Below are 130,850 nucleotides of genomic sequence, written 5' to 3'. Positions count from 1 at the left end.
CCATATTATGTATTCAACATTTTTGGTGTTTTTTATTGTACATTAGATACAATGCATACTTTTCAAATTAATTGTCATTTTTCACAAAATAATAGAAACTAAAACATAAATTAAGGCAATAACAATTATAAAAGTTAAAACAAATAACCTTAACAGTAAAATAATTTATAAACCAACATTTCATTTACTATCAAGTCATTATTTATAAATGATAAAAAATCGTTTTTGTAAAGTGTTAACTTCAAGGGTGAAGAGCCTTTTCCTAAGGAGCCAGTACCTTGCAATGCACATTGGTAGCCAGTAGGAGGCGTTATTTTACAGTCAAATCAAAGCTCACCCTTCTCTTATTCACTGTGTACAGTTGTACCTTCCCCATTTTAGCTGCAGTCATGAACATCCTGGGTTCTGGTTAGTTGGCTGGCAGTCCTGAGTGTTATTGGTTCCTGTCCAGAAGGCCAGAACATCCTTAATCTAGTAGCTGTCTTAATCATGGCCCCCTCTGCACACTTACGCTACTCTATTAGTGTCTTCAATGTTCATAATGCACATAAGTATGCAATGTATCTCCTGCTTAACTGAAATTGCATTCTATAAAGTGAGCATGCGTGTTTAGTGCACCACACATTGTTGTGCAGACAGACCCACCGTGATGCCAATGGGAGGGAGACAAAGACAGATGGATGGTGTGTGTGCATGTGTGAGCGTGTCCGCATGTGTGTGTGTGTGTGTGTGTGTGTGTGTGTGTGTGTGTGTTTGTTTCAATGTGTGCTTTTGTCAATGTGTGTGTGTGTGTGTGTGTGTGTGTGTGTGTGTGTGTGTGTGTGTGTGTGTGTGTGTGTGTGTGTGTGTGTGTGTGTGTGTGTGTGTGTGTGTGTGATTTGTACCCCAACACAGATGTTGCATGTATACTGCTGTTGCTCTTGCAGCTTACCCACTTCATGAAGGAAGCAGTCATGCTGCCTAGCACCTGTTTTACTGGGGGGGTAGGGGATTCCAGGTGAACAATGTCATGGGAAAACACAGAAAGAGGTGCATTTGTGACATACAGAAAGTGAAAATGTAGAACAGAAAATACAATAGAATGAGACAGAATAGAAGAGAATAGGATGCTCCATAATCTGCTACGACAGAAAATTATCATTCGCTCTGCTCTTTGTCTCCCCTCTCCATACAGTTCCATAGGCGTAACATGTTATGGATGTAATCTCTAAGAGGATTCTCTCTGCTTGGTATCAGGGTACATGTTAATTTCAGCTCTTTATGTTCCTTATTGAAACAGACCCAAGATCTCAGAGGCCTGCCTGCCAGCCAGCCGTCCAACCAGCCAGCCAACCGTCATCAATTCACCCCTAATCTCTCCCCCAAGTCCTTTTATAGCTAATCCATTGTGTGGGTCATTGTCATCTGATCATGTGTGGCCCTGAGTACGCTATAGCTGGTGCCTGGCAGCGTGGCAATGACTTTTGACGTCCATCTACAGGGAGATATGAACTTTTATTTGTTTCAAGAAATGTCTTAAATCACACTGACCCTTTAATATGGGGGGCTCAGATAAAAATGGCTGAAGTTTAGGTGGGATATAGGTTTAGGACATCCAACACAATAACATGAAAAAAAACATTGTTTTTGTCATGCCATGTCCTTAAATAGTAGTCTAATTAAAAAAATATCATTGAAGAAAATAGTTTAATTCATGAATTGCGTTTTTTTATTTATTGAGTCCATGGAGGATAAATTGTAATTTAAATGTATAAATATTTGGCATAAGCATTTCCTTTCAACAGGGTATTGTGTGTTTAGGTTTTACAAACTCAGCATGAAGATTAAGCATGGCCACAAAGGTTTAACATGTATTTCAAACTGCATACATATAAAAAATATTTAAAAATATCATAATCCTCACAATTTGAAATCTAATCTGATATGTACCCCTCATCAAAACATATTATATATAAGTATTACAACTATTTGTGAACAACAGTACAACAGAAACATGGCTTACTATATGCAGCTACTTGAACCACAAAGCAGCTTAGCAAATATGATGTGACACCCAGTGACGGTGAACTCATTCCTGGGCAACTTGTGAAACAACAGCCATGACAAACCCACCTACAGCCCATCTTCTGCTGTTTACCTCCCTCTGAGCTGACTGTATACTCCTCATCCCAGAACGAAAGGCTCGTCATGTCTTCATCATCTTTCAAAACTACAACTGCGGCCTCCGCAGTCAGAGGACCCCCTTGTTTTCCCGCCTGTCTACCCACCCACGCCTCACTCTTCACTAACCCCCGCCACGCCAGGCCCCTGGTCGATCTGTCTATCTGCCCCTGCACTGACTCCTCATTACCACATGAATGAAGACAGGGAAGGGCCCGCAAAGGCTTGGACGCCAACAGAAGGCAGCGGATTTGCAATTCAAACCTCTGACCGACCCCCACCTCATCCTGGCGTCCCTGTAAACTGGGACTAGAACTGTCACCAGTATGATTGAGCATGTATGTGAGGAGGGAGAGAGGGATAGAGAAAGACAGATGTGCATTCACACACTCATGTCATGTCTGTGCACACTTTCATTTTGGCAAACACTATGCAAATGCATGCAGACATGCACATGGCGTGTGTGTGTGTGAGAGCGAGAGCACTGTTCATTGGTTACTAATGACCTGATATAATGATTTTCTAAAATAAAGTTAAGTCCAGGGAAATATCAGTTCATAAATGGGGTCACCTTCACACATTATCGGTTACAGAGGCGCTTACTGTTCCCACAGTGCAAGATAATATGAACAAGTAGCATTTAGTTATGCACCACAGAGTTGGAACAAAGGTCCAGAGGATATTAGACTTGCACTCATTTTGACCCCTTTAAATCGAAATTGAAAGGTGTATTTTTTTACTTTCCTCTTTAACACTGAACTTTTTTTTTTCATATTCTTTAATTATGTCTAAGATTTTGTAATTTGTATTTTAACATTTCTTTATTGTCTTTCTTTTTAAATTATCTTGTTAAAATAAAAGCCAATAATTTTTCTTTGAAGACATCATCATACATAATTACAGTGTTATTTATTTTGTTAGTGTTTATAGGTTTGAAAGTCTCAATGAATTCTTCAAATGCACATTAAAATACATAAACATTGGGGCTAAATCTTAGTGTTTCACATGTATGCATGTACTATGTACCACCACCATGTAATCCACTAGTTCACAATTAATTCAATGTCATAATTATGATGTTCCAAATGCATAATGACAGTTTCAATATTAAGTTTACACAATAATATTTCGTTTAACTGATTTCATAAAAAGCTTCCTCTTGTATGTAAATGATATCAAATGCGTCACTTCCGGCTCCCCCTTCCACAACTTCCTGCATGTGCCGACAATATGGCAGCGCCCGTAGCGATTCACCTGGAGTTTGGGTAAGCACATTTAACAGCCTTTATCATGGTTTAGAGCGCCTGTTTTGATATTCTGTCAGCAGCTTTGAGGAAAAAACATATCGGATGATTGCCGCTTTAAGTTTTCTTCTCTTTCATTATCCTTTGGTCATTAAAAAAGCAAATCACATCCGGGTAAGAGCTAGCTCCCTGCTAGTTTTGAGTTTGTTTATGAATCATTATCCACCGTTATGTGGTCTATTTCTCTCTAATGATACGACAGTGAGAGGCTGTTTGATTGCTTAACAGGTAACGTTATTATAAGATAATCAGAGAGAAGATACCCACCTTAAGCTGCACAGCAACATAGCTGTCTAACTAGTTTCTTCCTTGCTATGCTGACTTGTGCAGCCTGTGAAACTGTAAAGCTATTTTTCAGTCCTCTTTGAGAAGCTCAGAGGTCGGCCTGCAGCAGCTCCTAGCCCGTCTCCTGGTTCCTGCAGCTCAGAACAAAACAAACACAACATTTAACACGTAGGGAATGAATTTTGCAATAGTAATTAATATCTTCTTAGATTCCAATTTATCTTTGTAATTGTTTCCTATCATTAAGAATTGTTCCAATTATTAAAGCATTTTAATCTGAAGTGAGTTTTTTTTTACACAACCATAATGACATTTTAGTTGACAGTACAGTATAGATTTAGCTAATTCAGAGAGTTAAATACCTGACAATTTTATATATATATATATATATATATATATATATATATATATTACTTTTATGCTGCGTAATGGTGGGATGTTTGTTGTTCTCTACCAAACAAGGGTATTTGTATGTTTTCTTAGGTCTATAGAATATGATGTAGGGGCCAGAACATCTCTGTAGCATGAAAATATTACATGTTTGATGGATACACATTTAAATGTTAACTAATACTGCGTGTCCTGCGATTTGGGGAACATTTTTGTGATTTTGATAATATTTTATCAATTAATTTAAATTTCCAACACATATTTTGTTGACCAATCTGACTGATTGTTTGTCTAGGGGTGGAGCAGAGCTGCTTGTCGATGGTGTGAAGGATCATCATGTGACCCTTCCAAGCCAACCTGAACCTTGTGAGTACCACCTGTCTGTGCATGTCAGAATTAGATCCTCAATGTGATGAAGTAATGTCTTCAAGATTTCCTTTCTTTTAATAAATTGTGGATTTAAATTGCAATGTACAGTAGAGCCGAAATATCAGATAGCTGCCGTTCCAGAAACCAAAATATAAAAAATGCTGCTTTAGAGTGTTTATTTAGAATTGCCACCTGTGTCTTGTATTGTGTATTGTGCTGTATCACATATTGTACAGTATAAGCCAAACTTGCCACGCTTGGACATCCAAGACATCTCAGTTGCCAAGTTACAATTTTTTAAGGATTTTTTTTTGCATTAACCAAAAAACAAATAAGGTTCACACAATCCATCCTCTAAGTTTAATTGTCTTGGATGTTTCTTTTGCTAACATGACTGTGTGCAAATGCAAAGTGTTCAACCTACACTGTCCACCAGCACATCCTACATTTTGAAATACATTTTTTAGCTGCTTTACCATAAGTTGGTGAAATGTGTTAATTTAAACTTAAGATGAGATCCACTGAGATGGTTTACATATCATGTTTACAGTCTTGTCAAGTTGAGTATCATAATTTACAAAATTGAAAGGAAATAAATCGCTTCCTGGTAGGTAAAATGGTTTTAATAGAAAGCAAAGAATCCCTCACACTGTTGATCACTTGTATTCACTTAAATTACATTTCTTTCCTTTACCTTATCAACAGTGTACAGGATTCTAGTGTTTTGTCAGTATTAGTCATAGTGTTGATACTACAACTCAGTGAAGATGTGTAACTTAGAGAATGGGTTTTCACAATTGGCAAACATTTATTATTTAAGCCAGGAAATACTTGAAGGTAGGCCTACATTAATTCCTTTAAGAGAGACTTGTCATTGTAGCAAAATAAACCTATGGCAGTGAAATATGATCAATCAAGTATTTGTGTATAAAGAGTGGAGACACGTGTTTCAATATGTTTGCTTATGATATACATGTTTGCATTATATATGCGTCATTTATTTGATTTATTTAATGTAGAGCTCATAGGTGCAACAATATATTATGGACATGTGTTGTTACATGAAGCAGGCTTTTTTCCTCAACTTAAAACACAAGTACATTTAAATGTAAAACTCGACATTTGTCTTTTAAAAAGAGACTTGCATTATAAGAGCTGATACAACAACAATGTAATAACAAAATGACAGAACCTAAGATTTTTTTTTATATGCTGTATTTTGAGTTCCATGTTTGGAGGCTGTGTTGACACTATGCTAGTATCATATAGCAGGACAATCTCTGTTGAATGGTCATTATTAAATGTTGATGAAAGCTGTATTATAAACCTTTTGCCAGCATTCAACTATTTATAAAAACCTTTGATAGCTTTCTCTTTGGACTCCCATCATAACATCCTCAATTTCCCTTTTCTTCTCTCTCCTTCCTTCCATCCTTACCCCTAAACTAATCCTTTCACTTGTGAATTTTGCCCTCTGCTTAGTAAAATCTATGTGAATTGGGGAAGTGAAAGAGGTAAATGGTTAAGATTTTTTCTGTGGGTTGTAGAAGGGCAGTAGGGTGATGCAGCTTTTTCTCATCTGAGGGCATGTTGACTGACTCAGCAGGCATGTGCTGGTTTCTCAAATCATAAAAAGTTTCCCACCTCAGGATCCAAATTGATTAGATTTTATTTTGCTGTGGGATCCAGGCTCCCTCCAATATGGGTCACTAACTCAGCATGGAGGAGTCGAGGGAGAACCTGCCTGCAGCCCAATTTTATTTCCCAAACCCTGCTCAGGATCCGGGTCAATGAGGAAAATAGGGAGAGGGGAAAGTGAGGTGAAGAGAAGCTGCCTAGATGTGTGTGTGTGTGTGTGTGTGTGTGTGTGTGTGTGTGTGTGTGTGTGTGTGTGTGTGTGTGTGTGTGTGTGTGTGTGTGTGTGTGTGTGTGTGTGTGTGTGTGTGTGTGTGTGTGTGTGTGTGTGTGTGTGTGTGTGTGTGTGTGTGTGTGTGTGTGTGTGTGTGTGTGTGTGTGTGTGTGTGTGTGTGTGTGTGTGTGTGTGTGTGTGTGTGTGTGTGTGTGTGTGTGTGTGTGTGTGTGTGTGTGTGACGGAGAGAGAGAGAACAAATGGCAGAAATATGTGTCTTTGGTATGTGACTAAACAAAGGGTGTTCATGCATGGCGCTGGTGTTACCACGACAACGAAAAGACAAAAGTTGACCAAAATGGGGAATGTCAGCCAGATATGACCCTGCTGCACTGTCCGACCGGTGTGTGTGTGTGTATGTCCATAAGGTTTGCCATGTTATCCGGAGGTTCATAAGTTCTTCGTCGCAGGAGGCCGAGCAGTTCCACATAACATTTCCTGGGTGTATTTGCTCGTAGTGATCTTAAGTCTGCTGTGTTTGCTGATCCTGAAAATGTCGCTCCAAACTAATTTCGCCTTGTACATCAGTGTGTGTGTTTCTATGAGTGTGTGTTAGTATAGAAGGGGTGCAGTGAAGGCAGATATAATTGGTTCTGAATCCTTCGTATTTCTCTTTGACCCCAGCCGGTGATTGATGACCCTCGACTAAAAAACCCCACCCCCACTCTCTCTTTCTCTATCTAACTCTCTCTCCCTCATCCCGTCACACACACACATACACACACAACAAAGCCCCCGTGGTCTAAGGATCACACAGTTGTTGCCCCACACATCAGCAGAAAGATGGATAGCCCACCCCCCCTCACATGAATGTCATAACCGCACAAAGACAAAAAAGCAAAAGAAGAAGAAAGGGGGGGAAACTGCGTGCACAAAAGATCAACCGGCACGGTTTTTTGAATCTGCGTCAAAATGGCGCCTTTTCCTTCCCCTCCCTCCATGTCTCCTTTCCACCCACGCATTGAGCTATCCCAAGATGCTTCAGGAGCCTGTGACGCATTTTCCCCTTTCCTGTCTGCTTGTTCCCTCATTTTATTTTCCCCCATACCTGGACCGCAAAGCGCCATTTATAAAAGATTTTTAAAAAGCCTTCACCTCTCAGCTTCCCTCTGTCATTTTTAAAAACCTTTCATTTATACTAGCCTGTCCTTTTGCTTCTGGGGGATTCAAATTTGCAGCCATATGTGTAACCTTTTATGAGAAAACCGTTAAAAGGGCAGCGCCTGATGACTGTTTCTCTTATAAAAAGGCTTAACTCATAAAGTCTGAATTATTATCGACCTGTCTATTGAGCTTAGACTAGCTATTTATTTTCTATGTGCAACTTTTAACATGTTTGCTTGTGACTGTGTCTCCAGGGAGGGAAATAAAGAAGAAGGGGAAAGATGGAAAGAGATGAAGAGGGGAGGAGAGCAGGTTTTACGAGACAGTGTGAGAGAGGGAGAGAGCAAATGGAAAGTAAATGGGCGAGAGGATGATAGAGCGAATAAGGGGTAATGGTGGAGAAAAATTACCAATAGTTAAAGAGACAGAGCAAAGAAAGGAGTCGCCACAAAGGAGGAGTTATGACTTCTAGAGTGATTAGTTCTGTTTTTAGCCTTGCAGAGGTCCAGGTCAATATTCACTGCTTAGTGTGTGTGTGTGTGTGTGTGTGTGTGTGTGTGTGTGTGTGTGTGTGTGTGTGTGTGTGTGTGTGTGTGTGTGTGTGTGTGTGTGTGTGTGTGTGTGTGTGTGTGTGTGTGTGTGTGTGTGTGTGTGTGTGTGTGTGTGTGTGTGTGTGTGTGTGTGTGTGTGTGTTTTTTATATGGAGGCCTAGAACCGTAGAAAATCAGCACTATCATTATACTACTGAGCAGGCCCACAGCACTGCAATTATCCTTAGCACCACACACACACACACACATCAAATATCATCCACACAGGCCAGGCAGGTGCCTCGAGAAATCTCTTCCTCCAAGCTAAATGCTGCTCGTAGGTCTTTAAATATTTCTTTCAAAACTTGGAATCCTTTTTTTCCAATATTTATTCATCTGAGTATCTTATGGGAATTTGAAACTGTTTTTTTAAATTAAACTTTGAACTGTATAAAATAAATATAAAGTCTGAATGGACCTAGATTTTATATAATCACTCTTTCAGAATAATTTTATAATCTGAAATCCTGGGATTTTTAACACTGTAAAATGTATGTTATGCACTGAATGTAAACCTGCCTTCTCTAATAGAATAATTCATTGTAAAGCAAGGAAAAATAAGAATTGTGAAACCTTTTTCTCCCCTGAATTAAAATTGTACACCTTTTTTTCTGAATGTATGTAATGTTAAAACTGGAGTCTTAGCCCAGATATTATATTGTCCCTGCCCTTGATCCAGCTGAACCCCTGAATCCCATGTGGTTGGACGGATACCTGCTACGGCCTCACCGCTCTCCTTACACCTGGCTCACAGACGTCCTCTTACCCTCGTATCTGCTCCTCCTCTCTCCTAATGCATTTGCTATCCCTGCCTCTCTTCTTCTTTCCCCTTGTACATCTTCATCCGCCATATCCTCAGTTTTTTTGTTCCTGTGTGAACTGGTCAAGGAGGCCGATACTGTTGGTCCTGATGGTGTGTGTGTGTGTGTGTGTGTGAAAAATAGCTAACAGCCATTGTAGTTCTGCTCTCAAGTGTTGTCGCTAGTTGTCGTGCACATGTACATTAAGAAGCCAGCTGTGATCATGCACACACGGCACACTCGAACACACAACCAGGAAAGGATCACAGGAAAGCTGTTTTTTGCATTCATCTTCTTTTTGTTCTGTTTGTGTATCCATGTTATCACACCGTTTTTGTATCATTTCAGGAAACATACCACACACACACTCAAAAGCTCTTACACCACCTTGAGTATTCACGGTAACACCCTTAGCTATAATGTATTCATCGTTGGTTGTTTAGTGGGGATTTATCCTAAAACCTCTCATTGTCGTCGCCTTTGTGGCTTCCTGTCAGTCGGGCTGAGTGAGGCTCAATCTATTGTTGAGACAAGGTCAATCTGATTGTTCAGGAGGTCAGACTCATAGAAAAAACAAGCATTACTGATATTCAAGCTCAAGCAAGAAGCGGTGCTTTTAACAAAGAAAATTATTATTCTATATCTTTGGATTTTCTGATCATTTTATTAGTCCTGCATTGAGATATTTAAGAAAATGTGACACTAAAGATAAATATAATTGCATTTATATTTTTTGTTAAGTAGATGCTTTTGGAAAATGTCTGTCTTAATACATTTTTGAGCTGTGGAGGGTTTTTGTTTTACTCATCAATTCAGTCATTTTTTTCGATTTATACACAAAAAAATCATTCATTTTATTTCTTTGTAGCCAAGGTGAACGACGTTGCTCTTGGCCATTGACATCAGTCGACCCTCCCCCCCATTTCCAGTGTCCTCTCCTTTCCCCCCAACATACACATACACTCATAAATATACATGCACTCAGACACACACACACACACACACACATATACACTTCCTCGTCCCGCCTGGTGCTTGTGTCGCGTCACATCGACCAGGAGGCTGGAACCTTGACCCATAACCCCTGACCTGTGACCTCTGTTGTCTGACTCTGTATGGGCTTTGTGTGTGTGTGTGTGTGTGTGTGTGTGTTTTGTAGGGGACGTGAAGCAGCTGCTGGTCTGGATCCGACAGAACCTGCTGAAGGAACGGCCCGAACTCTTTGTCCAGGGAGACTCCGTGTGAGTGTGAGCGTGCACTTGACATACACTTGGATCTGTGTACAAAAAGCTGCCAAATATGACTGTAATATGTGATCAAAAAAGCTTCATAAGAACAGTTAAATATGAACGTGCAGCTTTGTGCACGAAGCAGCTTGCTAAAGCATTTTCCCTGCAGTTCAAATCCGCTGAAATGCTGTAAAAAAACAGACTAGCCTTCAGGTTATGGGTTACAGTAAGATTATTACCTGTGTGTGTGTGTGGGGGGGGGGCTGGGCTTGCAGCAGCCTTATAGGACTGGCTGACTTTTACAGCTGCCTTTGTGCAGGACTATTTATAGCTCCACCTAACCAATGAATAGAGGGAAAAGCTGGCCTACCTATAAACTGTGTGTGTGTGTGTGTGTGTGTCTGTGTGTGTGTGTGTGTGTGTGTGTGTGTGTGTGTGTGTGTGTGTGTGTGTGTGTGTGTGTGTGTGTGTGTGTGTGTGTGTGTGTGTGTGTGTGTGTGTGTGTGTGTGTGTGTGTGTGTGTGTGTGTGTGTGTGTGTGTGTGTGTGTGTGTGTGTGTGTGTCTGTTGGCCTCACTCAAGTTTTTGAGCTAAACATCATTAATGATGTTTCCTCATTATCTAAAAAAAAAAAGATCTATGGGTGCTGTGTGTGATTGGTTGAAAATCTTTACCTGTTATGTATTATTTTGTTCCTTTTTTAGAAGCTCTTTTTGTGCGTGTGTATGGACGTATGTTTGCACTCTCACATGGCCATTTTTTCATTGACATCATAGAGCATCTACAAGGTGCAGAGGAGCTTATTTGAACTGCTTGAGGCATTATTCTCCCATCCACATTACCTAAACCGCTTCCTCTGTGGCTTTCAGAAATAAAATGCACCAGCATATGTTAAAAACACTGCACCCATAGGTGCTTGATGTTACCCTCCTCAATTACCATTGTTATCCTCTTTTGAAGGGTGCTGATTTTTTAAGCTTTATATGCGTGTTATTTTTAGGCGCACATTAATTTTCAGTGACAGTTTGTTTTCCCATATGATCACTGTCCTTCGTGACTTACTGAATGTGCCTTTGACCTCAAATATTTAGTATATTTTAAAATGTTCCATAACCAGAAAACAAATTTGGAGTTTGTGATTGCTAGTATAAATGCTAAATGCATATTTGCAGATTAAGAAGTGTGAATTTTTACATATGGAAAGAGAAAAACCTTGTGCTTGTCTATTATTGCATATGGGTTATAACATGGACATAGCACACAGGCAGTCACATATAATGTTAAATCTACTATCATATATGTACTATATACTGTACATAGTGTGTGTGTGTTCTCAAACATAAGACTGGTTTTCTATTCATTTCAAATACTGTGAATTAAAATTCATACACCAGACCTCATTTCCAATCAATCATCACGCTTGCAAAAAATATCCTCTGTTTCTTTATCCACCGTTTAAAAAATAAAAAGTAATTTGTTAAAATTAGTATACATTTTTTTATTTGACCAGCTTACGTTTAGAGAATCTCACGCTTGAGAATAAGAGAAAAATAAATTTCTCTATTCCTCTCTGTGAAACATCATTTTGATATTTATTGTGGCACTCTAATTTCTACTTATTTAATAATATTTCAACTTGACTGTTTACATTTTTTTATTGTCTTTTTTTAAAGCAGTTTTTTATTTTGTTTGTTTACATTCATCTGCAAAGGCATTCCTGCTCTATCTGTCTGTGTCTTTTAGACTCATGTGTACGTGTGTTTGCATTTGCATTATCTTTGGGAAATAAGTCTAACTGAAAACGGTTTTTTTTTCCCACAGGAGACCAGGGATTCTGGTGCTTATCAATGATGCAGACTGGGAGCTAATGGTGAGCACTGGGAGATATGTTCACTGTCAGATGGCGTAGAGAGAGAGAGACAGAGAATGTGTTTCTGCATAGAGTGTGTGTGTTTCCAAAAGTTAAAAAACAAGCATTATTCTTAGCTGTTGTTTACCTTTTTATACCCGTTTTCAGGATGTACTGAGAAATTATTTGAGACCCCACTGATGTTTTTGTGTCTTCATGCATAGATCCCTCTAACTATATACATTACATTTTATTCAGCAGTGTGTGTGAATGTGACGTTTAGCCCGTATACTCACTGATACTGAGGTTTGCTCATTTTCTCAGTCAGTTGATGTTTCATGTAACGTGCAAAGGCAGCTGCAAGACAAGTTTGTCCTTGGGGTCTCATATGTGAGCACATATTTATATGCACGCATAGTATGAGTGCTTCAATTTGAATCCATTGATTCAATTACAGGACGCAACACAACAAAGTTTGCCATTGATTGTACCCCGATGGGAACACAAGAGTAATACATATTTGTAGTAGTAAAGAAAGAGGTCTCTCCTTTGACTCGTATATATGTTTGAACATTGAAAATGTGTGTGTTTTCTAAACCTCAGGGGGAGCTGGATTACCAACTACAAGACCAAGACAACGTAGTGTTTATTTCTACTCTTCATGGAGGCTAGCAAATGAGATAGGAATACAAACATCCCATACGTATCAGTAACAGCCTTTTCTCCACATCCTCTGCACTCTTACCCCCCGCCCCACATCTCAACAACACACAAGCCCATTGGACGCTGGGGATGTGTCGGCCTGCACGGTGAGGTCTGACCGTGATTGATGTTCGTCGCAGGAATGAGTGGAAATTCCAAGATGGTCGCTGAGAAAAATGTCGAAAACTGTGAGATGGGCCTTCTGTTGACGTTTAAAACATTTTTTTAATTGGACAGGTGTAAAGAGAAGTCATTTGAAGCTCTGGTTACCTGGCCCACTTACCGGTGTGAGTGTGAATACCTACTGTATAGCTGAAGTGTAAACCTTCATCTACCTACATCCTCTCTTACAGTGTGACCATGACTGATAAAGGCTTCCTCTTCCATGACCTTCAGTCCACGAGAAAATAAAATAAAAGGTAGCACTTCTTTTAACCCCATTTAATAAGCATTTCTTAACCGTGTATAAAGTATGTGAGGTTGTGAGCAGATATAAGGATATCTTATGGGTGAATTAATGTATTTATCAACTATTATGACTAATCCTACAAAGAAATATTTTATCTGTTTTTTTTACTATGAAGGATTACAGTTGGTGACAAATAAAGATCAAACATGTCCTTTGATCTGCTTACAGGCATGTAGTGGTTATATAATGCGTACAATGCTATTAAATGGGTGAAAAGAAAGTGCAGTTTGGGTTTTTTTTGGTTCAATTTGATTTGATAAAAAAATATTTTTTCTAACTGCTTTTTTGTAATTTTCCTCACGTAATAGAACAAAAAGATTTAAAGTGTTTTGCTTTTATTTTATTTTTTTAATCCTTTTTCACACTGTAATTTCTGTACATATCAGAACATCTACTTCAAAATGTTGGAATTTGCATATCATTAATTTCGCCTTTATTCCTGACAGGGGTGAACATACAGCTCTGGAAAACCACTCCACATATTTCTTTCTTTTTCTACATTTATGGCCATCATTCCATTCAGTTTCTGTTGAATTCCGACACAGATAAGTGTTGTCAATAGTTTATACAATAAAATATATATGTGTACAATTTATTGAAACACATGCCTATGAATAATAAAACTAGAGAAACTGATAATTTTGGAGAGGTCTATTATTTTTTTCCAGAGTTGTACAGGTGCGTATTCACTCTCTCTCTATATCTCATATGAATAATGTATATATAATAAAGTTGTGAACACAGCTGTGACGAAACAACGAATTCTATAAAAGTAAAGTAACGAATTAAATGTATATTCAATTAGGAAAATTGCATTTTTATGTACTTTTCACTTTCATTTATTAAGAGTATTTGAATTAGCCTTCAATAAGTTTGACGTTCTCCTCCGCTATGTTAACTGTAAAGGTTTACTCTCTAAACCTTGGTGCTTCTGCACTTTACAAACTGCAGTATCTCTTTCGACTTTATCACTATTAAGTGCAATTTTGGCTGAAAGCCCCCTGCAGCGCACACAGGGGCATATAGCCAAACACGTTTCTCAATTAGGATTTTACATCACGCTTCGATAATTCCTGGTGATAGCTTATATCTGATCGATTCAAGCCCAGCTCTGTGATCACACTGCAGTTTTAGGCTGATTAGACGAGACTTGAGGGACATTTCACCGTCCTATAGCCCCACTCTGCTACAATATGCATAGAAAGGGGGGGGGGGGGGTGCGCACTGTATGTGTTGGGGTGTGAACTACAGTACCACTGCGGGAGGTCGAGTTCTTGCCTCCGGGCTGCCCTCCCCTGAACGCCCGGGGCGACCTTAAACCTTTTCTCGGTTGTGGAGTCCGATTTGCAACGGGAAACCGGACGATAATGGCTGCTAGAAAGGAAATGCTAATGAGGCAGCGAGGGGGTTACAGAGAGGATAAAGTGGGGCTTCTGTGTCAGCTGGTGCAGGCCTGGGACACTGAGGCTACTGAGTGTGTTTCACACAGTGCGGGATCAAAGACATGTTTCTGCATGGGCTCCATTTCTCCTATAGGCCTCCATTTGACATTTTTGGAGCAAAAGAAGATCGCTTCAGATAATGATCTTTTAAAGCATGTATTCATTGTCTCTATTAGATCCTATAGATTATTTTACGCGAGGCACTTTTTTTGTCCTTAATTCGTGTTTGTACCAACATTTGATTCCATATTTGTTTCCATTGCTATTTTCACAAAGCATGCAGGGTTTGGACTATTGTACGGGCCTGAACAGTTTACAGCTAGTTCCAGATCCTGCGCCCTGTACAAGGGGAGACGTGGTGACGTGAGGGTCGACCTGGCCTCCCCATCAGATCACACACATGTATAACGATTCATACAGCAGAAGGGAATGAAAAAAAACGTCATAAACAGCCATGCAATAAACTCTAAGTAATAAAAAATAAACTACTAGATTATGTATTAAACATTAAAGATTATGTACATAAAAACATTGATTTTGATTTTAAACCTGTCCCAGTGACAGGAATATCCTTTTGTTGATTGTTTGTCTGTAACGAAAAAAGGGGGAAATGCATCACTGCAGAAAACATATACGAGCCCTTAATATTTTCGAAGTTTGCCAAAATAAAATATTTTCGATTATGTTTACCAAAATAACACATTTTGATTATGTCTGCCACATCAACATTTGTTTTCCTATTGCACACGTAATTTCCTGCAGTGCTGAGACTCAATGCTTGTAATTATGCAACAAAAACATTGTAGTTAGAAATACAATCAACTAAGCTTATTATGTTAAAAAAAAACTCTTTGAATTTGATAAGGATTTAATGGTAGTATGTATTTTTTAAGTTACTATTTTTCATAAAAGACCTAGCTTTATTGAACTTAACCTGGTGATTATTAATTCAAAAAACCTTGTTCTTTATAAAAAAAGATTCTTGTTTTGAAACGTCAGAAAAAACACGTGCACATATCACTGCATTTGTGCTTCACGTTTTAAAATAGTTAATATGCGTTTGTAAATAGAGGCTATTGATGTTTTCTTAAATAATTAAAGACAAACGGTTGCATAGTCCATTTCACACAGAGGCATTTTCTGCAAGAGAAAACAGCACTGATCCCCTGGAATTAAGAAAGGTTAGCCTTTAATGTGCAACAACAACACACACGTTGGCTGTGTCTATGTGTTGCTGTTTTCAATTCAGCGTTGAAGCTACACATTTATATCACTTTTAATCATATTCATTTAGAAAATGTATTTTTTTATTTATATATTTGTACACTAACCGTTGAAACACTTTTTAATTATTTAGGTCCTGTATGATGAATTTTGGTTTAAATGTTCAATAATTTGTCTTTTTAAAAAGAAATATAATTGGATACCATTTTGACCGGTAAACCCGTTAAATTAAGAAAAAAATAAAACGATAAAAACCCCTAATGGACCAAGAAGTGTCCCACGTGATTTTTCAGTGACGCTGTTTGGCTCCAGAGATTTGGCAGCATCAGTCATCAGGCCTCTGTGTCTTCTCTGTTTTTACAGCCCTTAACACATTAATATGTAGTAACCTGCCTTTGATTTTGCCTTTACAGCACTCGTGCGTTTGGAAAATTGTGTTTTGAGTAATATATCTGTGGTTAAGTGCCTTTATACAGGATGCACTTTAGAATTTACCTTAATTGGTTTGAAATATGCTCTTCAGTAATACATTATATGGAATGATATAAGAAGCTATTTCTACAACCAAATGTAGCTTGTAACGAATTATTTTTTGGGAAAAACAATGTAATCTGCCTTGTTCATGTGTATTTATTCTCCTCGTTCGTGCACGCATCTGAAGGTCCAGTTTTTTAGCTTTGCTCATCTCACGTGCATCCGGTGCTGCATGCAGGCCTCACTCTGCGAGCACTCAACTCACTGCTTTCCACTATTTGCCAAACACAGTCGATACATCAATGCTTCTAGTCGATATTTGCCATTTAAAACAAACAGTCTTGATTAGATCTTCGACAAAGTGTAAATACCAATCGGGCCAAACACAACGCGCACCTCGAAAAACACATTACACGAGGCAGAATAAGGTTTCCTCCACTTTATTGGCCCAGTCCCGTGTCTTTCTCCTCCATAACATGCCAAATGTGCTCTGTATCTTACCTGGAATGAGACAGTTACAAAACAAACCGAGACTAAATGCCTTTCACTCGCCTCCTTTGTGGTTTGGAGGCCTACATTCTTGATGTGGCGTTTGGCCAAAAGGCAGCAGTGATGAATGTGAGTCTGCAGCAACAGATGTCCATACACAATTCTTGGGGTTGAATTTGAGTTTACTCAAGAATTGCGTTTGGACAATCAGTCGCTAAAGACTCTGTTTGTCCTCTGCCAAGATTAAAAAGAGGAAATTAAGCATGTGGTTATTTAAATCGCTAGTGTGCAGGAGCAGTTATTGTATAGGCCTGATGGCTGCACCTGCTACGACTGCCTAAATGCCCTTTGACAGTATTGGCTGCGTCTGACACTGAAAATTGTCCTCTTTCCCCTTTTTTTTTACAAGACAGAGAGTTGCAGTACTGTGCATTATTTTTGACATCCTCTCTGCTCAGCATTGCCTCGCATTCGGCTCCCCTGTTGCAGTGGGAAACTAAACGTCAAGATATTTTTTTTAGATTAGACATATGAAAATATAGTGTATAGTGCAACTTCCCTTCAAAAGTAGACAACAAATCCTTGAGTTTATACTGCTGCACTGATTAGAAAAACACATCATTTGTTTAATAAAGCTAAAAAAAGTATTACTGCAGCCACAATCACTGTGTGACTTTCACTAATGCTGTTTAAAAGCATCCTTAATCGTACTTTCTCTTAAAGCTGCCTTTATATTTTATGTATTAACACTGGTTGCTAGTTTCAAAGTTAACCCCAAGTCTCTTCAGATCTCTGGGCCCTTTTTAAGATGGCTGAAGGGCCATAGCATCTTTAAGTGAAATGTCATCTCCATTGCCTTTAAGTGGATTTAAATGTTTTAAGTCCGAGGTTAGAACGCCGGGAAAACGCCATTTCTGCACCTGTGTACTGTCTTCGATTTAAAGGAAACACTGTTCGGTTCTGGTGCCTTAGGACGCACAATGGCTTTCCACGGGGGAAAAAATCCCCTCCTATTTGAAGAAAGGAACTTCGAAGATCTTTCCTGTGGTGGTGAAAACGTAATTTAGAAAAAAGGAAACCCCTTATTTCCCGGTGGTTTGTCCTTGGTTCAGTTCCCACGACGTGCGTTCTCTCGGATCTGCCTCGTCCAAATGCCCCCCAGCGAGCAGCAGTGCATGGGGAGGCTGAGGAGCCGGAAAGCAGCGGGTTTCGTACGTACACTCCCGGACAGTCGCTGCTGCCTTCCTCCCATCCTTCCTGTACGGGTCTCTCGGACTGACTGACTGGCTGGATGGATGTGTCTCTGCCCTCCTGGCTTTTTCTTTACGCTGCTCCAACAATAAACGCTGCGGCCGCGACGCAAGGCGGAGAGAGGAGTGGAGAAGGTCCTCGCTTGGTACTGAATTTGAATAACACCACGGGGTGATAAATGTCCATTGTACTGCTTAAGTAATGAATCTCCGCTGTCCTCTATGTCACACACACACACACACACACACACACACACACGCACACACACACACCAGAGCCACACACGCCAGCAGCTGCGATGAGGGACCAGCAGCCCCTCTTAAAGACACAACAGCCCTATTTTCTACCCAAAAAGAGATTACAATCCCGACACTGTTTACTCTCTGACCGCACTGCATGACGTTTGGTGTTTGTCTTGTGCCCTCTCTCTTGTGTGAGCAAACTAGTGCAACGCCGTAACCAGGCACTTGGACATAAAGCGGTGCCTTCAGCGCCATGTGCAGTCATTCTGCTGCAGAAAGGGCAGCCTACTGTAGGCCTGTGTGGCAAAGTGTTGTCCGGAGTGACGGAAAATTAGAAGAAGAAGAAGAAGACAAATTAGTGGATTATATGACGCTCATGTGGCAGGCCATTGAAGGGGCAACAGAGGCCATGCTGTTTTATATTTGAAAAAATGGCACATCTTTATTTATATAGTTCATTCTAAGATGTAAACAACAACGGAAGACTGTGCACAAACTGCAATGGTCATTTTGCACATTCTATAATTTAAACTCACATTATATTTATTGAACTTTTTTGTTTTTTTTGATAAAAGCAATTTAGCCCCCAACAGCACGTAATTACATCATGAACACCGTGCCTAACGTCATCAATTTAATCATTTTGACACGCTTAAAAAACAAATGGAGTTGTTTTGAGGGTTTCTTGCTTCTATACCCATAAAACTGCGATTTAAACACGCAGAATAAATCCAAACTACAGACTTGGCACGCTTTAGTGTTTTTGCAGTTTTGGCTATATACAGTAATATTTGAGTTTTATTCAAGAGGTTAAGAAATGTTAAGCTTGTCTGTCTGGAAACTGAATCTGAATCAAGTCCATCCTCATGTCGCGCATATCAGCAGTTTCAAATGCTGCGTTTGCTCTGCAGCTTTTGGATGCTTACAAACACCTCCTCTCTCTCTCTCTCTCCTTCGCTTTCTCTCTCTCTCTCTTTCTCTCTCTCTATCTCTATCTTTTTCTCTCTCTCCCTCTCTAATAAATCATCCTGTCTGATCCCGCCCCAGGCGCATAGGGGATCCTCCTCTTTAAAGCTCAATCCGTTTTTTCCCCTTTTCATCCTTCTGAAGAAGCTGAGCTAACCTCTGCTGATCCACAGGGCCAGAGCCCCTCTCAGACCAAGCCCGCCTCTCATTCATTCAGCCAGTCACTCATTCATTGCTCTCTCTTTTTTTTTTTTTTTTTTGTGAAAAGCAAACCCCTCTGTCTCACCTCCCCTCTCTCCCTCTTTGCCTTTTCATACCCTGACTCTTCCAGAGGCGGGAAACCCATAGAAGTCAAGAGGGTCCACTTTCACTCTCACCTTGACATCCCTAGCTTATACTCAATATCTGAAGAGGGTTCACTCTTTTCACTCTTAGTTTCGTACTGGCACCAATATGCAAAGATTTTTCTTTGTTATCTTGAAAAATTGAGCATAGCATTAACATGAACGGCAGTTGTTGTTATATTTGATCTAAAACTGTTGTCATTGTGTTGGGGAAAAACCAACAGCTCAACAAGTGATACATTCTTTTGACTGATGAAAAATATCTTTTAAACCGAAAAAAATAACAGCAAAATGTTAAAATTGTTATATTTTTCTTTTCAAGTGTCCAACCAATTTAAGAAAAAGCTCCTGAAGAATTGTGTCCCTTTAAAATGTGGTTCTTTTTGTGAAACACACTGGCAAAATCTGCAATTAAAAACCTAATAAAGACAATTAAAAGCTTATTAGAAACGCAAACAACATTTGAAACACTGTCGACCATCTTCAGTTGTTGAATTAAGGCCTTTTAGCTCAGTAGCTTTCATGTTGGCTGTTAGTTTTGGTGGTGTATAGTAGGGGTGTGTGTGTACACACTGAAACAGTAGGGGACTGCTGCACTCCACACAGGGGCCACTGTGCTTCCCTCCATTCACAAATCAATGTTTAACCCGCTGGCTAAAAGGCCTGGCAGGGGAGAGGGAGGCCCAGTCGGCCGGGTGGGCTATGAAACCATCCCGTCGAGAGATGGAGAGGAGAGAGAGAACAAAGGGAACAGGGGATTTCTTAAAATAAACCTCCTCTGGTGAAGGGATGTCCTCCGCGCTGCTATAGGGCACGGCTATAGAGGATGGAGACCAGAGCCGAGCGAGGCAACGATGTGGCATGGAATGCCATTTTAATTTATTGTAGGATGCATGTTTGGGCAAAGCAGGACTTCAGCGATGAAACGGTCAAAGATATACATTTGGAGAGGAGCTTCTGAACAGGCTGGACAAACACAAGTCCATCTATCTGCTGGACCGTGTCCTCTACAAAAGATCATAATAAGTGCAGCACAGTGCTATACATTCATCCTGCAGCCATGATAAAAGTGGGATTTGTTAATCTTTATTTACAATAATTAGTGGAGAAAATGTAAGAGACATATGATGCACACATTGGGGCATTAAAGGAATAGGCAGCAAATGCAGGAGAGGCAAATTAAATGTTAAGGCCAGGGCACACAAGAGACAGAGTGTCCTATAGTTTCATGCAGATAACCTTTTTCATTTTCACACATTCCTTTACTTTCTGAAGCTGTTATGTTGCTTATGGGCAGACTATTCCTTGAGTATGACTGAATAAGTATATTTAATACCACTTGTTACTTGACTATCCATTGTAACTGAAAGTACATTGCTTAGCTGTATTGTCGGGGGTCAAGAATTTGACACACTTCAAACATCGAAAAGTGAATATGAAGATTTACACGGTGTGTGAGAAAAGTTGACTCATCAGAGATTAGACAGGTGTACTGTGTGACACTGATCAAAGGCAGGATTGTAAAATAGATCCTTGCGAATCAACACATTACATAACAGCTGAGATTAAAAGATTAAAATAAAATTCTCATATACATGCACACACACACACACACACACACACACACACACACACACACACACACACACACACACACACACACACACACACACACACACACACACACACACACACACACACACACACACACACACACACTCCTTCCCCCCAAGCATTCCGCAGCCTAAACATCCCCCAGAATTCTTTGACAGTGGCTGCACTGTTGCTTGGCAACGAGGCGACAGACAGCGTCATCCAGGGAGTAGCAGCGAAGATGGGAAGCAGAGACACTAATCTTACCCTTTACTTTGTAGAGATCACAGGGCTCCTCTAACACATCCTGTAATTTGTGACTTAGAAAATACAGAAGTACAAGATTTAAGGTTTATGTGAGTTTTTAAAAGTTAAAGACGTCCTAAATCATGCCTCGCTGGGCAAACCGTAATTTACTCTTACCTGTAGCAGATTAGAGGTAGAAGATGAGTTAAACTGAACGTCCAAACTCACTTCACTATTTAAAGATTTTTCTTCACTTTATACCACACTGTAAGGCTCATTGTAATCAATTTACTGGGCAAGTATTTTTCTTGACAACACTCATATATATTATATATATATATATGTATATATACATATATTTTTTATAAAAATGACATCAAATACTTTGTTGATGTTCTGTTTCATATTCATGAGAGCAGATAATGCAATCACACCTGTATCACTGACTGCATAATCTCATTATTTCAGACATGGCTGGTACATTCGGTGCGAGCATCAGTTTTCTTTATGCTGACTAAGTGGTGTTGAGTGAAGACTGGACTTGATGTGCACAGGTCATATTTTTTACTGAAGCAATTCTGTTTAAGTGCTTGAGTCAAACAGCAGTATTGGCCACCTGGGGTAAAAAACGCCCAGCCCACTGGCCAGTCAGTCAATTTATCTATACTGCTGCCTCTTCACACCAGAAACATTGCGACTGTAAGGACGAGTATTTGCATTTAAACATACGTTTATTGTAAAATACTCTAGTTTACTTTCAAAAACATACACTTTCTTTTAATTCACTATACTTTATAACAGTAATTTGTTGTATTTCTAATGCAATTTTTGTTCCTTGTCTAAATGTATTTTATTTCATGATAGTTTTTATTATATTTATTTATTTTCTACCAATATTTGCTCTTATTCCTCCATTTTCTATTTTTTTTACTGAAGCAATTCTGTTTAAGTGCTTGAGTCAAACAGCAGTATTGGCCACCTGGGGTAAAAAACGCCCAGCCCACTGGCCAGTCAGTCAATTTATCTATACTGCTGCCTCTTCACACCAGAAACATTGCGACTGTAAGGACGAGTATTTGCATTTAAACATACGTTTATTGTAAAATACTCTAGTTTACTTTCAAAAACATACACTTTCTTTTAATTCACTATACTTTATAACAGTAATTTGTTGTATTTCTAATGCAATTTTTGTTCCTTGTCTAAATGTATTTTATTTCATGATAGTTTTTATTATATTTATTTATTTTCTACCAATATTTGCTCTTATTCCTCCATTTTCTTCTCAATGTGATAATCTATGCATCAAAACACCAAAATAATTCCTTTATGTGGAAACCTATTCGGCAATAAACTCAATCTGATTCTGAATTGTCCCATTTTGGAAAATGTTGCTTCCAAGCAAAATCATTTAATAAGAATTAACCATTACTTGAGTTGAGTGCTAAAAAGATTTGCAAGCAGTTTCAAGATTGAGCAAAACATTAATTGATCATTTGTATGACAAATTACTCATGTAAATGTAACACCATGTTGGATAAATAGATCATTCAAAATCTTCAATAGTCCTATTTGAGTCACTTTTGATTTTCACACTGAGCAAAGAAATCAGATACGGTGCTCAATTGAACATGAGTTCAAATATAACACACGACTCCTTACATTGTGAAAGCATCACACTCCTGAGATACATGAGGAGAGATGGGAGGAGGGGAGCAGACATAGGAGGCTGCTGAGTAAGAGGGTATGTGCCATGGCTCAGACCCTGAGTGACAGGTATTGACCCGCCCAGCCAAAAGACGTCTCTGTGGGAACGCTATTGATTATTGCCACGGCAATAAAGGTCCCGGAAGCTTGTGAGAATGTCACGACTCTCTGCTGCCTATACCAGCCGCTGGTCCCAACACACAAAGACAGAAACACTTTCACACTGACACATCCTCACCTACAGCCACTCACTCTCTCACGCTAAGTAAAGCGTTCTGCCTGATGTGAGAGAGATTGTTGACACAGTTGAGCCAGGCGGGTTGAGATGTGTGTGGGTCATTTTTGGTAACTTAACTGCAAGTGGTGTATAGATAGTTTTGGCTTATTCAGCCTTAACATTGAAATATGTGTCATTTAGATTTCTGTCGCCAATCGATTACAATGGAGGTCAATGGAAACTCATTTTTGGTGCTTCTAATATAACATCTAGGAAACTTTTGTTCTTCGCAGCACTTGTTGTTTTTCAGTTTTCATTTCACTATTTATCTCACAGCAAAAGAGATAGGTTTTCAGTTATCTGTTGCTACAGACAAAATTCCATTTACCTCAAATGAATTGGGAGGCAGACATCTTAGAAAAATCTCAGTAAATCTCACAGTTTTGAAATTTGCAAAACACCTGCACAGCCTTCTACTTCATACTACCAAGATCCATGATTCGTGATGGCTTAATTGTCATGTGCATAACAGCAACAGCATGGTTTTAGACAATTTAAGTGACAGGCTCTTCCAGCAATGCAACACACAATGTACTTCAGACAAAGAAAGTAAAGAAAAATAATGCAGTGCAGTATTGATAACCTGTTACTGTAAATGCTCGGTACCTCCATATGTAAGTCAGAATATGTGTTTATGTCATTTGAGTGAAGCAACCGTTTATGACAACTTCACATAAACTGCAGTGATCAACTTTTTTCTATTCTCTAGCTTTCCTTCTCCCCCTGTCTTTGATTCACACACCCCCACACACAATCGCCATCGCCACCCTTGACCTCGCTGTGAAAAGTTAGTGCACCCGAGGTTGAACTCTCCCAGATCTGCCTTTGCCTCAAGCGCTGGGAAAGTGCCCCTGACATACGTATATGTGTGCGTGCAAGTGTGTGTTTGTGTGTCAGTTATGCAACACTCGGGGTGTCATGAATAGGAGAGATTTGACCCTCAACCCCGCTGACCTGTCCACACAAACGACCCCTTTAACCCAACTTCGCTATTGTCAGCCATGACTGCCTTCGTTTATTCAGTAGGCCCGCCAAAGGAGTCAAAATTCATTATATACCAATTTGCTTATTATTTTCCACCAGCGTTTATGTCTTTATGCTTCTCCTAATTTCTTAACCATTCTTCCCCTCATCCTTTTTCTCCAGCTTCCAGGACTTTTTCCAAAGCATCTGTCCTGTCGACTTCAACTTCTGATTAATGAATTTCCCTGCAAGAGCTGAGCAGATTGGGCATTGGTCATAAATTATTTGCATCGCTAAATTCACAAAGGTTTACCTTAATTACTCCATTCTCATCTAAAAAATGTACAGTTTCAAAAGATTATTTTTCAGGTATTAGTAGTAGTAAGATTTAACTGTGTGCTATATTTGTGTAAGTAAGGAGACGGTTGGACATTATAGACCTGTAGTGATCATGATTAGGATCCAGGCACAGAATTATTGCATTTTTTAAATGTATTTTTACATGATTCTATGTACCTGTCTGAAAGATGTGTAAACTGTTTTTTTTGGACATGATACATTTTGCATTGTTTATACAGTATTAATAGGTTTGTTAGTTTCGTGATACTGTATATAATTGATCTAATTTAGAGGATTTGTTTCTGTTATGTTTACTCACACATCATTTGTTAGATTCTTTTTTTTACAATATTCTCTATAAACTGAGAAGATGTTTCAAACTTGCTGGATGTACTTTGTGATATACGTAGTTTGTGTATGTATGCTTTTTATTTTATTTTTATTTTTTACACCAGCTCCAACAACAGCTGTCACAGTAGTTTATGAAAAATGTTCCCCAGGGACCTCCAGGGGTCACTGAGGAGGTTCAAGGTGATCCACTGCAGCCAAACCTGGACTTAACACTTGTGTGCAGGAGATGCCAGTTCAGACCAGTTCTAATCACCTTGGTAAGATGCTTTCGAATAAGAAAATGTGTTGACCCTTGGACTGACATATACCACTGGGTATTTGTTTAAGTGTGTAATGGCAGCTAACTGCAAGTCCCATCAGTTCCGTTGTTGTTTATTTTAATTGTTTTAGATTTCTGTGTGGATTATGGACGAAGTACTTGCAAAATATACCTGAAACATTACATTTAAAATTAAATGTTTAATAAATCATATATATTGTAAGAAAGTAAAATACTATTAATTCAGTAATAACAGTCTGAGTAATGGGGTATCTTTTGGATCAAATCCCCCCTCTGCTGGTGAATTTCTGAAACTGCTGCCACAAAAAAAAAAAAGAAACCTACCATCCATTATTGTTCTTCAGATTACTTATACATCTCTCACACAATTAATATACCATAACAGTAAAGTACAGTATTTCTGACATGAGAAACTATTTAAATTGTAACTATAAAAGTATTTGCAAAGTTACAAGTTATTATTGGGAATACAAAACTGATGTATTAGTGAAGAAAAGTGTCTGACTGTAGGATGAATGCTAAACTTGCTACGTCCTACGTCAACTCCCTGCAGGGAGCCCAAAATGCTAAACTTTATACTTCGGAACTTTATTTAGATATCGCCGTTGTCTGCAGAGATTTACGAAGAACTACAATCGGGCCAAATCACGCCTTCTACTTCATCAATGTACAAAGTTGTCAGACTTTTCCTCAGCCTTAGCAAGCGGAAGTTGTAATGTTGCTCCGTTTGGGATTTGTTCATGGAAAAAGCGACCCAGCTTGTTCAAAACCAAGGGGGGGTTGAACATTTGGGATTTTTTTTTACTTGGACTGCTGACGCGTCCACCGGCTGTGCTGTATGGACTTCTGGAGCACCGTGGCACAGCTTCCACCATGTTACTCCACTTTTTAGTTTTAGGGGCCTTTGTTTTGCACGCTGAATGTTACTTTTCGGAGGAAATGTACCCGGAGGAATCGCAGATGCAGCCTCCTACGGTGGTTATCGCTATCCTAGCCCGAAACACTGCTCACTCCCTGCCATACTACCTCGGGGCTCTGGAGAGGCTCAACTACCCCAAAGATCGCATCTCCGTGTGGTGGGTTTTCCTGCATGCACTGCTGGGCTGTTTGTGGAGGGGGTCCTCCTTTTATCCGACTTTAGCACCCGTTCAAAAGGTCAATGGCATTTAAATTAGTTTGAGGAAGCAGCAGAGTGCTACCCCTCCCCTCCTCCCTCTGTGCTTTTCACAGTCCTGCTGCCTATCACTCCGCCGCATGCATTTAATTCCTACTGTGTGACTGTATGACATTGTATCTTATCTGCTTGTTTGTTTGATTTCTAAATGGAAATACCATACAGTAAATGTTGTCAACGTTGACATTTTAGGCATGTCAATGTATTTTTCAACATTGGTGTTATAAAAGTGTATGGGCAGCATTTTGAAGGACACTTTCCACATGGAGAAAAAAAAAAGTGATTCACAGTACATTAGTCATTCTGATATCAGTATCATGATAAAGTGCTTTTCCCCAAAAATATTGAGAAGTTGAAATTGGAGGAAATAACAAGAATGGGGTAACCGTTTTCATATAATCCTAAATACAAAATGACCTTACATACCCAAAAGTATTATGGGAAACGACTCTTTTGAAGAATGTTCTCTCAATTTTGCAATAACTCTAGGCTGCTCAACCAAATCCAGATGTGCTTAAAATGTAATAAGAAAATAGATCACAGAGATCTGACTAGCAATTATTTGTTTGTATTAAAGTTGTTGTAATTGTTTTTTCATTCATGAAACCACCAGCATTTGAAGCATCAGTTCTTCAGTCAGCATTCGTCTCACAACCTGCCTTCTCTGTGCTCCACAGGGCAGCCACGGATCACAATGTAGATAACACCACAGCCGTAATGAAAGAGTGGCTGACTTTCATGCAGCAATTCTACCATTATGTTGAGTGGAGACCAATGGACCAGCCCACGTAAGTCCAAATGCATGAATGTATTGAACTTTATTTACATTAGGGATCTGGGTAGCAAACATCCTGTCCTGACCCTGTAGGTCATGTGTAGATAGAAGTAAACCTTTCCCAGCATACATCAGAAGTGCATTCAAACATATCTATCCTATCTTTATTTATTTGGGAAAACAATCACTTGAAGTGTTTCTCGTTTTTTGAACACACCTTTTATAGCCTCTAGGTTCACATGAAGTTTAAGTCATAGTGGAGCGACTGTGTTCCCTTAAAAGAACACTGTTTACGTTGCATTATAAGGAATGATGCAGCACGCCCCTACTTGTCCATACTACCTGACTGTGTAGACGTCTGTTTGAGATGATGAAAGCCTTGGTGGAATTTATTTGTGCATGTCAATTATAAACTCTAATCTGCTTAAAGCTACTAAACTCTATACACTGTCAATCGAGCTTTACATAAAGTTGACATAAACAGAGTTAGCTATATATAGTAGAAACCATTCAGCCTTAACACAATATTCAATTATGAAATTGGGGATGCAATAAACAACATTTGTATTATTGATTAATCTGGTTATCTTTTCTTGATTATTCTTTTGGACTATACATTTTAAGAAAAATAGTCAACAGTATCCATCCGAGAATATCAAAGTATGAGGTTATTTCTTTACAACTCTGGATTTGTCAATCCAAAACCACAATACATTTGGTTTAATATCATCAGAAGGGCAGGAAATCTCAAGATTTATGAAGCTGAAAGTGACATTTGCTGTGATCTTTCCATAAAAAATATCACTATGATTATCAAAAATGTTGGCAATTATTTATCTGTTTATCGTCGTTTTATTGCAACTTTGATGAGGATTTGGTCAATTAGTTACACAGTAAACTAAAATGTGTCTTTTATTTCCCTCTGTCTTAGGTCCTATGCAGGAGAGATGGGTCCTAAGCATTGGCCCAACTCTAGATATGAGTATGTGATGAAGCTGAAGCAGTCAGCACTCAACTTCGCAAGGAAACGCTGGGCCGATTATATCCTGGTACATAATAAGATATCTCTTGTGACTGCTCTATAAGAATCACATCAGCTCCTTCCCTTAATTTAAGCGATGAGATCTTTTCCCTCTTTGTTATTTCAGCCAAGAAAAAAATCTGGCAGCGGTTTGTTCAAGAGACAATAACTAATATAATATTTTTCTTCTCTCTTTTATCCTTTGTGTCCTTTCTGTGTCTGTTTCAGTACGCTGATACTGACAATATCCTCACCAACCCGGAGACCCTCAATCTTTTGATAGCTGAGAACAAGTCAGCCATCGCTCCAATGCTCGACTCTCAGGGAGCGTACTCCAACTACTGGTGTGGTATAACTCCACAGGTGAGTGTGAAATTATCAGTGATCGATTATCCACTAGCAAGGAACACATGCAAAAATGTGTGTGGGGAGAAAGTCAGTAGGACACATGGGCATGAATTAGTTAGAGAAAGTTATATTCTGAATAACCATACTTATACTTATGTATATTCCTTACACATAGGACCCATCGGACATCCTCCACATAATAATCCATGTTTCTCTGTTCCTCTCAGGGATATTATCGGCGGACAGCAGAGTATTTCCCCACCCGTCACCGTCACAGACTGGGCTGCTTCCCTGTGCCCATGATCCACTCCACCATTCTGCTGGACTTAAGGAAGGAAGGCATGCAGAAACTGGCCTTCTTCCCCCCTCACGAGGACTACTCGTGGCCCTATGACGACATCATAGTGTTCGCCTTCTCCTGCCGGGCTTCAGGTTTGTCAGTTGTTGTGCTTTTGTTATCGCATCAAGTAGAAGGATATATTTTAAAGGGGGCAATAGCTAGGATGTTACAGAAATAATGTCTTATACTTTCTTTTATTTTCGATGCTTCTCAGAGGTACAGATGTACCTGACTAACAAGGAGCGATACGGGTATCTGAACGTACCAGCCAAACCTCACCACACCTTGGAAGATGATCGCCTCAACTTTGTCCACGTCCATCTTGAATCCATGAGTAAGAGCAGAGACTGTTTTCACCATTTTTTTTTTGTGAATGAGAGACATATATGCTATCAAAAAAGGATAAACTAATAGACAAACCGAAAAAATACAGAAAAAAAAAGTGAAAATCATAAAAACAGCAGTCTTGTATTTATCCATATTTATCCTGACAGCAAGTCTGTTCAAGTTCATCTTGTTTTCTTTGTCAAACAGTTTTTGGTCCTCCAATGCAGCACTCAAAATACGTCCAGATGATCCAAAAAAAGAGAGACCTCATGGGCTTTGATGAGGTAAGAGACATCTCATTGTTTTTAATGTTCTCATCAACATGTACATAAAATGGTAGTAGTCGAATAATACATATCAAAATGGTTTCTGGCAAAGAAATGGCTATGTCTAAGGGACAACTTAATTCTATATATTTCCATATTGTTTAAATTATGTAAATATAGATTAAATTGCCTTTTAACAAACATAGTATATTCAACATCTGTGAAATAATATACTCTCAACTTTCATTAAACCAAAGACTTGTTTACAAAAGTCAAAGTTAGGAGTTAATGATATTTGTCCTCCTCTCCTCAGATTTATCTGATTAATCTGAGACGGCGTGCTGACCGTAGGGACCGGATGTTGTTCTCTCTAAATGAGCTGGAGATTGACGTCAAGGTGGTGGACGCTGTGGATGGAAAGTGAGCACACTCTCAGAAAACTCCACTCGAGGAGTGTGCTTGAATTTTTTGTGTGTGAGAAAGAGAAAAAAAATCCCATCACCAAATAGAAGATTCTGGCAGAAAAAATGGATTCGAGAACAAAGAAAATTCCCTTCAGAAATGAACTGATAAATCAGCTTGTGGTTTGGTTCCATTCATAGTACATCATTTAATTATGATGATTGGAAAATATTTTGATTATTGCCATTCATCTGGAAAATACATTTTTAGTATACACTGAATATACACTGTGAATAATTATGTGAATAAAACACTGCAATAATATATTAATAACATATGTATGTTTGTATGTGCAGTGCACTGAACAGCAGCGACATTAAGATCCTCGGGGTTGACCTCCTGCCAGGCTACTATGACCCGTTCTCTGGACGCACCCTGACCAAAGGAGAGGTGGGCTGCTTCCTCAGCCACTACTTCATCTGGAAGGAGGTGAGAAGATATGCAAAGTATGCAGTCATGAAGGTTTTTATTGCCCACGGTGGTTGGCAGAGAACTATACCGGTAGTATAACCGTGATATTTGGTAGACTGTAATTCACAACACTCTAAATTGATCCAAAATGAAACACAAGCCCATAATGTATACTCTGTACTCAAGACACTCAGAGTTCATATTTTGACTCTTTTTGAGTCCAACCCCTCTTTGTCACTCCCTTGTTTCTCCCTTCTTCAGTTTTTTAGTTTTTCTGTATTCCTTAACCTTCTCTTGGTCATCCTGAAACTGATGGTTTCCCCTCTTGTCGTCAGATGGTGGACATGCAGATGGACAAGGCCCTGGTGCTTGAAGACGATGTGCGTTTCCAGGCTAACTTCAAGCGACGGGCCCTCAGACTGATGGAGGAGGTGGAGCAGGTGGATCTTGACTGGGACATCATGTAAGATGGACGTGATTTATTGATGCAGTTGTTGTTCAGGCTAAGGTTAAGTCAAAAATGTCTCCTTAAAGGTATGTTGTGTATGCCTGTGGGGAGGAATGGGGTTAGGAGTCATACGAAAAATGTACTTCTAAGAATTTACTCCACATATGTGTAACAGTGTTTCGGTTATTTATGTTTCCACAGGACATAGAAACACATGGTTTTATTTGTAGTCATATTTAAATGATCAGACACACAGGGGAAATTGTTTATTGGCAGGAAGATGTGAAATATACAAGCATCTTCTTTGTGTTGTCTATATTGTGGTTGCCATGACTTTCTGAATATGGTTAAAAACACATGCAGAACAAATGCTGGTTACCATGATAACCAACACATATGCCAACAAAGAACAGCAGCAGATATCAGGACTCAGATGTTTGGCACATTGCGTCCTTTCGTCTTTACCATTGTTTTTGTTCCTTTTTTGTTCTCATTGTGGCTTAATGCTGCTACAGATACTTTGGCAGAAAGCAAGTGAATCCTGGAAAGGAGGAGGCGATGGAGAACATACACAACTTGGTAATGGTCGACTACTCGTATTGGACTCTGTCCTACGCCATCTCCCTGCAGGGAGCCCAAAAACTGCTCAATGCTGAGCCTCTATCCAAGATGCTTCCTGTCGATGAATTCCTCCCCATCATGTATGACAAACATCCCAAGTATGTATGAGGGCGAAAATACTTTGTACTCTTCTTTTTGTTTGTTCTTATCTTTGATCTTCACATTCAGCGTCTTTTAAGATAAAACCTGTCTTTTGTTCTCTACAACCTCCCTCTGCTTCCAGACACATAAATCTAAAACCAGCTTCATAAAGGCAAAATACATTCGTCCCTATGGTGGCCTAAACTTGAATACACGCTATACAGTATATTTAGTATAGTTTTTTGTGGTGTTAAGTAGATTAAAGAGTAAGTGAAGTATGTTTTCTTTAGGGGAAATAAGCCTGTTTTGGCCATAATCTCTACTCTTGTCTTTTTAATATGTCGTTCTTTTCGAGTTAAATGAGAACACTACATTTTTGTCTTTATGAGCTGCATGTTTCACTGCAGTATGTCTTTCATTGAATGATTATCTGTATTTGAGGCAGTATGGTTGCCAGATATGCTTTACCAGCCAGAGTTAATTGAGATTTGTTTGCGGGAGACTTGTGCTGATCTGAAACAAGAATTCAAGGTTTTTATCAACGCTATTGGCATGGCTTTGGGAGGAAATGCTGGCTCGTCTGACAGTCGTTCCAATACTTGCCATGGAATTTTTACAAGCCATTCGCAAAGTCATTTTTCCTAGAGGATGGATCAAATACATGAGATTTTTCATCAGTCAAATTCTTTCTATCTTCCCTCCATATTTCTAATATAATAATGACATTCCCATCAGCATTGACTTTACTTTGTGTTTAGCGCTAATAAGCCAATGTTACCATGGTCACACACTCAAATAAGATGGCCAACTTTGTGAACTTTATGCTTGCAAAAAATAGCATATAAGCATTGTCTTTGTAAGATGTTAGCATGCCAACAGTTTTCTTAGAACGGCAATGTGCAAGTATAGCCTCACAGAGCAGCTTGTATGGCAGTAAAATAGTTGATGTTCTTTTATTCTGGTTGGCTTACCTCAAGACTGTTAACTGTATTTTTCAACTGCATCTTTATGCAACCCTGACCCAATTTCGAACCCTTATCTTTTTGTCATTAGCCCTAACCAAATGACTTCTCTCATCCTCCCACAGTCATTATCTAACAGAGTAACTGAGACACATATGGGGCACTGACTGTGGGAGAAGAAATGCACCTTGGGGCTGAAGGGCCTGCAAACCAGAAGGCTTGGCAGTGTTTGTGTGCTCCATCATGTGTGCAAAACTGGCTTATAGCCAACCCACTTTCCCTATTCTCTCTCTCACCTCTGTGATTCTAATTCGATATGCTTGACTAGTCCGCTAAGAATGCACAACGACCGCACACTATACATCCGTCCTGCTGCCGCCCTCTATGCTAAGACTAACTGAAATCTGCATCTGTCTCCATCTCTTGTCAAATCAGTGTATTTCCAAAAAATCAGGTTATACTACTAAAACTGATTACTGAATTGTGAGCAAATTTAAAATCAGTGATGCAGATTGCCTGCTGTTATTAGGAGTTAAATATACTTCACAAGGAAGTATAATCTCTTTCACTGTCCTCTCTCTGCAGTGAGAAGTACAAGTCCCATTTCCCAAACAGAAATCTACAAGCCTACAGCACACAACCCCTCCTGGTCCAGCCGTGTCACTACGCCGGTGATCCCGATTGGGTGAGCGACACAGAGACGTCAACTCTGTGGGACGATGACGCTGTCCGCACAGATTGGAGGGGCTCCCACAAGACCCTTAAAGGAGCCTCACCGCCTCCTCTATCTGCGGCCTACAAGGATGAACTTTAGTTCGGAGCAGACGTAGTGGCCGAGAACCTGCGGGTCAAAAGGCCACGAGGTCAGAGAGACAGAGGCTGAGTGGAGAAAGTGTTCCAAGACTTTATTTCAGTCCACTCTGTTTCAAGACACTGACATGCTCATGTTTTTTTAACTGGACTTTTTAAAGCATGCAGCTAGTCTGTGGCAATAGGGGTTTTTTGGGACGGAAACAGTATAAGGGACAATGTTAAGTGAGGCTGTTTTGTAAACACGTGTCAAATTGTTTGAGTTTTAGTTCTCTTACAATGTCAATACAACATCTACACTTTTATTCAGACATTTTTACAACTTGTATTTGTTAATCTGTTGGGCACTGACTGAGGCTTCTGAAGCTGCACTGCTCCAAACTCCTGGCCTGTCCGAACAAAATAGTATATTGTTATTGCTTTTATTTACTTTTTTTGTTGGTAGATCAGTCTTTCTATGCATTCCTCCATTTGTGCATGTCTTTCATTGGAACTGCTAAGAGTTATATTTAACACAAGGCTTGGCTGACCCCAATTAATATTTCCATTGACTTTTTTAGCAGTTTTGAAGCTGATTTACCTCATGGTTTTCTAGGGACAGCTTGAGTCTGAATGTTTGCATTTGACAATCAAAGCATTTTTTATAAATGTGTATTTATATAAAGCCATAGTGAGATGAACTGAAACAATCTTGAGTAATAACACTAAATCTCCCCTTGTTGTGTTTTAGTATTTTTCTCATTTCACATTGAGTTACAGAAATTGGAATTCAATTTTGAAGTTTACACAATATTTTAGAAGCACTCCAAATCGTACCACCACCAGGTAATTTTTTCCCACATTAAATAATATATCGTACTATTTTCTAGGTATACAAACAACAAAACCATACACCAATTTAGTTTTTATTATCCAACCCTTAAATTGGCATACATTTCAGTTGAATCAACAGTAACCAGTGCCAAAACTCCTCTAGGAGTTTGCTGGCAATTCAAATTACAGCTACAGGACATCTTCTATGTTTTTTTATTCATGGTGACATCTTTGGACACCCTCCTCTGAAATAAGTTGTAATTTTGGGAAGTAATTGCATAGAATCAATGCAGCATGTTGATACGTTACCTCCATTTATTGGCAGTGTATCTTTGAGTGCTCCTACTTTTTGGAGGAAACCCGTATGCTTTCCTGTGCTACATGTTGTTAAAAAAAAAGACCAAAGCAGAATTCTGTAAAAGCCATATCACGACGCAGCCTTTAATAACCTATTTGTAACATCCTTGGGAAACTTAAATCTAGGAGTGTTTTGAAATATGTCTGCACAGCTATGCAAGTAACTGATGTGGTAATTTAAATGGATAGATTTAAATTAAGATCACCAAGTTACACTAAACTTATATTATGGATGTCGATCTTCATTAGCAATTAAGATGGTCTAATTTCATGTATTCATTTTCTATCTGTTATTGTGTTGCTTTCCTTAATTTGTCTTAATTTATTTTTTGATGCAGTTAGCGGATGACTAACACAACCTGATGTCAAGTATACGATCAAAATGCAATGGCTTTTCAGACCAAGACTTACTGTTTGTCTTCTAGCAATACATTGCTATTTCAATGTTATGCAACAGAATGTTTAATGAACTGTAAAGCAAACATTTTGAAAACATGAAAGTGTAGTTTTGATAATGCTGATTTACTGTCTGACTGTAATTATTACAATTCTTTATAATTGAATAAACACAAAACTTTCTGACAAAGAATTGTCCAACTATATGGTTATTTGAAGGTGATGTAATGACAATAGTCCACCACAAGAGGGATAGTCTTTTAGTTTTTTGACAGAAAAATATCATCCAAATGAAAAGAAAACAAAGGGGTGAATAATTCTGCTCAGCTATTGTTTCATTTACAAACTTTTACTTTCGCAATCCTAATAATCCTTTTGTTGCAATGCAATATCTTTATTTCTGGTAGTTTATTTTCAGTGTTCAGGAGCATGTCTGTCAGTCCTAAAGTTACTGCATAATGTTTATTCAGCTCTCATGTTGTGTAAAGTAATGAGTGTTCACGAGTCAAATGCTATAGCAAGGCTATTTGTGACTTGCGTATAACCACATAATATAGAATAAGAACAGTGGTCTTATGCACCAATACTAATTATGTCAGGAGACAACTTAATACAAACGTTGAAGCTATTCAAAGAAGATATTTTCTACACACCAACACACTTGACACAATGCTTAATGTAAGTGCAGTAATTTACCCTTATGCATACCACAGCTGCCTACCCATGTTGTAATCTCTGACCTTTTACGCTGTCAATAATGTCACGGATCAGTATTTCAAACTAACTAATGATAAATCACACATCCCATATGCTTTCTGTTTGTATGGGAACTACACATCTAGGCAGAGAAACTTAGTTATTCAACTACATCATATGGTTTTAAGAAGTCAACAAAGTTCAAAGGTTGGTGTAGCACACTTTCTCAGTTTTAGACATACAGCCACACACAAAGATAAAGTATAGGGATTGATTGCAGATCTGAGATTAAGCGGCTCTCCTGCTCAAAGCTGAATGAACTGGAGAGAACCTCCTCTCACAGGAGGGAATCCAAACTCAGTGCCTCATTGGCTGCTGGCTTGGAGGTGGGGATTCATGAGGTCAACTTGGCATTCAATGCATTGCACATGGCTCAGGGCAACAGCATATAAGGTTTCATAATGGTGAGTTGCTTAGGCAGGAAGGTCTCTGGCTTTAAAATGTTTTAATTTCTCTTTCCCTTTAGTTCCTTACTGCAAGATTGTTACGACTAGGTATCCAATGCCTCACATCAAAGTACATATACATACATACTATGCATATCCCATGTCCCACTTCTGCTCATTTGGTCTGGACCGTAAGGACTCTCAACAACATCTGCTATCCTGTCACCCCCTCCCCACACACACACAGTTTACATAATTTAATCTAAATAGAACAAACAACAAATTGACTGCTCCAGCGTAAACATTCTCATCTCATGTAAATACTATTTACCTGGATGTAACTTCAGATCTATGAGTACATGTATATCCCTCTAACAGGCCCTACTGGTTTACCCCTTCCTGAAGAAGATCAGGTTATAAGATGCATGCCTTACAGAATAGCGGCACAACCATCTGCTCCCTTTTTAGCTCAGCAAAGGTGGGAGGGGCCAGCTGGGCATGCAGTAAGAAAGTATGTGTTCTTAGAATTAGTGTTGCATACTCTAATATTACTATTATTACTTTAATGTACATGCTTTGCCTTAAAATGGGCTTTGCTATTGGTAAACCCCTGGTGTTACTTGATGAGATGTGCTCCCAGCTGGGACCCAATCCGTGCATATCGCAGACAAGACCCAGCTGCTGACTGAGCACAAAGAAGGCCACTGAGAACTGCTTACCTGAAAGTCCCAGAGCCAAGTCAAGCGTATAACACACTATCAGGTGGTTGCCACACACACATTGCACTAAGCATGAGTGAGACATACATCCAACCATCATTTCCCTGAAAAAAAGCACACAGGTAAATATAAAGCAGTCTTCAAACCACACGACCCTGTACCCTAGGTTAACGAGGTGACGTACATGTCCCAACTGTATTGGCCCTCGATTGAGCTGAAGGCATTGGCTACGGCTCTGTACCATAAGGGCCCTCTAGTACCACCCCTCTGACTGACTGGCCCTTCCCCTCTTTACCAAAATGATTACTGGCCACAGAGGTAGGTTTCTTGATTTGCGAAACAAAATGCAAAATGGTTATGGTTAATTATTCACCTCAAATCATTTAGCTCAGGATCATTGGTCAGTAAGTCTCAAAATAGTGTTTTGCAAATCAAGAGTAACCAACTAGACATGATTTAACATATTGAGCAGGATAGGGGTTCATACTGGATGATCAAACATGTCCCCCCGCCTGAGTTAGGGCAAGAAGAAGCCTCCCCATCCTTTAAGGTGCCTCTAATAAGCATATACAACCAGCCTGAATAACAGCCTGAGCTTCAGTGTAGACGAAATCCATCTCCTATGTTCCTTGGGTGACATTTGATATCTCAGAGTGGGGCCATAGATCCAGTTTTGTAAATACTCAAGTCAGATGAAAGATCAGGCTGACTAACGAAACAATTCCTCAGCTGCTCCAACTTTTGGCAATTGGTTCTTTCATTTATGTAAGCTTTGATGTATTAGCAGACTAAAATGTGCTTGAGATGTGTAGGATTAAAACAAAAAGTGATTTGATGTTTCTGCCCAACATCAGCAATAGCTACAGTATCCCTATTTAATTCCCCAACTGTGTAGGTTGTTAACAAAGTGCACGCTCCATGCATGTACACATGTCCACGGAGGGGAGGGGCCATCACAGGAAGTCCAACTGCTCTCCCACTGCAGCTCACGTTTTCTGACAGCAACTGAACTGCAGCTCCCCTGTCACGCTTTGAAACGCTGTCTGTCTCTGCACAAGTATTCGGACATTTACCAAGACTGAAAATCCCGTCTCTTCGCAAACTTGCATCGATTGTATTTACCGGGGACAGTCGGTAAAAGGCGCAACCGAGTGTAAGTGGAAACAATTGTCTTGTCGAACAGTTCTCGTGTAACAAAGTTACTTTCACTGAACCTGCTTGTCTTGTAAGGCTGTTTTGAATTCCAAGCTTGTTGGCGTAAGAGATCACACGGCGCGTTAGTGCCACGTTAGCTTGCAGCTGTTCAGGCAGTTGTTTTTAAGGACGTAGCGTGTAGTGCATAAAGTCTATTCAATGGCTTTTCTGTTATGCACTCTGTGTGCTACTGCTAACGTGCTAGTGTTTATCCTCAAGATGTGAGCAGGCTATTTAACTTTACAGTGCGCAAAAAGCACAGGACCTAGCAGCTGCCACTGCAACACCGCTGTTGAACTCAAGAAGTATGACGAGGAGACCAAAGCATGAGCACAGCGTACAGATGGATAAAGTCCACAGTTAACTCAGCGAAAACCTGTTATTTTTCATACTGAAGACAGGTCTAGTCTAGTCTAGTCAGTTTATGAGTGGGGAAGAGAGGGCATTTACCTCAGCAGTGTTTGTATTAACGCCGACTCTGTAATTGATTAAACGTGTTGTTTAATTCACAGTTTAATATTTTCTTCAGTGATAAAGTGGCTCTGTGATCCGTAAAGTCCATAGAGGAATGGTTTAACTTGACTATTTGGTATGAACTATACTAAAGTGACATATCTTTTGCAACCAGAGCATGCAGAATTTAGAATATGCTGGTGTGAAATGTGTGTTGTTTGTATGAAGAAGAAGAACAAGAAGAAGAAGATGGATCTTTATTATTAAATTCAGTTTTCCACTCTCAATTCAAATACAATTTACACACAGTTACAGTATACACATGCTCATGCATCGAGAGGATCCAGAGCGGAGAGGCAGCTAGTTTAGCCGGCAGGGAGCAGTTGGTTGTTTGGTGCCTTGCTCAAGTGGCCCAGGAGGTGATCTGGCTGCTCTCCAGTACCAGTCCACACTCCGTCTTTCTTGTTCTGATCGGGACTTGACCGTGAACCGGCGACTCTTCAGTCTAAAGTCCAAGTCCCTAGACCACTGCTGCCCCCAATATTATATGTCCAGGCAGGGAAATGATCTATGATGTCACAAAGAAAAAAACACAAAAACATGTAGACAAGGTAAAAACACATGAAATCCCATAAAACAGAATGAATATCTCAACCTTTTTTACAACAGGTATTGCATTCAAATCTGTGCTGTATATTCTCAGCTCACTTGTTGTTTGACTACTATCAATGAAAAAGGGATAAAAGTACCTTCTGTAAATCTTTCTCTTTGGCAGGAGTACTCTCTTGCGTGTCTCAAGGGGAGCAACCTGTACATCAAGTTTCATCACAATTTTATATTATATTATATACAGATATATAAAGATTCTTTGGAGAACAAATAAAGACATTTGCTGAAGTTATATGATTGGAGCTTACGCTGACGCATTCCTTAATCATTAAATCTGTATGTCAATCTAGATCCAAGTGTTATCTTTTATGTGACAGTGAAGTTCAGACATGTTAACTGTAAATCACATTGAAACAGGTTATATTATGTACAGATTATACAATACTTTACTTTAACCTTAACAACACTGCAGCTTCACACCCTCTTACTGTCCCTTTAGGTCCCTTGACTCACCACAGGGGCCATGGCCTTCCTTGGGAGCGCAGTTTGGCGGGTGGTGTCAGCAGTTCGGCCTCCTCTCTCTCCCTTGTGCCGGGCAACAACTCGATCCTACAGCTCAGATCCCACTTCGGAAAAAAGTGTTCCCTATGAGAAGACACTCAAACAAGAGGTTGGCTCCTCCTCTGGACCGACAAAGCCTTTACCCAGGTAAGCTCACAGGATACATAGATGGATTGTGTTAACTGGACTGTTAAATGTCTATAGTTCTTCAAGTCCATCTTGTTATTACTTACTTCTTACTTCATGATGGGATGTACACATATAGGATTTGTGCAATGGATAAATACATAGGACCAGTTGATGTAAAAATAATACTCATGGTGGCCTCCGCAAACGCTGGAACAGATCTCAGGTCTGAAAATGAAGACAATTGATAAGTTTTAATACTTTTCTTTTTAAATTCAGGTTCAATTCAAAGTTTTGAAGGATAGATCAATATTTTGGGTAGTTTGAGTATCTGTTTTGTACGTGAGAATTTTGACTGGAAGATCAATAACACTCTCTGTGTGTTCAATATAATGCTCAAGGCCATTAGCCAGTTAGATTAGTGGTAAGACTAAAGAGGAGTAAAAAAGCTAACCTAGTGAAGTTACACAAAAAAGAGCCGATGTTTTTAAACCTTTGTTAAATTTGCATCTAGGAAGACTTTGTTACCTCCAGGCTAATTATTTCCTTCTGTTTCAGGTCTTGCTTAGCTTAGCTATTTAGATGCGGAGAGCATGTGGGGTATCAATACTCTTGCTAACTCTCAACATAAGAGACAATGTCTTACCCCCAGAAACTTTTATTTTTAAGTAAATACAATTACCTTATGGTTTGTTACATGGTCTGATTCAGCGAATGGTGTGGCTGGCATTTCCCTTATCCAACTTTAAAAGTCATGCTTTAAGCTCACCTGTAGTTTTCTGCCACATGCTACAGGTCAGCAGATGCAGTGGTGATCGGAGGAGGTAGTCTGGGCTGTCAGACCATCTACCACCTGGCTAAAATGGGGATGACCAACGTAGTTCTGCTGGAGAGAGACAGACTGACTGCTGGCACCACCTGGCACACTGCAGGTAACACACTAAGTTCACTGTTACTGTTTAAACCAGCCACTGTTACTCTATACCCGAATCACAGTATCTTGACTCTCCTCTACGTCAAGTCTTGATTAGGTTGCTGCAGATCAAGTGCTTAAAGTTGCCTGTTGTTTGAAAACTGTACTTAAAATTGTTATGTCTATGCTAACTAGGCCTGCTGTGGCAGCTCCGTCCCAGTGATGTTGAGGTTGAGCTCTTAGCCCACACCAGAAATGTAATCAGCAAAGACCTGGAGGAAGAGACGGGCCTCCACACGGGCTGGATCCAGAACGGAGGACTCTTCATTGCCTCCAACAAACAAAGACTGGACGAGTACAAGCGCCTCATGTCGGTAGGTAGTGAGATTGCTTGTTATTTGGCCATTAATATGAAAATACTTTTGCAATGATACAAAAAGGAGTGAAAAGCTTAGAGTTAAAATATTAACGAGTTAATGAGTATAACTGGTTGAACCAGCCATTTAACTACTACATTTTAACTTGCCCTCCATGAAGTGTTGCATACAGAACAAATATAAAAACTCCTATCAGTTAAGCAAATATGCTTTTTTGAAAATAATACACACTGGAGCCTAAAGAAAAAGCATTTATTTTTAAGTGGTCAATCATTCAATCTGAATAATGCTTTGCACAAAGAAGCCATGGTAGGAGAGATAATATCATTAATGTTCTGCTGCATTTACAACACACTTATGTACAACAGTAGGGATAAGGCTGTGTTTATCTTGATTGTGTTTGTTTGAGGCTCAAAGTTCACTGGAAACTTCACCTAACCACTGCATGGTGTGAAACTGATCCAGGCAGGAAAAAGCAGCAACAATGTTTTAAAATAACTCTAATTAATGTGATGCTACTAGATACTGTAACTAAACTTCTCCACCATATGCCTCAGGAAATGTTGCGCAATATATTCTCATATGATGCAAAAATAAATGGGATTAAAATGATCGTCTTTTTGAAAGGAAAATTCACGAACCTTGCTTTGTCTCCTTGTTTCCAGCTGGGAAAAGTGTATGGTATCGAGTCCTACGTTCTATCCCCTGCAGAGACCAAGGACCTGTATCCCCTGATGAACGTTGATGATCTGTATGGAACCCTGTATGTACCAAAAGATGGCACCATGGACCCAGCAGGCACCTGCACCACCCTGTCCAGAGCTGCCACCGCCAGGGGAGCCATGGTAATGGGTGCTGTTTACAATGCTGTGTACACAAGTTCTATTAATGGATAAATATCTGTAAATTAAAGTTAATGTTACTAGTTGTACTTGCAGTCTAGTCAAACCATTAGATATTCTTTGTAAATGGCAGGTTGTTTTAGATTTTGAGGAAAGGTTAGGTATGTGTCATTTATTAAAACAGGATTTGAGTTTCAGTTCAGTTTGACACCAAGTTAATTGTTCACATAAAGTAAATCACACCTATGTAAACTCTGCAAATAGCTTGATGAAAAATGCTATAAATAATAATAAGTAAATGAGGTGTAACTCCAGTTTAGCAATATTTTTTCTTTAGAAATAGCACCCTTATCTGAACACGATAATGCAGTGTAGAAAGCCATGTCACAACATTTTGTACAGCTTAACATGCATTGCTCTCTGAACAGATTTGATAAGTCTTGAATAGCAATATACGTACATTTAACGAAACACTGCGTCTACAACTAAAAATAGGGTACAACATTTAGGTTTAGACTTTATTTTTACATGTACATTTTTTTTAGAGCGAAGCCTTTTTTGTGAAGAATTTATGACTTTAAGCTCAAAGGTGGTAACGCCAACTGCACAGCTTTCCAGAAAACCTCAGCCTAAATGCACTTTCTACTACATGTGTGTATAGCATTTTAAGTATTTTACATTAACCTGCAATACTGTAGTAGTTTTAACCTTTAAGAAACTGTGAAAATATGAAGCGGAATATGGCAAAATGGAGAAGAAGTTATTCATTCAGTAAATTAAACCCATGCCGCTTTAACTGCAACATTGGATAACATTTGGCCATATGTGAATATACGTAGATATTAAAGGGCTCTAATATTAATGTTCTGTACAAATAGTCTCTGCATTTGAACAGGGCACAGTGCGAATCAGAGCATATAATCATTATCTTTATTGTTTTTCTTTACATCAGGTGATTGAGAACTGCCCTGTGAGTGGTATCCAAGTGCGGACTGATGACTTCGGTATTAAGAGGGTTAAGGCAGTGGAGACCCCTCATGGGACCATTGAGACATCTTGTGTGGTAAACTGTGCCGGTGAGAATCGTATGCCTAATTATTCATCCCGAAAACACAGATTAAAGGCTTTTTGGTTTTATTTGACATGTAAAATAAACGTTTTAATGTGTTGATCTAGATTTAAAGTGTTATTCTTGATTTCATTTTTCTTCTTCTGTCTGTTATATGCAGGTGTGTGGGCCACCAAGCTGGGAGAAATGGCTGGAGTTAAGGTTCCTCTTGTTGCGATGCATCATGCCTATGTGGTGACAGAGAGAATTGAAGGCATACAGGTGGGTTCATGATATATTTATACTAAGAATAAAACAGACATTAGCACAATGTTCTTTAGGCCCTGATAGTATGCTGGCAAATGGCAAGTATAAAGCGTCATATTTTTCCCATTATGGTTAAAACCAGTCACCAGAATATGGAATAGGCTTTTGATTTATGAAATCACTATTTATGTTATTTGTTTGTGAGTGTGGCTTATAGAGAGTCAAAGCATGTTAATGGAAACACAACATGTTTCACATAAAGTGGGACCAAAAACTCCAGCAAGTACTGTATTTACTTCTTTGTCTACGTTAAATTAACTTGTAGAATCTGGGAGTGGGTTTTATTAACCAAATGACATTATACTAGGATAATCTGAGTACTTTTATTTTATGGGAGAAACTTGTATTATTGTGTTAACCTAGGCCCCTTAGGTTTTTTGCCAAAAAAAGGCTACTTATTTGTTGAATGCATTTTTATGACAACATAAAAATGCATATCATTTAAACAACTTATACTCTGCCAAAACAAATGGCAGAAGATTCATAGGAAACTATGTCACCTGATGTAATGACACTATGCCACTAACATACACAATTAATAATGTCATTGTCATAGAGTACTGATACAACTTTGTTTTTCTGATTATTTAATTCCTTGTGGAAACCAGAATACCTTCTCCTGTCTGTATGATGTCTTTATGACCAGCAGGGGGCACTGTGACATAATGGTTTTCCACCTGTAATGGTCCAGGATGCTTTTAGTGAGTGCTGGAATGAGATGTGTGTGTTTTTATGAAAGGGTCATGTTGTTTTGTTTGTATCCTTTAATGCTGATAATGGGAGACCTCTTTATGCAGATATACATGATCCATTGTTCTGATTGTTGATCTTCTGCATGTTATTTTTAGTTAGTGCACGCACACACACATAACTGTGCTCATCCTCTAGAAGCCAGTGGTTTTAGGGGGGCTGTCCGAGCTTCTCTGTGTTATGTAGTTTAAGAGCAGCTTAACCAGCATTACTGCTACATCATGTACACACTGACATCAACCCACACACACACAGAATGACACACTCACACACCATGCTATGCCATCAGGAAATCGGTTCCCATCGGGGTGTGCATCTTGTCAGGTCAAGCATCTCTGCTGACCACATATCCATGTGTGAATAGATGTGTGTCTGTGGAGGGTTTAAATTGTATGTTTATATTGGTGTGAGTGCATGAAGGACAGTATATTGATCAAGCTGCCTGACTATAAGCAGCACTAAAGAGAGGAAAGAAGCAGTTAGGATATTATTACATTTAGAGCGCTGCTTTTAAATGTCAGCCTGTACTCTGGTATTTTGTTTTTGTACCCAGAGAGCCAATTGACAAGCACTCGTGACAAGATAACAACCAAAACAAAGGGTACAACATACAATTCAATACACACTTCTAGAAGAATATTTACTCAGTCTCAAGGAGGATGAATGCTTCCCCCTATAGTGTTTTTGAAAGATGATTTCATGGTGTGTCAGTAGCTGCCATACCCTACATAAAGAACCTCTATGGTTTGTTAAGGCCTGTCATGGTACATGCCACTGAGGATGTTAATTTTTATGGTTGTTATGTTGCATATTTTATACCCTTCTCGTTATGTATGTCTCTGTGCAAAGTAACAGAAAGACTAGATACCCTCAGAGAATTTGGTAAACCGCATGGTAATTATCTTTTTTGTTTCAGCAAATTTCCCCCATTTTTATCTTTTGTTTTGGTTGCCTTGTGATAAGCAAAGTTATCTGGAAATTAGAAGTCTAATCATTTTGGTGATTGACATAAAGTCAACCAAGAATTTTGGTTCAAGTTTTATTACAATTTGAATCCATCATCTGGAAGAATTTGTCTGTTTTGTTTTTACAGTGTTTAACAGTTTTAGCTGCTATAAAACTAAATATTCAATTTCTTAGATGCTGAATTATTCCCCCTCATGTTCACAGATATGAATCTTCCCATCATTGTGTCATTACATCAGAATATTAATGGACTAATCCATGTTTTAAATGTTTCCACCTTGATATTTGCTCTGTGCAGAACATGCCGAATGTCAGGGACCATGATGCATCAGTGTACCTGCGCCTCCAAGGTGACGCCCTTTCTGTGGGTGGTTATGAACAGAATCCCATCTTCTGGGATGAGGTAAGCTTGCATATTATTTCAAATGCTAACCATCTCGTATCAATAGCCTTTGAGATTTGTATTGACTGTCTATGTGTGTGGCTGAGATTGATGGCTCACATCTGTTTGGTTTGACATCAAATCAAATACTTAAATTAAGAAGCTACTGAAGTTTAAATCCTTTTTGATACTTTGACAGTTTAACCTCATCTTTTAATGTCTGTTATTCTTTCTCTGTCTTCATCAGCCACTGCTTTAATAGCTCGGAGATCAAACTGTATTATAACAAGACTCATAACACTCTGAGGGTTAGTTCACTAATCTCCCAGTGGTAAAGACATACGTTTCCATTTACTCAATATCATATTATCATGATACATACACATTACTACTCTATTTCTAGAAAAAGTACTGTGTTGCCCGCCAAATGTACATTTAAAAAAATGACACATTTAAGAAAATGACACATTTTGGGAAATAAGCATGGCTTCCTTGCCAAGATATGGATAAAAAAGATACCGATCATGTCTGTAGTATGGAGGCTAGCTAAGCTTGCCTTGCTCTCGCTTACGTTTATCTATAAAGTTCATTAAGAGAACACTATCTCCCCTTTTTGGTGTACAAAAACTGAAATGTAAAAGTCGTGTTCTGGGTTTTTCTTTTTCTAAGCCTGGCTAGCGGTTTCTATTTGTTTCCAGTTTTTGCTCTAAGCTAACTGACTTCTTGCTTTAGCTTTGTATTGGGAATTCAAACATATGAGCTTTATTGATTCTCTCTTCTGAGTCTTAGCAAAAAAGAGAATGAACATGTTTTCTGATTTCTTTTTTAAATTCACATTTTCAAGTATGTAGCTCAACCTCGGAGACATAGCTACCTTGCTCTGAAGCAATGTAAAAAATATGCCTAACTAAATAAAAAGCTGACTTATTTAAACAATGTACCTCATTTGGTTGACTGACACATGGAAAATACATTGGCAAGGATAATGTGTGGATTTTAGTGGGAGTGGAGTGCAAGCTTTCTAAGTACAACACATTACCTGGCAGTGCAATCAGGCAGGGTTGTTATGCTGAATAGAAAGAGATGCCTAACGTTTTTTTTCAGCACTAAAGACAGACTAATGGATTCGCTGTTTTTGGAAGGTACTGTGAGCAGGGCTTGTTATCAAATTAGCATTAGAAAAGCATTTATATAATAGGGTTTTAATAGAAAGATACTTGGCAAGGTAAGCTATCAAAATAGTCTTGTTGACATTCATGTCGAAACACCAGATATCTCATTATTAATAGACAGATTGATGAGCATAACCCATCCTCCTAAGAAGATGCACCCATTGATTTTTAATGACCCAGTAGCCATTCTTTTTTAGCTACATACAAACCTTTTAATCTTATCTCCACTAATGGTGACATCACTTTTTATTGGAACAGAAAAACCAAAGCTTTTATGTTAAAGACTATAATGTCAAAAGGCTGGGAAGATTATTCAAATAACTCTATGGCAACTCTGACTTTGGAAAATTATCTTTAAAAAGCCTTTACAACAACAGGTGGTTTTGGTCTAAATGGATGTGTACTTTGTCTCGAGTACAGACTTTTAGAGCAGTTTTTTAACTATTCTGGCAGCTTTGATGGCAGGCATCTCCTGGTATGCAGCACTTATACATTTTCACTTAATTATATACTTTAAATGCTCAAGTAATCCTAAAATGCAATGTCATTTTGGGCCAATGCCGTTCATAAGTAAAGATTACTATCTATTTAACCTGCTCAACTTGAACAATTAGCCATGTCAGTAACTGCAATTAAGAATATATTAAATTATATATTTATTTACATTTTAATATTAATCAGCCCCAAAAGGTAAAAACTATAAGCGCTCTCAGAGAGAAAAAACCTTCGTCAAGGCCTTTTATTTGAGTTTCCACCGCTTGATTCAGATCTGCTCCAAAGTGAAATGAGTGACCCATGCTTCACTCTTTAACTAAGTTTTCAAAAATACGGCAAGTTGCTTTTCATAATCCTGCTGACAAGCGCACAACAACCACATCATAATATCCTGACTAGAGGTAAATATTTTGTCTCGGTTTTTATAAAAGGCACCAGACGGGGTTTTTGCGGGATACTAATAACACTGACTTTATGACTTTCTGTCTTTCCGCCTGGCTGTCTACAGACTCCTTAGTGCTTTTTACATTTTAGAGGATTTCTTTGTGCAGTAGCAGCTCCTTTTGTTCTCGTTCTGCAGCTGAGCGTTGCTTTGATGTCTTGAGGCGAATGGAGGAAGAAAGAGGAGATACAGAAAGGAGAATTAGCGGGGAGACGGAGAGAATAGAGAAAGCCTTCTGAGTGAAGATGAGCAGGATCGATGGCTTGGGAGGGATTGAGAGAAGTGTGGTGTCTAGGACAAAGAACACTGCTCCTCATATACTCCGGTTGAGTGTCAGACCTTGGTAATAATGCGGAAATTCTTTGTTCACATGAAAGCGGCTGCTTTCAGCTCGCTCATTCCTGTGACTTTTAAGTCTTAATCAAAACTGAAAGTGTCTCCACTGATGCTAATTGTAAAGCCATGGGAACAGTTTTCTTCCTCTACCTTCTGACTTAAAGTTAACTTATATTTAACATTGTAAGTTTCTGTTATTTGGTATGATATGTCCGCAATGACTCAGAAAGCAGTCACCCTCTGAAACTAAGAGCTGAATGACTGAAATTCCAGCGGAGATGTGCTCGGATCATTGCCAGTGCACATGAAGATATGCATGACTGATAAAATCATTGCAAATAGCATGAGCTGATGTGCTGGACTTTTATTGTGTGCCCCCTGAGTCAGTCAGATAAGTGTAGGAGGGGAAAATGTAAAGGCGAGGCGGTCAGCACTGCCTAGTATGAGATGTAAAAGCATTTTAGCCTGGCTGACAAGGAGGTGCAGAAGTCCAGATGGGAGTAAATTAACACTTGGACGGGAAACCGAGAGGGGTTCGACAGATGTCTATTCCCTGATGGGAAAAGAGTCGATTCAACAGATGCTACAGGACTGTGCCGACTTACTGGAACAGTCGGTGGTCAACAGGCTCATGCCGTCACTTGGACCAAAGTCACAGTGTTCTTGTCACAAGTAATAAGGAAGAGAAAGGAAAGAGCACATTGGTCTTGATGACATTGGCTTCCTGGTGGTGCACTGACATTACACACCAATAATCTCCTCCTGCAGGAAAGTAGAATAATTTTGTTGGGAAAATAAACAAACAGCGAGAACTAACTTTTTCTTTAGTGGACCTAATCATGATTTCTATAATGTTGATGTTCCAAAAAACTATATGAGATGGGGATCGCCCCTAGTGATTGACCTACAGGGAAAGGTGATGGCCCCTCAGTGTTTACAACTTGTTTTCTACTGCCCCCAACTGGCCAAAAAAACCCTCTTATTCCAGGTTTTTACAACGTGCCTGGAATATATCTGTGTTATTTTTGAGTAAAATCTGGAGAGAAAATGCACAAATAAACAATCTTCCTCACATACACTCTGTAATCAAACTGTAAATGCTCAATCAGTTGCTAATTTACATTTTCACAAAATTGATCTCTTCATCTTTGCTTGATGGAAAATGCACCCTTTGCAAGAGCACCTGTTTTCTGAAGATCACTTTGTTCCTGCAGCAGAGTATGTCATTTACTCACACTAACAGTGATTCTTACAAAAACATCCAAACATGGGCAGATAAAATTGCACACTAGTGTTTGGCTGCTATCAAAAATCCAAGTCCTCACATACATTATTTCTGTTTTATTTCCCAGGTGTCCGATAAGTTTGCCTTCAGCCTGTTTGACCTGGACTGGGATGTATTCATGCAACATATTGAGGGTGCCATCAACAGAGTTCCTGTTCTGGAGCAGACTGGCATCAAATCCACCGTCTGTGGACCAGGTACTCATACACACTCAGACACACACACCAGTTTCACAAAATTGTAGATTTTTTATTTAAAGTCCTGCATGCTCATTTTCTAACAGTAGGTTTTAAAACTACGGTCAAGCAATTTTCATGACACCTCCTAAATGACACGCATTTTAATAAAAAAATAAATGAGTCCATCTGTGGAATACCTTATGCACCGCTGAACTGTACTTGTTGTATTTGCTCATGAATCTAGCAGGCTATGTATTTTTGTAGAGCAGGCTGAGTTTCTTTCTAGGCAATAAGAAGTTGCGAAAGTGGTTAAGTAAGCCAGTCTGTGGCTAGCCTGAAGAGTTTCAGTATCGAATTGGGTTTTTCATCATCATAGTGTGATGCAGCTGTTTTCGAAGAGAAAAAAATGCATACAGTTGTAGGGATGAATGACCAGAAAAAAACTGAAAGATAAAAAAGAACAGTATGATTAAAAGCCTTGCTTAAAGGAATTTAAAAAAACAGGGTTAGAAGAGGAGAGGTAAAAGTGAATGGCGAGAAAAACAGAAGTCAAGGGGGGGAGTGCTCAGATGAAAGAGACAAAAATGATGGATTTCATCAAAGGTGTTGCAGAGCATCTCCCTCGGCTTTGGTTTATTTTTAAGTGTTGTGATTATACAACATGCTGAGCATTGAATTTTTATTTAGTGCACTTTCTTTAAATCCTGCATTGATATTGAGTCCTAAGTTCACATGATATAAAAGTTATTGCAAAAATGAAAGCTGAATTGTTATAACGAAGTTCAAATAAAATAGAAAAACCCTTCAAATTAAATCTAAAGGGGTGTTTAGAAATACCATATGGCATTGACAATGAAGCAATTGAAAGAAATTCAAACTTTCCAATGAAAAACGTAATAATGATATACTTGCATACATACTTTATAATGTTAATATAAAGTAAAAGGTGCGATGTATGCTGCTTTTTCAGTGTATAAAAGAATATCTTCTGGATTTTGCAATGATAAGGTCATATGATATGATGCAATTGAAAAGAGCCAATAGTTTTTCATTAAAATATTATACATAATAACCATTTGAAATTCCCATAAAAAGGGGTTTGACCTGCCTGTCCAGTTTCCTAATAAAATGCTGCATGGATTTGTAGCTACTGGGTCAAAAGACATGGAAGCTATCAGAAAAACTTAAATGATCCTCTATTAAAAATGTTATGTAAAATCAATAGATGAGACATCAATGTAATGATGTAATGAAATAGAACTGTCTCTCTGCTGACATAAAAAAATCCCAACTATTAAACTTATAGCACAGTAAAGACTTCAGGGACGTGGACAAAAGTCTATCAATGTCACTCACCTTTACACCGAGTAGAAAAGTTGAAACGTGTCCACGTTCACCTACAAAGTTTTCCTTGCTGTCTTCTGTTCTCAGAATCATTCACAGCCGACCATAAGCCTCTGATGGGAGAGGCCCCGGAGGTCAGAGGTTTCTTCTTGGGCTGTGGCTTCAACAGTGCTGGTAAGTGCAGGAGGGACGGAAAAATCGAGGACTGAATAGGGGAACATTTTAAAGTAGAGAAAAGAAAGAGAGGAGAGACAAAGACCGTATTTATATCTCCAGTACACAAAGTTGTAAACAAACGATACACTCACACTTTCAAATACTTAGTGTGTAAAGCTTTTCCTAAAGGGAACCATGAAATGATAGAGCTAGAAAGGTCGAAGCAATCATCAGTAAAAGCAAGGAAGAAAAACAAGCAAGGAGAAACGGCCGAAGAGTGTTTTCACCCATACCTTGACCCAGCCTTTGCCAATCTCTGTGCACACTCTCAAGGCACAAATGAATAATGTAGGGGAGCATACCTTTGACATTAGATGGGGAGGAATGTAAGTATCTCAGATATCTGAATACCAGAGAGAGAGGGGGGGTGTAAAGGGTAAAGTAATCTCCATCAGTGCATACAGACGTTTGAGAAAATACTTAAAAGCCAAAGATCCCAGGTTCGAGCTCTGAAGTCATTATGAAAAGAGGTTAAAAGGTTCAGAGAGGTGGAGCGCTAATGAGTGAGCGTACAGGCATTTCAACACTTAGGCATAACACAGAGACCATTGTTTTTTGCTTCAGCAGGGGCGTTTGTTTTTACGTTGGATGCAAACTGCTGATAGATCCTTGCTGCTGTTGAACAGCTCCTTGCTTGCTCTCTTACTCCCCTACCACTTATCTATGAGACACATTTGCTTTCGATTAGCCTGATCGTAGGTCGGTTAGCATCTTGTTATCCGTTGTCAGGTTAACAAGGGGCTCACAATGCGTTCCCTGAGCGGTTGGTTCCTTTTATAACTCTATTTATTAGATTGCATAATGTTTTTACCTAGGATTAATATAAGGAGATTAACCAAAAATGTATTTTGAGATAATTAATCTTTTATAAATCATGTGTTGTTTAAGTCCAGACAAAATAAGTGATTGACTTCACCTTGGGCTTTCGGGAATTGTATTCAGTATATTCACTTTTTTTTGGGTCAAAAAGAATAAATAAAAAAAGAGGATATATAATATTATGTTATTATTTCCTTTCTTAACACATCTTAATAATAGCCTTTATTTGAAAATGTAGAAATTAGGAGAAAACCAAACAAAATATAATAGTCCCAAGGTCGGAATCGAACCTTGGACGTCCAACCTCCATTCTAAGTCTTTTATTTTTTTCTATTTTACAGCAATAAAAATGTCAGATTACTATCTGAATCGAGGAAGATAAAATATTGCATTCCCCATGTCCTCTGGTTTTGATGTGCCAAGCTTTCACCAAGCTCATTGAAATGGGCCCAGCGTCCCCAAGCTATCACACCATCGGTAACGGTGACTTTATTTTAATAAGGAATTTCTTCCTGCCATGCACAGCAAGGATATTCTAAATGCCTTTCACTTGCCTGACACACACAGATCTGCATTCAGCCTGCATCACACAACAAAACATCAAAGTCCCATCAAAGCAGGAGCTAAAAAATGTCCACCTTCCCTCATGTAGTCCTTTATTTCCCCTTCTCAATTTAATGTCTGTCGCTTTCTTTTCCCACTGTGCCCCTTTGTCCTCTCTCCATTACATTCATCACAAAAAAAGACATGTACACACACACACACACACACACACACACACACACACACACACACACACACACACACACACACACACACGAACAACAACAGCTTATTAGGCTCAAGGCAGGTAATTCAGGGTCAAAATGAACAGATTCACATTTAAAAATCCACCACAGAGTAACTTTCAAAGCCTCCAAATGTTTCGGTTAATTTGCTGGGGTTCATTAATTTCCAAGCAATCAGTAACTGAACTTTTAGTTAATTTATTGAATTGCTTTTAACTGCTGCACCTCCTACATGTATTACCATGTTGCTGATAGTCACAATACCGAGCACCTTCATAGTCATTATGGCGAGCAGTTAGTTTACAGGTCTTGTTGCTAGTTGATTTTACCTAACAGGTTACACAAATGAGATATATTGTGTAATAAGTTGTCTTTACAGATATTTGTAGCCAAAAGATTACACTTTCGACATAACCAGAAAAGCTATTTCCCCCTCCTAGCAATCGCTATGCTACGTTAGACATTTGATTGGTAAGCGTATTGTCCAAGTTGTTGGAACTTTGTCTTCAAATGTAACCTACAGTTCTTAAAAACGTAAAGATTTTGATAACATTTTTAAAAGTTTTGACATAGATAGAGATTTAATTTGCTTATGCTACTATGGTAGAGAAGGATAAGTACAATTAGGCATGTCTTCCTCTTCAAAAGCATCTTTTTAATCACTAGCGGCATCACTTTAAATGTCAGAAGAATAAAGGAAGAGAGCAACTATCTACAAAGACTCTGAGGACAATATAGAAGAGAGGAGAAGGGGTGATATATAATGACATGGAAAGAAACAAATGTTTGCACAGCATAACTGAACAATCATAGAGCGAGATAGCGATAACGATAGCGGGAAAGGAGACAGAAAGTACAAAGGCTGGGAGGAGAGATAATAAGATGAGTGGAAGCACGAGCGTAAGGGGTTCACACGCAGTTCCGCGCTCACACATCAGCGCAGTTATCTCTGGTGACATTTATCAGTGCCAAGTCGCCTTGTTGGTTGTCTCCACGTTGTCTTGGGAGAACTCCATCATCGCCCTACTGCCATCCTCCTCCTCCCTCCATCTCCCTCCACCAGTACTCCCATCCATCCATCCGCCCATCCCACCATTCAAACATCCACCCCGGCTTGGCCCGGAGTGACAGTGTCTGCAGATGAGTGAATCGACGGGGGGGAGAGGGCCTGCTGTGAGAGATGGAGATGGGGGTGAAGGAGGGAGGCAAGGACATACTGGTCGTGTGTGTGTGTGTGTGTGTGTGTGTGTGTGTGTGTGTGTGTGTGTGTGTGTGTGTGTGTGTGTGTGTGTGTGTGTGTGTGTGTGTGTGTGTGTGTGTGTGTGTGTGTGTGTGTGTGTGTGTGTGTGTGTGTGTGTGTGTGTGTGTGTGTGTGTGTGTGTGTGTGTGTGTGTGTGTGTGTGTGTGTGTGTGTGTGTGTGTGTGTGTGTGTGTGTGTGTGTGTGTGTGTGCAACACAAAATGTATGCAGATTATCAGCAACACAAGAAGGGAGTTGCTGAAAGAAAGCGGCTCATTAAGCCAGCTGTTTTGGGAACAGACGGATAAAATATTGAACTGTCAGATTGTGTTTGTTGGTCGGGTTGAAGAAAAACAACATACTTCAACTGATGAGGTCAGATTTCTCAGGGGCAGCTAAGAGCGAGGATCAAATCACTCCTCTGTAGGTTGGATGACCTATAGAGGCTGTTACAGAGGACAACATCCTCTCTTCTCCAAACTAATGAGACTTACTCACAGCCCTCCAGGCAGGAGGACAGTGACTGAGGTCCTTTACATTGTTCACATCTTCTTTTTCTAACCAGTAATCTGTGACAATTGAATGAAATTTGGGTATATATTTTGAAACTAACAATCATTTTCATTAGCAGTTATTTTTCTCTATTCATCTGATATTTCATCGACTTAACCATTATTTAAATAAAGATAAATGGATAGCAATTCACCTCTGAGGGTCCCACCACCTGAGTTGAGAAGTAGTTCTAATGAGTCCGATATATTTATGAGCTTTAAGTCGTAATGTGGAAACAACATCGATGCTTCCAAGATGTGTTGTATGTTGTTCCTCAAAGCATCCAAAAAACGTGTATATACTGTTGTAATAGGAAAGTTCTTTCTAAGTGGCTTGTCAAAACTCGGTGAGGAGGAGGTCAGGAACAACATTTCCCATTATCCCAACAACACGTGAATGCAATACTTATCTCACAAAAATTAGTGTATCGGCTCTAACATTTTATAACCCTTCAACTTAAGTTACACGGCCAGTATTTTTTCATTGAATCCTACTGATAAAAGAAGACACAGAGATGAAACGCACCCTCCTTGGTGGAAGTATCGAACATCTTTATTGCTTATTAATGCCCTAATCCAAAACTAAAGATATTCAATCAAATCCTTACTTTCAAATATTAGATAGAGCTAATTTTTTTTGCTTAATCAATTTGTTTCAGTTATGAAATGTTTACTATAAGAAACTGACTTTGAGATTCTGTGTTATCATTTTTTCCCCTTTGTGTTCAGGCATGATGCTCGGAGGTGGTTGTGGACGAGAACTGGCTCACTGGATCATACATGGCCGCCCTGAGAAGGATATGTACGGTTATGACATCAGGTACATTCAGTAGGCATTATTATCATTTATAATGGGGGCTGCCTAAAGAATAAGAAAAGCTTCAACCTATGTCTTTTGTGAAGGGCCCCTTGTTTGCTTCTAGAGGATAGAAAGAGTGGGTGGCATGTTAACCCTTTGGAAAATGTTGATTATAATGTGAATGACACCCCACCCCCCAAAAAAATCACCTGCAAGGTACATGAATGCTCACATGAAAAACAAACCAAAGGTATTTGAGCAGTGACAGTGATCAAAGTAACTTTCACACAGATGGCGCCACTCTACAAACTAGAACATGCTTTGAATAATCTGTTTGGCATTTTATCAAAGGACAGCAGGAACCAGAACAAAACAATGTTTTAATGAAATCTGAATGCATGTTACTTCTAATGAGCGTTTATCTTTTGAATTCCTCCCCCTCCTGTCTCAGGCGTTTCCATAACTCGCTGACAGACAACCCAAAGTGGATCAGAGAGAGGAGCCACGAGTCGTATGCTAAAAACTACTCTGTGGTGTTCCCCTTTGATGAGCCGCTGGCCAGCCGCAACATGAGGAAGGACCCTTTTCATCAGGTACATGAGTGCCTCAGCAGTGTGTGTCTCGGAGAGTTCAAGGAAACAATCCAGTTTTGTGTCTTTCCTTGTGTGAGTTAACCAAGCTGAATTCAACTGTGGTTTGATGAGTCATTTGGGTTGAATCACCCTGGGTTTGTAAGCAAATACATATTTTCTCTTTTAACATGCTATAAATGATGCAAAAAATGGATAATCTAACATGTTCTGCTAACAGACAATAGTGAACACTCAATAACTCCACTTTGTCTGTTCCTGTTATATTTTTAGACGGTTGTTTTTGTATTTATATCCATTCTGAAAACACAGTATTCAGTTTGTGTCTGTATTGGAACAGTATCATCAATCAAACAAAAGCACATTTCTTTCTCCTATTCTGGCTCCTTTCGCCTGAGATGTTACAAAACCATATTCATAAATAATTTCACTCCATCTGGTAAACATTAAGTATAACCTTGGCTCTATTCTAACACTTTCAGTTAGGTAAGCAGGGCTTTGACTTTCCGTGTAAAAATGTAGGCAGAGCTGTGAATCTTTCAGGATTTAGACATTTTGGCTTGAACATAGCTGAGGGGGAATCTTTCTAGACCCATATTGACTATGTTTCCTAACACAGATGAAACCTGCTTCACTCTTTAAGTCGCAGGAGCTTCTCTGCTGCCATATAACCTTCCTGGCGTCTTCGATATCTTCCTATATTTTTAGAGGTTGCATGACTCACCTCTTTCGCTCGTTTTCTTCTCAAGCCATTTATTCCTCTCCCTTGTCTGTTATTCCCCCATGCATCTACCCACAGCCTTCAATTTTATTTCTGTCTAGTATTCTCTTTTTGTCGTCCTCCAAAATCAGTTCTCTCTTCTATTCATTCTTCTATTCAGACTTAATGTCTGCTTCTCCCTCTCTCTCTTCCGGGATCGCCGCTGTCTTTGTTCTTGTTCCAATTTGTTTTTTCTGCGAGAAAAGAAGCATTTACGGCATCTCTTTCACTCTTCTGACCTCTTTAACCGCAGCATCTGATTGGATAATTGAGACTGTAATGAGGCGGAATCAATATAGTAACAATGCCACTGAAACCCAGGTTGTGCAGGCTTCAACAGAGCAGAGAACACATTGAATTGAGTTCATTTCAGCTGCAAATAGGATTGTAGAACAAACTGTATGTACACTTTCATCTCCTTGTCCTTTAATGTGTTGCCAAGCTAGTCTTAAAGCACTGTTTATGTATGTGTTAAAAAAGATATCATCTGTCAAACTCTGACCCCATCTCGCTCATTACTCTCAGTATGTTTATATGTCTCTCTCCTCCTGTCTACTTTGCTCAAATCTGGAGGCAAATAGCTGATTCAGACTCAGGCAGACAGCAGTTAGCAGTGTAACGTATCCCCTGCAGCTACACTTATTAATGCCATCCTTGCCAACATGACTTTAAATGATACACTTAGCATCGGTTGCCGGTTATGGGATGTCTTTCTGCTTCCTTTCTCTCCTTACCCAGACACAAACTCCTAATGGGCCTCGCCACCATATTTTATGCATTAATGACCCACTTACCCTTGCTCTCCTGTTCCAGACTTTTATTTACCTTTTAACTGTTGCGATTTGTACCCCCGCTTACGCATGAGGGCATTCTTTCAGAACGGATTACTGTCAAACAAATTGCATTAGCGATGCTGTCAATGTGTTTTGTAGATCATGCTTACTGCTTTCTTACAGCTTGTTTTATTAAGCTTCTCTGACACCTTTCATGCATAATGAACCAGATTTCCCAGAAGGTTCTTTAAGGTGTTGTAGAGAATGAGCATTAACATTACGTAATGTTGATTTTTATTTTAATATTACATAATAATAATACATAACAAAGTGTTTGAATAGTAGATACATAACTGTCTGATTGAAAACACATGTTATACTTCAAAAGGATGGAGTTGATGTGGATGATTGACGGCTCACAGGAAGAAAAAAAACTTGAGTTAAAACAGATCTGCTCATTTTTCTTTTTTTAAATCCAGGTATTTTGTGATGAAAAATCAGTAAAAACGTAAGCCTTACTTGCAGAATAATCCAAGTATTGCTGTCAAGGTCTGTTTTCCAAAGAGAGTGTCACTTGTCTTGAGAGCATCACACCAGTGACGTGTGACGTGCGTACATGCATCAATAGAAGAATGAAAAGATGTACCATGGCCAGAGTTTGTTTCTTGTTCCATTGCAGTGCCAAACTTCCTAATTATAAATATGCCGCAATTAATTTGTGATTACCAATAGCATCTTAGGATGAATCCTTTTTAACATATGAATTGATTAACACTTCAAATGCTCAATAGGTTGTCAGCATGCAGTGTTAGATCCTTCATCCTGCTGTACAACACAGTAAGGCTCAATATCTCACTATTACAAATACCTCTAGCCAGCGATGGATGCTTTATTTGTGCATAACAAGTGCCGGATCAGGTATTATCATGTTATGTTCAGTATAATTGTGACATCAGATTTTATGCTAGCCAGCTACAGTACAGAGAGTCACTGAAAGGACACAAATAACCCCACTCAGGTAGACGGACTGCTTAAAGGAGAGCACACTCCCTGTGAGAGTGGGTTGGTCCAACCCTCGGCTGCCAGCCCATTAGACCCCTGCTAATCACTCGTCGAGGGCCATCACCTAGCAACTAGCCTTCCTGCTGTCGGAGAGCCTCAGATAAATGCAAGGGTGGCTGAGTAACTCAGAAAAAACACGGAAGAAGTCTAATTATTATTTTTTAAATGAGCTTTTTGTTAAAGATACTGGCTCTTGCTCCTCATCACCATGCCATGTATTATGGCTAAGAGCTACTTAAGGAGTTTGATCCGCCGAGGGAGCTGTGCAAATAATGAGACTGTCTGCTTTTAGGAGGCAATACGAGATTATTTCAGAGCACAAACAGGCCAGCTCTGACACTGCTGCTTCCACGTTTTCTCCACCTCGGTAGCACGGGGTAATTATAGCTCGGTGTGGGAAGTTTTGGCAAAAGACAGCTAGCTGACTGCTAGAAGGAGAGCATAGCAGTACATACCTACCAACTGTGGGCGACTGTCAATTTTAACAAGGGCGATGGGGAGTAGGGAAATATCTTGTTTTAACACTGATCAAGAAATCAAGGATTAACAAGTGTGCTATATTTTTTGTGTTAGACAATTTAATTTGTTGTATTGTACTCAGTTAAAAGCTGCACTTCATCTTCATCATTGATTTGATATTGTATCCAACAATGGATAAAATGAGTATGAGTGAAAGAGTTGTATTGATGAAACTGAAAAACTAGTGCCTTTCAGCTCTACATAGGGTTTTAGTGTCCTTCAGCTAAATGTTTTGGATCTATATGACTGTTTGGTTATGTACTCATTCCCGATTTGTAAACAATTTACTGATTTTAACTCTTTGTGTGTGCTGTTATTTGTCCTAGGTGCTGACGGAGCAGGGCTGTGTGTTCCAGGAGAGGCATGGCTGGGAGAGACCTGGCTGGTTCAACAAAGATGGGGCCGCTCCTGTGAGACACTTGCACTGCAGACATTTATTGTACACAAGCATATGCACGCTTATGATTTATTCAAATCTGTATAACTATATTGACATAGGCATTTGGAGAGACATAAACGATTAAGATGCAAATTTTCCCACAAGGCTTGCCAAAAATGGGCACAGTATCTGGCTCACTGCTTTGTCCTCTGCTCACATGGAAACAGGGATGATTAATTAGCCTCTAACTGCTCGTTTGTCTGTTGCGAAGGTTAAAGACTACGATTACTATGGGGCTTATGACATTAAGAAGAATGAGAACTACAAATACAACGAGTTGCTGGGTAAAGAGTACACCTTTGACTTCCCTCCACATCATGATGTGGTAAGTTACCAAGCGTAAATGTGTGAAGATGTGGTTTATTCAGTAGAGTCATTTTAGTTGATTGCATGCAGCTTCCTTTTTTGATAAACCAGATGAGTGTGAATGCTCCCGTGAGAAAAAAGCCTCATGGGATATAATCATGGACAACTGACAGTGATGAGAGAACAGTCAGTGAGGTTAATGGTGCATCACACACATTAGCTCCATGCCACAGAAGGAAATTGGCAACCATAACATTAAAACCACTGTTTTTCATTTAAAATCACAGTTGTAAGGAAAGTTTTCCTTCAAGGATCATCTTAAAAAGGTTGTGGCACTGTTGATTGGATGTGTTTCGATGTGTTTTTCTTCTATGATTGCAGATTAAGAGTGAGTGCCTCGCATGCAGACATGGCGTGGCAGTGTTCGACATGTCCTACTTTGGAAAGTTCTATCTGACAGGACCAGATGCCAAGAAGGCGGCTGATTGGCTGTTCACCGCTGATGTCAACAAGAAGTCGGGTCAGTGTGCTGCAGCGAGAACACTCACACACACACACACACACACACACACATGCACAGACAGATGGGCGAAAGATTGACAGAATGAAAAGGGCAAATACATGGAGGGATCTCAAGAAATCTCAAATGTAACAAAACATAAATGCTAGTTTTTGGTCCCTGTAGCTTTTCCTGTTTTCTGCAATGACAACTTTCTATTAATGGGAAAATAGTTCTTCGGATATTCTATTATTTCTCCACTTTTTCCTCAAATTTCTCACTTCTACCGCTCTCTGTTTTTTACTGCTGAATAGGATACATCTCCTCTGTGTTGACAGGGATGTCAGAAAGTCAAGTTCTATAAGAATACCAGGACAGATATATCTTTTAGTTTTAAAGTCCCTTTGTCTGGGATTGTAAAGTCTCTCTCAATGATACCAGCACTATGGGGAGAACTCTACATGCCACCCTACTTGTCATGGGGAGCACTTAACTTGAAAAAGCAGTTGTGTAATGTCTAAACTAATTTAAATTCAAAGGGAAAAAATGGTTTCAACATTATTCTCCCCTGTCAGGCAACAGTGTAGCAACATGGTCGAAATGGAAGTTTTAATCATTGAATTCTTCTTCTTTTTGAACCAAAACTATTTCAAATGAAAATACATTTGATGACTGAATGATGCAGTGATTTTATGTTTGTTGAAATAGCACGGACCAAGAAAAACAAGAGGTATAAGAGAAGATCCCACCATTTTTAATGTCAGTTTTTATCAAAAATAATGAATAAGATCATAATAGTTTAGGCGCATACCAACACAATGAAATCAGCTACAATTTATGGATGCACATTTTTGCCATTTTACTATATGTTAAACACACCAATGTACAGTTCTAAAAATAGTAACTAATATAATAGCACAAGATATTAAAGGTATACATACAGTTATTAAATTAGGCTTAAAGATAATAACTTGGTCATTTTCCCAATTTAGATAATCTTCTCATCAGTCAGTCTTCCATACAAAACGTTTTTTAATAAGCAACTACTTCACAAGCGACACTACTGTTTATTTTCTTTAAACTGTTTTCATATTTTCTTTTGTGCTCACATCTAATACTTCTTTATTATCCTCCACTCATTATGCCATCTAGATCTCACCCCACCTACGAAGGTGGTTTTTCAAATGCTTTCTCACCATCTTAAATGACACATCATCTGACCTTGCTTTCCCACTCACAACAATCACCGTGGTCACACTTTTGCGCTGAGAATATTTAATGTCACAGCGGGCCGACTTGTGCTTCGCTAACACATTTACACAGCCTTTTTCTTTAGTACCAGTGACAGTTCACTTGTAACATCAATCATTTATTTCAATGAGAGACCACAGAGGGACAGCCACACATTATCACATCACGGAAGCTTCGTTGGACATGGATGACAGGAAGGTTATTAATTTGTCTTCTGTAAATAAATACAGACTTCTTCCATTAATAACATATTTCACTCATGTTCTCCTTATGAATATCTTCATTAAGCTTTGTAATCATATTTCTTTGGTTACTAATAAAAAAAAAAGAAAAGGTTTAAGTGTTGTGTGTTTTAGAAGCAAAGGTTTACAATTATTACCCATTAAAAGCAAGTTAGGAAAGAAGTAAAAGAACATAATAATATTAAAAAAGGTGATATTCCTACTCAGAGGTGGGGGCCGGGAAAATACAGACAAAAGGTCAGAAGCTGGATTACACACAAAGAATGGGTTACTGAACATTGACCTCAAATTCGGGTTTAGTTTTCATTCTGAGATTACGTTCTGAGAGACTGCACACCAGGGGAATTAATTGTTTATTTGTGTGTTTTAGGCTCCACTGTGTATACCTGCATGCTGAATAGGGGAGGAGGGACGGAGGCTGACCTGACAGTGAGCAGACTGGAACCTGGTGTCTCCAACCTGCCCCTGGCCCCACAGTCCAATGGTGAGCATCAGAGTGTGTGTAGGTTTGTGTTCTCACTGATTTGTGTGTGATACTGCTGTATCTGTTGCTCTCTCCATTATGACATTTGTTCTCTTAATCATCACTTCGCTGTTGTTTATTTTAATTTGAACTCTTTCTATCTGATGCTGGATGTGTCTGTCATTGAGTTGTCATCTCATTTTGGATTTATGGTTCTTTAGCTCTGTTTTATGTATTGTTGTGTCTTCTAGTATACCAAGTCTTTATCCATCATTTTGTTTACCTACCTGTATCATTTTAGTTGTGTTTAATGCCGTCTTATTTGTCACTGCACTCAAATATCCTCTGCTAAAAAGGGGGATGCATGTGCACTCTCTTAAAATCTGTTTCAAACACAGCTAAATGTGGTCTGTCATAACATTGAAAGCCAATCGTTGTTGTATAGCTGTTGACACGATGGCGGCAAAGAAACATGAAGCCTTCAGCGCTGAGCAAACTTGTCAGTACAGAGATACCATCAGTTTCTGCATGTGAACCAGACCCTGAAGCTTCCTTCTACCAACTACCAAAACATCCCACTAGAAAGTAGTGTATGTTTTTAAAATCAATAACTAAGTCAGCCACTGCAAGCAATACGCTAACTAACAACACAATAAAACAATAATTTTTTTGGTGCAAAACAGACTCTTCTGTAAGACATCTATGACTGGATTTCTCTGGAGTTTGCTCCAATGGAAAAAAACAGACTCCAAAACTATCTGGAGCCAGTTGCAGAGCTCTGTGCCTCCATTTTGATGCTATCAACCTAATGTAGCGCGAGTAGTGGTTGAGGTGCGAGGCGAAATAAAGAAGGCAAAAGTAAATGTGCTTCCAACCCCTCTTTTTAAAACGTTTTGGGGGGAAACTACATGTATGTTAACAAAATGTATACCAGCAGAATATGCCATAGCACAGTATTGTTGTTGTATGTTTCTTCTGTCGGCTTTCTTTACTACCCCTTAACCAATTTTAATTTCTTTCCTTTCCTTTGCTTCAGGTGATGCATACTACCTGGCCATTGGAGGTGGCGTGGCAGAACACAACTGGAACCACATCAGAACCGTTCTTCAGGACGAAGGCTTCAACTGCCAGCTGACGGACCACTCTGAGGACATGGGGATGATCAGCATCCAGGGACCTAAGAGGTGAGGAAAGAAAGGAGTGATAGAAGACGACAACGAATGAATGGAGACATTTTCGTGATTTATGAATCCAGGTGAAGAAAAGGACAAAAGGAGTGAGTTAGAGCGAAGAGGGTAGGAGAAGAGAGTAAAAAACAGAGTGTTGGTGAATGGGTGGGTTATGATTCACATCCTAGACACAAGCAATTGTGAAACAGAAAGGAAGAGCAGTACGATCGATAAGAGGAAAGAGGGTTAAGTGCCCATTCTCAAGGCTATAGGCATAAGAGGTGAGATGCAGGGTGCAGGGAACGAGGGTGATTGAAAACGGGAGACAGAAACATGGGGGTTAAAGAGTCATTCTACCGTTTAATAGAGCCATTGGCTGTTTCTCGATGCTGTAAACTGCTCAAAGTTAATTTAAATCTATTTCTCATCTGGGTGAGTGGTAATGATAAAAACCAATGGCGCTCTATGTGTCAACAACAGTTTACCTCTTGGGTTAGAGGTCCATCGGCATGACACGTCAGTATTTCACCTGAATCATGCAAACACAAAAAGTTAAAGGCAGCATCAACTAAATGGAAATGTCTGTCTTTTAGTAAGTCATCAAGTGTAGCATAGAGAAGGTTTTTACTAGCTTTGATTTTTCAATTAGTTTTTAATTAATTGTTTTTTCAACCGCGGCATCATAATCTGCTGTAAGGAAGTGTTTTCATTTTTTGTGGTTTATTGTAAGTAGAATTTAAAGACATACATGCTCTCCCTTTTTATATCAAAACAACTCGAACTGATTCTTTATCATTTTTTATTTTAATGGAGTTTTTAATCCAGACACAATATCCTAAAAGCGGATTAATTTTCATATTATGACAATGTTTTTCACAGCTAATTCTTTCAGTTTAGAGCCTCGGTTTATGATAATAACCCTGAATAGATAATCAACTATCCAGGATTTTTCTGTACAGATATCTATGGTCTCCAGGGTATACATTATAATACGTACCTTTGGTGATTGCTTAATTTCCTCTTCATTTTTCTAATACTCTTGGTTTCTCTGGGTTATGACCTTTTTAAAATGACTCAGCTTCAGGTATTTTCTATTAACTTCACTTTTTCCTGATGACCAAAGAATGAATACAGGATTTTTATAGGATAACCCTTATAGGAGACGCTGGTTATAATATCAGAGTCTTCTCCTCCATACACTCTGCTCTTCTCGACATGATATTAGTAATGAGTGGTAATCCTATTGGATCATATCTCTTCACCCACACCCCTGACATAAGGACCCCCTGTGTTAACACTGCAGTGGTGACCTTCAAAGTATAAATATCAAAAACTCTTTATACAGATTTATATTACACCTATGAAATGTTACAGCCTGCAGATTTTACATCCCTGATGGCAGACAACCAGGGTTTAAGTTGTGTCTTCATTTAACTTCAGCTTTTTAAATGAAACATAACTGAACATGAGACTCACAGTTTCCCTTTTCACCCTCATCTATCAGAACCCTCATCTATTGATTTCTTGGTCAGGATGAGAAATATTGTTCTGTGGGAAAACAGTACCTCACATTCGGACATGGGCTGTAGTCCAAGCTTGTCTTTTTCTTGTCAGTTTTCCTTTTGTTGTACTCGGATAGCAAACAGAGCCACCTTTTTACCTCTGGATCTCTTTCTCTGAACTCCTCGTCTATCTTTTTCCCCCTTTCACCTCCCCTGTGCCCTTCCTCCCCTCCACACACCCTGCGTCTTTGTTCCTCCCTCTTCCAAACAGCTGGGTTAGGCCACAGTGTTTCCTGTGTGGGCTGTGTCGATTTCTTCCCCTTGAGGCTTTTTCTCATCTTCTGTTCTCCTCTGTTTCTTCACTGTCAGACTCATGTCTCTGTAGATCTTATCCAGCTCTTTTTCAAATCTCTCCTCTCAATCGCCTATTCTGTGAATCCTCTTTCCCTTTGTCAGATTATTGTGTCGCTCTTGCTTTTATGGCTTACGTCAAACCAGAAATCAGTGCGTCACTAGCAGCAGAAAGCCAATAACTGTGTGTGTGTGTGTGTGTGTGTGTGTGTGTGTGTGTGTGTGTGTGTGTGTGTGTGTGTGTGTGTGTGTGTGTGTGTGTGTGTGTGTGTGTGTGTGTGTGTGTGTGTGTGTGTGTGTGTGTGTGTGTGTGTGTGTGTGTGTGTGTGTGTGTGTGTGTGTGTGTGTGTGTGTGTGTGTGTGTGTGTGTGTGTGTGTGTGTGTGTGTGTGTGTGTGTGATTTTATAAATTCCCACATGCTCATTAAAGGTTGATAATGGAGCTCATTGAGTTTTCCTGAACATCCAAAGTGCATTTAGCTTATGAGTGTTTGTATTAACATCTCTCGTTGAACAGTAATGAATGAATCCTAGCTACCATGTTATTGTTTCTGCCACAAATTAGGAAATTGCAAAAAACGACCATCCAATGTTTGGGGTTTGTTTTCTAACATGGCGAAATTATCTCTTTAAAGTTTGAGCAGATGGAAAAATACAGCGTTTATAAAAATGCATCTCCCTCCCAGAGAATTCCAATTCTACGGAAGAAGGCGGGAGTAAATGGACTTCGCACAGCTTGCAACAGGGTGAAACTAGTGCTCGTCTGTTGTCTTGTAATTATGAGCCATATTTATAAATTATGAAGTCATGTGAGATATCGCAAGACATATGTGTGTCTGTCTGTATTCATGATCTGATTCACAGCTGAGATCCACAATTAAGTGGCAAGTCAGAGAAACAAATTGGTTGTATGCTAGACTTGGGCTAGACACACACACACATGCACACACACACACACACACACACACACACACACACACACACACACACACACACACACACACACACACACACACACACACACACACACTCACACACTCTTGCACAGCCGGTCACTGATTATATGTAGCTAATTGGCCTTGCTCTTGGTCTTGGGAGTTCATTGAGTTACTCAAGGGAGGACAGAAAACTGGAGGACAGCCCGAAGAGAATATTAGCCTGTGCATTATACAGTACTTCATCACTCATGCATTTATTCAAGAAATGTTTTATTCACATACGAACAACCCCGTTTCTACATCAAACTATGAACACATCAATTGCTGTAGGAAAAAAAGGGGATGCCCACGCACATATGCACAAGCGTGTACATCACACGCAAACATAACCTGGACCCCATCCCCAAATATCTTCAGCTCTGGCTTCATGCCACACTGTTTCAAAGATATTGCCCAGAAAAGGCCGGTACCTGCCCACTCACAAACACACACGCAGCAAAGGAAGCTAAACTTAGTGTTTCTTTTCTGTTGACTCATCTTTATGTAATATTGATTCTTGGTGTGTTTGTGGGAGAAAGGAAGATGGTTCTATGGCAAATATAATAAGTGTTCCTTAGTTTTGTTTTGCTTTCTTGAAAATCTGATATGAGAGTATTAAAAGATTTAGTGTCTTTCTCCGTACCAGTTGCACAGGTGCTAAATATTTTGGACTGACCATCTCTGTTTCTGTGTTTGCTCTCTATGTGCAGCCGAGAGGTGCTGCAGGAGGTGTTGGACGCCGACCTGAGCAACGAAGCTTTCCCCTTCTCCACCCACCAAGTTGTCAATGCAGCAGGGCATCAGGTGAACACACACACAGACACACACGTTAAGTTGAGTGAGCAGAGATTGGAGACTGTGTGCATGCATTTGTGTGATATAATAGATTTCTGTCCACACCTTTTTTGCTGTCCTACCCCTCAGTGCCTTCTATCTCTTTCTACTTCCTCCCCTCTGGTCTTACAACTCCAAACTCAGAAATAGAGTTGATGCGATGTTACTTCCAAGCACTTTTAAAATCATGTATTTATACTTTATTCAGTTTTCCAAACAGTTGGGGGAACACCTGCCAAATTTTCATTGGCAACAACCTCCTGTTAAGTTCTGTTCAATATGTATGAAGGGGCGAGTAAAACGTTTGCTTCTAGCTGCAAAGTCATAACTACAACCAAATGCAATATGTGGTTGACCCTACGTCTTACTCCATTCAGCATGAATATCCATTCTTCAAATATGATACAAGATTCTGTTACTGTTTGCTTTTTTCTTGCCTAGATTTAAGAAAATGTTTGTTTGTGTACTGTTTGGCCGTAAAATGAGAATGTCTCTGCCAGCCACCATGTTGGAAACAGTCGAGCCAAAAGCAAACAGTTTGGCTCCAGCATGCAGTGGTCACCAACATGCATACACCATCATGTGCTGTAAGGTACTGAAGCCTCTCAGTTTGACCTCCACATTGTTCCTGGCCTTGGATCAAACAGAGCATGTAGTACCGGCCCATGCTGCGACGCATATGTCCACACACACACTCACTCTGTTTTAGTTGCTTTTGCTTAAATTATTCATCGCTCTGGTGATTGCAGTCCACATCTTCTCACAGCACTGCAGAAGTGTTAGTGTGCGCGTGTGTGCGTCGCTTCTGCTGTGTTCCAGCTGGTTGCTGGCTTCGTCCGGGTGACATTTTAATGGCTGCACTGCTGCGAGAACAGAGCGCTCTCTCCCTGCCCCGTGCTCCCCTCATATCTCATTAGACTCTCTCTTCCCAGTTGATGCAGTGTGCTTGCATGCGTATGAGGTGATGAATTCATGTTTCTATGCAATATTTTACTTGTGTCTGTGCTCTGTGTTTATATTTGATGTTTGCCTGGTAGATGTATGTGCATAGTGATAGCGTGAGTTTTTTGCCTGTTTATCTGGCGGAGTGTGTGTTGTGTTGCGTGGGTCTACATGTACCGTCCTCCCCAGAGTTTCATGGCGTACATATGGGGCCCAGGGTGATCCCTGGCTGGCCAGATGGCCTGGCTGTCACAGCACCCACTGGGGAAACTGTTGGAGAGTTTTCTCTCTTTTTATCACTCCCTCCCACATTTTCTCACTCGCTTCCTTTCCTTTCTTTTCTTAAGCATTCAAATGAATAATTTTACATCCTAACCAATATGGTATCCTTCAACCTAGTTGTTTTTCTCATAGTGTTTGTATTGTGACTATATTGGCCTGGCACAGAAATCCTCTTAAACTCTAGTCTTTGAGTTTAGCAGATGAAGCACTCCCATGGAAATCCACAAAGAGGTTATGGCAAACTACATAACATGGTGGATTCATTTCTTTTCACTAAAATGAGGTTTCAGCCTGTATTTGATTCAATGTTAGTGAATCCTAGAGATGTAGAAGAAACACAAGGAGGCAGTGGTGTGTCAGCAGATTCAGAAGTTCAAAAACACAAGATACTCACTTCTACTTGATTGCTTCCATAAGTTCAGCTCGGTATCTTCAGCGCTTTCCAGATTTGTACTAGTTAACTTGTAGTTTTAAATACACATGTTTATGCTGACGTTTATTACATCGAGTAGTTTTTTTTTGGAAAGCTTTGCCCCATTTTATACTAACACTGTTGTGCTGCATCTCTACAATGGGTGTGTTAAGTAAAATGTTACCATGCCAAATATTCACAATGGAGTAGATTTTAAGGATACCATCCATCCTTTTTCTTTTTGCATCTGAAGCATTCACTGTCCTTCCTTCTCAGTGTTATTGTTCATTATTTGGTACACCTTCTCCTACTCTCAGGCCTTGCCAACGTTTGTTCTCTTGCTGCTTTCAATTTTCTGTTTTCCACCTCAATCTCTCCTTATTCACAGCAGTCATTTCCACCTATTACCATTAAGGTATTTTTTTATGATTCAAACCATTTTGGAATTTCAATTTAAAGGGAGATTACAGTTTCAATGTGCGTGAACGTTATCTTATCCTTGCATCTTTCTATTATTTTCCAGTTATTATATCCTGATTTTCTTGACTTTTCTCTCCAGTTGATGCACATGGTGGTTGCTGTTTGTATTAAAACGTATTACCGGTAGATCTGCTCAATTCAAAGTAACTTTTGTGTGTCTGAACACAAGCAAAGGCATGACCGCCTCTACCAGCCTATCCATCTCTCTAAGCCTCCTCTCTCTGGTCCAGGTGCGGGCTATGCGTCTGTCGTTTGTCGGAGAGCTCGGCTGGGAGCTGCACATTCCCAAAGACTCTTGCCTTCCAGTCTACCATGCTGTCATGGCTGCTGGTGCAAAGCACGGCATCATCAACTCAGGCTACAGGGCCATAGACTCGCTCAGCATAGAGAAGGGTAACTATTAAAATAAATGACTAACTTCTAAATAACAGTCCCTTGGTGCCTCTCATCTCTAATGTCTCTCTTTCCCCCCCTAATAATCAGGCTACAGGCATTGGCACGCAGACCTTCGCCCTGATGACACACCCCTAGAGTCAGGGTTAGGCTTCACCTGCAAAATGAAGAGCTCCATCCCCTTCCAGGGCCGGGACAGGCTAGAGAAACAGAAGGCAGAGGGGCTGAGGAGGCGCATCGTCTGCTTCACCATTGATGAGTTAGTAAAGACTGAGATGAAATGCTACTCGGAGAGAAAGGAATTAAATTATCTTTACAACAATCGGAAATTTGAGAACTGACACCAAAAAAAAAGTTTTTAAATTAAGCTTCCTGTAGCCATTTCCTCCATAAATAGATTTCTTAATTAAGTTAGAGAATGTTCCTATTTTACTAACTAATACTAATCTATTTACCAAATGTGCAGTGGTGTAAATGTAATACTACTTTGAAAAAGACCATGTGGACAGATATATTGTTTGCAGGATGGAGTTTAATTTAATATTTATTGATTTTCCCTTCTGTGGCTTCTCTTTTTAGACATTTTACATGCTCAAAATGATTTGATTTTACATCATAATCCTGTTCCATTAGATGATTGTCCCAAAAACATATAAAACATTCAAAATGTTCCACTTGGTTCAGACGCCAGAATGCAATAACAGCTAATCATGGTTCGGTTAATATGAATTTTTAGTCTTCAGCAGGAGGTTAACACTCAAATGAGTTGTGGGAAGACAAATCTTACAAATGCATGATGGTCAAAAAAAAAAAAATGTTTTTCCCTCTCATCCGGAGGAGATTTTATCAAAGTGGGCATATTCTGTTTGGTCCTGACAGATATAATTAGTGTGAATATGTGTATAGTATTTGTGTATTTGTATAAGAGGGAATCGTGTGTGCATGAGCGGATAGTGTCTGTGTCAGATCAAAATAATTCACTAGATTTAAGAAAAAATCCGACATGAATTAAATAAGCTGAGTGTGCGATAGAAACAGGCATGTGTGGTGTTTGAACACTCTCCTCCTCTGTCTCTCCTCCAGGAAAATACCCTTGTTTGGTTTGGAAGCAGTTTTCCGTAACGGCACTCCTGTTGGTCACTTACGTCGTTCAGACTATGGCTTCTTTGTTGACAAAACTATCGGATATGGATACATCCGCAACCCTGATGGAGGAGTGGTAAAGACCTTATTCACACAACACATAAACATACACATTGTACACACTGTATATCATCAGTACTTCCTTTTCTTTTTTCTGTTTTATACCTTTGTGTTTTGGGCTGTTTTAATGTCGAAAACAATTCTATAAATAATTTTTTTAAGATTTGAGGACTTATTTCTTTTCTCTAAGTATTATCAATAATAGCCTCAGACTGAATAATAAGTGTTATCGGCCAGCATACAGGTTTTTCAGTGTGTTTCTCTCTTGTTAATAATACATATGCATACAGAATAACAGATGGAACATCCAACAGAAGGATTGAAGCAGCAAGAAGGAACTAAAAGTTATTGGTTGAAGTGCTGTGCTCCAAGGCAAAGAGCCTATTTTAATGACTAAAAACAGAACAATCTTCTGCTTTTTAGGATTATATAGATCCGTATCTACGAGTGTGTGTTCATGGACAGACAGCCGTAGACACACACTGCATTGAGAGCACATCTCTGTGCCCTTGTGTTTGTGTGTACTCATTTGTTTAATATCCATCCTTGAGTCGTGACCAGCAGTTCAAAACAAAGCGGAATGACTATTTGCTTTGACAAGCACTGCAGTTTGGAGATGCACTCACTCAAATGCAGACATGTGCACACACACACACACACACACACACACACACACACACACACACACACACACACACACACACACACACACACACACACACACACACAGTCAGACACACACAGTCAGACAGACAGGTCTAATGGATCTAGTGTCCTGTCACTCAGGATTACAGAGCACATCCCCTACAATCACATCACTAACTCCAACAGAAGTAACTTTGTAGGAGTCTTCTCTCATTTAACAGACCCACGTAAAGAGAACAATATAAATGTCTGCACTCCTCGGCACGCTTGATCGCTCTCTTCTTCCTTTTCCTTGCCTCCTACCTTATTTTTTCCTTTTTTAATTCACTTTTTCACTGCTATGTGGTATTAAGGCAGTGGGTACACTATTAAAATGTATCAAACTATTTCACTGGCTGTCAGACTGAGTTCTGGACACGCTTCAGTGGTTGACAAGTGAATGTACTCACTGAAAACAAAGTGGTTATACTGTTAAGCCTGTGCAGCATCAAATAATGTCGAGCAAGATGGTGTATGAAGTAAATTCATTTAAGTTACAGCCAAACAGCAGTTTTAACATCTTTAAAGGGGCCCTATTAGGCTCTTAGGGGTTTTCCTTTTCCTGTAGAATTATTTTGTATAGGTTTTGTGCATGTAAATGGTCTGCAAAGGCTAAAACCCAAACTTCCCTCCGGAGGGAGTTTCTCCCCCACACATTCCCCCCCTGCCTGAAATGCATCCATTGGACTCCTTTTGTTTAATTCAGTAAAACAAAAAGCTTCTATTTGGCTTGCACTCAGAGACACTGTAGGCTAAGTGGTGGGACATCTCTAAGCATTTGACCAATCACAACACAGCTGGCCAGCAAACCAATCAGAGCAGACTTGTCTCTGGTTTCAGACAGAGGGTGAAATGAGTTGCCGCAGCACAGGCAGTATGAGGAAAATTAACCACTTAAGCATTTAAACATGTCACGGTAGAGACACAAAATACAAATATGAACCTAAAAATGTGCACAATATGGCCCCTTTAATTGGACATACAGTAGGTGGCCGAAATAATATTTGTGAATCCTTCTGTGTGAATTCATTCATCATGATGCTGTTCTGACCCCATATTAAAAAAACAAATCCTGTGTGAATTACATTGCCTTTAACAAGTTGGACTGCGCTTGGCAAATGATAAGACTCTGACTTGCAAGGTTTCATATAAACGTCTGCAACAGGTGCTGTGAATAATTTGGACCAGCACACTCATATTTTATTTTGTTGTAATAGGAGCACCTGACTAGAGCGTTGGATTTAGATAAACTGTGGAGTCACGTTAGAATCCTGGGGGCATGTATCTTAATAGAATACAGTGAGACTGAAAGTGCTGCGTGGTTGCTTTAAGAATCATTGAGTAAATGCAGCCAAATGCAGGTGAATAATGGATCCTTGTATCGGTCGATGTTGTACCTGGCAAGTGTGTGTAACACTTCACCATTCCTAGTGAGACAAGGGTATCAATGCCATTCCTGTAACATGGAAGTAGTAAAAAGTAAATGGTGACAAGAGAGAGCTCTTTTTGTGTGTGTGTGTGCGTGCGTGCGTGCGTGCGTGCGTGCGTGCGTGCGTGCGTGCGTGCGTGCGTGTGTGGGTGGGTGTGGAGGGAAGGAAAGAAAAGGGAGCCAGTCAGTGAAAATGAGCTCTCTGGGTTACGAGGAGCTGACATTGACTCATGAGCGAATGGATTGCTTTCAGCGTTTTATAACTCCAGGGCCGTTCTCTTCTGTCAGATACGACTGCTGTGAAATTGTCTGCTCTGGAGTTCTCCGTCAGCTGGGAGAAGTCAATTTTTTTTTTTTTACAAAGACTGTGGATTAATTGGTCGTCTCATTTTCACTCTGTTTTAATCTCCGTCGTCCTCCTCATCTATAAAAATGTAAATTCCCTCCCGCCTCTTATTTCCATGCTCTGATCCCTCTCTTCCTTTCTTTATCAGGTGAGTGCCGATTTCATAAAGAGCGGCGAGTTTACCCTGGAGAAGATGGGAGTGACGTACAAGGCCAAGGCCCATCTTAAATCTCCATTTGACCCTCAGAATAAACGCGTCAAGGGCATCTATGATTGAGAAGGACCACATGTGAAAACTGAAGAAAACACTGGTTGGAGAATGAGAGTTGCCGCAGCTTACAAATATTATGCATTATAGCGTTGATGGATAGATTAAATGTGATTGGAAAGAACTGGAGGGGATAAAATAAACCTTTATAGATCAAAAATGTATTTCAAAATACAAAAGAAGTGCTAATTTAAGTTAGCTAGTTAAGCTTTACATTTTGAGCCCGCTCTGGGTTTGAGAGCAACACTTTGTTATCTTGTGAAGGCCCTCATGTGAGAAGTATTCCTATGAAGACAAATAATAGACGTGAACTTATCTCTGCTCCGGTAGTCAAAGACAATTTCCAATAAACCTGGAAGAAGACCCTCGCGTGATCCTGCTAACTTTGAATAAGCCTGTTCTTTCATCTGGATCGCTTTTAAGTACTTAAATAACACATGCTTGTTTTGTTTTTTTTAAATAGAAAATAAACTGAACAATATTTGCTCAAACATCATTCAGTTTTTAAGCCTTAACACTAGATTACTTAGGGAAACTCCTTTACGTCTAGTTAATACTGGGAATTCTCTGAAGTAAAGTTCTGTTATATTTAATGTTTCATTTATCCTATGAGGCCATAGTGTCCCATATTTGGGAATCAAAGCATTTCCAAACTACACACAACCCCTTCTGGCAGTTTGAGTCAGATTACAGTGACTGATGTTGTTGCTGACAACATTGACTAAAACAGATTTCCACTCTGCTGCATGGTATCTAAATATTAGGCAGACAGAGTGTTTATCAAAAAAAAAAAAAACACCCTGCGGCATATTTTATCCAGCCAGGGAGGAAAAACTGCTGGTTACTGGATAAAGAAAAGTTATCAGAAAGCAGCTGTTACAGAAAGAGTCTTTGTTTGCTGAACCCCCCTCCTCCCCGTCGTTGCTGTCCTATTCTGCTCCGTACTGCCGTCGCTGCTGTTTGCAAACTCAATTCTTTTAAGTTTGTTTCTTACCAAATGCCATTGTCATTAAATAAGACTTATCTTCCAATCCAGGCGCTTATTTTTTGTTGTTCTGCCGCGAAATCATACCCAACAATTTGAGTATCTGCAGGAGGCGATAGCGCATTTATCATCGCCTTGGCCTTTTAAAACTCCAAAATGTGAACTTGGTACAATGGACATGTCAGTTTGACAGGACTTTTTTTTTTTGATTTCTTGTCATTCAAATGCAAATTTAGCTAATTGAACTAGCTACATGTGAAATCTCACTCAGTCTACACATTGACAGTGTATGTACATGTATACACTGTGTGTGTACTGCTAGCAGGTCAGCTCCTCGTTTGTATTTTACAAATGTTATGTCTTAAGGCTAACTACAAACATTTTTCTTTTTGACATGACTTTTGACACCTGTGCTTTCATCCTCTTTCACCAACAGTTCATGCCAAATAATAAACTGTGAACAGCACATCAAACATGTGTGACAGCAGGAAGTAATTTGTGTGTACAGTATGTCTACTACTTGCCTCCAATTTGTGTGGCTGCACGTTCGGCACAAAATGTTTACTAATGTGGAATGATTAATTGATTCAGCCCAGAAGGCCATTAATCATTGAATTGGTTGTTCTGAGCAGTGGCTTGGGTTAATAACAAGATTTATTTTGGAAATTTGAAACAGACTGACAGAAACTATCACCACTGGTCCTCTACACGACAAGTCCACAGGTCTTTTTACCCTTATTAAGTTTACAGAAATTGTCTTTCTATGATGTGAATACTACAAAAGGACTGACGATAGAAAGCAGGTGATTCTTAAATGCAAAATGTCTTAAGTGAATTGTTTTATTGTTTAACTTGTAAAATGATTGTTAAATCCGACTTATTTAATCTGTCCAAAGCATTTTGTGTATTATTAAATCCCTTTTTGTCTGCCAACAGTTTTGTGAGATTTATTATTTTACACACAAAAACAATGCAAATACACACGGGGCAAAAAGAGTGGGAATAATACAATGCTGAACTGAACTCTCTCATTAAACTCAACTCAAGTGGGTTTTTTTTAAGTAATACTTTGCTGCAGTAAAAAATTTTCAATTTACTTTTAATAATGTAAGACTTTTGTCCCAAGCACTGATTAGAGAGACACTTTGTTGTGTAACATGACCCTTTCCATTACCATTTCAGTGCTCCTAAACATATCATATGAATAATCAATCATTTGGAATACTCATAACACATACTGTAGATATTATATAATAACAGCGAGTAGAGAACATCATCCATCCCCAAACACAGAGATGAAACTCTCAATTCCGCTGAAAGGAGCTTATCTAACTTTCTCCAGGGTAAGCAACCCTCTTGTGGGCTGAAGCATGCCGTGGTGACCCCCTTGCTCAGACTTGGGGTGTAGGGGGTTTGCTGGTGGGCGGCCCACCTCCCTCACAGGGGTAGCGAGGCTTATCCAGGATGGAGGTGACCACTGGTATAGGCTGTTTGTCCCACTCTCCCTGGAGAAACAGATATATGATGTTGGTCACATTTGATCAGCTGTTTGTGGGGAAAAAAAGTGTTGTTTCCTTGATATTTCTGCAGGTTTTATCAGGTAACTGCACAGGTTTTATTGTACAGTTAATCAAACCTGCCCAAAAAGAGTTAAAAAAAGAGTGTATTTTTTCCTAAGACACATAGTCGTTCAGCTGTAAAAAGGTTGCTTCCAACTCTTATTACAGAGTGAGGTCCAGTTTCCCCAATGTTTTTAGGTGTATTGTTTCATTTCAGTTCTGTGTCTCTGTCAATTCCTTCCTGCCTCTGATGTCCTTGCTGATTGTCTCCTCACTCAGGGAAAGTGAAAACAGGTGTGTATCATTATCATCATGTTCTGTAAGCAGTGGTTGATGAACACTGTCAAATGGTGACAGGAAGGGCAAAATGTTACAGTGCTTATCTCTGCAGATACATGTAAATGTCAGCGTTTACAAAGAAATCTAAAATGAATGCTTCGTCAGACAATGATCGATGTCTTTCTTTAGTGCTTGTTTTTAATTCAAATTCTGTGTTTAATATCCATAATCCAGGGTGATCGGATGGTTAGATCACCTGTTGTGCAGGGGTTGGCTCCTAATTAATAATTAAGAGAAGCTTGGTGCATTTCCACTCTCAGCCAATCAGGGAGAGGTAACACCCCTTTTATTAGGGCTGGAGAGAGGTGGGTACACCAAGCGCTTTTGAACTTTCGCCAACTCATTTTAGCAGATGTTGTCACCCAGAAGTCCTGGTCTTTAGGTGTTATTGAGACTGCTTTGCTGTCTTAACTTTTCTGACTGAGGGTGATTTAGAGCATTCTGAAATGCCAGTCACTTTGTGTACAGCAGTACAGTGTCAGGCCGTGGCTTGCGATTGTGGATTTCAGCTTTCAGTTGTCTCTGTTGAACTTCACAAGTTTAATGAAACTCTTCTTTTGGACAAACTCCAAACAGTTGTTGCTCATCATTCATTTCTAAGCTTTCCCCTGCCTTATATTAAGTATCGACACAACAAAGACGTTTACAACAGGAGAGTCGCCTATAACCTTGGCTGCTTAATTACTTTTGGAATATGTCACGCATGACGGCTTCACCCAAAATATCTTGTTAGCAGTCTCTCATTTGCCTTCCAGTTGTGGCATTAATAATGAAACAAATGCCAGTTTTATTGTAATTAAATACATCATAATAAATACTCTTGCATCTTAGTAAAAACATCAAGCCATATGCTTTCTTTCAAGAACATGAGCCTAATGTTTCAAATGAGGTGGACGTTTTTAATGCTTATTTTATGTTACCACTCTAAATACTCTTGATATTTTTCCACCCAGACTATGGGATCTGTTTTTGTCTGTATGTGCCCTGGTTTGCACTAGGGTAACCGATGATACAAATCATCAATCAGGAGGATGTTTTTTTCTTACACAAAACATTAATCAAGGCCTCTACACCTTTCTGATTGATTTATTCACTCTCATCCAAACATCCTGTGTATGCGTTAGTGTTTTTATTACAGGTTAACACGTGGTCCGTTCAGCCGATCTGAATATTGTGTCTGAATGATGTCTGCCATATCTGTGTGTGTGTGTGTGTGTGTGTGTGTGTGTGTGTGTGTGTGTGTGTGTGTGTGTGTGTGTGTGTCTGTGTGTGTGTGTGTGTGTGTGTGTGTGTGTGTTGTTTGGGACTTACAGGAAAGAGGCGTGCACTCGACTGGTTGCAGTGCATGGAGATGGGGGCTGTGTTATAAAGGGAGTCCAGCACTTCTCCACTGAACGCGTCCCACTGTAGTTGAGAATACTGCTCCGTCACGTCCACATCTCCACACACACACTGGTCATTTCCGTGGAACCTAGAGGGAGGACAGGATGGAGAGAAGTCAGAAAAAGAGAGGTTGAAGGAAAGTCGATAAAGAGGACGGCAGGGAGATTGAGAAAGGAGGAATACATTGAATAAAGAAAGCAGATAGAATTGGTATTAGATAAAATACTGTTTCACTATAAAGGACAAAGCATCTGTTTTTTTTAGATTACAAGAGGTGGACACAATTCTGGTTTCAGGGAGCGAAAGACAAGAGTGACTGTTGATGCCAAAATTGCTTAGTCATACAGGAGATGAAGGGGAAGATGCAAAATGCAAAATGAATGAAGGACGAGGTGGTTTGTGTTTGAGCTACCTGTTAATGAAGCTAAAGTATTTCTGCAGGTATCCTGGGTCAACATGGCTCTTGCAGAGCTCCAGCTTAGTTCGAGGGTAGTAGTGAATGTAGTTAACACACATTTCATCCATGATGCCAAAACCTCCCTGAGGAGACAAAGAGATTTAGATGGAGGAATGTGCAGTATAAAGAGCAGATGTAGGTATTAAAGGGGGAGATGGAAGGATTAAGAGAATAAAGGAAATGTGTTGGAGAAAGATAGAGGGGGAAAGAGAGATTAGAGAAGGCAATACTCAAGATTATTCCTTATGCTGTCGCCCAAGGTGAATTTAAGCAATATAAGAGATGTGTTCTGCTCACCAGTGTAGGCTTGCTCCTATCTTCTGTGTTATAAGTACACTTAGTTATGAGGACGTCACCCTGCAGGATAAAGCAAAAACACCACGCCACGTTCAGCAAGAGCAATTAGTTAGTTTAAGTAAAAATGTAAGAGATCCAGTGGCCAGTATTCGTTTTTTGTTTTACGTTGTGGAGCTCAGCTGCTGTGTTTTTGTCTCCAGAGAACTTCCTATCACATCACACATTTTTACAGCCTGTCCCTACAGTATTTTCACTCCATTTAAGCAGCAGCAAGGTACTGTCACTCAGAACTTAAGGACAAATACACCTGGGACTTGACCTTTTAGCCTTCATTCACCATTTACTGTGAAACATAACTAAATATATTTTTCTCTTAATACAAATTCTGCACAGTTCAAAACTAAAATAGGCACTACTTTATTCAAATGCAGGCGTAGTGATCAACGTTTATACTTACAGGTAAAACATTTGTCATTTTCCTCAGTACTCGGATCGTCTAAAAGGGAGAAGGACAACAACAACAAAAATCACAGTAATTAAAGGGAAATCCACCGAACATTGCATTTTTGAAATGTCTTTTACTTTGCATTTCCCTGTCTAGCATCTTGAGTTTGGACATAGTTTGAATTTGAAGATAATGTATTGATTTTGAGGATTTCCTTGGAGGCGGCTTTCATAGTGGTTAGCTGTCTTGTATGTGTTTGTCTATTAGCTTTCAGAAAGTGGTTTGATAAAGTGTTCATATGTCTAGAATGAGGCTGCAGGGCTTGAAACAACACCCCCACACAGGTACACAGATTAGTCAGACATCAACAGCAGCTGGAGATTTTATCTGGCAGTCTAGCAGATGTCCTTCTCTGCCCTCCGTGTGTGTGTGTGTGTGTACCTGCCCCAGGATATAGCGCATTTTAAAAAAAAAACACACAACAGATGTCTACTGCTCTGTTAATGTTGTTGTTTGTCAGTTTTGATGTTGAGTTGATGATCAGGAAGTCAATTTAATCTGCTTTCCTGAGACTGAAATTATATACTGCTATACCCAATGAGGCTAAATCCAGGTCAGAAGAATTGGGACAGATCAGAAATGGAGATACAACTTTCTGTAGAATACTGCTATGATTAAAAAGTCATAGCTATGTTAACACCCAATTGATTACTAAAAACTACTTGTATGAATATTTTTTCAATGTTAATAAATTCACATAATTAGCAGTATTTCAAATATATTTGTACAACATTATTTGAAACTCCTCGTTTGCAGCAAGTACACAAAAGACCATCAAGCATTAGCTTTTCATTTTCAGCTAGTTATAAAACATGCAAAGCTAAAGACCCGTGTTGAGCCTCTTTTGTAATGAGGTGGCAGCTTATTATTTTAAAAGGTGCAGTAGAAGCAGAGGATAATCTGTGGCACACGGCTCAGTGAGATATGAAGTAAAACTACCTTCTTTCAAATCTAATGAAGTATAAGATACACCACACAAAGAAACTTCTGTGCATAGAGTTCTTCAGGGTATACTGAGCCCCGCTGTGGCTCACCTGGTAGTGTGTACTGAAGTGCTTGTCCTCCTGGACCACCTCCAGCTCTTTGCCTGCCCTCACCAAAACAGTCCTTACCCCACGCCCCGCCAGGTGGGTGTGCAGCTGGGATGCAAATATATAGATTCCTCCTGAAGGCAAAGCCTAGATATACAAACAGACACATGGAGAAAATGTCAAAGTCAAGCTCTAACTGAGATTATTTTGCTTAAGGGACCAAAACTTGAAGAAATATGTGGCGAGCCAGATGAAATATTCATCCATAATTCTTATTTGAACCTTAAATAATGCAGTGAATCTGGAGGAAAGAAATGTATACATACAGTCTCGGTACACTTGGAGGTGCAATATCCACTGAGGTAGAAGGTGCTTTGTTTAGGTGGGACAGCCATGACGGGAGTATAAACAAGTCCCAGCTCTATGATCCCTGCATCATACCGCCTCAGACTCGGGGTGTAATGCAAGCGTATCCCTGAAGAGTCGCGGTGGCCTGCGAGAATGAAATCATGCAATATTTAAATATATAGCAAAGTCAGTTTACTGGTAGGTGACTGGTATGTTCGGAACAATTAAAAGGAAGTGTGCATACAAGAAAAAGACTGTGCAGAAGCGCAGTGTTGCAGAATGTGCTAAAGTGTGTGAGTGTAAGTGTGTACTTTCTATACCAGATATAAGGAGAGGGTTGTGGTAATGGACCTCCAGACGAAGGAACCTTGAGGAACTTGGTCCACCCATGGGCAGCCCTGCATCAGGAGGATAGTAAAAAGCCTGCAAACAAACACACACACACACACACACACACACACACACACACACACACACACACACACACACACACACACACACACACACACACACACACACACACACACACACACACACACACACACACACACACACACACACATACACTCTTTTACTGAGACAGTGCAAAAGTGAAATGAACCAAATTATAATCTGCTCAATTGTTCATTCTCCGAGAAAGGAGCTAAAATTCATTTATTTTCCATTCTTGCTCATTCTGTTAAAGACTGACAATGTGACAGAAATAAATCACCCAGATGTAAAACTACTTTTCAAATGTGTGCCAAGAAACAGTCGAAACACATAATACTGTTTTTTTTTATGGTTGTATCTCAAACTACCAGACATATTTCCAACTTCCAGTCTGAAAATGTAATTACAGGATTACCCATCCACCTCAATTATTTGCATATGAATAACTCACCCCATATTGTCCTTTAAAGTGTGGTCCCATCTTGGTACATCCCTTCTATATCTGTTTCATTCTATTCTTGCCCACTCTGCAGGTATAATAGATTGTCTCTATGGCTATACTAATGTGGTTTTGTTTTTCTTCTGTGGTCCCTCAGGGCTCACATCTGGGCCCCCTGATCTTTCAGGTCAGCATCTTTCACTCTCTTGGTTTCTTTTTTTAAAGTTACGGAGATGACACTCAACTAATTGTGTCCCTGACCTTGGTCAATTGAAACCAATACACCAGCACTTGTTGTAGCATATGTCTTGCTGTTCTGGGTCATGGTTTTTTGCACTTATTATAAGTCACCTTGTAAGTCATGCAATGGTTCTTTCCAATGTTTGAAGGTGGCCTCTCAAACTAAAACATGCCTAGGTACAAACTCACAACAACCCACATAATCCAGATTTGTTACAGGAGCAGATTGTAAGTCATTTTTCACTGAATAACAATTCACACATCAGTGTTTGCATCAACTTTGATCCTTGTTAAGGACTTTCAAATGTCTTCAAGGCCCTTTGGTAATTTATGAGCTGGCTAAAACAATGCTTATTGACTATTTCAACACAGCAACAGCTTGTGTTCTCATATGAAGGCCCGCTTTGAGCCGCTTTTTGAACATGTGATGAAAGTCTTTCCTTCTTTTATGCTCATTGGACTCAGAGCTGTTCTGCTTATCATGGCAAAAAAGGAATTTCCACTCAATTCTGGCCCCATGGGCGTCAGACCTCCTCTCTTTTATCGAGGAAACTTGATTTAATCTTCATTCATCATCGGTCTTTTAATTTTTCACACCAGTTGAAGATCCTGCTGATACACACAGTTTGTACGGAAGAGAGAATTGTTTTATTTAATCCTGTTAAAGCTGTAACAGTAAAATCCTTAGAGACTTGCTTTCTCCACTACAAACACATCCCTTTTTCTCTGCCATGTCTTTTCACTTCACATTCTGGCAGTGTAGTTCATTACTGTTTCTCTCCCTTTTCAAACTTCACTCACTCTATTTTCCTGCTTTCTCTCTTACAGTGTTTTCTCAGGGCCATGTTTTCTTCCTGATGCAGTGCCGAGGAGAATGAGACAACACTATTAGGAGGTGATGAAAGAGGCCTGAATATTTCTCACCTAATCTTGTCTTCACAGCTCAAAGCCCACAGAAGGCATCCTGCTTGTTTTTGTTTGGCTGGCAGATAATCCAATCAGAGAGGGGTGGCTGTGATACAGAGGGGAGCGGAGCAAAGAAATATGGTGACAGGCTCACCGTTCCCTGTCCTCTTTGCTTTATGTGACCAGCCGGCTGCCTGCCTGCTTGGTCAGCCGGCTGGTTGGTAGCTGTGGTACCCAAGTGGACTGAATTAATGTCTGATAGAGGACTGACTAGCAGCCTGAAGACACAGATGCCATTTTCTCTCCCTACTTTTTCAATTGAGACTTTTCCCTAAAAAAGAACTGCAATGTGTGTTTCTTCGAAGAAAAACTATTTAAGGAAAAAAAAAACTGTGATTTTTTACTACATTTTTGCAGGCTGACCCATTGGTTAGGTGACTGTCAGGGCTGTAGCCATGATGTTGAATATACTCGTCATTTTTGGCCCCTTTTGGACACTTGGGGACAGCTGTAACTTCACACTGACATACAACCTTAAAACAATCTAAGCAAATACTTGCTTACAGTGTCATGTACTAAGGTTAGCGCTAGAATGAAATGATCCCTGAAATCCCCAGAAAAAATCCTGCATACAATCTTAGTATCCTCAGTAGTGCTGTGGCTACGACCGTGCTGATTGGTAATTCAGTTATTCAAGAATATCAGCCCATGATAAAACCACTTGTTTTCAAGCTATAACTGTAAATATTCATGTGGTTTTCATTCGACTTTGTGTCAAGTGTCGACAAGTTTGTGAATATTTGCATATGAGCGTGCTTCCCACATACAGACTGTCTCATAGCTCTTAATAGACTTGTGCTGCGTGTGGGATCCTCTTTACAAGGTTTTTTGCTCACAGTGGAAGGCTTGGATATTACTTGCGTAGGAGTTTTTGTTTATCTCTCATAATAGGAATGAGGACACGACCAAAATCATGCTTTATTCCAACTTTTTTCAATTAGACACACTGTTATGTGGAAAAATGTATCAATGTATATGCTTTTCTGCTTTTTCCAAAAATGTATTTGACTTACTATTCAGGTAAGTGTTTTAAGAGGAGTGAATGTAGCCAGTGGAAGGTGCCCATGAGGACTGATTTAAAAAGATGTGTGTGGGTTTTCCATCATACCTCGGCACCCATAGCCCATGCAGCGAGCACATGGCGGCAGAAATTGAGCTTGTTAGGCTTCATCTTGTCATCACAGGAGCCGCTGTACTCTGGAACGTCGCCTTTATCCGGAGAACATTCGAACACTTCCATGTGGTGCACGATGGCCTCGTTACCTGGAGTTATCACTGACTCATACTGACGGCAACAGAGAGAGAAGTGGAAAAAGAAACAAGTCATGTTGTCTTATGTGTTACTACTTCTAAAAGCTTTTTCCTTGGTACATCAAAAACGAGAACTCTAAAAATAATTGTATGCAACATAATGTGTGAAAGCTTCCATATCTAAGAAATCAGAGGCATGTATACCATAACAATGTGGTTTTTGGGCATGTTTTCAGGTAGCTTCTGTATGAAGCACCAGTAGGTGGTCTCCTGATTTGGGATGATGACGTTTGGCGATAAGACATCCAGCATCCGCACATCTGGAGGCAGGGTGGGAGGCAGCGTGTCGGGGCGCAGCATCAGCACAGTCTGCACGCCTGTGTGGATCAGGGAGAGGTTCAGCTGCTCCAGAGAGGCAAGTGGTTCTTCCAAAAATCCATAGATGAAGTGCACGGTTCCCTCCTGATAAATCCACCCCCAAAAAACAAACAAAAAAATTATGTTCAGTTGATACTGAGCAGGAAACCAAAAGCAGTAAATGAATAGTCCTGTGTGGTTATTTGTTGAATTTTCCAATGAAGTCAGAGTACTTTTCTTATGACTTTGTTGTCATGGTGATGACCATTGGTTTTGTGTTTGCAACTTAGAGGTTTGAAGCGGCACCATGGAAACCATGATCAGTCTAGTCAATTTTTCAGTGAAACGGCAATGAAAAACACAGGAACAAACACACACACACACACACACACACACACACACACACACACACACACACACACACACACACACACACACACACACACACACACACACACACACACACACACACACACACACAGTTATGTTCCACACGTGTGCACTCAAATGCCATCTTTAGCGCCTTCAGTGCACTCTCTCTTCCTAGCCACCTGCTCACTGTCAGGTTCACTCAGCTCAGGATTGACACTGACTAAATCAACAACATGGCTCGTTCTTTACATGACCTCTTGATCGACAAGTGACATAAATGTAGACGAGAAAATCCTCTTGTAAATCAGTCAAATATTGATCCAGCTCCAGCTTTCATACAGGTCTCAAAAGGTGACAATGGGAGACTATGTTCAGCAGAGCACTTCAGTGGAGCACAATTACTTGACTGTAAGTTTTCAAAAAATAAAGAGCTCTTCCATCACAAGATTCCAACACAATAATGCATCAATAATTACAATTAGCTAATATACATTATTCTGAAAAAGAAACTTGTGCAGAATGAACATTTTTACTTTGGGTTTATTTTGAGACTTGTACTTAGTAAAGTGTTGAATGCAGGACTTTGTCTTGTAAAAGAGTATTTCTGCAATGTAATACTAAGATCTGAATACTTTATACACCTCAGTAAGGAGGCCACACACATACACACACATAAAAACACAGCCAAAAGAAAGTCTTTACACACCTCTATGAGGTAGTCTCGGGGATCACAGGTGCTGAACGGTCTTTTGAAGAGCAGGTAGAATCCGTCAGGTTTGTGTTTGGCTTCCAACAACTCGTAGTCTTGTTGGCTGTCCAATGAAACGTGACCCTCACTGTCACTCCACGCATCCTGAGGGACACATGTTAAGTTTAAAAATCAGACCTACACAAAGTATTTAGGGACACATTGTTATGAGCAAATCACTTTTAGTCATGATTTCTATTAGGCTTTTGACAACCCTTCTTTAACTGAGAGTTGAAGTTTTGTTGAGTTGCTGAACAGTTAAGGTCAACAGCTTATTTCAGAGAGGTGTGGAGTGTTAAGCAGTGCTAAATTCACAATGAGAAACTCATTCTTCACTCATTACCATAAGAAATGTTATCAAATCCACTAGAGAAATTATCAAGTGGCTGCTCTTTGTTAATTTCAGATTGACACAAACCTACACAATTTTCTCAAAGAAATCAATGTACCTTCCCCACCTGGTGTTCAATATTCGCGTTCTCTGCCAGGAGGTTTTGCAACAGCTCCGTCTATCGCTCCTGTTATGTTTCTCACATTCATATCTGTCCAGAATAACACCTAAGATCTCAGTATTTCTGTCTCCCTTTCTGAACATCTTATATAACCGCTCTACACAAACGGCAAAATATTTTTAAAATGAATACAGTATACATGAGTCTAAAAAAAAGGAAGCTGGCAGTACAGTATGTGAGTTGCGTGTCTGAATTTAGGTTTAAGAATAAAGTTTATGTTTAAGTTAAGGGCAGTTGGCTCTGCTTTTGGTGTAGATTGGCATCTCTGTTCAACCTTTATTTTTGCCCAAGTTAGAATTCTTAAACATGGTGTGATGTGTAAACAATATTTCCAAATGTTTAAGTCTGTCTTTTGGCTCTGCTTGCATATCCATAGAAACACTGAAACCATTTTTGGTCACTTTGGTCTTTAAGATCCTTTCCCAATATTAAAGTTAGCTTATTATGGTAATGGTATAATTAAACTGGAGTTGATCGATATTCTAGTCATAGCAATGTGGAGCATGTTGCCGTAAAAGACTGCCTTTGGATTTATGAGACAAAAGTCACAGCCATCCCTTCTGACTTGCACTGAGAGAAGTCTCTGGAGTCCTGCTGTCCTCAGATCTAATCTCAACAGAGAAGCATGGTGTATGTCTGCTAAAAGCAACTCAATAAAAAGGAATCAACTGCCCATTTTCTGTTCAAAAAATATCAAAAATAGTGACAAAACTCTCATTTTTTATTCCTTTTTCATTTTTAAAACCATTAACGTTTCTCAGATCATATAACATGTATATAAAATTAGATTTTTTTCTAGATTAAAGACCCTTCCTGCTGATTATTTCGATCAAGGAACCATTTTTAATAAAAGTTTAAAATGTCCTTATTGCTAGGCATTGACAAGAGGAACTATTTAACCCCTGCACGTATTGCTTGTAGTTGTGAGGGATTGCTCAGCATGAAAAAGAGAGACAACTGGAAAAAAAAAAGAGAGATGTAGGATATATTTAATATATTAACCGTCATTAAAGAGGTAAACGTTCTACTTAAGAAGCTGTCCCTGGACTTTATGTTATGTATGACTTCATATATGAAACCACAAATCATACAGAGCAAACAACTTAGTCCTTTATTTGCTGACCAGTCCCCATTTGGTGAATACTATGACCAACAGGTAGTTCTGTACAAACAGCATCCTCAGAGGCTGACCGCACATTCACTAACCAATCAGATGTTAGTCCCACTACTTACAGTATGTTAATAATCTAATAATAACAATAAATTGGTCAGAAAAGTTTTTTTCCCCAGGAACAATGTGATTTTTATATATATATATATATATATATATACACATATATATTTTGGAAATTTGTATTTCCACATAACCCTTGTGGACAAAATGTAATTTAAAAAAAGATAAATTGGAATTGCATAGCAACATAAATTGATTAATTTATCAGCGAATTTAATTTGTTAAGGAGGCTTGTGTTTGGCAAAAATTAAAATGAGACATTTTACACATCTTAATCAGCACAGGATTCAATTTTGATATGCTAATGTCTGCTAATGATTCCCCTGTGAGCTTCAGCTATTAGTGACGTTTGAGTGATTTCCAATTAGCTTGGGCCGATAGCATCCTTTGTGACTATGTGATCATGAAGCAAGCATTCCGCCGGCTTCTCGTGCAAAAACACCAATCTCACGCCCCGGGGACCGCTGACAGATGAGGGAAACCTCCTTTCCTCAAGGACTTCATGTAATCCCAGTGCACTTATGAATCTGACATATAGAGGAACATGGAAAGGGAGACTGAGAAATCCTGTGAAATGATTTGATTTAACACCTTTTTATTAGAAAGTTGCTTGATTTCCACACCTTTTAGGAGACAAGCCTTGTGTCCTTCAAATGTTTTGTAGATATAAGTCCCTATATTATGTTTAATTGTTACACAGATTATACTGAAAACACACATCGCTGCTTACCCCAAAGAAGCTGTTAGTTCCTGAGTCCCACAACACTGCCAGGTCAGCGTTGGTCAGCTCCCCACGGTCCGACATCCCCAAGACCACACCGTGTTTGATGTCAGCGACCCTCAACTGCATGTAAACCTCCTGGGTGGCGTAGCTGATGTTCCAGGCAAGCTGGACCTCCCCGCGTGGGTCAAGGTGCATACGGAAGGGCATGGGGAGCGGTGGTAGAGGGCCGGAGGGGTTTATTTGAAGGTCTGAAACTTCAATAGCATTGGTGGGGCCCTGATATGAAGCCACCAAGATGACCATGAGAGCAGCAAGGGCGGTGAAGTACATGATGGTGAAATCTTGGAGCCGCACGTTCTTGTTGCAGATTCTCATAGCCAAAATGGTCTATTGTGGCAGCAAGTTGTCGTCTTTTTTTTTGTACTTCTTGTTTTGTCTTCCTCAGTCTTCCCAGAGTTGATATGGAGTTTAATCCAGGAGGTTCTCTCAAGCTACAATGGTGAATTTCTGTGAGGGCTCCACCTCTGCAGCTCTTGGTGTCCTTGTCAGCCCTGCCCTCCTTTCTGGACTAGGTAGACTCAGTGTCGCAGTAGTCAGGTGAGGCTGTTTATTCTCTTCTTCCCATGATTTCTATCAATCTCAGTGCCTCATTTTTCTGAAAACTTAAATTTGAGTTTTCCTAAACTTTCCAGTCTTTAGGATTGTCTGATTCCAAGTTCCTGCCTCTTTCCTCTGTGCCACTGTTCTGTCTCTCTCTGTCTCATGTCCCCCTCCCTGGTTTTTAAGAGACTCCTCCCTGAATTGTCTGTTTTTATCCACGCTAATAGTATTACATTTGTTGGGGGAAATTGGATTGTATCCTTTAAGCCCTTGGGTCAACCATGATTCTGCACATCTGCCAGCCCCTAATTGATCCAAATTCAACCATGGATATTATCAATGGCAATCTGCTCGGAATAACTCAACTTTATTGCTCACTCTATCTCTGTCTTTTTGTGTGGCTTTAGTGTGCATGTGTTAAACATTTTCTGATATATTTCCTGACAAAAAGTATTTCAGTCACTATAGCTCTCACCTGGCTTGTTGGTTATTTGATTCAAAGTGGAGTTAGGGTGCAGCGAGCACTTGTGAAGGCGTAAACAAGGCATTAATGTATTAAGCCATTTCCTTTAAGCCACAGCCTAAGGCAGGAGAAGACCTAATCAAGCTGTCAATTATTGGTTTCAAACAAAAGAGGGACACATTCAGGGTTGGTTTAAAAGGTTAGTGAAGCCCCTTTAGAAAAGTGTGCGTGTGTGTGTGTGTGTGTGTGTGTGTGTGTGTGTGTGTGTGTGTGTGTGTGTGTGTGTGTGTGTGTGTGTGTGTGTGTGTGTGTGTGTGTGTGTGTGTGTGTGTGTGTGTGTGTGTGTGTGTGTGTGTGTGTGTGTGTGTGTGTGTGTGTGTGTGTGTGCGTGTGTGTGTGTGTGTGCGCTTTTTGGCCTGTCACTGCCTTTACACTCATGTAATAATCAAACAGCAAAAGATTACAACAGGGAGCTTGACAGTGAATCTGGAATTAAGGGAAAACATATCATTTTTATGACAGTGGGAATGAAAGAATTAAGGGTTATAATAGGGTCTACTGGAAGAATGATTTATTATGAAGATCATAACCCACTGTCAGAGTCTACTGACTTATTGGGACGCTTCAGACACAAAGAGGCATTCATAGTTTTTGTAACACCGTTGGTTTTCCTATAAAAGTAAAAATATCTGTGTTGTAAAACGCCTAGAAGGATTTCACTGATACCTTCTTTACCTCTCCTTGTAGGGGTGCAATCGGTTGGTCTACTCTCAATCAATACAAATAATAATTTGTGTTCTAAGAAAGATTTAAGTTATGGAAACAGCCTATAGGTTCCAGTCCTGGGTTGGTATTAGGGAGTGTTCTGTTTTTGTGTGTTCAAAGCTAGAATGGGTCATGTTTAAACATTTTTGCTATGTTGAAATTCTCTTTACATCCTCAGGGCAATCAACAAAGGCTGGCACCATTGTGACATCTTGTGTCAGGCTGTGTTAACAAAGGTGTCTACTCATTTTGTTGCTATAAAGATTAACTTCTGAAAATGTTGCTTTAGCTTAGCTACTTCTAGTGCTTCTTATCCCCTTCTGCAGTAATGTACAGGTGTAACAAAGCCCCGATCTGACCACACCCAAGTGAAACAGGCTCACAGCCACAGAGGGCAGTGAAGTGCTGCTTTTCAGCCTGGTGTTGTCACTCATTTCTCTTACATGCACACTTATCTTTCTGCTGCCATTACTGAGGTGTCAGCAAACCAAACCACTGTAAAGTCGGCTGTGAACCGGATGGAACAACAGAAAAAGAGAGGGATGGACTGGGGGATGGGTGAGGAAGAACAGATTTAGGGAGAGAATGATGGTCCCTTTGGATAATCATGTCATTGTGTGTGTGTGTGTGTGTGTGTGTGTGTGTGTGTGTGTGTGTGTGTGTGTGTGTGTGTGTGTGTGTGTGTGTGTGTGTGTGTGTGTGTGTGTGTGTGTGTGTGTGTGTGTGTGTGTGTCTGTCTGTCTGTCTGTCTGTCTGTCTGTCTGTCTGTTTGTGTGTGCTTCTGTGCATGCCTGGGGGTCTATCTGACATTTCCCTGCCTAGAACAATATTGCCCTTACAACTTTCCCATGATGCTTTGCTGTCAGTTTAGGAGATGCTCATGCATGGGCAGAAACATGGCAAAAACAATTAGGAATCTCACTGACAAATACTGTAATTCATCAATTATGAACATCATTTTTTTTGGCATGCATGGTTTGTATTGCATTTATTATCTGACCGAATTATATTAAATGTATTAAACAAAGTTATACTATCGAATAGTCCTGCAACAGGTTTTTAACTGACATGGTATCAGTGAGATTATTAAGTTGATTTACATTGATTTTAAAGACCTTGAATATTTTGTATTCATTTATAGTGTTGCACTTTTTTTTATCAGGTTTGCTGTAAATAGTCCATTTATTTATACAGAAATGGGACAAAAAAGAAGTAACCCTTTTTAACTTAATTCTGTATATAAATAAACTACAGAAACTATGGCTGTTATAGTGAAGGATCTTAAACTCAACACATTGAGGACACTCGCCACAAAATCTGTCAAAGGTAAAGCCAACGTAGAATTCAAAATCCAAATACTATAGTATAGTATAGTAGAGTCATAAAGTCATCATATAACACAGAAACATATATGTAACATGTGATAACATAAGCTAATGTAAATCACCATAAGCTACAGACCAAGAAAGGATAAAACCTGAGTGTATAGAACTGAGCATTGATATAAATGTGACTTTTTATATCACAATAAATATTATCATCAGTCTAAAGATCCATATTGCTTTTCCCTTTGACTGTTGCCAATTCCTTCCAAATTTGCAAACCACCAAAACCAATTGACATTGACGTAGTTAACCTGGGACATCTGCAGCCCATAAGGGTCTGGTGCCCCAAGGCGGTTGCCCACTTAGCCTGTTTTGTAAACAAGCTTTGAATAATAGATTGAACTTAATTGCTGTGGTTAATGTAATTATGTACTATACACCCTGCTTCATTGATTTTGTAAAGAAAGTGTTTTTAAATTCTGAAATTAACACTTGTAGGTCGAGATGCCTTTTAGCCACTCTGATACACTTCACCTTGCATGCATGCATGCATGCACAAATGCAAACACGCACACACACAAACACACATACTCACACAAAAGGAGAGAGAGTGGAATGGATAAAAGCTGAATTCCCCTCAACATGACAAATGCAACCATCTCAATCTCTCCCAGTATAAATATTTCAATGCGGTACAGTCTCAAAGTGCACTAATCTCCACTTCTGCCCGTTTGAATAATGAATGCAATAAAAACTCACACTGCTACTCTTAACGTTGCCTCAAACTGCCCCTCGTCTGATCTGAATGTGAGAGGCTAGACGTGGTAGGGGTGGATGAGTAATTAGAGGAGACGATGAGTGAAGAGTAAAAGAGAACAAAGACAGATGAATAACGAAAGGAAAAGAAGTGGTCCAACAGTTTGAGTTTAGAAGTTGACAAGAAGGGAATACTGCGGTACAGAAAGGCACATGGATCACATGAAAAGTAGAAAACAATCACATCTACTGATGACTTCCTGACATGTCCTGAATCAGATCAAGGACAAAAGACAGAGGGACACAAATTATCTTTCAAAGCGAATGATGTTTCTGTCGTCCTAATGGATTTTAATTGACTTTTTGTTCCAGACAGAGGGACAATTTGTTTTTCCACCTTGGTTGAACCTTGGGCAGAGGACAGGTGTACTACTTTAATTATCTTTATAGTGTTGGTTGTCTCATATGGCTTGTGTGATTAACTGCTGCAACTATAAGTGGGAAGCTTGATGGATCTTCTCAGAATTCTGGATTCAAGTGTAGTGGAAGGACTCTGATTTAGACTACAGTACGCTGTCTGCTTGTTGCACATTTGAAGACTTTGTCTAAGGACATGCACTTTTCTGTTATTTCTCCAGACTTGTCATGTTGAATTTTTAAGTAATCTGTGTATGTAAGACTACATTTGAAGCCTAATTGTGTAGCCTAATTCAAATGCATACTACTACAAATTCAGCACCCTTGCATCCCTTGAAGTCCCACAACAAGGCACACAGCTGACAGACTTCTGCTTGGAAGTCAAAAGGGACTTCATCCCCCCCTCCTCCCTCTCTCTTGTCTCTTCTCTCTATAGCACCCACCGCAAATCTGTGACTAAAGCGCCATCTCTCAGGCTGCACACTCCAGGCTGCATTCACTCACTGGGTCTGCAGGCACTGAAGAGCCACCTCTGAATTCATTTGATTCGTCTCCGCGCAGCGCCGGACCTCGCTGTGCAGATATCATACGGAAGTCCAGGAACCGTGCATGTAAATATACAGCAGCCTGTAATCTCTGGGACTCTTAGTAGCCCAAGAGGCGAGTAGCTGGCTAGTTTTTCGCCAAACATGGGGCGCAAAGAGACAAACACACAGGAGAAGGGGAGCAGATAGATAAATAGATTAGTAAGGAAAAAAAGCTCCGCGTCGATTTGTGTGGAAGCGCTTCAGCAAATATCTGACCTCGACCTCCTCGGACGGTGGGAAACCGGTGGTTGAAATGGAGATGTCGAGATTTTTTATCAACCCGTCTCCTCCTCCAACACACATGCTGCTGAGGCTGATGATGATGTTTGCGTAGGAGTGCTTTATTTGAGAGCAGCGTTGGTGAAGCGGTCTCTACTGTTCAAACAACTCCAGACAAGCAGTGGTGTGTGGCTGACGCGTCTTTCCGGAGGCATTGTAATTATTATTGGAGCCTTTTTTTCTCATATCTGGAGTGCTTTTCAGTTGTCTTATTGCGAGTTTGGAATTGGACAGAAAACGTTTTGCATGCGAATGAAAGGACTGGTGTGGAAAAGTAGTCCGGAAGCAAAGAATACGGACACATATACTCTGTTATCTTTTTAAAAAAACTAACAACTACACAGGATCAGGCCAACCGGGTTTTTTTGGACTAAAGTCGATTGACTTACTGGCACTTCAGCATTTTGCTGATTACTTTGCTGACATTTGGGCTTTTTTTTGCTGTTGGTCTCACTGTTCAGTGACTGAGGTCGACACAATCTACAACCAGCAGAGGTCGCGACCTGAGCTCCAGGGAGCCACCACTACCCTAGATGTGACCCGGTGAATTCCTCTTATCTCTGCAGGTAAGAGTCCTCACCCTATAAGTAAATACGATTTTGTTTTATTCTCCATACACTCTTTCTGATGTTGGATTTAACATTGGTTTTGTTGCAAACCAGATACATCTTCTTGTTGAGTCATGCTTGCCATTTAGTAGTTGGTTTAGAAAAGAGATGAGATAGATAAATACATTAGATGGATTAGATAGATAGATAGATAGATAGATAGATAGATAGATAGATAGATAGATAGATAGATAGATAGATAGATAGATAGATAGATAGATGGATAAATGGATAGATAGATAGATGGATAAATGGATAGATGGAAAGGAGAAGCCCAGTGCTACATTACTTTCTAATTTCAGCACCATGGACAGATCCACACTTGTTTTATAGCAGGATGGGTAGCTTTTCTTATTCAACCCAAAACATCTATAATTCAGTATGGTTCATATATCCTAAGTACAACAAATAGCAGAGTGTGTTTTAGCAGCTTAAGCTGAACCATGATACAGCTGTGGATATATATTACAGATCTAGATAAACAGAGGGATGGATGAGAGAGGGTGAGGCAAAGGGAAAGGTTCAGTGATTTTTTTTTATATGACAGACTTGCTGGCTGGCCCGGCTCACCACATGCTGACAAAACAGCATGGCTCGTGAGCCACAGCTACTGTCACCAAGTGTTAGCCATGGTCACATCCAAACGGTTCGCTTCAGATATTTTTAGGTAGGGTGTAAATGCATCTCAAGCACCATTAAAGCAGTGCAACACAAAAAGAGTCCACTGAATTCAGTTGAAATGCTGAAAATATTTCAGGCAAATGGATGCAAATGCAACCAACCGCCTACGCTGTGTTTTGGAAAACACTGTGGTGGATGAAGTCATAGCTAACCAGCTTAAATGTGTAGCTGGGAAGATGAAATTGAAGCTTATACAGTGTTTGGATATTATCTTTTTTTATCTGAAAATATTTGGGGCAACACAAGAGGACAAGAAAATTGGGCCCCATATGCTTGTCTTAAGGCAATTAGGATTCTTTTTTAACATAAACAATATTCTGCTCTTAAACTACCAGAGTAGGAGGAATAATGTTAATTATTTTCTTCTCTGATTGTGTATTGGCAGATGTGATTTGGAGTTATTGATTCTCACATTTCTGTTTACCTTGGCTAATCTCCTTAAATACTAACCTCCTTCTCAGTCCTTGAAACGTTTAAGAAGAGTTCAGTACATTTCAAGAATAAACGTATATAATTAACTCCAGTAAACAATACACATGCTTCCACGCAGGGCACAAAGGGTCACTTATCTTATGATTAGGGTAGAAACCAACAGACTTTTGCTGTCCCAATCACCATATCTCAGTGCTCTCCAGCATCAAAACACCAAACGGAGGAAACATCTTTTGGCGCTATTCCTCAACAGTACAGTAACAAAGAGGCTCTGAGGTGGTGTTCCCACACATAACTAAAATGGTGATTGTGGTTTTTCCTTTAATTTCCCAGGGGCAATGAGAGTTGAAGGTTGCACACTTACTCAGATTGATACCTGTGACTCCTCTGCTGTGTGACTCACTGAGCTACAATGAATTACTTTATGATGTTGGAGCTGATATTTTTCCAAGTCACGTCAATGTTGCCTTTGTCTTAGCATCACAGTGACTGGTTTTAAGCACTCAACATCATACTGTATTGCAAATGCCTGAACTAATGGTAAAACTTTGGTCAAAACCAGGTATAGAAAAAGTGCACTGTACACATGCAGGGGTTTTAAAGGCAATTTTGCTTGTAACGGAATCTTACAACCATCTATTAAACTTTAAAAACTAAAAACAAAGGTTTATAGACATTGTTTGAAGCACTGCATAATGGTAACTTGGAGGTCTGGTTCCCCTCACCCCATAGCTAGAGATAAGCTGAATTCCACGCCATCACATCACAAGATTTGGCAGATTTGATTTTAAAATGTTTATCCGCGTTATTTGTGTGAATAAGCCAGGATTGTTTAGATAGCCTCTCTTGATTTTATATTGTATTCATTTATATTCTATATATCTGTTTAGTTAATTGAATTTTTGAATACTATCTCGTAAGCTCCTCTTTCAATTCGGATTTCAGTGGGACGGGGAAGTGATTTAGATCCATGTACAAGTGAGATTACAGTATGTGTTTGTTCTGTACATCATATTAAATGATATAATATTTTGTATATTTTTTAAATATAATATATTTATTGGTGGAATAACTGATTGCTAGCATAGGAATGACAACCGGGACTAAACTCATGTTATGTACAGCAAAAGATAAATAAATTGAGACACTAACACATACTGTGCTCTTTAAGGACCTATAACAATGAAAGGCAGGGCTTATGTTCCCATGGCGACTTCCTCAGTGACCCTCGTAGCAACCTTGCCCCCCTGGGAGATCAGTCATACTCCTGCATGCACACACTCACACTCACACACACAAACACACGCTCTGAAGTCCCCCCTCTGAGCGTGGCCATAAGTGACTGTGTGTTTCTGGTCTGGTTGCTGCCGCTGGTCTATCAGCCTCTCAGCCATTACAGAAGGAGAGAGACGAGGAGGAGAGAGCGATAGAGAGAGAGAGGGAGTTGAAGGACAAGCAGATGAGTAGGATGGAAGAAACCAAATTTCAAAGACAGATGGGTGATGAAAGAAGACGAAGAAGAGGGCTTGTAAAATAGGCAGCAGGGGAAGTAGGAGACTGGGAGGAGGGTGGGTTTAACAACTGGCAGAACCACCTAAGAGTGAATGCAATTACAGTGGCAGCATGTCCACTGCCTTTATTTCCTGGGCATTTAAAGTGTACTTACATATCAGCTTAATTACCTTTAAAATGCTCAACTGGGAGGGGAGTCATGATATATCTGCTGTGGTCGAGATAAAGGGGAAAAGGGTGAAGTGGAGTGGATGGATTGAGACTGGGGGAAGGGAACATGGCTGCTCAATGATCATGTTAAACAGTCACCACCCGTTCCTCCCTTCCTCCCTTCCTCCACCCATCTCTCCTCTCCTCCCCTCCCCCTCAGCCCCACGCTCTGCTCTCCCCCTCGCAGCTACACCATGACATGCTCACACATCACGCTCACGCACAGATGAGTTCCATCACCGGCGCGGATTCCTGGAACGCGCACGCGCTTTGGTCAGCTACCCTCATCCCCAAGAGTGATTGTAAAACTGAGGCTCATTGCAAAGAGTAGAAGGGAGGTGGGGTGGGCGGGGAAGAAGAACAGGAAGAGTGTGAGGAGAAACAGCAGCAGAATTTAAAAAAAGATTGTTCTTCCCTTTATGTCCCTTATACTGTACATGGCAGCTTCATTAACACGTATGTCTGTGATTTCCATGCACATTTGTCATGAATAGTATCAATAATTGTGTGAGTGAATATGACAAATAGTGGGGCTTTTTTTCCATGAACAGCTTACACAGCAAATGTCCTGCTGAGATTAGGAAACACAAAGACATCGCTTCACAATAAAGCCAAGCAAAATGAGCAGTCAGTACATCAGACAGGTTGTAAACAACCCTTAAAGAAAAACGGTATGCTTTGAAACATGGTAGATAGGTATCAGAAAAGTTGATCCTGGCAGGAGGTCTGCAAAGAGTAATGTTGTAAAGTTGTAACCGAGCAGTCATTATAAGATTTGACTTCTAAAAATGTAAGACAATATGTTGAAGCAGATGAGTTAGGGTGTACCCAGATCTCAGTATTAGATAAAAGTGAATAAAATGTCTAAATAACTGTTAGGAATTATGACTAAGGTTCCAAAATACTACATACAGACATGATGAAAAGTAGAATTTTCCTTTTAATCTGACTTTCTATATATAAAGTCAGATGGCACGCTGCTCAATTTGCATATTGTCTTTATGAGTTTAACCTATGATATTGGGTACATTTCAAAGAAGCCTAGGGGCCTTCTCATTACGAACTTTATGATCCAAAGCCTACTCACTCATTATGGGAACAGCCAAGTTTAGCTGCATAATGTTAAATCTGAGACTAAAAATGTTGCACGCGTCGACACGATCCTTTTAGAAAGTGATGAAGCGAAAATACATTTAGGAACAAGCAAGCTCAGCAAGGTCATGACTGACACCGCCATAAGAGTTGATCACAAAAGAAATGCACATGAGACGAGAGATTCTCATTCATAAATTCCTGTCTTTCAATATATCGTATCTTATTTTACATTACTGCATTTCTCCCTGACGGCATTGTGCTTTATTTTTTACCAGCTTAGAGATTAGCATACAGTGAGTGAGCACTGGGGAAAAGTTGGTTCAAGTACAACAGCGATAGAACTTTTAAGCGTAAACCACCCACTCTAAAAACAGAAAAGACGGTGGCTAAATGTCAGTCTGTAATAGCCCTGTCGTCATAGTAACTGGAGACCCATTTTAAACAGCACTGACCATTAGCACTAACACCGAGGCAATCATCATTTTTATTTCCTTTGACCACCTTTTCATTTATGCGAGGACGTCTTTCCTGTCATCGCCACAAAGTGTCCTCTGGTGCTTTTTCTTCATCATTTGTTCTCTGCATTATCTCTCATTTAATTCTACATGTTCTCTCGCCGTCTACCTTTCTCCCTCTGTTTACTCCACTTATCACGCCCACTCATGCTGTCTCCTTCAATCTGTACCATCTTCCCTACCTTTTTCGTGTCACCATGCATGTCTGCTGTTGCTCCTGCCTCCTTAAGACCTCTGAAGACACTCATGTATGCAGTAGACACATGTGTATCTTTACAGTACTGGAAATGTAATGCATGCAATGTTTCAGTGTAGTTTCTTTCTCTCTGACTTTTTCGTTATGTTGCTGCATTGCATAATACATATGTGCATTATGGCATCTTTCAAATTGCACACGCTGTGAAATTAAGCGGACAGGAGGGTTTCACATCTAATGCAAGTTTCTGTAAACTGATTTCACACTGCACTTACAGGTCAAAGAATATGTACAGTACAGTTGAACATTTGAACCCAAATCAAATGTTGTTTCTTCAGGTTACAAAATAGCGTTCTATCGTGATGATATTTTTGTGCCCGTTTTTGTGGGTATCTTTGTTTATCACAGTGCATTTTGACGTATGCCACAGTTGTGTGATTATTCCATCAGTGCAGAAGGCACGTAGTAACGTCTGACTGTTCCGAGACTTTTGTCAGTTGAGTGAGTGACTTTTGTGAATACCATGCTTGCTTGACACGCCGCGCTTTGAAAACATAATGTGACACACAGCAGGATCCATCAATCTCTGAGTCAGAGGCGCTGTCTTTGCTTGTGAGTGGCACCGCTGCTCAAAGTGATTTTCAAAACCGAGTGCTGCCCGAGCTCCCTAAGGAAGTGTACATCAGCTGGACAGACAGAGAGAACAAGTGGTGGAGAACAGAGAGGCCGACAGAGACAGCAGAGCAAATGGGAGGAGAGGCTAAACAGACAGAGAAAGGGCACAGGGAAAAGCAAACGAGATGGCAAGACAAGAAGTGGAGATAAAGGGAAGCAGTGAATGCAAACGCAAGGTAAAGGGGACAGAAATGAATGACGTGTCTGGCAGGGAGCCAAGGGTGTTAGATTTTCTGGGTTGACTGGCTCTAAATTCAGAAGTGTTTACTCCAGTTTTTGAATGTAGTATACTCCTGTTAAAGAACTCTAAAGAAAAACTGAGCCTTGGAGCATGTTGACACCTCTGTATAGAAAGACAGCTGCTGTCACCAAGTAAAACTGCCCTGTCACTTTTATATTGTGAGGCAACATGTGTCCTCTGGAATATGCAAAGGTACATACTCATAAAAAACAATGACATTGCGGTAAATCTTTTATGGAAATTATTTGATCTCAACTTAATCCTTTGTTCTGAAGCCAAATCGGTCCAGATGTCATTACAAACATCAGAGCTTATATAGGCATCTTTGCTTCGTGGACAGATTAATCAGGTAGATGCAACTCCAAACAAGTAGTCATGCATGTTCACATGCCTTCAAGCCTCTCACATTATGTCATTCACTGGATGTATATTGCCTTCTTATTTGAGACTTATGGAGATGTCTTAAAACACCATTTAACCAGTCAACCTGGATGGATTACAGAACAAGTCACTGGTACCTAGGGGTCAAAGGGCCTAGATAACAAAGTATCACATGCACCCGAACATAAAGAGATGCTTAATACCTTGAAACAACACAAAGACACCAATAATATATACATAACAACCCAAAATGAGACACAAACTACCACACAGAAATGTAAAATGGCTAAAAAGAGATGCTGAACAATCACAGCAAGACAACCAAAAAACAACTGCAAGGAGATGCAACGCCTCTACATAAGGACACAAAAGGACTCTTTAAAATGTGCTGTCTAGTTTTATGTAGACAGGGTGGTGGGCATCTGACATATTGTTACCTAAGGGCCCATTGTCAAACAATCTGTACATGTCAATCAAACTAACACCAACTAAGCTATCCCCTTCGGAGGGACAAAATGACATGTGCCATGCTGTTGCTTGGGGAGAGAATGCAAAGTGAGGAAAAAGTCTAAAATTAGAATGATATCATTGTCAAGTGTCAAGGAGCAAATGTAATTTAATGGTGTCTTATCTAATTCAGGGAAGGGGAAAGGAATTAAATTCATTTGAGGGCAGTGTATTACCCTGAACAGAGCTTGTAGCCAGAGGGAAGGGTGTGTGTGTGTGCGTGCGTGCGTTGTGCTTAATATTACACTTTCACATGTTTCTCAATAATGTATTAACTTGTCATTGGAGCAGACTCGGGACAGAACCATCTGCTTGGTGTATGCATGAAAATCGGTTTTCGCACCATGAGGTCCAAACGGAGCTTTGAGTGTCACAACAGACTGTCTCCTCTGTCACTGCAACTTTTCTTGACTGACACTGAACTTGTAAACCGGGAGTGAGCCGGCAGCAGGCAGCAGCTACTGTTATGATCCTGTTGAGAGTTAGACTTGAACAGACACACCTGTGTGTACACTACACACAAACAAACATGCAGAGATTATTTGTGCCAGGAGTGAGCGGAAGGTGCTGAGATTTTCATTATTGTTATTGTTATTATTCAATATGAAAGAGCTCACGGAGTTTGCATAAATATCTCTCGACTGACTAATATTCTGTCGTAACAGCAGTTTATTTCTGAGGGGCCGTGAGACTGGAGTTGCTGTCGAGTTGTATTGCTACTCTTGTCTGTTATATTTATGCAGCGCTAAGCAGAAACACTAACTACTACTCATGCTTTTAAAGGGGAGTTGCTTGAAGTATGTGTGTGTTTTAGAGGCGATAGAGATGTTGGAATTGTTTGCTTTATAAGGTATTCATAATTGCTTTCATTACATAACATGATAGCTGAGGCTTTTATTGAAAGTGACTTACAATAAGTGCAATAAACCATAAAGATTCAAACTAAGGACAACAACAGCATTGCTGACATGTTTTTTTATGTATTATTCACCAAGGTATACGTAAGCTAAGCAGGTGGGTCTTGCTATGGAAGATATGTAGACTCTCCGCTCTCCTGATATCAGTGGGGAGCTTGTTCTACCATTTGGGAGCCAGGATAGCAAAACGTGTGTCTTTGTTGAAGGGTACCTGGTTCCACTTCACAGTGAGGGAGTAGCAAGCCAATTGGCTGATGCAGAGTGAAGTGCACGTTGGTGTATGGTTTAACCAAGGTCCCTTTCCGGCATGGTAAGCCAGTATAAGTCTTTTGAAGCGTATTCTGGTAGTCACTGGCAGCCAGTGAAGGGAACAAAGGAGAGGTGTAGTGTGGGAAAACTTGGGGAGGTTGAAGACCAGTCGGTTGGAGCATTTTGAGTTAGCTGTAGAGGTCGGATGACTCTTGCAGGTAGACCAGCCAGGAGGAGTTGCAGTGGTCAATGCGTGAGATGAGAGCCTGGACCAGGACCTGCGCCACCTTCCCACTTAACAATTGTATGTATTCACACAGAGAAACACATAGTTGCACTATGACCTGTAAATCAGACACAGGCCTGTTTTAATTCATGTGTAAGTTTTAATTGTGCTGGATTACTGTGTGTATCTAATGGCCTTGATGCACCAAGCTGACATTCATCCATCTGGTCACGCTGGGCCATTATTGAGCCTCTGTAGCAGACCACTGCCTGTGGTTTTTGTTGTGTGTCCAGAACTGCTGGCACATGTCATCAGTGGCTGATTGAGCATGTTGAGGCAGTCAGTATGATACCGCAAACAGACCTAATTAGAATAAAATATATCTGGTTCTAACACCTGTTGCATCTTTTTGTTAGGGTTACTTGTTTTCTTCATTACTGGATATATTCAGAAGCTCATAAACATTTTAGTTTTCCCAGAAAACAATGTAAGGTCTCATTTATTTATCACTTTTTTATCTATTATACATTTCTGGTGATGTACCTCTGCCTTCATTTTCTTTTCTATTTAATTTGGCTGTGTTCTCGATGTTGTTGGCTGTTTGTCTTTCCCTCATGATGCCGCTGCTCCCAGCTGTCACTCCTCTGGCTCTTCTCCCCTGAGGCTCCGTTCTGTAAATCACTAGTTGTTTGTCATAGAACTTAAATCTTTTATCTTTTTAGTTAGTTAACTCTAAAATCTTTGTTCTTATCTCCCTGCTGATGTATTTCACCATGACTAACCCACTTGTTATATATACAGTCTATGGTCTAGAACCAGTCTGTATGATCTGAATAATAGGATTATTGATTTAAGTTACACAATTAGCTTATTATCACACAAGTCAAAAGTAAATATTAAGGTAACTGTCACATCATTTAAAAACCTTAATCACTCTTTAAGTCCACCTGTTTCCTTGATAAGAGCTGAAGTACTCTGAGGATACCTTTCTACTGCTCAACAATCAGTTGTCCATCAGCTGTGAAGTTCAAAGCACTGTAATATCCATGAGCTAACTTTAGTTCCTGCTGGTGCCAAGATTATAGCCTGTCACACCCAGGCTAGTGGCATTATTTTCACAGCAGAGGGTAAAGCATGGCATGGTGGAGGGGAGGAGGAGGAAGCGCAGTGGCAGTGATTATATGCAATTATGATATAAAAGTGAAAGCCCATTTCTTCAACCAGTCATGGTAAAAGACAAATTTGGAAAGATATACTCACAGAATAACAGATAGATGGATGACATTCTTTAAAAATATTTCTTATATAGTTCAAAGTGAAAGGGATTGTTTGCATTTATATGCTTGTAGTAAAAGAAGTGTGTCTGCTGCAACATGACACACACACCATACACAATGATTGAACTTATGAACGCTTCTTTGACACTGACATGTTGAGAGCCTTTATGTGAGCACAAAAGCTACTCAAACAAGTGTCATCTAAATGAGCCAATTACAGCACTCAACTGTGACATGATACATGTTCCATTACGTTTTTGTACAGATTATCAAAGCTGACTGCTTCCCACAACAGGCTCAAGTAAATACAGGTGACAGGTTTATTAGATCCCATTTTGATTAAGCATGGTAAAGTTCACTCATCAAAAGAGATTAATAGCAATAAAGAGAAGGAAGGTTGACTTAAAGGAGACTGGCTTTTAGAGAACCATGTTTTTTTCCCTGAAACGTGGGAATGGTAGCACCATTTGTTTTGCATCGGAGTTATTTCTTGCTTCAAGGTTTAATTCAAAAACTGAGACAACACCTAGTCTCAATTTTGAGCAACATTACAGGTGATGATACTCTTTTGAAATGGCGTAGTTTTCTACAATTTGACAACATTATAGTGCCAAAACATTCTCAAATAATCCTAAAAATGGATTCGGACTCCAGAGGAAAACCTTGAAAAATTACAAAGTATGTGGTGCACAAGGAAGGGCATGCTTCGTCATTTCCAGTGCATGCACACCGCGTTTAATGTTACATTACATCAGCATGCAATCTGAACTGGAACAGCCACTAAGCAAGGTCATTCAGATGGATGAGAGACATTTAGCGTGCAATGTAATTAAATGAAGAGACCCCCAGGTCACCGTTAGGTCTTCCAAACGCCCTCATGGTGCTATATTCCTACAAGCCGAGAGCAATTTTTATGATATATTATCCACAGAGGGGCACTTATAACAGAAAGGTTTTCTGGGCAATACAGTGGGATCATGAGAGGAATAAAAACTATTCTTGGTTTCCAATTATTGCTGCATATAAGAAATAGTCCCTTTTTAAAATTCTCCCACAACCCCAAAATTTCCCTCTATCTCCCCACAGTCTTCTGGATTTCCCTGGTACCTGATTCAAGGTCAGAGTTTGGGGCGAGCCAAGCTTGTCAGTGCCTTTCAGTGGACGGATGAAGTTCAAGTTCAGGGACACAAAGAAACGTTGGCTAGAGATGTTTTTCTACGCCTGGTGAAATGTTACGCTGGAACAGGGTGAGCCAGGATCCTGAGAGGGAGAATCAAGTAATGCAGCAGTCAGGGTCAGAGCAGCCAGACGGGGAAATATTGTGACAGGGTTTAAAGAAGAAGTCGGGTCTATATTACTGCTTGCGTTATGACGTAATGGAGATCAAAAAAATGAATTAATAAACATCCAGTCAAATCAATTTTGCACCATTTCATCATCGGTTAAACTCACTTTCATTCAGTTAAATGATTCATAATGTTAATGTTTAGTGAACTCATCATCTTCCTGATGGGGGAACATTTGAACATGCACAGGGTTTGGTATTATTTGTATTGACACAGTGACATGTCATGCATCTTCTATGCAGCTTCAAAAGGGCTTTTAAACTAATCAAATCAATTAGAATTATAATATTAATTGCAAGTTCCCTTTAGGATTAAAGATTTACCTCCACAGAATATGTTTTTGCCAATGAAAACCCTTTTCTCTCAACAAACTATACCACGAAACATGAACATTTTCTAGTGTTAACCTGAATTGACTTGAAGCAAATATTTATTTATTTTACATCATAACATTCCATTAAATTTGAAGACTCTTAGAGGGATATTTTAACATTTTAGAAGTACACTTATTTGTTATCTTTCAAGGTGATAAATAAGAAGATTGAGCTATAACATCTTGTTAGCTTAGCATAAATACTGGTGCTATGCCAAAATGTGAAAGCTGGCTTAGCCATTTGCACCTGTTTCCAGCCTTTATGCTAAGCTAAGCTAACTGTCTCTTGGCTGTAGTTCCACATGTAACTCACAAACCTTAGAGTGATATCAAGTCTCATCTAACTCATAGTGAGAAAGTAAATAAGCCTAAAAAGTTGAAGTAATTCCGCTATACAGCAGGACAGGTTGTGCTCCAAAGGAAAAGTAATGAAGTGTACAAAGTGGATCACAGTGGTGCTTCATTATCTTAATGATGGTGCATCACACATCAATGTGTATGTGAAGGTAGTTGTGATAAATGTTGCATAAATAATTGCATTACTTTTCTTCAGATAAGATGATTCATGCTGAAGGTGAAAGTGATGGCAGCTGTAACTACTTTGCCAAACACTAGTTCAATGCTTGCTAATTGCTAAGTTTATTAAAGGGTTGACGCTGACTCATCGAGGACGAAGAGCTGTAATCAAACAGATTTTGTCATAAAGAAAGGCTCATTGTGTCTTTCTTTTTATTATGACATCCAAGCTCTGTTATGTTAGACTTTTTTGTGAGCATGAACACACCTGGCATAGAAACTTTAGCTCTCAGAAAATGTGTCAGTAATTAAACATTTTCAAACTTTATGTGTCGATGTGTCAGAGAACCATGCGTTGTGTTCTTTGGATATGGCTGAAAATACATGACGGAAATCACTCTTTGACAGCTACAGCTGTAATAGGGCTCATCCCATTGTTCTCGGGCATGTTATTGTCTCTTGTGTATGACTCGAATACACCACCTACTGTGTACTTCTCCCCCATTCAACTGAAAGCCTGTCAACAGCCATTATTCCTAGCAAGACCTCTACTGTGATCCCTGCCATGTTTTATCCAAGCGTGGCAATTTTTTCCAAAGCACACTGTCTGAGCATGTTAGCTAGTGCTAAAATGATTGCATGTGAGTGTTTATGAGTGATTGTGTGTGGGTGTGCCTACTGCTATTCTTCTCTGTGCCCCTAACCTCTTGTCACTTGTGGGGACGAATACCAGAAAAGAGAGCTGAGCAGACAAGTATGCCTTTCACCAGTACTATTTCACGATGTGTGTGTGTGTGTGTGTGTGTGTGTGTGTGTGTGTGTGTGTGTGTGTGTGTGTGTGTGTGTGTGTGTGTGTGTGTGTGTGTGTGTGTGTGTGTGTGTGTGTGTGTGTGTGTGTGTGTGTGTGTGTAGGGTTAAATAATTAAAAGTGTTCATCACCTCACTGCAACACATCCCTATACACTCTGATTAAGGGTGCACCAGGAGATACTCACTGCCTGCACAAAAACGAATGCTGCAAATACGTGTTTGTGTGTGTGTGTGTGTGTGTGTGTGTGTGTGTGTGTGTGTGTGTGTGTGTGTGTGTGTGTGTGTGTGTGTGTGTGTGTGTGTGTGTGTGTGTGTGTGTGCATGTGAGTCCTCTATAGTACGTGATTGTAAGACATACACATCCTATACATGTTTAATAGTATTCTGCATCATTGCTGGTTTTTTTTAAATCCTTGCCAAATCCCTGCATTTTGTTGTGTGTGTGTGTGTGTGTGTGTGTGTGTGTGTGTGTGTGTGTGTGTGTGTGTGTGTGTGTGTGTGTGTGTGTGTGTGTGTGTGTGTGTGTGTGTGTGTAACTATTTTAGACAGGTTTATACATTCAGAGATAACATATTTTACTAACATCTTGTATCTAAAAATTATACTGTATGTTGTTTCAATGTAATGAACACATTGGCCGTATGCACAATAGGGCCAAGGTACTTAGTTTACCAATCTTAACATTTTATGAGTATTTTTATATCCCAAATGGTCATATTTTATGTTTTTGTTAAAGCTCAATTGATGTGTGGGTTGCTTGAGTGGTATAACAAGCTGTAAATACAGTATTGACATATTATCATTTGATATACATTCAGTGGACACAGAGCAATAGTCATTTATTACCAATTTATTTGGACTGGTAAATATTATAAATATATTTGGAAGGAATTATCTGGCTTCTTAGCTGGTAAAAGCTCCTCTTTATTCACTAGTTACTAATATCTCTCTGCTGTTTGCTACTGAGCAGGTGGCAGAAAACTGCAGAAACAACAGTGATAAGTAAAGAGAGAACCAAAACAGTCAATTTGCAGGATGTTAAAAACTAAACAATGATCAGAAAGATGCTAAAACACTCAATAAAGATGAGGGGAACTGCAGAGTTGGGGACAATTCTCTGAGGGATTTTTTTATCCTAAAAACAAATCCTTCAAACAAATATTATATTATTTGAACATTGGTTAGTACAACTTTAAGCTCATCATTCTTATCAGACAGATTATTGATATTTCAGAAAGCTCTAACTTAAGCAGTACTGTTAGCGAAGACTTGATAAGAGGCCCTCGCCATATCTCAGTTTAACCCAAATGTCAGACAGACATTCAAACTCCATTTTTCCGTTCTCTGTTGCTGAAAAGTCCTAAAATCATCAGGTCATGTCGCTCTTCGATTTAATTCTAAGCCTGTAACGCTCTGTTCCTGATGTTCCTTCATATTGATTTGGTTGGTGGACTGTGTGGCCTGGAGATTGGATTAGAGTCCCGCTGTATTCCTGCCTGAGGGGAGTAGCTGTGTTGTCTGTAGACAGGGCACATATACTGCAGAGACAGACTGATCTATTCTAACTTTATAGAGCCTCCATGGAGAGAAATATCACAATGAAAGCTAATGTGATTTAGACAACATATCTACAGAGGAATTCAACATGGTTTAAAGGTGTTTCAGGGTGAGAAGGTCAGAGCTGTCAGTCAATAGTCAGTGTCAGTCAATAGTACACACTACAGAAACAAACTTGTGTAGTCCAGGATATACAGCCAGGAACAAAGTCAATGTAAATCGCATGTCACTGGGATAGCAGTAAAGAGCACGACTGTTTCGCATTTACCTCACCATACTTATGTTTTCATCATTTCAGGGTGTGTTCATGTGACAGTTGAGCTATATCTTGACAACGTCAGGCTATACTGCTGTGTGCTTGCTGCTGATAATGGCTCGCATCATTGAGTCATAGCTTAGCAACAAGCCTGCTGTCCTATTTTTGGTTTCAGGCAATTATCCACAATGCAGTGTGATTGTGTGGTCCAATGACACTTCCAGATTGTGCATGTAATGAAGGGGAAAAGGTCTGTTCCCACATCTGTCAAGTGTCTGCAAGGTTTTCCCCAAATATAAAAGGATGTTACTAAACCTGGAAACTGACTCCACACCAACAGAAGCTCGCTTTAAGAAAAAGTAAAATAATAGATATATTTAGAAAAGCAAAGCTGATCTGTACTTGACTGGTACAGATAAAGCCAAAAGCATCACCAGCGACATGATTTACAGATCTAGTCTCACTCTGAATCTCATGTCTTTTCCTGTTTATCACTATTAGAAGATCATAGAAAAGTCATAAGATGCATGAAATGAAATGCAATTTGAGAACCTGTTTCCTGTTGTATTTGCAAGATCATTGAAAGGAAATCTACAGTGATTCTAAAAATGCATCTATAATGTCCAAATTCTCAGCTTGCAAGGACAAATATGTTTTGCATTAATATTAACAGTGCTGAAAGCCTGTTGCCATCGAGCCGTTTAACTCCATCCATATCTTGCACCGTGCATCAATTCACAATGTACTTCTGTGTGAAAAAGTTCAGTGCAGCGATTTGTTTTGTTTGATTTCGGCTGCTGATGTTGTGTAACAAATCATTGCCTGAGTGAGCAGGTAAGGGTTCAGTTATTGTTGATGGCTGCTGCAGGGCTCAATCTCTTTAGTTATGTGACAGCCTCAAATTCTTTACAGTGTGGGGAAGGCAGAGAAAAGCAATTACTTTTGACAACCTGAATGACATTACAATGTTTGTGATTAATGCAAGTTACTTTCAAGAGTAAAATGAACATTTAAAGCTCCATGCCCAAGGCTTCTTCCTGTAATCCAGCTGCTGTGGAGACTGAAAAGAGGTAATTAAAGAGAAGCATTGATCTAATAAGCTGAGAATGAGGTCAGTTCAGTTACAAGTCAATCATATTGCTGCAAATGTTCTTATGACATTCTGGATCATTCAGCCCAGTCATTTCTACAGGCATGGAAACTGTAATATAGACCTCCTGAATCTACAAAATAATTAGGACTGAGATCATACTTTGGGTATTGTTAAGCACACAAAACCCTACTTAAGTGAATTACACGAAACAATCTAATATAAAAGCAAGTTTTGCATACAAGTAAGTAAATAAACTATACAATGCATTGACAAAAAAAGCAAGAGGGATAACAGTAAATGTAGATCCACTTCAATCTGCAGAGCTTGTTAATCAATCAGCTAATCATAGATCAACATCTCCATTTGGCTTTGTCTTGACCTCTGAGTTAAGGTCACTGATCACACACATCTGTTTCCTGCTGATTGATTCTTCATTAAGACATTTGTCTTCTAAGGGAAGCAACGCTCTCAGAATGCTGATTCATTGTGAAAAACCTTACGTAGCCCTTTTCCTACAAAACAAGCTAAGGTTCTTCCTAATCCACTTCTGGTCAGGGTTCATCACCTACAAATACAGGAATCTTTGTGCCAGTTTTAAGCTCAACTGTATACTCAATGATGTGTCATTAACTTAGGGTTCACTTTAACCTAAACATGGACCAACTTCATTGGACATTCTTTTTCCTTTTCACTTAACTTCTCTTTGGGTGCCTTTTCCCATTTCCAACCTGTAGAACACTACACGTCCACTCAAGTTCTCATAGTTACACTTCAGGTCAAGTATAGGTTCTAATTTTTGGTTTCTGTCATGAACGAACGAGAAGAAAAGCTCACTTTACCTGCCCCCTCTGAAAAGAAAGAACAAAGATGAAATAACAATAAAAACAGTAAATAAAGTGCAAAGATCTTTAGTATTGTTTCTATAGTATTATTGTGGTGTTTTTTGTAGGCTATTGACACGAAGACAGCATTTAAACTTTTGTTTTACTTTTGCGACTACTATTATTAGTATTCTGTCACTCCCAAGGTTTGTGTCATGTAATACTTGCCTTTCATGTTTCTATTTTTAGATTCAACCATAGACTTACGGATATGTATTTTCTTACTTTTAAATCAGTGGGCATGAACAAAAGTCGCTGGGTAATAATACATTTGGAGTCCTGGCTGGGTTAATGCATAAGAATGTCTGTTTTCAGTCAACCGTGTGCTCGACTTGAATATTTCACATCTCAAAATCTCAGCAAAATCCCTTCTCTGTTTTACTCCTTTCTTCTTATACACACTTTCTATCTTACTAGTCATCCAAAAATCCCATTTCCTTTTGTCATCATCCCTTTCACCCCCTGTTTCTCCCATCCACTCTTAATTTCCATCTGTTTATGTATCACCTTTCCCCGTCTGTCTTTCACACCACCTTCTTCATCTCCTCCATCACTTTGTATCTCCATTTCACATTCATTCATCAAATCCATTCCTTTCCCCTTTTACTCAACTCATGTTGACCTTTTTGTTCCCTCTCACTCCATGTCAATTAGCCACTCGCTCCGTCTTTGTTTTCTATCACCTGCTCAGTCACTTCAACTCTCCTCACTCCCACAATCCATGTATCTCTTTGCTCTCCTGCAGCTTGTTTCTGTTGCTGCTCTGCTGTTAAATGCTGATTTCGTTCTCTCTCACACTTCTTTTCTTTATGCGTTTCTGCCTGAGATCCCATCTATATTATGAGCAGCATTTATAGGGATGATTCTATTACATGTTTCCTAACAGCTGGATAATTCAATGAGCACCACTGAGATGACACACAGTTATAATCTACTTAATGAAGCCACTGTGCTGATTAATTGTGTGCTTTCTCTTCTGTCATTTCTTCCCTCTCTCCCTCTTTTTCTCCTTTCCACTCTTTCTTTCTGCCCCTTTTCTGCCATCCTTCTCTCTTCTTGCTCTCTGCAGGGTGTTGATGGAGAGCCATTCGAATGACAGCCGGGACAGTGGTCATCACTGGTGGAATTCTAGCTACAGTTATATTACTCCTTATCATTGCAGTACTGTGCTACTGTAGGCTGCAGGTGAGGCCACAGCCGCTTTAAGACTGTTATATTCCCTGTATTTCCTAAGAGAGTCTGCATATGCTGCAAGTTAAAGGTGTCCTTCAGAACTTAGTCATAAGCATAGCTGCTTTAATCAGGAAAATTGTGTTTGCGACCTCAAAGAGCAAGGATAATAGGCATGTTCCTTCAACCCAAAAAAATGTAATTGATGAGTGTTGCTGCATTCTTTTTTTGTGTCTGCCAAGGCTGCACAATCTTCTGTTTGACTGCAGTAGAAAATGTCTCTAGATCTGTCTTTAGAATTGCATCAAAATACAGCGATAGACATGCATGCTGATCAGGGAATAGTGGACCTGATTTGTTATACTCTTAAAGAAAATCTTGATATATAAAGGCTTTGTAAGGATAGGTGCCCTTTAAAGTGATCATGCTGCTGTAACCCATTTGGCACAAAAAAAAAACACACTCTAATTGGATTCAACAAAAATAGACTCTTTACAGCCAGGCTAGCAGCTATTCGAGGCTCAGCTAAATGCTAGTCAGAATGCTAACAAGCTAACAAGGACCTTTCTGAAATGCTGGTGTTAAGTAGGTTTAATCTTGATAGTGTTCATCCTTTTAGTTTAGTATGTTAGCATGCTAAGATTTGCTTATTAGCACAACACAGTTGTTTGGCTCATATACCACAGTATTGGACAAACAAAGATGCTGACCTGATGATGGGACTGGAAAGAAAGTCAGGGCTTTGCCAAAGTAAACACTATTCTTCCTGAGGGTAACGTAAATGCCTGTTCCAAATATCATGCTTATCCATCCAATACACCAAAGTGGTGGACGGACTGTCTGAATGATGCGACATTGCCATAGGGCCATTCTGCTTGCATAGCTTAAATGTACATTTATGGTAATGAAACAAAAACTCTCTGCGTCAGTCATGGTCGTGGTCTTTGGGTGCAGAGCATGTAGGTTGAACACTAACGACAGAAAGATATTGAGGTAAATCATCTCGTCTACAGTTAGTGGAATAGGAAAGGTCCAAGATTGCTACAACACTGTGAGGAATAAAAGCCATCACCGCACCCGAAAAGAAATAACCCTAATATCTTTGATCTTTATGCATCGTCATGCATGTGTGCATAACGATGTGCTCTGATATTTGGGTCCATGCTCTGTACTCTAAAAATAAAAGGAAAAATGTATTATAGGTAAAAAGAACCAGTTTGTTTTTTCATGCTTGAGAAACTCTAGATAGTTTGAAATATCACACTAATAACCCCACCGGGAAGCATTACTACAGTCTGTGGATTGCTATTAAAGCATGTGGTTTTGTTTCTGGTTTACATTATGCCGTTTACATTCTGCTAAACTGAACTACTCCCATGTGCATTTCACTGCTTGGCCTTTTAATGCTGTTAAAATATGTGTGGCAAACAGATTTGAAAACAATTTCAGTTAACATTAAACCTCTTCATATCAAGTTTTAAAATAGTTCTTAAAGGATATAGTTCAATATGTCTGGGAGTATGCTTATTTTAAGACTGTGATAAGTTAATTAAAAGGTGGATACTCTCATTTCTGTCCTTTGAATATAAGGCTACAGAGAGTAACAGCTTGGAACAGCTTGGCTCTGTCAGAAAGGGACACAATCCAAGTACCAGTACTTTTAAAGCTTACTAATTATCTTGTTTTCTTTAGCTGGTATAAAAACTTAAAGTGGTGGGACCAAATTCTCTTTCTGTGAGTCAGCAGGTAGAGAGTTAATGGCAGGGCTGGTGCGTATCCAGCTCCTCCTATGTGTCGAAGTATTCTTGAGCAGATCACTGAACTCTGAATTGCTCCCAAAGGTTTGGCCAGGGTTTCGTATGGCAGCTTCTCAATATGCACAAAACCTCAGGCTTTGTGGTGGTAAGCATTGTCAAATAGTACTAAAAAAAAAAAACATTAGTAGATATAGATGCTGACCTATACCTTATTGGCTGTAAGTGCATTTAAACTAACTTGCCAAATAATGTATTCTGCAGTGCTTCTGCTAACAGCATGGCCATGCAGACCTTCGGATGGAATAAACGCCTCTCTCTTTCTCTTTATTGATAATTATCTTATTTGACATAATTTGGTCCCTTTTTTCCCCCTAATATTCTCCCTGTCTCTCTATCCCTTCCACTTCTGTCATCTCTGCTACCCATCATCTTTCTCTATATCCCCTCTTCCATCCAGTATTATTGCTGCAAGAAGGAAGAGTCTGAGTCGGAGGAGGAGGAGCCAGACTTTGCCGTTACGTCCCGTCTCCCTCCGGTCCACTCCAATCACAACATTGTGGCGGCTACGGCCGCCGCCTCCTCCATCTCCAATGGCCCCGCCCTTTTCTCCAGCCCTCCCCTGGCCAGGAAACTGACACGCTCACAGACCTTCTGTCCATCCTGTACGCACTATGACCTGCCTTTCTACCTGCAGCCGCCCCCTCAGCCGCAGATCCACCATCAACCAGATGGGTTGAGGAACGGAGGCGACCGGATAAGCTACCGCAGCGTCCAGCAGCAGGAACTGGACCTGCCAGTGCCTGTGAACATTTCAAACTACAGAAAACCAAACCTGGCCCGGTCTGTCACAATGAGGGACATGTTCACACGCAGCTGCAGCATCAGCACTGATGTTTAGCTGGGTGAGGTTTAAACTCATTGTCAGTTTGTGCTCAAATGAATAGGGACTGCCTAAACAGGACTGTGTTTTTGTCGTCTTGACTAGTTTAGTCCATAGTATGGTCTGAACTTGCCTCCTTCTACTGGTCACCTTTTCGCAAACTGAAGGACTTTGATGGCTCTCAGGACAGGATTTTCAAAGGTACTATGCTCAGTTCCAGGACCTTACACTTGGGCCAGGCTAGTTTAAAGTATTGTTAAATTATCAATAACACAAACGTCTTGTTTTGTTTTGTTTTAAATAGTTCTTTTTTTAACAATGAAAAAGGAATTTGTTTAACCATTTGATAAAGTTTGTGTCGCCCTAATCCTACTGAATTCTTTTACCCGTGGCCTGAAAGACACACAGATTCCCGCCATGTCAAAAGGACATAATCGGCAGGGATTCTCTCTCTGTCATAGCTGCTATACTAACAAAATATGATTAGGAGAAGTCTAGTGTTTCCCTCTCCTGTGATGGGATGATCTGCCTGTTCCTCCATCCACAGATTATAAATATTATAAAATATCACTCACCACCAGTGGAGGAAGAGGGATGTCATGTTTTAGCTGCCATCCAATGACATTTCAGATATCTTATGCCATAATATTTTAAGACATAAAGGGCTCATAGAAGATGGAAATCCCTGCTTGTTTTCCACATCCTTTCATAGAAGTCTCCATTTTGACGGGAGGCTGGTTTCTCTGAGCGTCTGCTGACAAAACAAAGAGTATTACAAATCAGCAGAGACAGACCTCTGTGTTCTTGCAGGCAGGGTGGACTATAGGTGCCAAAGGGGGGATACTATAGGTTCTTGCATTTGTGTGACTGTGCTTGCATGCGTGTGTGCGTGTGTGTATAACTTGATCAGATGTTATACTGAGATTATTATTCCATACACTTCAACACAGTCTTTCACCCCCCTATGTAAACCAAACCCTGTGGTGGGTTGCAATAACATTTTAAACATTTCTTGTAATGGGTGAATGCATTGTATTAGTTTACCCTTTAAATGTATGCTAATGCAAAGCGTGACCAAACCAGATGACAAACTATTTTGTAGATGTTTATTTTACAGATTAAGGCTAGAACATAGACTGAAGTTGTAAATGTGGCAGTCAGAGGACATTTTTAATGCAAGACTTCACTTTATAGTCATTTTAGTTCTTCACCAAAGTTTCATTTTGTGGACTCTTCACTGCATTTCTTGTGTTGTCTCTGATTTGATAAATGGGTTCATGGGCTAAAGATTAATTAACATTTGAAGGCACATCTTTAAGTATTAAACAGGCCATAGTATACACTTTCTCTCTCTCTCTCTTCTCTCTCTTCTCTCAACTTGATGGACTGAGAATCATTTGCTCTTCTCTGAGGTACTCAGAGTTCCTTCCCGGGATTGTTTTTATTTTCGGCACTTGGCTGACCGGCCTGGACGAGCAGTTTCATGGACACGGAACACACGTTTAACGAATGAAATGATTTACCGCTTGAATACAAGAAGAAATGCTTGTGGCTTTGTGAGGGGCCTAAGCTGATTGGATTGTCCCTCGTGCCCCCCCCCCCCCCTTTGAAATGGATGGTAGATGCTGTTGTACCCACACTCCCTCTCTCTTTCTCTCTCTTTGTTGATTTTATCAGCGATCATGCTCATTAATATTCCCAAAGGGTGAAATAGTGAGTGATATTGTTATAAGTTTTTCCTCTTGTGACATGTGCTTTCCTGCAAACACACTACAACACAAACGCACACACATATTCACACAGTTCTCAATGCTATGCTTTCCTTCCTTTTAAACAGATATGACAGTTGCACAGGAAACTTTGTGCCATAAAGATTTATTAAAGAGAAATGTATTATTATTATGATTATTATTATTATTACTAGTGTATATTCAAATGCAGTGTTGCTTTTTTCCCTACAGTATATGAATTACTTGCTTTATTTTATGATCCAGCTGGTTTTTCAGACTCAGTACAGTGAAGCAGAAAAGTTTCTGTCCTTGTTTCTGATATATAACTAACAGACACATTGTTGCTAATAAAATGGTGTGAAAATCTTTATGAACAGCTGTGTTGTAATTTCGTTGAATGAAATGTTGAGTCAGATTTTCACATGGTTCAATTTCATGCTCTGATGTTTGTGAATGAATGGCATCTATCTAAAATACAAATGTGAACCGTTGACTTTTCAATAAATATTATGTCAAAAGAATTCACATAGCTGTAACCCTAACCCTTAAATAAATAGTATGAGGTTCAACTTAACATTATTGCCTTCAACTAACCTAATACAGTTATATGACAATTGTTGACATAATAGATTTATTAAAGTCAACATTTCAGTTTTTTCAGTGTAATAGGGCCCCTTTAAACATTTGGATTGTTTGTATCTTGCTGTGCCTTTCATAGTTCATTAATGGACTTTTAATGTAATGTGTATTGAATGGGCTCCTCAGAAACATTCTTCTACATATTTCTGCCAGCTGCCAAATGTTGACTGTGGATTCAACCAAAAGCATGGTGCATCATCCTGGATTATCTTATTTAATCAACTGCTAAACGCAGGTTAAATATCACCAAGCTAGAACATATGACTTGATCAATGCCCCACAAACAGCGGAGCCATTTAGTCCTGCAAGAACATATTGGAAGTCATTTTTGGACCATTACTTTTTGTGATCAGCACAGCTTTGTTTTAATACTTCTTCAAGGCAACATGAACTAAATTAGATTGAAAACTGCAATCTCTGTCTGTTTTTTTTGTACATATGTTGGTTGATGAAGATAATAAGCCAACATTTGTTCATCATCTCAACTCCTAGAGATAAATCTACTCTAAAATGCATTATAAACATAATAATGATGCATCACAATATGACTTATAAGATGTTTTATAATTTGTTGTAGAAGTTGTGAGAAAACAGAGATGAAGAACTTCTATCTTTCAATACACAAGGTGTGTGTCGTTTATTTACCAGCTATAAACTTAAGAAAAAGCATTGGAAAACGGTACTCTCTACTCTATGTTTCCATAGGAACACTCTGACACTCTTTAACTGTGCTAGTAGGTAAAACATCAGAGAAAAGGCACATAAGATTGCTAGTGTTGGACCACAGACAATGATTATTGTTATAAAGCATTATAAATATACTAATGACGGTTCATAAGTATAATCATACAGTGCTATAAGCAGATTATAATGTATAATTATGTATGCTCATAATACATTATAGACATGGCCTTCATAGAGAGTGTTAACAGGAAAATGACTATCATCGCTCAGGATTAAAGGTGCCTCAAAGAAAAATCAGTGAACGTACTTTGTTTCTGACATACTGTAACAGATAAAACAGTGAAGCCTGCCAAACCTCTAACCACAGTAACGATGATAAAGTCTGTTTGCACACAGATCCAGTCCGCCCGAGGCAACGGTTAAAGTCATGACAGCAAACATGTTTGAATTGGGATCCTGAGAGACCAAAATGGGACGCTTAAGTGCGATGATAAACCAACCTGACAGTCAGAGGCAAGGAGATGATAGCCATAATAAAAAAAGTCATCTGCACAGGAAGGCTAAAAGACGAAAATGGGAAAGCTTTATTCTGACAATAAACTGAATGAGTCAGAGAAGCAAGCAGGCTAATCATACAATAGAACAACAATTGAAAACTATTTCATGGAGGAAATAGAGGTAGTTATTAGAAAGATGAGTCAGAGCTAATGAATGAGAAATAGCACATACCACAGAATACACAGACAGATGGAGGCGTATAGAGGAGCTCATATCAAACCGAGGCCACCCTGGCAGAGATATGAATAGTCATTTTGTGATGGCATTAATACAACAGTACTGAATCAGCCATGAAAAACCTTTCACATTATGATGAATTCTCTTTCATGTGAACTTTCATTTCTTTCTACAGGAATTGCACTGTAACCAGGAGTTACTGTCAAACCGAAAAATGGAAGGAAATGTATTTATTCTCTTAACAGTCACATTATTCACATGTAATGATATCTGGACTACATAGCATCTCTAGAACATGTTTACCATGCAGTGCCTAGCTTAGAGATGACTATCTCTGTCAGAAGTAAAAGCATCTGTAACATAAAAACACCTGAGGGGATCGATACTGTTTTGTGATTGAGATGTTGTTGTGAAAGTGAGGTTGCAGATTGTGGCGGTATCCTTCCATCACATTGTCCAGCTCAGCAGGAGTGTGCCTCATAACCAACAATTTATCGGCTCCTTTTTTTGAAAGAGTCCTTCACCCTGGCTCTGGGTGCTGATCTGAAAAGCTTAATATAAACACCAATCTTTCCCTCTAAGTTTAACTCAAGCAAAACCTCCATAATGTGTGTGTTTTTAAGTAGAAACGCTGATTTGTGTTGGTGTATGTATACATGTCTGTGTTGTTGTTTGCATAGAAGTTTGAACTGTATTTGTGTGCATAAGTGCTTGAGCAAGCTTTGTGAATTATTTAAAGGCATAATCGCCTCCAGTGTAAGCAGAGCTCGTAACGCGGCATTTCGAGGTGTATCGATGTTTTATGACATGCTTTGAATCATCCCCTTCATCCTGCAGGAGGGTGCTCACTCTCTCACACTCTGCTGTCTGCTGCAGCTCCTTTGCACTCTTTCTCTCATTTTTCTTCTTCTTGTTCCTCTACTATTTTCCCCCCTCCTTAGTATAGTAAGTCTGTGTGTTTGTGTGAGAGTGCGTGTGTGTCTATTTTATGGACCCTGCTCATAATTCCCCAGCAGTGGAATTTAGATGCAATACAGAGGAACGACTGGTCTTCCATGAATTATGGACATGATAGATACGAGGCTTTCCAACTAATATTACAACAGAAGCTTCCTACCCCTTCTTCTCCTCTCCACTTATTGTCCTGCTGTTCCACCCTCTTGTCATATTCCCATTACCAGTCTGCCATAGTTTTTATTTGTGTTTTTTCTGTTAACTTTGACCCTAATAACCAATAATTGGAAGGTCTGCTCTGCAGGAAACATTGCGAAAAACCAGTGGATGTCAATGCTACAGCCCATCAAACACAAGGGAGAGTGCTTCATTTGTGGAAGAGCACGCAGGACCAGGGGGAATAGATCCCTCATTTTGATTGCCACTTATGACAGACAGAATGCAGTATGGGAAAATGCAAAAAAACTTGAAGAGATGCTACAAAAAAAAGATCGTCAAAAGAGTTGCTTCCTGGTTGGAATTGAAACAGCCGAAGCTTCCTATGTGTCTAGAAGAACCTCTTGACCACCTGAGCATCCTCTGGCATTTGGTGCATAGCTGCCCTATTGTACTATTGGAGGACCTGAAACCAAGTTGCGTTGCTCCAACATGGAGTTCATTCCAAGCATTTCTCATCCCAGATACCACGCCTGCAACTGTGATCAACTATGGTCCCTTCTTCCCCAAGTCACCAACAAACCCAGATGTGGTTGAACAATCTGTTCAGTACTGCATGGATATGTTGAGAAAACATGGTCAAGAGTATGCCATCATCACATGTGACCAAGCAATCCATGAGGTGGCTCTGAGTCTGCAAAAGAAGAACAAAGAGAAGTATGCCAAAATTATCTTGCGCATGGGTGGCTTCCATATTGCTCAGAATTTCCTTGGAGCCATTGGGCATTTGATGCAGTCCACTGGAATCGAAGACATCATGGTCGAAGCTGATGTCGGTCTCCATGGAACAGCAAACAAAATCATTAATGGGAAAGACTACTATGCAATGCTGCACGCCCACACTATGGTGTATGCATCCATGTTTGCCCTACACTGGGAAGCATAGGCGCCGATTTATGTTTCTGCCGGTGGGTGCTCTAAAAAGTTTAAAGCCCGACCCTCGACAATCTCCGTGTGTGCGGTTAAATCTCCGTGGGTGCTCGGCAATCTCCGTGGGTGCTCGGGCCCCGAAGCACCCACGGTATCGGCCCCTATGCTGGGAAGCATTTGCCAGATGGTTGGTCGATGAAGAGAACGACTTGGAGTACATGTGTGTGCTTAGTAACAATGTCCAGCTACTCCTAGATGCCCTGTAGAAGAGGATGTGGAGAAGGCAACTCCTGCGTACGTGCTGATGCAACTGACCAACTGAAAAAGCTGTCATGTTTGATGGCTGAGTTGGATGAAGCAAGTACCTCACCTACCACAAAGCTATGGCTAATGTACATGGATATGGTGGTCTGTGGGAGGAACACCTGGCTGAAGTGGAAAAGATGTTACCATACCTTGTAGCTGCTGGCCACAACAAGTACCTATCCTGCCTGCCCCACTACCTAGCAGCTATGAGAAGCTTGCCTACACTGGCTCAAAAGATCTATAGGGAAATCAAGGATGGAAAGTTCACTGTACGTCAAACAGAAGGACGGTTCAATGGTGTCTGGACAGACATGGCACTTGAGAACACCTACAACCGTGATACCAAGACAAAACTCTTCATTGGCATCAGTCAGCAGCCAGCGGCCATGGAGAAATACTTGAAAGCTCTTCCCGTTCTGATAGCTGTGTCAGAGCAGACAAAGGCTATGGCACACCTGGATGCGGATGACACCAAACACCACAAAGACAAGGACAGCCAAGGTGCAAAGGAGGCAGAAGGTGTAAAGAAAATAACAGATGTCATCAACAACCAGATGATCAATCCTTTCACATGTGAAGAACAGGGGCTGATCAACATTTCAACAGGCCACAAACCACATCTGCTGACTTGATCTGCGCTCGTGAAAAGGGACTGGAGGCACTGGCTGCAGCAAGAGGAACAGACAGTGAGAAGGTAGCTCAAATTAAACTTTCAACCTTAGCAGCCAAGCCAAAGAAGTCAATGTCCATGGCATTCAAAGCCAAAAAGGTCTATGAGGAGGAGAGTGCAGTTGTCCGGAACCTGTACTTTGTTAAGGACTTAGAGGAAGACAGGAAGGTGGAAGTGTTTGGCCATGAATGGACAAGTTGCTCATGGGGGGGAAGTGGACAAACTACCGCTGTCTGACAAGCCTGTTGTAATGTTAGTACATGCCATGGCGTTTATTCAACGTTGCCAACATCTTGGGAGCAGCACGTTCCATGAACTGCAAGGAAAGTACCTGAGGCATCTCCTTGGAATCCTCCCAGACAAGTGTGACTGCATCCACTTTGTTGGTGATCGATATGATGTCTCCCCTGCTGAAAGTCTGAAAGGTGAAGAACGAGCGAAGAGGATGAAGACCTGCCCAAGCAAAATGAAGGAGTATAAGCCACATGATACTCTCCCTATACCTGAATGGAAAAGCTTCATTCACAATCCACTGAATAAAGCTAATCTGTTAAACTACATGGGGGAAGCATGGGCAGCTCAGAACAAGTCACTTCCTGCAGGATGCACACTTGTTCTTGATGGAATCTTTTGTGATCCTGGTCGCACTGTCCTCTTGTCAGCGGATTGTCAGGTTGAGCTCCCAGAACTTTCCTGTGAGAAACATGAGGAGGCAGATACCAGGATGTTTGCTCACATTACATACCCAGTACAAATTCTGTACCACAAACAGGCTGTAGTGGTTGCGACTGACACAGATGTGATCATGATGTGCATGTACTACATCACACACATGGATGGGCTGCAGGAGCTGTAGGTGAAGACGATGGATATCTTCCTACCTGTTCATGCCATCACAGAAGCACTGGCGGGGAAGTATGATGTTGCAGCTTCAGATCTTATATCCCTTCTCCTCAGCACCTATATACTTACCGGATGTGACACAGTGAGCTATCTGTACAGAAGAGGAAAAAGGCGGGCCTACACAACTGCTATTAAACACCTGACAGACCTACTGCCGATTTGCAGGTACGTTGGCCCTGATGAAAGCCTGGATGTTCAGGAAGAGGTTATAACAGCAGCTAAGCGATACATGGTGTCACTCTGACAGGAGTGACTTTGGTGGTACTCTAGATGCACTGCGAGCCCATCTGTTTGTGAGCATCAAAGGAGACATGCGTTGCCTTCCACCAACTGAAGATGCCTTCCCATTACACCGTTGGCTATATGTAAGCGGGCACACATGGTTCAGCCAACCTACCCCGCTGCCACTGATTTTGGGAGACATCTTGTCAATGGCAAATTGGTGGCAACCATGATGCCGAAAGAGGCAAAACCTTGTGAACTCAAACACAGCAAATACAAAATTATTTTGTTCCGTTAAAGTTGTCATCTGAGGCAATACATTCTTGCAATGTCTTTCAGGATTTTGAGAGTAGCCTAAAATTCTATTGAGGTCCTGAGCCTGTTGATTGGCAACTAGTAGTGAAATCATCACAGATCCAATGATTTTGGTTGGATTTTTATAATTGTTTTCTGTGAAATTAGTAAACTGTTTGGTGAAAAGAATGGCATATTGACTGATGTCATAACTTGGGGGAATAGTTTATTGCCAATGAAGTAATGATGAAAATATTGGAAAAAAGTGAGAAAACGCCTTATTTTTTTTGCATTAAATTGAGCCAAAATTATGTAGAAATGTGTTTTAAGAGTTATTTTTTTCATTGGACGTTGTCACCACATGTGTTCTGTGCATCTGTAATGCATTTATTGACAGCTTACCCAACCCACTGAGGATTTGAGGAAAATTTTCATTTTCCAACATTTTCTATCAAAAAATGAAGGGTACATACACTAAAATGGCCACAATTGTTTTTCGCAATGTTTCCGGCAGGGCATACCCTCCAATTATTGGTTCTTAGGGTCAAAGTTAACAGAAAAAACACAAATAAAAAGTATGGCAGACCATGTCAGGTTCAACCCATTTTTGAGACTTTGGCTCCCCGACTATTATGCTTACATTTCTAACCGCTTTCACCATCTCCCTCTTATGCACCCTTTCAATTTATTCGTATCTATAAGCCTTTCTTCATATATCAATAGGGAAAGATAAGAAGTATTGTTTTTTTTGAAGATCGAAATGTCTGTTTTTGTCTTTCCACATTAGACAAGTAAATGTTTAGCTGATTTTCTAATTTCTGTGTGGAATTTTTAGCATAAAAAACCCACAAGAATCACTCAAGAAAAAGGACATCACATATTCTTGTAAAAGTCGAAAGGAAATGTGCATAGAAAGGTCATTCTTCATTGTTGCAAAAAAGGGAAAAAAAAGTCAAATCCTTGCCAATACTTAAGTCCTTTATCTTGGCATTCTTGAGACCCCTCACCACTGACTGCCAAAAATAAACACAGGCAGCCCAAGCTTTGATGCACATTAGAAAGGAGGAAGCACTTTCCAAAGACTATAGAAGTACAATCAAGATCACGAACACACACTTGCTCACATTAACAATAACAGCAGATGTTAAAATTTTAGTCCCTGCATTGCTGCACTCACTAAGGAAACATATGACTTTGTGTCCTTAATTAACAACCTGCAGAGCTGTGTGCAAACATTCTGATATGTGAAAATGTACACACACACACACACACACACACACACACACACACACACACACACACACACACACACACACACACACACACACACACACACACACACACACACACACACACACACACACACACACACGTGGATGCTTACTGCTGTGTCAGAGTTGTGGAGGAACAGCCATCCTCCACAAATCTCTCCCTATCTGTCTCAAACCAACACTCAGACACACACACACACACACACACACACACACACACACACACACACACACACACACACACACACACACACACACACACACACACACACACACACACACACTCACGACTGCGTGCAGGAGCCATTACCACCCAGTGTGTGTAATCTTGTGATTTCTAAAAGGAGAAAGGCCATGCATCCTGTCTAAATTTTTAATTCCAGACCCTCTCTGTCTCTGTATAACAACTAATAAATAAGCAATGAATCCTGAGGACATAACGCAAAATGGACTCAATTTTTATGTCCTCCACACCACAAACACACACCAACCCCCCCTGGATACACATTCTGTCTTCCCTCCTCTTTCCCTCTCTATCTCTCTCTGTTTTATGAGCTTAATCTTTCGCTGTGTTTCACTTCCTTTGGTACTTGCCCAGTGAATTGTACTGGCCCTAATATGTGGGGTGGAAATGTGAATTTGTCTGTGTGTGTGTTTCTGTGTTTGTGGATTGGACATGACCTTTTCCTTTTTTTAAAATCCGATTTAGATTTAGAGCTCTGACTGGTGGCTTTGAATCAGTCTGAGAGGCATAGGTTTGTGAGCATTTTATATTAGCACATGAATAAATGCCACACAATCACTGTCAGATTATGCTATGATTTCCCCAGTCAACAAGTGAGTGGGTTGTTTCAGACAGACAGACAGAAAGAGGTAGAATATGTATGTGGTGAGAGGGAATCAACAGAGAAATGTGATGAAGGCAGAAAAGAAAAGAAACACTTTAGATTGTACTTATTCGCCATCTGGTGGTCTGAAATGAATAGTGCCTTCTTTGACACATGCCAGCTGAAATAGGGTTTGGTTGTCCATCAACTACAGTTTTGTTTTATCCTTCGAGCTCAAAAGAAGAAAGCTAGAAAACCCAAAGGAACGGGGTTTGGAAACCCAACGCCAAGTGGTCCGTTTACATTTTAGCTTAAGTGCTGAATACCATTCATTAAACCAAAATACTATTCTTTGTTGTGTATAGTGATAGAATTGCATACTTTAAGAACGCACAAGCGAAGGCTGTCACTCACGGTTGTTACCAGGGTAACCAAACTGTCTTAAGTCCCGCCTATGGGTTTCAAGAACCAATCCCGTCTTCAGAACGAGTCTGTTTACCTTCAGCCGCGAAAAGCAAACATCCTACTTTTTGTCCATATCATAAGGTATTCTGTACTGCATTAAAAACACCACAACACACTAACTATTACGCAAAATGAACACAGAGCAGCCTGCTGAATCTGACTGCAGTCCAAATAAGTGTTCAGTTTCAACACCGGAAGGGAATGACTTGAAGAGAGGACCACTGAAAAGGTAACTTGTTAGCATTTAGCATTAACGTTAGCTAGCCGACCTATCGTCTGCCAGCATCGAAGATAACTTTATAATCAGGACTTGCTGATTAGTTTGCTGGCAATTTAAGACATCCTGTGTGTCGCTGATGTTTCCCTATAATCCTAATGAGATGTTATGTCCTGTCACTGTATCGTGAACCGAAGTGAGGTTACAGTAGGTTTAAGTTGGACATTAGACACACATTCACGCTGTATGTTCTCAGTGGCCCTTGCTTTGAACAACATTTCACTTAAGGATCAAAATCTGTCTTATGTAGCACAGTTCTTTAAATCAAATGTCCATTTTGTGATCCAGTGACACACACCTCTTTGTAATATTGTTCTTTTAATTAATAGTATTGATCATTTTAATAGCTTCCATGTAATTTGATCCAGTGAATCATTGCACAAGTGTATTCCTTTCACTACACTGAGTTCTGTGCTTTTTCAATTTTATATGAATACTTTTTAGGAAATTTCAGCTGTATTTTTTCAAATATGTTAAATAAGTAGTTAGTTTTACAAATAAAAACCAAGACGAGATACTTTTCTGCTATCCTCATCTGAGTAATTCTTGGTTTAATAATCATCATTATTAAGACATAGCAAAAAAACGGATAAATACTTGGCTTCAAATCTCTTTCGACAGGGGCTAGATTTCAATACATAATACTCAGCATTATTTCCTATATTTTTTATCAAGTGAAATACATTGTGTCCCTAACAATAGCGTTCCTCTTGTCTTTCCCTAGAACTCCATTCTCAAAGTTTAAGAGAGTAAACTCCAACTTCAAATCACCTGTAAGTAAACCCCCTCTAGTAACACAAACACACAGATCCTCTAAGTAGCGCCACAGGTGTATCCCAGGATCATGGTTGTTTGTTTTGCACCTGACAGCTTCAAGTCCCTGAGAGTGCTAAAGTTAGCCCTGCAGAGGAGGTGGCAGAGCTGGAGAGGAGGAGAGAGCAGCTGGACACAGAGATAGCACAGCTGGAGGCTGAGTGAGTACAGCTGTGTGTGTTTTTCTTCTTCAATTTCTGTCTTTAAGGTCCAACTTAGGTTGAGGTTAGGCATGCTGTGTTGATGTTTCAGTTTAGTGTTAGAGGGAGGGAATCAACAGTTTTGATCTCCACTATTTATAGTGTAAAATACCTATTATGCATAGTGTGTGTACTAGGTCTTAGCTTAGCTTTTGGATGTTGAAGTATGTCTAAGGGGTCTTTCCTGGTTTTAATGGCATCATTAGAGTAACATTTTCTGGGCTTTTCAGACTATTGTAGCTCTTTTGATAGTTCCCTCTACTAACTTATTCTACTTTTACTTACTTATTATATACACATTACTCAATATTTATCAAACCTGGTATTCTACAATATTGTCTCAATAATGATATTGAGGTATGAGCATATTGTGACATTTGATTTCACCATCTTGCTAAAGCCTTTATGTCAATGTGTGCTTTTGTTGTGTGTCATAAAGTTCCAATAATCAGATTTTTGAAGATGTTTTATTTTGTGTTAGTTGTTATTGTGTATGAATGTTCCCACTATCAGCTTTTGTGTGACACAGTTATGTGTGTGTTTTCTTTAGGGGATGCAGAGTAGAGGAGCTGGAGCATCATATTGATATGCTGCACGAATACAATGACATCAAAGACATTGGACAGTCTCTCCTTGGCCGAATTGGTAAGAGAAGTGCTTGTTAGACATTACAATACATTACTTTTAAGTAGCATTTTACAATTAGAAAACTAATTTCGGGAACAAATGATATAAATCAGTAATAAAAGTGATCATTATTTTCAGCACTTCTTTCATTCCTTTAGCTTAATTACTTTTGATCGATTAAGCACATTGCTTTACTTATTCTGGTGCACAGTCAGAGGGATTTTCTGTCCAAGTGAACTGATGTGTGGAAAATTTGACAGCAACATGAACAACCTCCAGTAATTAGGTATAGGGTAATATAATGCCCGATTTGTCTGCTGAAGCAGCCATTTTGAAGGACGCATCCTCTCCTCCCTCCATTAGTAACCTTATTTTATCCACGACTGATAAAGTACATTTTTCAGTTATGACTAGTGAGTCATTTTTATACCATTTCTTTATCGTCTCTCTACAAAAAAAAAAGCGTGTCTGCTAACCAAAATTCTCAGTTGAAAGTCTGTCTGTTGATGTGATTCATGTTTTACTCCCCATGATTCATTTTTTAAAAATCTGTGTAAACTTTGAACAGACCAGATTTCACAATATTTACAATACGTCTCTTTTTGGACCAAAGGATACAAACTGCACAAAGCTGTGTAAAAACCCTTTTCACTTATGTGCATCTGTCTGAATCGAATCCTGCTTCCAGACAAAAGCAAACAGAGACTAAAACATTACCTCCTTAGTAGAGGTAGGAATGACTGAGATGATTGTTAAACCTTTGTGCCGAATATTTACATTAAAGTTACTTTAGCATACACAATAAAATAATATTTGAATACACTATTATCTGAATAGCTATTACAACTATAGCTCATAGTAGTCTGATTGCAGTACATTGAGATTGGTAAATATTTGAGTTGCTGTACAGCCAGCCACCAGAGGGCAACAAAGCAGTGTCTCTCTTTCTCTTGGGCTCCTAACCAAGAGCCAAGGCTAACATTTATATTTCTAAATGTTAACATAACTGTCACATAATGTACACACAATGTGAAACGCATGCCTCTTAAACATGCAAATAAATCAGATTAACTCCAGAATAATTTCATTGGGTAAAATGCCAGCATGTATAGTTGCATTCCCGTTTCATCCAGGGTATTATGTCAGATAATCACCATAATCTCACAACAAAAGTTGTGTTGACACTTCAGCTTTTCCGTACGACTTGTGTCATAACTCCTGTGACACCGCATCACACTGTCCAAATCTGACTGTCAGGGCATAGACTAGTCTAAGGACATTAACTGTAATGAGTGTTGTAATGCTTCAAACTATATTTGTGTGCTTATGGTGCAACTGCATGAGGTTGTGGAAGTGTGTGGAAGTTCATACTTCTCACACTGTGAGGAAAGGGTTTGGTGAATCACAGCCAAGTCACATTATAGTATGTGTGTGTCATAACAAACATGACTTTTTACCTACTTTTGCAAGCACTTGCCTCTGCGCATGGTGTCAAATTAATTGTGGACCTGATTAAGTATTTGCAGACACAAAGACAATATGGAGTTTTAGTTAGTAAGTAGTGTCACTTATGTTGCTACTTTCAGCTGAAAAACTGGACTGTCTTTTTTAAAAATATAACAATATTAATAAACTTTATTCAGCATGTAGCACCTTCAAAACAGTAACATAATGCTTAACAACAACAACAACAACAACAAGATAAGAACATATTTAACACACACAGCGAATGCAATTAACTTCAAGTCAAAAACCAAACTTGTAACAAACTGTTTAAATCACAAACTACTCTTAAAAAAAAGTGATGTTTTAAAAGTGGTTATCAAAAAGAGACAGACACCTGGTCTCCTCAGGTAGGTTTTAAATCTATACTGTGAGCTTGCTATCTCTTTAAGTTATCTGTCAGTACAGTACAGTGGAGAGTCAGGATGATAATGACCCCTTAGTGAATGGAGGTGGTGTTTCCCCTCTGAGACAATGGCAGTCTTTCTCATCACACACACGCACACACACCCACACACAAACACAATCCCTGTCTGCCATTGAGGCACATGCATACACTTCTACATGCACTGCTATGCATACACTCTCATCCCCCCTTCCTGCACTCTCTCTCTCACACACACTCACACTTTCACAAAGAGTGTACACTTAAACAGTGAGTTGCTCTTCTATGCTGTTATTCTGAGAGGGAGGAGATGGGTGGGCTGTGCAGTGAAAGAGGAGACAAGAGGAGATGCCCTGCAGTACCCTCTAAAGACAACTGTCCCTTTGTCCGTCCGTCTGTCTCTCTGTCTTTAGGTCATTGTCACATCCCCCAAGAAATGTTTATTTTTGCCTTAAGTTTTAAACATACACACATTCTTAAACGGTTAAAGCTTTTTATATAATATAGGAGTTTTCCTAATGAGAAATGTGTCTGCATAGTCAGCACAGCTTTAATCTGAATGATGGAACAAAGGTAGAAATCTAGCTGGTGGGGCTCATTTGCGTGATATTTTAGATGATATGTAGTGAATTATGCACTGGACAGGTTTAAACTCATTTTTGATAGCTTATTTTATTTGTAATCAATTAAAATTCACATAAATATAAGTGGTCTGTTTTTATTTTTCAGTAGCACTTTAAAGCTTTTTATACAATCTTCTTACAAAGTACAAGCCCTGTGTTTAAAGTGAGTCATTTGTTTGGCACTGCGATCTTGGTCTGCTCAGTGTTTCGAGGATTGTTTGAAAAGTCTAGAGGGAGTTGACCCTGTAATCTGCTGAAGGGGTCTTACCCCGGCTTTGCTACGTTTTGCAGCTGCTGTGAGGGGGACCACCACGCGAGATCTCTACAGCCACTTCGGTCTTGAACTGGACGACTGAAGACAAAAAGTTTGAAATTAAAGTGGTAAGAATGATTCCTCAGAATAAGAGAGGAGCTCAAGACAAAAAGGCCAATTCCCTTTTAAATAAGATGATGGATTTGGAAAGACTGTTGACTTCCAGCGGCTCCTTCAGACAGATGATTGCTCATTTTTACCAAGTGAGATTTCAGTAGGAATTGGCAAGATAGAGGGATAATGATGCTGACTCTGCAGGCAAACATGATATTTATAAAAGACCATTTACTCACAGCCATAACTTAAGGCTTTAATTTGTTTTGGCATGTGTGTTTATGTAAATACTGTTATTATGAAGGTATGCATGTTGGCTGCCTGAATGTTAATTACTTTTCTCTACTTTGGTTTGTTATGAACAGAAGTAAAAGAATGTTAGAGTGGTTACTTAGAGTGTAAAAAAATAAAATAAAGCACTAACACCTAGCATAAAATGCGTTGTGCAATGACAACAATTTGTAACACAAAGTGCACACGGACCACCACAGGAGTTACAGATGCATCATTGTTATTTTGCTAATCTTGTTGAAAGAAACGTCAGCTATGAACTCTGTCAGAAGGCATCACAATACACAGACAATATTTGATATTTATCCCTACACCTATTTAATTAAATGCATTTAAGTGAATACATTTTGTTTATGTTAATAGACTTTTATAACAGGCCTGTCTGCTGAATTAAACCCTAAATATGACACAAATTTGCTAACATCTGACCCAGATTCTTAAAAAATTCTACTAAGGGAAAGAGGATATTAGGTCATCTACAGTTTCCTTTCTGTCCAAACATGTTTAAATAAAAAGAAAGGGTTGGGTACCTGCTTCCTGTATTTATAAAAAATCCCCAATGGTCTCTGCTTGCCAGAAATGTCCAGTTTATGTACTGTACAAAACAAAATGCTGACTCGCTGCATAATGTACTGGGCGCACCCTTATCTGTCTGAGAACCTCTGATAGTGGGTCTTCTCGAACTGATAGCGGAGGACGAGCTTCACATCCCTGATGATCCTGATGTTGTGTTTCGGTGTTGTGTGTTTCCTTGTGTAAAATTGTGAGTGATTGGTGAATAAGTGTGTGTACGGTATGCATGTGTATCTCTCATTTGCAGGTCAAAGCTCATCCTATGTTTTCCTATCAGTCATTTACCGTCTCATATACTGGGGTCAGTGTGATGATAAATTCTAATCACCGTAAAACTTTGAATTTTATCAGATAAGTCTTTGGCATCGTTGCAAATGAAGAAAAAGGTAACATATTGCAGGAGTTTAGAAATACATTTGGCTCTTTACACCACATGGGAAATGACCTCTGTTTACCTGAAGCAGTGACCTACAGCATTCTGTTATAGTATTAGTTTCTTTTGAAAACTTCCCTGAAAAAGCCATGTGTTTCATTACATGACGGTTATGAACACGGTCAGCCTCCTTGTGCGATTCAAAAGCAGGTCTACATGTTTTCTATTGTGTCCTTGTGGGCTTCTGCAAGACTTATTTGCTTAAATACACAATGCGTATGATTTGTCGGTTGACAGATATACACATCATTCAAAGTTGGCCCCTCCCCGACTCAACGAAGGTTACAGTGCTTGCAAGCAAATGAAAGTCGACCAGATGAACTATTGTTTTGGCACAAGTTTTAGTCCACTTGTGTTTCGCCCTAGTTTAGGATGTTTTTTTCCCACATTTTCTTGACTCATTTAGTTCCCTCTTGGATGCTTGCTTAAGATGTGGCACCTGTTCACTTTTATAGAGGTTGACACCCAGAAATGTCACAGAAACAGCTAAATCAGAAAATACACACAGAGGGTTTGAGTGGGCCACACACTTTGATTAGGTGATAGGTGATGATTGAGAGGGATTGTTTTTGGTTTGAGCCTTGATTTGCATTTGAAAATGGCATTGCATCGCTTACTGTGCCTTGTTTGAGAATTTATTTTACAGCTACTGAATGTATTACTTGGCCTGGTTGATTTAAAATTAATCCTGCAATTAACCAAAAAAACAAAGTGTGTTTTGTCAGTCAAAAACGCATAGTTTTGAAAAGCTAAAAATAGCTATAAGATGATGCTCTATCTTTAATCATAAAGAGCCTAGCTCTGCATTCGACAGCGTTAGGTTGCAGCACGCTGGCTAATGGGCTCTAGTTTGTATGGTAAATCTTGGCCCATCGTGATTATTATAATGAAAACTGTTTTGTCATGTTTCAGGGCTATTGTTTGACATCCTGTGTTTTCCGATTCCTCACTTCTGCAGGGATCGCTCTAGTGACGGATTCGTATTTTACGCACATCTTGTTGCTGGGTGAGTAGAGAAGAATGGAGCTTATG

The 130,850-nt window shown here is 39.7% G+C and overlaps 6 protein-coding genes and 2 long non-coding RNA genes across 15 annotated transcripts; 5 read left to right on the top strand and 3 right to left on the bottom strand.

Moving 5' to 3' along the window:
- Positions 1-3,351: 3,351 nt before the first annotated feature.
- On the top strand, positions 3,352-13,798 carry urm1 (ubiquitin related modifier 1). Of its 6 annotated transcripts, none has more exons than XR_010166227.1 (7): positions 3,352-3,425; positions 4,435-4,505; positions 10,071-10,152; positions 11,961-12,009; positions 12,592-12,797; positions 13,044-13,109; positions 13,606-13,798. XR_010166227.1 is itself a non-coding variant. In XM_063888799.1 (5 exons), the coding sequence occupies exons 1-5, from the start codon at positions 3,391-3,393 to the stop codon at positions 12,658-12,660; spliced, it is 306 nt and encodes a 101-aa protein (XP_063744869.1). In that variant the 5' UTR covers positions 3,352-3,390; the 3' UTR covers positions 12,661-13,497. The 6 variants fall into 6 exon arrangements, 1 of the variants encoding a protein (XP_063744869.1); XR_010166225.1 differs by having other exon boundaries at positions 12,592-12,878; XR_010166223.1 differs by having other exon boundaries at positions 12,592-13,109.
- Positions 13,799-26,096: 12,298 nt separating this feature from the next.
- cercam (cerebral endothelial cell adhesion molecule) lies at positions 26,097-35,152 on the top strand. Its single transcript, XM_063890343.1, has 12 exons — positions 26,097-26,423; positions 27,199-27,309; positions 28,228-28,345; positions 28,546-28,680; positions 28,893-29,097; positions 29,220-29,339; positions 29,540-29,616; positions 29,912-30,018; positions 30,357-30,489; positions 30,807-30,934; positions 31,435-31,638; positions 33,169-35,152. Exons 1-12 carry the CDS (start codon positions 26,221-26,223, stop codon positions 33,395-33,397), a joined length of 1,770 nt encoding a protein of 589 aa, XP_063746413.1. The 5' UTR covers positions 26,097-26,220; the 3' UTR covers positions 33,398-35,152.
- A 2,658-nt stretch (positions 35,153-37,810) lies between these two features.
- Positions 37,811-75,126, top strand: sardh (sarcosine dehydrogenase). Its single transcript, XM_063890008.1, has 22 exons — positions 37,811-37,973; positions 39,576-39,784; positions 40,559-40,695; positions 40,872-41,050; positions 41,719-41,898; positions 42,848-42,971; positions 43,125-43,225; positions 45,285-45,389; positions 49,166-49,295; positions 50,709-50,795; positions 54,964-55,054; positions 55,485-55,626; positions 59,064-59,147; positions 59,388-59,501; positions 59,864-60,002; positions 61,845-61,958; positions 62,974-63,121; positions 66,646-66,739; positions 69,116-69,278; positions 69,369-69,537; positions 70,362-70,497; positions 73,089-75,126. Exons 2-22 carry the CDS (start codon positions 39,600-39,602, stop codon positions 73,215-73,217), a joined length of 2,751 nt encoding a protein of 916 aa, XP_063746078.1. The 5' UTR covers positions 37,811-37,973; positions 39,576-39,599; the 3' UTR covers positions 73,218-75,126.
- LOC134868710 (uncharacterized) lies at positions 38,841-40,331 on the bottom strand. The gene is made up of 4 exons (XR_010166309.1): positions 39,871-40,331; positions 39,590-39,789; positions 39,217-39,275; positions 38,841-39,035 (listed from the first exon to the last, which is right to left on the bottom strand). It is a non-coding gene; the product is annotated as an uncharacterized LOC134868710 (long non-coding RNA).
- On the bottom strand, positions 74,830-87,908 carry dbh (dopamine beta-hydroxylase (dopamine beta-monooxygenase)). 2 transcript variants are annotated; one of them, XR_010166308.1, is made up of 12 exons: positions 87,394-87,908; positions 84,876-85,022; positions 83,645-83,902; positions 83,298-83,474; positions 80,433-80,535; positions 80,091-80,257; positions 79,768-79,911; positions 78,686-78,724; positions 78,229-78,288; positions 77,887-78,010; positions 77,403-77,562; positions 74,830-75,698 (listed from the first exon to the last, which is right to left on the bottom strand). XR_010166308.1 is itself a non-coding variant. In XM_063890009.1 (12 exons), the coding sequence occupies exons 1-12, from the start codon at positions 87,760-87,762 to the stop codon at positions 75,585-75,587; spliced, it is 1,866 nt and encodes a 621-aa protein (XP_063746079.1). In that variant the 5' UTR covers positions 87,763-87,908; the 3' UTR covers positions 74,830-75,584. The 2 variants fall into 2 exon arrangements, 1 of the variants encoding a protein (XP_063746079.1); XM_063890009.1 differs by having other exon boundaries at positions 77,887-78,014.
- Positions 87,909-92,086: 4,178 nt separating this feature from the next.
- On the top strand, positions 92,087-115,038 carry fam163ba (family with sequence similarity 163 member B, genome duplicate a). Its single transcript, XM_063888786.1, has 3 exons — positions 92,087-93,145; positions 110,203-110,318; positions 112,518-115,038. The coding sequence occupies exons 2-3, from the start codon at positions 110,226-110,228 to the stop codon at positions 112,956-112,958; spliced, it is 534 nt and encodes a 177-aa protein (XP_063744856.1). The 5' UTR covers positions 92,087-93,145; positions 110,203-110,225; the 3' UTR covers positions 112,959-115,038.
- LOC134867958 (uncharacterized) lies at positions 103,384-129,566 on the bottom strand. Its single transcript, XR_010166220.1, has 3 exons — positions 129,343-129,566; positions 113,516-113,691; positions 103,384-103,561 (listed from the first exon to the last, which is right to left on the bottom strand). It is a non-coding gene; the product is annotated as an uncharacterized LOC134867958 (long non-coding RNA).
- swi5 (SWI5 homologous recombination repair protein) lies at positions 123,743-129,339 on the top strand. Of its 2 annotated transcripts, none has more exons than XM_063888787.1 (5): positions 123,743-123,955; positions 124,728-124,776; positions 124,874-124,977; positions 125,567-125,661; positions 128,446-129,339. In XM_063888787.1, exons 1-5 carry the CDS (start codon positions 123,858-123,860, stop codon positions 128,508-128,510), a joined length of 411 nt encoding a protein of 136 aa, XP_063744857.1. In that variant the 5' UTR covers positions 123,743-123,857; the 3' UTR covers positions 128,511-129,339. The 2 variants fall into 2 exon arrangements, with proteins under 2 accessions (XP_063744857.1, XP_063744858.1); XM_063888788.1 differs by having other exon boundaries at positions 128,414-129,339.
- Positions 129,567-130,850: the final 1,284 nt, after the last annotated feature.

This window comes from Eleginops maclovinus, chromosome 8 (assembly GCF_036324505.1).
Source record: "Eleginops maclovinus isolate JMC-PN-2008 ecotype Puerto Natales chromosome 8, JC_Emac_rtc_rv5, whole genome shotgun sequence".
Taxonomy (NCBI): domain Eukaryota; kingdom Metazoa; phylum Chordata; class Actinopteri; order Perciformes; family Eleginopidae; genus Eleginops; species Eleginops maclovinus.
The sequence above is the reverse complement of the archived record's forward strand: the minus strand, read 5'-3'. Positions and strand labels throughout refer to the sequence as shown.

Excerpts from the sequence above, each read along its gene's own strand:
- urm1 (XM_063888799.1), top strand. The coding sequence starts at position 3,391 with ATGGCAGCGCCCGTAGCGATTCACCTGGAGTTTGG. Across the intron at positions 4,506-10,070 it reads TCCAAGCCAACCTGAACCTT|GGGACGTGAAGCAGCTGCTG; the intron begins GTGAGTACCACC and ends TGTGTTTTGTAG. Across the intron at positions 12,010-12,591 it reads ATGCAGACTGGGAGCTAATG|GGGGAGCTGGATTACCAACT; the intron begins GTGAGCACTGGG and ends TCTAAACCTCAG.
- cercam (XM_063890343.1), top strand. The coding sequence starts at position 26,221 with ATGTTACTCCACTTTTTAGTTTTAGGGGCCTTTGTTTTGCACGCTGAA. Across the intron at positions 26,424-27,198 it reads AAAGATCGCATCTCCGTGTG|GGCAGCCACGGATCACAATG; the intron begins GTGGGTTTTCCT and ends TGTGCTCCACAG. Across the intron at positions 27,310-28,227 it reads AGACCAATGGACCAGCCCAC|GTCCTATGCAGGAGAGATGG; the intron begins GTAAGTCCAAAT and ends CCTCTGTCTTAG.
- sardh (XM_063890008.1), top strand. The coding sequence starts at position 39,600 with ATGGCCTTCCTTGGGAGCGCAGTTTGGCGGGTGGTGTCAGCAGTTCGG. Across the intron at positions 55,627-59,063 it reads GGAAGGACCCTTTTCATCAG|GTGCTGACGGAGCAGGGCTG; the intron begins GTACATGAGTGC and ends TATTTGTCCTAG. Across the intron at positions 61,959-62,973 it reads CCTGGCCCCACAGTCCAATG|GTGATGCATACTACCTGGCC; the intron begins GTGAGCATCAGA and ends CCTTTGCTTCAG.
- dbh (XM_063890009.1), bottom strand. The coding sequence starts at position 87,762 with ATGAGAATCTGCAACAAGAACGTGCGGCTCCAAGATTTCACCATCATG. Across the intron at positions 79,912-80,090 it reads CCTCCAAGTGTACCGAGACT|GCTTTGCCTTCAGGAGGAAT; the intron begins GTATGTATACAT and ends TTGTATATCTAG. Across the intron at positions 75,699-77,402 it reads CGAGTGCACGCCTCTTTCCT|GGAGAGTGGGACAAACAGCC; the intron begins GTAAGTCCCAAA and ends CTGTTTCTCCAG.
- fam163ba (XM_063888786.1), top strand. The coding sequence starts at position 110,226 with ATGACAGCCGGGACAGTGGTCATCACTGGTGGAATTCTAGCTACAGTT. Across the intron at positions 110,319-112,517 it reads TGTGCTACTGTAGGCTGCAG|TATTATTGCTGCAAGAAGGA; the intron begins GTGAGGCCACAG and ends TCTTCCATCCAG.
- swi5 (XM_063888787.1), top strand. The coding sequence starts at position 123,858 with ATGAACACAGAGCAGCCTGCTGAATCTGACTGCAGTCCAAATAAGTGT. Across the intron at positions 123,956-124,727 it reads AAGAGAGGACCACTGAAAAG|AACTCCATTCTCAAAGTTTA; the intron begins GTAACTTGTTAG and ends GTCTTTCCCTAG. Across the intron at positions 124,978-125,566 it reads ATAGCACAGCTGGAGGCTGA|GGGATGCAGAGTAGAGGAGC; the intron begins GTGAGTACAGCT and ends TGTTTTCTTTAG.